This window comes from Suricata suricatta, chromosome 4, assembly GCF_006229205.1.
Source record: "Suricata suricatta isolate VVHF042 chromosome 4, meerkat_22Aug2017_6uvM2_HiC, whole genome shotgun sequence".
NCBI classification, from domain to species: domain Eukaryota; kingdom Metazoa; phylum Chordata; class Mammalia; order Carnivora; family Herpestidae; genus Suricata; species Suricata suricatta.
The window spans coordinates 26855362-26999540 of record NC_043703.1 but is presented as its reverse complement, the minus strand read 5'-3'; positions in this window follow the sequence as shown (position 1 = coordinate 26999540).

Here is a 144179-nt window from a genome sequence, read left to right as displayed (position 1 = left end):
ATACTATGACTCAGGTAGTCATAGGAAGGGCACTGTGGTAACCTAGGTAGCAGCTGTACAAGATGCTAATGGATTTTCATGTTCATTTATACCACTTTTACTTGAAAGATGTCCGGGCTTCCTTTTAATTTTTCCATTTAGGAGTGAGACAGTGAGTTACTCTCACACTGCTCTGGAGCCCTAAGCCTGCTTTCCTGACTAATGGCTATATGGCAGCAAGAGTTTCCTCACTAATTGGCATTTCAAAGAACAATGAGAATCATTTAAAAATAATCCATTGATTTATAAAACTGTCATAAACTATAGGTTTGGTTTGTTTCACCCCTAGTAAGTGGCACAGATTTATAATAGAGCTAGGTTGCTCCAGATAATTTTTATCATTATGATTCCTGCAGGAGAGAATCAAAGTAAACAAGCCAAACAAAGCAAAAAAGTAATAGCAACATATTCTTCCTGGTGGAAGCAAAAGCTGAAAGGAATACTACCTGCCCATTGGCCTTAATCTTCTTTCTAAAGGCCAATGCTCATTCTCCATCAATCTCACTTGGATTTGGAAATAACTTCCCTGTTGTTCAAGAGGCCCCACTGACATTTCACTTTTCTCAAACAGCACAAGTACAACAAAACCCTTTAGATTAGTATTTCTCCAATTGTTTTCTTCAGAACAGCTGGTCTAGCAAAATTCAGTGCTAAAAGGGTATAAAAAAGTTAGGAGAACATACTTTGCCCCCTTTTAGAATTTTACAATGTACCTTATCATATTAGAATCACACTGGTTTAACCAAATATGATAGGACTAAAGTGATATGACTGAAGAACTTAAAAAAACAAACTAAAACTAAAACTCTCAACATCCCTGAGAACCTGGAAGATGCTACTTCAGATAATAAGATGTGTTCATCTTGACAGAGTTTGATAATGAAAGTGCTAGGAAGTTTGCATGTGGAATTAACTATTGATTTTTACTGTCTTTAGAAACGTAGCATTAACTTCTACCTGACTAGGGAAAAAATTATATAGAGGGAAAAGGTTCCCAGAATTTAGTTGGGAAGAGGAAAGTGTATGTGTGTATATGTGTCTGTCTGCCTTGGAGGGCTGGGGGGTGGGACTGAGTGAGAGAAGGTGAGAAAACACTATAATGGACGTTTTTTTCCCCCTCAATTAGTCTCTAAGGACTTCGTTGCTTATAGAAATTAAAATAGCACATGATATAATTAGAACCAACTTGAACTAAAGTATTTTTTTTGGCAGATAGTATCTTGTGGTTGCAAACCTCCCAGATTCACAAAACGTATAACGTGTTGTCCATTTTCAACAGGTCTGTAATCACTATAGAAGGATGTTCAACCTCAGATTCCGATGCAGTGGGTGAACATCAATATCCCAGCTTTACAGGGAAACAGGCCCAGAGACTTGCTCAAGGCCACAGAGGGAATAAGAGGCCGAATCTGGCACATTCTATGCTCTATTACCAGAAGAAACCACTAACCTATGCTTCCTCTCGACATGGAAGCTTCCAACATTTAACAGGCTTATCTTGCCTTTTTTCTTCAGACCTTTCCTTTTTTGGCCTTCCCCAGGCTTGCCTCTCTGGTGCTATGGTGGCAGCCTGTCTTGTCTCTGCTTGGTTTAGGAAGCTTCTTGAGGGTTTCTGAATTGCTGGCCATTTGGCGACATTTGGCGCGACAGCCCTCTCTACCTGTAACCCGCGTCGCTGACCTCAGAGCTCAGTGAACGTTTCATTTACATGCACAGTCAAATTAAATTTGCCCGGCCTTTGAAAATGTACATCTGTTGAGTGTCTAATTTGTATTGCCATTTGCTTCGCAGATGTGTAACAAGACAAGTACCTGTCCGGGCTTACACGGGATTCAGAAATGCTTACGTTAATCACGCTGGTGGAAAGAGGTTAAGGGCTATACAATAAATCAGTCTCCAAATGGTTTTCACTTGGAAAGGCCTGGGAGAACAGGGTTATTTTTATCCTAGGATGCTTTTAATTTGAATCAAAAATGCTTTACCACATGTTCTGCCACAAGTTCAAAAGGATTGGTAACAAACATTTAATCTGTTTCTTCTCGGGTTGGTGCTAAGCCCTCATCAAAAAGCGTATGCGGTCAAGCAGCTTATCTCCACTGAGCTGCTTCCCTTAATGTGTTCCTAATTATAATCGTATATATTGCTCACTGTGGCCGATTGAACAATATGGCAGTAATTTCTTTACAGGCCTCCCTGCTCTTTGAACTGTGAGCACAGAGGGCTAGAACAGAACCAGATCAATGGGATTTGAGTGCTGGCAAATCAAGCCAGATGCGATCTGGAGAGAATGGATCTCCAGCCGTTTCCCAGAAAGGAATTTCAACAGACAGCTGGGGACCTTATCATTATCATCATGATCATGATCTTCATCATTCCCACAGAACGCACCCACGACGCTGTAGGAAATGCGCAACTCTCCTCTCTTCCTAAATCACTACCCATCGCAGAGGCTCCTAAACACTTTGAAATGGAGACTGTGTAACACAGATAAGTCCGTGACTGATGATGTGGGATGGAGACATAACAATATTACCTTGACACTATATATTTGTCAGATGTGTGGCTGAAAGCAATAGCGAAAAGTCCTTTATAAAGTACAACATTTCCACGTTTTGTAAGAGGCAGATAACATAATCCTCATTCTCTTGGTCCAAATGGCATGTTATTGCTTTGTGCACACATCTCTGTGCCCTCCACGTCACCAGCACCAGGGCTGGTCTGAGGCAGTGTCTGATAAATGTTTCTGGGAGGAACACGTGCTTGCTTTGTGTCGCACCTTATGCTGTCAGGGAAGATGGCAGCCTTGCTAAGCTGGAAGGAAGTGGCGTGGCCCTCAGAGAGACTCTGATCTAAGAGACCCAATGCATACATTTAAGATGTTTGTTTTGAACAATTTAAGAATCATTTGAAGGAAAGGAAAATGTCCAATAGGAGAAAGACCCACAGGGTTTCCCACATGCACCTTTCAGAGTTGGCTGCTCTGTATGAAATGATTTATGGCTCCCTCAAATGCCTACCTCCTAAAAGTCCTTCCCTTCTAGCTTGCTCTGCTGCTCTCAATTCCTGCTCCTGACTTCCCTTTCTCAGGGCTTTCTGGGGCTATCTCATTTCCCATGGGTTACAGCATTCTATTTCCTGGGAAGGATTTCAGAAGAACCAGGATTACTCAAACTCATTATAATCTGTTGTTCCTGAATGATATTGGTCAGGTAAAATACAGAAGGTGTAGGTGAGAATTCAAGTTCAAGAGAATAATACTTAGGGACACCCAGATATGAGCAAATGAGAAACAAGAGTAGGGATCCATTTTTTGGAGTCGCAGCCGTAGAAGAGGAAATGTGAAAGGAGGGGCAGAGGGTGCTGGCATCGAGAAACACAGTCTAGGGCTTTGTTCATCTCTTGCTTAAAATACTTTCTCCATTTTATTTCCTTTTGTCTCCCCCACTCCACTTGCTTGTAAACTCCTTGAAGGCAGGAATCACCAATGCTATTTTGCTCATCACTTGATCCTCATTCTCTAGCACTTGCAGAAAGCAAGCACTCAGCAAATGTTTATTAATCTTTGTATCTTCAGTATATTTTTCAAAATTTAAAAAAATTTTTAATTTTTTTTGTTTTGTAAGAGGGAAAGAGAGAGCAAACTGGGGAGGGGCAGACAGAGAGAGGGAGACACAGAGTCTGAGGCAGGCTCCAGGCTCCAAGCTGTTAGCACAGAGCCGCATGGAGGGCTTGAACTCATGAAGTGTGAGATCATGACCTGAGCCGAAGTTGGATGCTTAATCACCTAACTGAGCCACCCAGGTGCCCCTATTTTTCAAAATTTTTATTTAAGTAATCTCTATCCCCAGTGTGGGACTCGAACTCAAAACCCCGAGATCAAGAGTTGCACACTCCTCCAGCCGAACCAGCCAGGCGCCCCTGTATCTTCAGTATATTGTAGTAGGTGCTCAATAAGCGTTTGAAGAAATTTATTCTTGCAATTTTTGTTTGACTATGCTCGCCTGAAAAACTTTTCTAGACATCTTAACCTCTGATTCTCAAGAAAAGAAAAGTCTTTAGGACTGAAAGTATGTTGTACAACTAATCCTTCCATGTGGTTTTTAGCACTAAGTGTTAAGACCTAGAGAATGTAGGTGATGAATCACGAGTGTTTAGTTTCATTTGCTTACCTGAGCCAAAAGTTCAAGGAACCATATAGAGTAAAGTAATTTATATTAATCTGTCAAATACATTAACACATAAATGTGACGTGAATGTGATTAAGATCATGCAGCATGTCTTGAAGCTACTTTTTCATAGGTCACACAGATAGTAAATGTGAATCGTTTAGAGCTGTGGTCTCCAAACTTTTTATGACTGAAAATTTTTATAAGTTAAAAAAAAAACTTGTGAACATGCATCACAATATATGTCTATCCATAAATTGTACATGTACTTCTAATACTATTGATAGTAATGTTTAATTTGTTTCTTCCTTGCTTTAGATAAAAATATATTTAGATATTAATTCAAATGGCATTGGTCCACAATGTGATGGACAGGAGCTCACCTTGCTCCTGTCCTGGGTGTGAAATTACACTTGGGAACAGACCACAGTTCTTGAGAAGTATCTGCATAGTTGTGGATCTCATCATCAAATTTGCTCTCCTCCTTAGGCCACCAGTACAGAATTGGAGAAGTGCAGAGAAATGCACTTGGTCATGTACAGGGAGTGCCAAAGACCTTCCTGTGCAAGGGAGGGACTAAATTGCTTATGAAATGAGGAAAGAGACTAAATTGCTTGGAAGCCTCTACAATGTTTCTTCTTAGCCAACATTTTCGTAGGTTTAGTAAGTATACATCTACAACAGGGTCAAGAGAACCAATATCTTCTAAAGAATACATGAAATCATCACCGTGCTTTGCAAAAAATTAAAAGTGAAAGTAATTTTCACTATGAACCTATTACAATGCTTCCCTGTTTCCCGGCCACAGGTCAGTGAGCAAATTTGAATTAAGACTTGTATAAATGGTTCCTTCTGACAGGGAAGGGCAGGCAATGTGATCAGAGACAGGTAAACAGAGAGTATCGACTCTGTGTATTGTGTTTCTGTGGATGGGTACAGATATGATTGTTGTATATTATTTCTTTATTATCGAGTATCTCTTTTAAGTGGGTAAAGAGAAATAGCAGACATTATCCTAGAAATACCTTAAAAAATTTATAAAAGTCCTAGAATTGGGTTTACCAGAATAAATTAATAAGGTATACAGGGATTGGAGACACTTAAATTACTCTGAGGAGACTTGTAATAAAGCCAAACTTGATGGAACAAGTTGTTAGAGAATCTGCTTATCTTCCTTTTAAGTCTGACTTTGGAAGGATGAACAGTGTGGTATTAAAAAAAAAAGAGTTTAACTTCCTTTTAGGAGTGCATACCAGTTCTTAGAGCTGTGTAAATACTCTGTTTTATACCAGTTGAATACTCACAGGTTCTGTGAAATCCTCCATTATAATTTGTATAAAAAACAAATCAATTCTAATTCAATTCAACAATTACACATTGATCTCCCTAAAATGTGCCAAACATAATACAGAACATGCATTCTACAGGAAAATTGGACTGCACTAAGATAGGCAGTAAATCATCTGCAATTTTATGAAAGGGAAGCCAGGCATGTTAATGGAGTTTGTTTTTATAAACATGAAGTGTTTGGGCATGTTTGATTTTTCAGTTGGGCTGCTCAGCCAAGCTTAGTTAACACCTTGTAAAAAGTGAGTTGCTTCTCATTTTCTTAATAGGAAGCAGTGAGAGTCATACTTAAGATTCCCACCCCCCACCCCGCCCACCCCCTATCAGCTGGAGGCCTTCTGTAGCATTCCTTAAGCCTCTGAGGTTGGATCTAGGATGCAAATCCATCTGGATACTTGAGACCAGAAAATGTGTTTCTCCAGAGAATCCAAACTATCTCCGCATCAATCTTAGACAAGTAAACTATCTTAAAAGCAGATCTTTGTTTCAAATTGCTAAGTTGGAATAAAGGTTCTATTGATAAGCTTTTACATCATACTAATTTCTTGAAATATGTAGCTGGATCCTCATTTTTACAATCCATTTGGCCTTCAGTACTTACCATATTTCTACATCTGTGTGGATATCACTTTTCTCAGTAACAGAATGTTAACTTAAGAATGTGATAAAACAGGAAGCATGCTGGAACCTTTCCTTGTCCTGTGGCCTTAACAAGCCAGCTGTATCAGCAGCTGGCCATTGAAGGAGCATAGTGCCAGCCTCTCCCAGCATCCTTTTTCAACCAGATCAAAAGGAAGTAGACTAGGCAGAAGGTTTTATCATCAAAGCCAATAGAAATCTGTGGGAGCCAATATTTCCATTTAGATTGCTTTAGCCTCATCAGACTGAAAAGATTTTTCTCTAGTGGGAAGAGGTTGTTAAATCAGCCAAGTTAAAAAGCTTTTTCATCCTCACAGATTTATCCTTACTTAGTCAGAGAAAGGGAATATGGTGTCAAAAAGTTTGTTCACCTCCCAACATGCTTTGCTGAGCTGTCAGCTTATTCTCTTACCAATTATTTTAAGAGTTGTGTTAAATACCGCTAGTGATGGCTTAAGTGGCATTTTCACTGCAAATAGTTCACCACAGTCTTAATAAATGAACCCCAGCTTCTACTCTTTCATTTGCAGGTAAAGCTAAAGAATAACTTCTGTGAGGGAATTAATATTATCAGTTTCTGGAAAGAAGCCAAACATTGTTTCTTTTGAAGCTGTTAAAAATAAATATCTTGGGGTGCCTGGGTAGCTCAGTTGGTTGAGCGTCCAACTCTTGATATTGGCTCTGGTCATGACCTCAGTTCATGAGTTCAAGCCTTGCATTGAGCTCTGCACTGACAGTGTGGATCCTGCTTGGAATTCTTTCTCTTTTGGTCTCTCTGATCCTCCGCTGCTTACTTGATCAAAATAGGTAAACATTAAAAAGTTAAAAATAAATATCTAAATTCTTTCGGATGACACTGCCTCAATACAATTATTTGCCAGTCCCTAGAGACCAAGTGCAACCTGTCATTCAGTGGACCCTTGGAGGCCCTGGAAAAAACGTTGAGAAATATTCCATGCTTATTTTTAAATTTTGTTTTAAAAGGCATTATCTTTAGAGCAGTTTTAAGTTAACAGCAAAATTGAGAGGAAGGTACAGGGGTATCCCTTAAACCCCAGCCATCCCCACATGCATAGCTTTCCCCTTTATCCACATCCCCCCAAAATGGCACCTTTGTTAAAATTGATGAACCTACATGGAGACATCATTGTCCTCCAAAGTCTCTAGTTTATATCAAGGTTCACCCTTGGTGTTGTACATTCTGTGGGCTGGGAGTTGTTGTTGGTAAGGATATGGAGAAATGGAATGCTTGGGCACTGTGGATCGGAATGTAATGTGCACCTGCTCTGAAAAATAGTATGGGGTTTCCTCAAAAAGAAAATTAAAAATGGAATTAAACATAGAATCACTATAAGATCTAGCAATTCTACTTCTAGGTATATGGTGCAAATAACTGCTTCCTACACCCATGTTCACAGCAGCATTATTCACAATGGCCAAGGGCTGGAGGCAACCCAAGTGTCCATCAACAAATGAATGGATACACAAAATGTGGTCTATGTCTTCAAAAGGGAGAGAAATATGACATAGGCTACAACCTGGATGAACGTTGAGGACATTGTGTCAGGTGGAATAAGCCAGTCACAAAAGGACAGATACTATATGATTCCACTTATGTGAGGTACCTAGAATAGTCAAATTCATAGAGACAGAAATTCTAGTGGTGATTGTCAGCAGCTGGTTTAGAGGATAATGAGTTATTGCCTAATGGGTGCAAAATTTCATTTTTGCAAGATGAAAAGAGTTCTGTGGATGGATGGTGGTGATGATTGCACAGCAGTGTAAAAGTACTTAATGCCTCTGATCTGTACCCAGAATAGTGGTTAAGATTCTCCACTTTCCAATGGAGAGTACCAACACTCTTCTGAGAAATTGCTGTTTCGAGGGGTAGGGCAGAGAAAGTATGAGGTAAGCCTGGAGAATCTTTCCAGAAAGTAATGAAGTGCTCAAAGAAACAAAGGGAGGAAAACACAACAGAATGTGAACAAACAAGGGGCATGTCCCAGGGACATAGGAACCGACTAAAAGAGCCAATTGGTCAGAACTGGCACAATTCGAACAACAAAATTAATAGCATGGTATTGGGTTATAGCCCAAAGTACAAAACATCAATGGACCCATAGTTATATAAATTAGTGTTTCAATAAATCAGTAGATGGAGGAGATGGGACCAGTCTCTGTTACAGAATTCTAAATGATATATTCGGGCACTTGTTTTTCCAGAGAGTAGAGCTTAGTTCCCTTCTCACCTCAGCGGAGGCCAGGCTTCATGGCTGCCTTAGGGAACAGGGTACAGGAAGGAAAAAAGAAAAATAATTTTGCAGTGGGGAGAGCTAGGAAACACTAGCTTAATCCAGGCTAACATCACCAGAGATAAGTGAGTTTGATATCATGTACCCACTGACACAGTGTGATAAGAAAGGCACTTCTTTGGGGGGCCACCTGGGTGGCTCAGTCAGTTAGGCGACTGACCTCGGCTCAGGTCATGATCTCGCAGTTTGTGAGTTCAAGTCCTGCATCAGGCTCTGAGCTGTCAGCACAGCTGTCTCCTTCTCTGTCTGCCCCTCCCCCACAGCGCTCTGTCTCTTGTCTCTCTGTGTCTCTCAGAAGTGAATAAATGTCAAAAAAAAAAAAATTAAAAGAAGGGCACTTGTTTGGGACATTCTTTCCCCAAACCTGTAACACCAATCTAATCACGAGAAAAGCATCAGACAATTGAGGGACATTTTACAAGAGATCCAACCGGACTCTTCAAAGTTGTCAAGGTCATCAAAAATAAGGAACAATAAGAAACTGTCACAGCTATCGGGAATTAAGGAGACATGAGCACTATGTGTCATATAGTACCCTGGGTGGGATCCTGGAATCCAAAAGGAAAATTAGTGGGGAAACTGGAGAGATAGACATTAAATCAAGTTTATTTAATAACTATGTACCAATGTGAATTTCTCGGTTTTGACAAATGTACCAGGATGATGTAGGTTATCAAATTAGGGGAAACTTAGTGATGAGTATGGAAGGATTCTCTGCACTGTCCTCAGAATTTTCTATAAGCCTAAAAATTATTTTAAAATTTTATTTTTAAAAAGGAATATATTACTTGCCTTAGCATGATGAACTATATTTTGAACCAACAACCTGTAGATATTTAAGGATTTGAAGATATTTTTAAAAAATCAGTAAAAAAATCTAGTAAGTAATGGAATAATAAATAGTATATAATGTTTATTAAGCAATTATGACAGGGCCTACTACATAATACATATTCAGTAAGTGATAAGAGGTATCGTTTAACATTGTTTTAGAAATAACGTTGAAACAAAAATTATATTTTTGGGAAGGAAAGAAATATATTTCTATTATATATCATTAATATGTTTTTGGCTCATTGCAAAACAGTTAAGAATCAACTGAAAAACTATTGTTAGTAGAAACTATAATTATTGGAAAAATTTAGTGAAGTGACTTGGCACAAGATATTCACATTTAATATCTGTCTTACACACCAGCAATAACCATCTGTATAAATACACCAGAAAAAGACATCATGAATTGAATGAAATAGCATAATATATCTAAAAATAACAAAGTGTTCAATAATAGACAAATGAAAAAGTGATTTGTGGTTTATGTACATGGTAGAATATTATGCAAGTTTTTATAATTATGTTTTTAGGAGAATTTGTGATAAGTCAGGTATCTGCAATAGAGTTAAGTAAAAATTTAAGATGCCAAATTATACAGTAATGAAATTCAAACTGGGGCAAAACTATGTAAATAAAAAGCCATAAAATTAATCCACATGATACTTAGGTCAAAATAGCTAAAGAATTAAACCTCTCATTTGTGGTAGATGAAGGAACAAATCCCTATCATGAAAGATAAGGAAGTTGGATCTTCGTATATTCAGTGAGGGTGTTTGATGTGAACTGACATGAGCCAATCTGGCCATTCATAATTGTCAGCTTCTTTTCTGTGGATTTCAGGCAGTCTGACTAGAGGGAGACGGAAGGTTACGTTTGAGATGCTTATTAAACATAAAAAAGGAGATATCGAATATGTTGTTGTGCAAAGCCAGAGGGTGAAATTGAAAGTTTTTGCCCAAGAACATGCCCGACTTTAGCTCTCTGTAATCTCTTGTCGAGGAGATCGGACAGAGGTGGAAATCTGCTGTAGGGTGCATTTGATCATAAAATTTGTCCCTCACATGGACTTGGCCCTTGCAGCTCTTCTGGAGAACCCTGGTAACAAGGCAGTGCAACTTGACACCACCCCCAAGGCTGAGCTGCGCCTTGAGTCCCTGTATCAGCTCAAGGAAAACGTTCTCAGTTTTCCCCCCTTCCTTCATGCTACTCACTTCTGTTAAACTTCTGTATAAATATACTCTCTGTAAAGTTAAGAGTGTCCGAATGCAAGTGCTGCCAGAAAGAACGAAGAGTTTGAAAGCTTAGAACAGAAAGGGAATTACTAAGCCATTAAGTTCAATTAACAAGTGAAAAATGAACTAAGTTGTTCCAGAGTGATTTTTAATTCTGTCAAATAAAGAGGAACCAGACTGCAGGGTAAACTCTTATTTATTAGTTTTTGTTAATGAGTTTTTCCATAAGCAGAATTTCTTAAATTTTATTGAATCAATAAAGTCACCATTTGGAAATCTGGTTTTTCCCGCCAGAGTAGGATTTTAATTAAGCACCCAGCAAACACCCAAGTGCTGTAAAGTGACTCCGTGGAGGTGTGCTGGTTCACAAGGGATATTACAGGCTTGGCACCCAGGGTTGTAGAAGTCCTTCATTTGAATGTAATCTCTGCCACGTACCTCTTGCACGTTAATTTTTGTCTTCAGGATGATGGTATTTTCCTTGTATTTATTACCAAAGAACCATTGTAAAAATAGTGATGTCAGGGCTTCTCATGGAAGAACCGTATCCTTTCTTCTAGCTTCTGCGCAGACAGAGCATTATTTATCACTCCACGGAGCATCTTGAACCTGTCCTAAGAAGTACGGAGTCTGGGGTGTGACCACCCCTTTACAGTAGATAGCTTTGCCGTGTTTCATGGGCACAGGACACATCCTGCCCTTGTCAGTTGCTCTGTGAACACCTCCTTTTATTTACGAGCGCGTCCATGGAGAACAGGGAGCCGGAAGGGCGTAAATCTGTCCCCCAAACGGGAAAACAGCATGAAGTGTATGCTTTGCAGATAAACTGTCGGTCAGTATCTCCTTATTTCAGAAGTTACAGTAGAAAATTCCTATGGTGTGGCTGGCTCTAAGTCCTCACATTTCTGTTTGCATTCTGTGTTTTTGAAGAGAAAAGAAGTTGGTACTTGGAGGTTGCTGACTTACTCCTCAGAGAATGCCTCGATTAAGTAAAAGCTTTCTCCACTGGTTCTTTGTTAAAGTTGTGTGATGTAATGTAACAGCCATATACGGAGGATCGGAAGAACTGGATTTCAGTCCCATTCTCCAGACTCTGTATTTAGCTACCAAATGGACAGCTTTACCTGAATCAGACAGCCTTAAGCCAGATACATCAAGAAAGCAAGTGTATACTTCCTATCCCTTTTCAAAAACTCTGTGGTTCCCCCTCATGAACAAGTCCCAAGGATAGATTCAGGTTTTGTGGGGTCCGGAGCTTATACAATTTAGGGACGCTCTTAGAAATTTATTCCTAATTGTTGTCTGCTATACCATGCTAATTACAGCATAACTTAGGGATGGTAGAAATGTTAGATTTATCCTGCTGCTCTAGAGAACTGTGCTTTTCTAGTGTTTTCTGTGGCTTAGTAACCCTGAGGACCACATCCCTCAGAAGATACACCCACGTATAAGTGGACAGTCAGGCATGACTGAAGACAGATAGCATTGTCTAGAGGTGACAACAGCTTCATTGTTACTGCCTTACTTTTCTACCTTGAGGGTATTTGTCAAAAAAGCTTTCGCATCCTGCGTTGGGCTTAAGGCTTAGTCACAGAGATCTGGCTAGCTGTTTTTAGCCCGCAAGCACATTTTCCATCCTCTGGTAAGTCCTGGCAAGAGGCCAGGTGGCCTAGTTATCCTCACAGGCACATGAGAAGCTGCTCTGCTACTCGGTCAACCTCCTCTATTAATACTTCAGGGTCTAATCCAGAATGTCAAGTTGAAAGCTCTGTGGTGGCCTCCACACTATCCTCCGACATCCCATTGGAAATGTGGTTCAGGTGAAATGCAGTCTCTGGGAGCCCTATCCTGTTATGTGTATTTTTTCTCTGGAAAGAATGATCTCTGATTTTCTATTTTAACAAGTCATCATTTAAGTGTTGTCAGAACAACCTCTGCCTGCAGATTCTCCCACAAATACTTCCCACTATTTTTTTTTATTCTAGAGAGAAAAGAAACTGAAAAAAAAATCCAAATCATTGGAAAGAAAATAGCAAATATCCTGAACCGGATATCAGTTTCTTACGTGTCTGTCCTTCTTTCCATGAATAACAGTTTTATGTTTTTGAGGGAGCAGGCTTAGAACTTTCTCTGTAGTCAGGTTTTTTCCCTTCCAACTCGTAACACTGATGCTTGTATCATTGGTTGCTTTTCAAATTTGCTTTACAAACTTATTCTTGGGGTTCCTTTCTAAGACTCAGCGCATAGGAATAGTAAAAGTTGTGGAGGAGAGATCAGGGGAAAAGGTAAATTATTTAAATTATAAGCAGTACAGCTATTAGTTTTGGTGTGGCCTTAAACAGTGGGAAATAAGACAACATGTACATATATGTCACTAGCATTCATTGAACCGACTTATTAAAATAAGAACAATGAGAAGGCCTGGCTTCATAAAGATCTGCGGCACCGACGCTTTCTCCACTGGCAATTTGAAAAGGTCCCAGCTGTCTCTGGAGCTGCAAAGCACCAATCGATAAACTGAGAAGCTCTTCATACTCACAGCGTGAGCACCCCAGCGGCTGCGGACAACCACCGTCTGCAGCTTTGCCTGTGGGATATTCTGTTAAAGGTCAAGTCCATAAAGTGGAAACATGGCTGGTATGAAAATAAATTTCTGAAAATAATTTCTGTCACTCTAAAAAAGAAACCGTGAATTCCATGCTTTGGAGCCTTTCTAATTCTGTTGGCCACTGGGACTTTCTGTCTCCCTTGATGTGGCACTTTCTGTTCTCACACCCCACGGGTTTTGTTCCCTCATGAAAACACCTTGTCCAGCCCATTTTATGACTACCTCGCATTCAACTACCGGGCTTGTGTGCACTTTGGGATTTCATGATCTCTCTCCTCTAGATTTCTCACACCTAGAACACAAGATGGACAGATCCATTATAGTTATCGGAGCTTTGGTTTTTTTAGTCATCAGATTGTTTGGATTATTTTCTAATAATCTCAAAAAAGTCCTTACCACTTCCAAGGTAATGAAGATACTTAAAACTAAAGAAGAATGTTGAGTTTTTCTTTGTCGTTATCACGCTCTCCAGGCTTCTGCTGAGTTTTCTGAGTTACTCCTTGATTTGTGAGCAAAAGTTTAAAAGGCTAAGAAGGGGGAAATTGGTTCAATATTTCAGGCACAATGAAACATTTCTTTTGTCACTTTATTTCCCTGCTCTATTAATTTGTGGTTACTCACCTTCTCCTCGGAGATCCCCAGGGAACCCCAAATCTGACTCTCTATGATCTGGCACATGAACCCAAACATTTCTCCCAGTAAATTACATCTCATGTGTAATAAAACAAAATTGGCTTTTTTGGAGCAGGAAAGAATGTTTCAGGCCCCAGTTGGCCACATTTAGGTTTGTTGCTCGTGTACGTCCTGACGATGAGGCTCTCTGTGGCCCGGGCTGGTCGGGGAGGAAGAACGTAGAGTTCACTCACTGGACTGAACAATGCCGGAATGTGTCTCCCCCATCCATTCATTTAAACAATGTGCCATTCTGTACCTCATAAGCACTTGATTTATTCCAACTCTTTGGCCTGACCTGTAATCCCCCTCTCCTTACCCATCTGACCCATCTGTGTTTCATTTCCCACTCATCAGCATCCAGAGAGCTAGGCCCAGACCCTGTTTGGAACCATTAGACAGAGATTGGCACTCTTCCCTCTGCCTGCACCACATCCTCCCCTGGAAAAAAAATGACCATCAGATCAGAGAACAGAGCCTGCTTTGTCCCCTGCAATGGGGATCTGGAAGCATTTTCAATCATTTGCACTCTATACCCACTCAAACGCATTAATGTGATCAACATTGGGCCTGTTGTGGGCATTTTTTCCAGCAAATAGCTTGCTAACATTCCAGGCATGTACTCCCCTGAAAACAAGACTGAGACAGGGCCCTGAATATTCAATTGGAAAATCACCAAGAGCAAAAGCTTAGCTTGGCACGCCTGGTGTTGATTCTTAATAAGTGACTTCCTAAAGCTGAGGCATGGGGCTTACAGCGTCAATGACTTGTTTGAAAAATATTTTGTAGGTGCCTCATACCACTCTATTTCCTGTGGTATGCGTCATATTGTGAGCTATTCCAAGCCAGCTTGGTTAAGCACGCTAACGTTTTTCCCCCCAAGATTGTGGTGTTTAACTAAAAATGTCTTTATACAAGATGAGCTCATAGCTATTAGTGCTGATGTAGTTTTAACTGCTTGGATACCAAGGGCAGTTGGTTGAAAATGTGCGGAAAAAAGGTAAACCTGAGCAAAAACATATCTCACCCTGCCTAAACCGGCGGACAGCGGCTCCAGTGACAGTATTTCTTCAGGGGGAAAAAGTTCCAGATTTAAGGACAATGCGTACCTTTCAGTTTCATTAAAAAGACTTACTGTTCTTAGTGCATGACCAAAGTCAAGGTGCTGAAGACATCTGGAACATTGGAATAAAATTAACCCTTTTGATTGCTTTAGGTACTTTGTAAAACTCACTGAAGAACAGAGGTAATGTAATTGGAGAAAACAAGTGTATCTTTTTGACAGAATTTCCTAAAAGGAAACGACAAGGAATCTTAGGACCTCAAATTCTGCCTCTGAGGTTAAAGTATCTATGAATAGGACTTGTGGAAGGAGCAGATGAGGTAATGTGTATAAGATACCTTGATAAACATTTAGAATTCTAGAAATAGGAGAGGAAGCCAATATCGACACACTCCTATTGTGCCGTGTCCAGCTTTCGGCACTTCTACGTACTAGAAAAAGTGGTATCACAGCACTTAGGATGTAGGTATTGTTTTCATTCTGCAAGCAAGGAAAGAGAACCCCAGAGAGAGTCAGTAAACTTCCCAAGGTCACCCAGTTGATTAATTATAGAGGCAGGATTCAAAACTAGGTCCACGTGAGTACCAAGCTTATGTTCTGCCCCTTACCTTGCTTGCTGCTCACAGATCCAAATCACTGCATCTTCATTCTGATTGTACTTTTCTACTTGTTCTGAGGATGTGTGTTTGCGCGGGTGTGAGGGGCTAGGACGGGACATGAATGTCAATTTGTGTCCTAGTCTCCCTTGCCTTCCTCCAGTTAAATGGGTTACAGACAGTATCTAGTTTGGGGCCGTACCCAATGGGTGGCCAGTGGCTATTAAGTGATTAGACATTGTACATGCCATCTCTGAGTGATTTGTGTTTCTACAATAGGGCTTTTTATAACACAGAAGAGAGGAATTGAGACTCTGGACACTGCCTGGGCTGTGTTTGCCTCTCGGGGCAAATAATCTTCCTTGGTGCCAGGAGCAGCTGTGACGTGGCGCTCTGCCCTTGTGTGGCCTGGGGCTTTGAGCTCCCAAGCGAGGCCCCATCGCATCTGCGATGAAGCAGGAGCACGGCAAGGTGGAGTCAGGAAAGTCAAATTGACGGTCAGGAAGAGGCAACCACAGATGTTTCTATTTCTAGGTCATTGAGGGGGCTGAGAATCTCTATAGGAAATGACCCAGGCTTTCTGGGGCGAGAGCTATGGGGCAAATGCACTGTGCGGTACTGTTAAGGCAGGGAAAACCCTCTATCCTCCTCCACATTTAGGAAGGCGCACGCTGAGGCTCTTCCCATGAAGGGGGAAGAGGGGCCTCTGTGTTGGGTGTTATCTGCAAGTGTTTGGTTTTGTCAGCTTTTCAGGCTACGGAATTCCACACGAGGACTGTGAACCATTGGTCCTTTATGACCGGATACTTAGTGTGTCATCTAAAGGAAGTAACTTGTTCCTTGGCTGAGATTTGCAAGCTGGACAAGTTTCTTTTTCACAACATGGTTTTCAAAAATTAGAAAATTAGAAAAAATTCTGTGACTTTCCCCCAACTCTTTATAAATTTAATACGTTTGCAAACCTATCAGTTTAAAATGTCTAGCTGAATGACAACTATGAAATTGGTTTCTGTTCTCAAGTCATAAGTGGTTCACATTTTCTACCTGAGGCATTAGAAGAAAGTTTCCTTGAAGTAAGTAAAAACATTCACTTATTATTTTGAAATAATTCTGGCTTCAGAAGTTTATTACCACCAGAGAGTGACATTTGGGGAAAAGCCATATAAATATGTTGCTAAACTGATAAAACTTTCACAGTTTTTAGAAATTTGTACATTCTTTTATTCTTACAATGTTAAGTCTGCATTGGAACCACTTAATGGAAAGGCAACATCAGGAAAGGCAAGAAGATTTTTCTAAAGAAAGCAGGTGGCATGGAAACCAGTCAGAAATCAGTTCAAAGTAGGCCTTTTGTAATTGCATCAAAAGTCAATTTTTTTTTTTACGCCGAATGCTCTTGTGTCTTTATCCTATTTCTTGCAAGTTGATTTGCTCTCTATTATTAGACTTTCTCCCTCAGCAAAGTAACGGGAAGAGAACATGTAGGAAAATGTCAAAAAACTAACTTTGCCTGATTCACCATGGTGTTAAAGGGAAAATTTGGAAATGTTGGCTGGAAACAACCGAAGTCTTCAACTCATGACGTTCGAGCTGATGTGAGTTTTTCTGAAGCCAGCTCCATCACGGGCTTTCATGTTTGCCATGGACATAAACTCCCCGTGGCTCTGAAGTACGGACTACATCTGAAAGAAGGGACTAGGACGCTGGGACTTTTCCCTTCAGATTACATGCACCCCTTCGAGTAAAGTTCCATGCGACTCGCCTTCCCAGAGCCATGCACACAAAATTTCAGGAAACAGCAGGTCTTAATTAGGCCTCCAGTTTATAGTTTCACCTGAAAAAATACATTTAAAAAAATCATATATGTTTGCTGTCGAGATTTTTCAAGTCAATAAATTCTTGCTAATTAATCACATTAATGGTGCTCCTTGAAAGTTGAAACAGAATCAGAAAACAAACCAAATTCCCCATAAATATCCAACATAAAGGCCTATTCACTGACGCATTTTTAGTTTCTAAGAATTTTACAAGTGCTTTTTTTCTCTCTGACAGGACACACACGCACACACACACTATGTTACTCTTTGCAGGCAGGTTACATTATCTGCATAGGAAAGAGAATTCTGGTGACAAATTTTAGTACTTCAGAATGTTGTCACTGTTGATACCTATACATGTTTTAAAAATTAGAGCCCCCAAGCCATCAACAGCAACATGTCACCTCCTCTTTGAGCCCCCACAAAGGGAGAAATAAATGATAGGGGGTGAAGAAGAGAAGGTAAACTGGGAAGGCAGAAGCTCAGGGGGCAAACAGACTTCTGCCTGTTTGTCCGCCATTACATTCTTCAGAAACCTTAATCTTTGGTATAAATGTGCCTCACTAATATCCTAATGGATGCTTTGGTCTGCTTTGGCGCATAATGTACAAAAGTGGATTGCTTAAATCCCCTTCGGAAACATAAGCAAATAGATCTAAAATCCCACCTCTCTCTGTGGTGTGTTTCCTGACAATAGTGCTACTGTTGTTCAGGAAGAAAATAACCTTTCAAACTCATAAACTTTGAGCTCCCCAAATTTCTTTGCTGTGTGTTTATCCAAATGCTGTATTTGAATGAAATGCTGTGTATGGAAATGCTGGTGCGCTGCGATTTTAAATCTCCTCACTTCTCGGTCTGTCGTGCTTTTCCATTTCTCCTACGGGATCTCTGAATGTGGCCTCTTTCAGAAGGACAGGGGATCAGTTACTGTTTTCAACAAGTGATGAGTTTTAAATCAGCAAAAGGAGAAGTCCACATTCAGGGGGATAGATTTTCATACCTTTTAAACCTTTCAGATAGTATTATTAGGAGGAGATGGTCCTGATTTTATTCACATATAAAATGGGAAAATGGGCTATTAAGAATTTCTGTCACTGCGCCTTCCACAACCACAAGTGGTTGACTGTGGCAGCAACACCACTTTTTATAAGATCCCTGTTCAGTGATTTTAGGATTACAGATATGAGCTGATTTTAGGCTGTATACACAAAGACAAAACTGACAACATAAAATAACAACACTTACAGCTACCTAAGGCAAGTACGTTCCAAGAGCTTCAGTGGAGGTCTGAAAATGCAGATAGCACCAAAGCCTATACATACTGTGTTTCTTCCTACACATACAAACCTAAGATAAAGCTTAACTTATAAATTAGACATAGTAAGAGATTCATGACAATAAAAATAGAATAATCACAGCAATCTACTGTAATAAAAGTTACATGAATGTGGTCTCTCTCAAAATATCTTATTGTACTACATATCTTATAGTACTTATTATTCTCGTGACTATGTGAGATGATAAAATGCCTACGTGGTGAAGTGAAATACATAGACACATGTGAAGAAGAGAATCATCTGCTTCTGGACTGTGATTGGCCACATGTAACTGAAAACAGGGAAAATGAAACTATGGATGAGAAGAATCTGCTGTCTTGTAATTTTAAATACTTGCATTTGGGTTTCTTTTTTGAAGCTCAGTTCTTCCTTGGTGGGGGAATTTTTGACTTGTTATTCCTGCCTCCCTAGTTACATTTAAGTCTTATATTCTAGGTTCTGGATTTCCAGCCATTAAGAAAGAGTTGGTAAAAGGCCATATGTTATGTTGAAGAATAGTAGGCTTCACCACAGCTAAGCTTTTAATTCATTGTTTAACTTGGGCAAATTATTTCATCTCAGTTCCTTTACCAGTAGAGTAAGGAAATTCAATCATTGATTCACTCAACCAACTTTTGGTGACTCAATTCTAGCAAAGCCCTGGGTTATGTGGAGTTGATGGAAAGATGCGTAACAGAGTCTGGCTCTTGAGGGTCTTATTGGATACACAGACAGGTAAAAGATTGGAATGGAGAGAATATCCACACATACACTTCCCTTTTTGATCGGAGGGCTTGCTACTTTCTTATTCATTACATGGAAAGAAGTAGGGGTTAGAAAAAAAATCTCTTATAAAGAAGCTCATGAAGGAGAAAGGGTTCTTCATTTACCCGTTTTTGCATTGCAACTCGAGGTGAGGAGTGGAGGTAGAAAGAACGAACGAGTTAGTTGTGAACCCAAAAGCAAAACGGGCTGTGTCCCACTTCCTTCTGGTTTGGGACTCTGCATGGAGAAGGCCTGGCAAATCGTCCTTTGCCAACAAGGAACAGCTACAGCGCGTGTGGAAGTAAAGGCATGGCACCGAGGGAGACAGGCGGCTCCAGCGCACCTTTGGTTCCCTGGCACCTGGCAGTAGCGCTGGACGATCTAACATTTCCCACACGTGCCCAGATATACTGGAGGTTGAGAGACAGCAGGGTTGCAATGGGGCTGCAGCAATGAGGGAAGAGAGAGTCCCTACCAGAGGCTGAAGAGTGGACGGTTATCACCCAGGGTCAGAGGGAGTCCAAGGCTGCGCTCAGAAGATCCAGAGACAAATGAGGTCAGGCTGACAGGTGGGGAGTGAACTGCTGGACCCCAGCTGGCCTGACGGAAGAAAATAGCATTCCATCAGCTATCAAACTTCATGACCAGATGCAGAGGGGACAGGAACCTAAAGGGAGATAGAGAAAAGCAGTTTGCCTCCGTCGAAGGCCAATGAAAGGCAGAAAGGAAGCATGGGGCTGGGTTAGTACCAGGGGCCTTGCCATAACGCAGTAAGGATCATAGACCCCCCCCTGTGCCCACGTATTATCCGGGATGGAGTGGGGAACCTGTCTCAGGGGAGATAACCCCGGTAAGGAGATACAACTTTTCTTTGACAAACTCTTTGCCCAAAATGGATTGAATTAACTTAAAAAGGGATTGTTTGAAACTGGAAGAGATTGAATCACTCTGAATTGGCAGGTGTAGGTCTTCCCCCACCCCCAAGTCCATTACCAGGCGGCCTCAGAATAAGATGCAGATCCAACATGGACAATATGTACATTTTTTGTGCATCTGTATTGTAATTATATGATACAAATGTGTTCTCTTTTATGATAATATAACAATAGCTTTTAGATGTTTTCTAGTTTTTTAGGCACTCTCATCCATTAATTTATTTGCTCTTCTAGGTAAGTAAGGGAGGTTGGCAGGGTGAGTTACTGTCTCCATTTTATACGTGAGAAATCTGCAGCTCAGTGAGGTTGGCTTACACCTCTTTATCCATAAAGTGGAGACAATAGTACTTACCCGGCCAAAGGCTCAGGGTTTTTGTAGGGATCAAATAGGAATGGGGAGTACATAGGCAGACACGATTTAATGTAACCCTAAAAACATGTAAAAGCAGACAAAGCAGGATGAGAGTGTAACCAAAATGACCAAGATACAGATTATGCTGTCAGACTGTGGAGATATTTCACCTTGCAGGCAGATTCCCATAAAGATTTCAGTGAATCCATTTATGCATGAAATGCTCTGGTGAACCTCATGTTAAATGAACACTGGAGTTCTACACCTGAGTTCAAGGAATAAATCACTTTTTGTGTTTTGATATAAATAGCATGAGTTAGCACACCTGACTCAAGTTTTCACTTCAGTGCTTAAAGGAGTGTAAGTGATGGGGATATTAAATAACATGTTTTCTGGAGATTCATATTCTCTAGCTATCTCAATCTGTAAAAGATGTGGTCATTATATGCTTTTTAAAGAATGAAATTTCATTGACATCTACAGTTTCTGTAGAATAACACAAGTGTGCTCAGTTAGTGGAAGATTTGGATCATGGGCTGGTAAGGCCACTTCAGGGTACTGCCTTCTCCTCAGCAATGCAGTGGCCTCCTCCCCAGGGCCCTCGTGGCTCTGTGCGGTCTGGTCCCTGCTGGTGTCTCCAATCTGATGTCACACCTTTGCTTCTGTTCTGCAATGCTAGTTGCAGGGCCCTTCTGGTGGCTTCTCACTTTCCCAGGTGAGGTTTGTGGATGTGATCTCTCTGCGAGGAAGCTCTTCCCTTCTCTGGATTTTTGGCTCCTTCTCGTGCGTTAGGACCCTTCATCGTTGGCTCCTCCCCAGCGAAGCCTTTGTAAATGATTCCGTTTGAATACAGCCCCGTGCTATTCTCTATTTTAGCACACTCTGCTTTTGTGGCACTTCATATTTTATAACTAGATGTTCAGCTGGTTACTTAGCATTCATCATCTCACCGAGCTATAGGAGGGTGGACATGTCATTTCACCCACCACCGCACAACCAAGCACTACCTGAGACATAGCAAATGACTGTTGAATTAATAGGCAAATACATGAGAGGTGCTTGCGTGGCTCAGTCAGTTACGTGTCCAGCTCTTGATTTTGGCTCAGGTCATGACCTCATGGTGGTGAGAGCAAGCCCGGCATCAGGCTGGGTGCTGGGCATGGATCCTATTTGGGATTCTCTCTCCTTCTCAAAAATAAAAGAAATAAACATGAAAAAAATAGGTAAATAAATGAATAAACCAGGTATATAAAGCTCTTAGCCAAGTGTGTAGCACATGACAAAAGTTTAATAAAAGCTGGCTATTTTATTATGGTATTGATGACCTCAAAATCACTGCTTAAGTTGTATATAAACATGGGGTAAAATATAAAGGATGTATTTTAAAAGATGTAATAGGTTTTGATATTTTCTACATGATTGTTTTATATATTTATATATATATATACATATATATAGTCTCTCTGTATATAGACTGATTCAAATTATTCATAATTTAAATTGCAAATCCCAAAATAGAAATGCAAATGAATAATAAACTTATGAAAAGATATTCAGACCAACTGAATATTAAATAAATAGAAATGAAAACAATACTGAGATATTGTTTTTCTGCTATAAGATTGGCAAAGAAAGAAGAAATTAATTCTATTCCGTGTTGGCAACATATGGCAAAAATGTACCTTCTCATGGATTTTTCTAAAGGGTACTGAGGCAAATAATGTAACAGAGTTTAAAATGTGTGTTTCTATTATTCCAGCATGCCAATCCCAGGAAATTATACCATGAAAAAACTTAGAAAAGATCAAAAATATTGAGAAGAATGTTTACTGTAGGATTTTTTACAATGTAAAGTATTTGGAACTTACTCTATTATAAATATCTCATTATGATGCAGAAAATTTGGGAATAAGCTTATTATATAAATAATGCTATATTTATAACTGCTGATGGGAATGTAAATTGGTACAACAAACTTGGAAAATAATTTGACATTATCTTTAGAGTTAAATATGAACATGTCCTATACCCCAGGAATTCTAGTCTTTAGGTATGAAAACTGTAGGAAAACTTAACACATGTGGCATGCCTCAGTGGCTCAGTCAGTTAAGTGACCAACTCTTGGTTTCAGCTCCAGTCATGATCTCACAGTTCGTGGGTTTGATCCCCATGTCAGGCTCTGTGCTGACAGTGTAGGGCCTGCTTGGGATTCTCTCTTCCTCCCTCTCTGCCCCTCTCCCACTCATGTGCACTCACATGCTCGCTCTCCCTCCGACCCCCAATAAACTAAAAAAACAAAAACAAAAACACACACACAAAAAAAGCTTACACATGAGCCCTAAGAGGAATACACAGAATTGTCCTACACTTTATTAAAGTTTATTAACAGTTTGATATATAGTATTTTAAGTATCGTTTAAAGTATTTTCAATTTACATTATTTTAACAGGGTTAACAACAGGGTTTTTTTAAGTTTATTTTTTTCAGCTTTATTGAGATACAACTGACATATTACATTGTATAAGTTTAAGGTATGCTATGTGGTGATTTGATACACCTATATGGCAAAATGATCACAAAAAAGAGTTAAAAAATCCATCACCTCACATAACACAATTGGTGTGTGTCTACATGCACACATGCGCGTGTGGGGAGAACACTTGAGATCTACTCTCATAGCAACTTTCAAATATATTGTACAGTATAGCTAACTAGTCACCATGCTGAATATCAGAACCCCAGAACCTATTCTGGGGACTAGGAATGATCCCTGGAGCAGTTTCTGAGGGCAAGACTGAAGTCCGTACACCTAGTTCTGGAGGCGTGGCCCGGTGTATTTCCGGCCAGGTCCCCAGGTTGTCTGGACCACCCCCTGGCATGGCTGGAGGGGCTGGAGTCAAGTATAGGCCCCTTTAGGATCTTCTGAGGCATAGAGGTGTTCCCCCCAACCCCCCGGTCCCCGCGCTGCCCCGACTGCTTGTACATTGCTGTTGGGAGATGAATGGCACCCTTTTCCAGATCTTTAGGGGTGCAGAGGGAAGTGTCTGCTTTTGGCTCACTGGGCTACAAGTACAGGTCCATGGACTGGGGCTGGGGCATTTGGAACCACATGTAAGTCCTTTTCAGGATCTCCAGCATCGTGAATGGGAGTGTCTCGTCCTCAGTTTCTGGGCTTGCAGGTCTGCTGGTGGACTTTGGCTGTGGGCTTGGTGTCCCTTTGGGATCTCTAGAGGTACAGCTGGGAGTGTGTCTGCTTGGGTCCCTGTGCTAACAGGACTGATCACAGACTATGGTTGGGAGTGGCTGGAGCCAGTATGGGGCCCTTTCAGTTAAGCCCAAATATTATTATTATTACTATTATTATTAACATCACTATTATTATATCTATTCTTAGATGATTATTTATATTTCTTTATGACTTGGTAAATATTCATAAACATTCTTCATGTTCTTGATAAGACTGTTTATTCTTACTGGGTGTAGAGTTCTATCTACATCGGTATCAAACTTTTTATATTTTTCAAATATCTAAAATACGTGCTGCTCAGAAATTCATTTAGCTGTCAGTCTTTTCCTTCTCCCTGACAAAAAGCTTCTCCCTCTTCAATTCTCTCTTATCCTGTAACTGATAATTTCAGGATCTAATGTCTTAATTAGAGAGGGCCCACTTCTGTTTTAGCGGCTCTTGCCAACTCTCTCTCAAATTGGCTTGATTGGGCATGTGTTTTCATAATTGTGGATTGTAAGCTCATCTTTTCTGGTTCTATACCTGGCAATTATGTGAAGCCTAGGTGGAAATCATACGTCTTCCTCTAAAGAGTTTTATTCTTTTTTAGGCAACCCAATTTAGGCAACCTCAAATTGGGTACAATTTTGAGTTTATTTCTCAGCCTGGGTTTCTTAGACCATGTGAGTTGTATAAATTTGAATCCCAAGCCCATGTGAGAGCAGACTTTGGTTACAAATTCTCAAGGGAGACTTTTTCTGACCCAGCTTTTAGCAGGAACCAAGTTGTTACCTTACAGTTCTCTTTGCTTTTACTGACCGTGTAACTCTTCAGATGCTGAATTCATGCATAGAGAATTCTGAGTTCCAATTCTAATATTTCATCAGCCCAATGTCCTTAGTACTTCCATGTGCCAGAAACTAATACAACACGACAGGTTAACTATACAGGATTTCAAATAAAATAAGATTTAAAAAGAACCGCTTAAACCTGCGTAGTTCAGGGATTTACAAGAACTTCGACATCCATGGCACCACTGCTCTCAGTTTGCCTTTCACTTCCTACCCGCTTCCTGGCCTTGGGTCCACGGGTACTTTGTATGCTATTTTGCGAGCTTTGTCATACATTGAAAGGATCTGTACTAACATGCTTGTTCATAGCATCGATGCAAAGTTCATTGAGAATCTGCATATAACATTTAGCTCATTGCCTAAAATACATGCAGATCTAGGGGCTTGGGTTTGAAAAGTACTACACCAAAAGAAGGAAAAGCTGTTGACATTTCCTATTGGTGACAAGACCTTGTCTAAGTTTTCTCTTTCCTAAATAACCATCTCACACTATACTGGGGATTGGGTGCACAATAAACATTCAATTTTGCTAACGATTTCGATGAGAGGAATGTGTCCCTGATTTTTCTGTCTGTGTAGGGCAGGAGTAGCTGTGAATCGGATGCAGAAATATAGGGTCAAAGGTTTCATTTCCTGATTGCCCATGGACTCAGGCAACTGGAGAGGAAGAGATTTCCACAAACAATAGGAATGAGGGTTTTTTTGCCACTTTTTCTTTCAATCTAATTTTCTTTCCATTGAAAGCAGCTGTGCTTTTTCTCATTCTGACAACTCAGAAATCAGTGTAACTCATGCTTCATAAATGCTTTAGAAGATGCTGGCAGAAGCTGCTTCTGACAGTAGGCTGCTGACTGTTCAATAGTGCTTGATTATGTGGAAGGTTAAAAGACTACTGTGATTATTTCCTTCTTTGTAAAACTCTCCTTGTCTTATTACAAAACTGCTAATTCTTCCAGAAACCAGAGATTAGCTCAATAAGCAATAAGCAAGAGCAGAAGCACTGCTATGTAAAAGGACGGGTTCTTTACTCCCCCCCAAGGGAGTAGGTGATTATTGTAAAAATAGCTTTATTAAGATATAATGCCCATCCTATCCAAGACATACATTAAAATGTACAATACCATGGTTTTTAGTGTATTCAATTCAGTTTATTTTTAGTTTTAGATTCCACCATCACCACAGTCAATTTTTAAAAATGTTTTCACCACCCGAAAAAGAAACCTCGGGCCCTTTAGCAATCCCTTCCTACCTCCAAACCCACTCCTCCCAGCCCTAAACAACCACTAATCTACTTTCTACTTTGATAGCTTTCACTCTTCTGGACTTTCACGTAAATAGAATATGTGGTCTTTTGTGACTGGCTTCTTTCACTTAGCATAATTTTCTTTTCATTTTTAAAGCTTATTTATTTATTTTTATAGCATGAATGTGTGCATGAGACGGGGAAGGGCAGAGAGAGAAAATCCCAAGCAGGTTGCATGCCGTCAGCCTAAAGCCCAACCGGGGGCACAAACCCATGAACCATGAGATCATGATCTGAGCTGAAATCAAGAGTTGGACACTTAACTGACTGAGCCACCCAGGTGCCCTAGCATAATGTTTTTAAGGTTCGTCCATGTTGTAGCATGTTTTAGTAATTCATTCCTGTTTATCGCAAAATAATATCCTAGTGTATGGTTATACCACCTTTTGTTTACCCATTCATTATTTAACAGACATCTGGATATTTCCACATTTTGATTATTATGAATGGTGCTACTATAAATATCCATGCATAGGTTTTTGTGTAGATATACTTTTTCATTTTTCTTGGGTATATACCTAGAAGTGAAATGGTGGGATCTTATTGTAACTATCTGCTTAATCATTTGAGAAACTGCCAGACTATTTTCCAAAGTGGCTGCATCATTTCATATTCTCAGCAGCACAAGGGTTCCAATTTCTCCATAGCCTTGCCAATTCTTGTTACTACCAGACTGCTTATTCCAACATTCTACTGAAATGTTTTCTCATTGTAGATTTGAATTGCATTTCCCTGATGATGACTTTGAGTATATTTTCATATGCTTATTGACCATTGGTATATCTTACTTAAAGAATTGCCTATTCAGATCATTTGGGGTTTTTTTTGTTTTTTTACTTAGGGTAAGAGTGGATTTTTAAAAACTGATTTCTAATTTATGAATTTTTCTTTATTTTAGAGAGAGAGACAGAATGAGCTAGGGGCAGATGAAGAGAGAGAGAGGGAGAATCCTAAACAGGCTCCATGCTCAGCACAGAACTGGATGTGGGGTTCGATTCTGCAACACTAGGATCATGAGTTGAGCCAAACTGAAAAGTTGGACTGAGACGCCCAGGTGCCCCTAATTTATGAAGTAAAAAAAAATAATAAAACCTAACAAGGGCACCTGGGTGGGTCAGTCAGTTAAGCATCTCACTTGGCCCAGGTCATGACTTCATGGTCTGTGGGTTCAAGCCCTGCATCAGACTCTATGCTGCCAGTTCAGAGCCTGGAGCCTGCTTTGGAGTCTGTGTCTCTCTCTGTCCTTCCTCCATTCTCTTTCTCTCTCTCTCTATCAAAAATAAACAGTAAAAAATGTCTAAATAAAACTTAACAACTTAATGTGTATATTGTATTTAATAATATTCATAAGAAACTTAGTTAGAATAAAAGTACCTGAAATTAGAACTCTTAAATAAAAAAAAACCCAAAAACAGAAAACCAGCAGGTTGTTATATAGATCACTGAACAAAAATAACTTAAAATAATAATTATTAAATTTTTGCTGGTCACCTATGTCCTTCATTATAGTGTTTTCTAAGGTCTCTTACATTATTTAGTTCTTTTTTTTTAATAGTTTATCGTCAAATTGGTTTCCATATAACACCCAGTGCTTCTCCCCACAAGTGCCCCCCACCATGACCATCACCCCTCCCTCCTCCTCCCCCTTCAGTCCATGATTCGTTTTCAGTATTCAGTAGTCTTTCATGATCTGTGTCCCTCACTCCCCGCCCCCACTCTCTTTCCCCCTTCCTCTTCCCATGGTCCTCTGTTAGGTTTCTCCTGCTAGACCTATAAGTGCAAACACATGGTATCTATCCTTCTCAGCCTGACTTATTTTGCTTAGCATGACACCCTCGAGGTCCATCCATTTTGCTACAAATGGCCAGATTTCATTCTTCCTCATTGTCATATAGTACTCCATTGTATATATATACCACATCTTCTTGATCCATTCATCATTAGGTCTTTAATCGATATGACCCAATGAGTATTATTTCCAAAACATTCTATTTGTATTGCTCTTCCCTTGCAAATTATTGCTGCAGTTGAGGGAGATCTCAGATTTTCACCTGCCAATTCCCCTGGAAGGAGAAAGATGTTTTGATTTTTCCTCAAAAAGTATCTCAGCCCCTCTAACAGGAAATGTTTTTACCTTACTATTGACAAAAGTCCATTGACTTATGGCAACTTGAGGACATTGATGTCAGATTCTGTGTCTCTGTCATTTTAACCCTGCCTGCCTGTGGATGGAGTGAAGCATTACCCAACAGCATTACCACACCAAAGGCTGTTACTGATCTTATCCAATTCATATTTTTTATGGATGGTAGCCATATGCCATGGAATTTCCAGTAGAATTTCAGTGTCAAGAAAGTGATCACTTTTGAAATGTTCTAAGTAAATAAGATTCAATTTTCCTAGCATTTCAAAACTTCCTATATAAATAAATTCAGAAGTCTTTTTAAAAGATCCCTCCCTTTTTTTTTTTTCCAACATGGTATCTTGATGTGTATCAGGTACATGTGGACCATCTTAGAACATTAAAGTCCCCAAGATAAGATTGGAACATGTGAGGGTCCTTACTAGGTTAACTGTTCACATCTCCCTTCAAATTGATATTTTATAAATATTGCCTTCATACTTATTTAGAGTCTAAAAAGAAATTTTCCAATTAACAAAAATCATATGTAATAGGGAATTTTCCAGAGGTATTACAAAATAGAAGTGAAATATATGATAGAGATCACTTGGCATATAAGTTATGATAGCCAAAGTTTATAAGAAACTATCTGTCCCTTAGTAAGCGTTTGTATAATAATTATGGATCAATCACATAATAAAATAATAGGTAAACCATTTTAAAAATGTGAACTTCTATAGTTGCAATATGGAAAATTCTCCAAATGTTTTAATTGAAAAAAATACAAAATGTACAACATGTGTAACATGTTGCCATATATAAAATATTTCTGTGGATAAGGTAACAAACAGAAATATCTCCTGAGGTTTATGCGAGGAACTGGAAACTGGTTGTTTTTGAGGAAGGAGTTGGTAGCCGGGGGACAGGAGAAAAGAGAGGCATCTCATTGTACATCCTACATCATCTTTCCATCTCATATCATATGTATTAATCCTATTTAATAATTCACATATCTTGGGGCACCAGGGTGGCTCAGTTGGTTAAGCATCTGACTCTTGATTTTGGCTCAGGTACTGATCTCATGGTTTGTGGGTTTGAGCCCCATGTTGGACTCTGTGCTCAGAGTGTGGAGCCTGCTTGGGATGCTCTGTGCCCCTCTCCCACTCATGTGCACACATGCTCTCACTCTCTCTCAAAATAAATAAGCTTTAAAAAATAATTCACAAATCTTATAAATAAATCAACCAAAATAAAGAATTTGTCACATATACTCATGACATGCTATTTCTCACATCATACAAACTTCTTAGGAGGCATTGTAACTCCCAAAATTAAGGCAATCAAATACTCTTAAGTGAAATGAACTTGGTTTACATTATTAGCCTTCAGGAATTCAGCAGAGACAGCTAACTTCTTTGACTGTGTGCCAGCTGACTTCAGAGATTCTGGTGCTCTTCATAGAAGGAATATAAGTGAGGAATTAAAAAACTCTATTTTCATTCAAGGTACTTTATTTTTCTGGTTATTTAAGAATTTGAACAAGGAAACTTGAATCAACTGGTACCATGTTTCTGATTTATTCCAGTAAATTTTATTGACCTTTCAGACTAGCGCTCTGGGAACCTGCCCGTCTAAGTTGCTTTTAATCCCACTGTGGTTTCACACCAATGTAAGAGTTTTGCTAATGTTACCTTAGTTAAAACTTGAGTAGAAAATAAAATAACAGAGAGTCTAAAAGCTTATTTCAATTTTAACCCAACAGAAATTTGAACTTTTGAGGCCCCTTACTAAAGGCACCAACTCTTTTTAAATCCATTATAAGATGTGACCATTTAAAATGTGTTATTAAAGAGATGCAGAGGTGACTTAGTCATTTGAGCATCTGACTTAATTTCAGCATGTCCAGCTCTTGATTTCAGCTCAGGTCATGATCCTAGGGTTGTGGGATTGAGCCCCATATTGGCCTCCATGCTGAGCTTGGAGCCTGCTTAAGATTTTGTCTCCTTCTCCCTGGTTCACGTTCGCTCTCCCTCTCTCTCTTTCAAGTAAAAAATAAAATAAAAATAATAATAATAGTACATAAGTAAAATGTCTTATTAAAGATGACATTTAAAGAAAGAAGAAAGAAACAAACTCAAGGAATATAAAAGATATTAAGAGAATCTGTGAAAAGAAGGATTTAGAATTATTTCTTCATACCATCATAGTTTTGGTTTAATTTTATTTTAGTTAAATGATGCCTATTGTAAGTATTATTTCTGAAACTGATGATGAAAAATCATCTTGCTATAGGAAAACACCCTTACCTAGTTGCTATGACCAGAGATCTTCCATTAAGTTTTAGACAGATTATTTCTCCTTTTCTCTATGCACTTTATTTGTGTGTGTGTGTGTGTATGAAGTGAACATATATATATATATATATATATATATATATATATATGTTAAATATAGTCCTTTTGCTTGATAACAAATGGAATCTGATTTCTTCTAGTTACCAAATAGTTTATATACAAATGAACTAATACACTTAACTAAAATGACTTGACCTTGAGAATGACTCTGTATACTATTTTCCCTACAAAGTGGAGCCAAATATGAGCATACCCTTAAAAGTTTAGAAAGCAAATTCAAGTTTCATTGGGAAAAATTATGCCAGTTCCCTGTTATTTAGCATTTAACTTGGGGATTTTTTTTTCAGTAATATCAACTAATCTTACACTCTGAAACTTACAATAGGATATGACCCACGTTTGCACTCAGAAAAATCTGGTCCAAAAGGTTCACCTGTAGAAAGTGGGGGAGGGGAAAGGAGCTTCAGAGTAGAGAATCCTTACAAGCAGTACCTCAGCCAAGTGGTCAGAATTTGCATTAACATGGTAAGAAATGTCATTAATATGCTTTTTTTTTTAAAGTTTGTTTGTTTTAGGGGAGAAAGTGAATGCACATGGGGGAGGGGCAGAGGACCCCAAGCAGTCTCCACAGTGTCAGTGAGGAGCCCATGTGGGGCTTGATCTCATGAACCATGAGATCTTGACCTGAGCCAAGATCAAGAGTCGTATGCTTAACTGACTGAGCCACCCAGGAGCCCCAGTATGTTGTTGATATGAAAGTGACACTTTATTTATTTTTTAAAAGATTTTTAACGTTTCTTCTATTTTTGAGATATATAGAGAGAGACAGAGCATAAGCAGGGGAGGGGCAGAGAGAGGGAGACACAGAATCTGAAGCAGGCTCCAGGCTCTGAGCACAGAACCTGATGCAGGGCTCAAACCCATGAACCATGAGATCATGACCTGAGCTGAAGTCAGATGCTTAACCCACTGAGCCACCCAGGCGCCCCTGAAAGTGACACTTTACTTCTGTGTTCCCTCTCCCCCAAACACAGAGAAAAACATTAGACAAATCCCAACTGAAGGGAATTGTACAAAATATCTGACCAATATGTCTTGAAAGTGTCAAGATAATCAAAAACAAGGAAGTCTGAGAAACTCTCAGAGCCAAGAGGACACTAGGGAGACGTAACAAATGTGTTAGTGAATTCATTTGCTTTTCCTTGCTGTTCCATCAATTTTTGCCTCATGTACTCACACACTCTATTGTTAGACACATACAAGTGAAGATCGTTATGTCTTTTGGGAGTAATGACCCCCTTATCATTGTATCAGGCCCCTCACTTTCTCTGATAACTTTCCTTACCTGAAATCTGCTCTACCTGAATTCATAGTTACTCCCTGTTTCTTCTGATAGTGTTAGCATGGTATATCTCTCTCCATCTCTTCATTTTTAATCCATACTGACATTCATATTTAAAGGAGCTTTCTGAAGGGGCACCTGGGTGGCTCAGTTGTTTAAGCATCCAACTTCAGCTCAGATCATGATCTCATGGTTCATGGATTTGAGCCCCATCTCAGGCTCTGTGCTGACAGCTCAGACCCTGGAGCCTGCTATGGCTTCTGTGTCTTCCTCTCTCTCTGCCCCTCTCCTGCTTGCAGTCTCTCTCTCTCTCTCTTTCAAAAATAAATAAACATCAAAAAAATGTTAAGTGGCTTCCTGCAAACAACATATAGTTGGGTCTTGTTTTTTGATATGATCTAACGATGTCTCTTTCTTTAAATTCATACACTTAGATCATGTGTGTTTAAAGTAATTATTGATGTAGTTCAATTAATATTCATCATAATACTTATTAGTGATTTCTATTTGTTGCTCTTATTCTTTGTTCCTATTTTTTGTCTTTCACACATTGTCTGTATTTTTTGGTTGTAATCAATCATTTTACATAGTTTTATTTTCTCTCCTTTTCTAGCATATCAATTATATCTATTTTTTTCTTACTTTTTTGGTGGTTGCTGTCCCAAGGTTGCTTATCTGTAGGTTTTGTGTGCAAGACCATTTATCCAGCATGGTGTTCTCTGAGCTTTCTGGATCTGTGGTTTGGTGTTTTACATTCATTTGGGATAATTCTCAATCATTATTGCTTCAGACAGTGGTTCTGTACCCTTCTCTGTTTCTTCTTCTTCTGGTATTTCCATTATATGCATGTGACACATTTTGCACTTACCCAACACGTCTTGAATACTCTGTTCTATTTCTCTGTCTTTTCTTTTTTCCTTTTGTTCATTTTTGATAGTTTCTATGCTCAGATCCTCAAACTTAGAGATTCTTTCCTCAGCTATGTCTCATCTAATGATGAGACCCTCACAGGCATTCTTCCTTTCTGCTACAGTGTTTTTGAGCTCCAGCTTTTCTTTTTGACTCTTGGAATTCCATCTCTCTCTTTACATTAACCATCTGTTCTTCCATGTTGCCTATTTTTCCATTAAAGCCTTTAGCATATTAATTAGAGTTAAGAAATACACACACACACACACACACACACACACACACAAAACTCCTGGTCTGATAATTCTAATATTCCTATTATATCTGATTCTGGTTCTGATGCTTGTTCAGATTGTGTGATTTTTGTTGTGGTTGTGGTTGAAAGGTGAACATGATGTACTGAGTAAAAGAAACTTCTGTAAGTCGGGCTTTAGTAGTAGTATTGTGTTGCGGAAGGAAGCGTTCTGTAGTCCTAGGATTAGTTCTCAGTCTTTTGGTGAGCCTGTGCCCATGGAACTTTGCCAGTGCTTCTTGATCTCCCCAGCCTTCCCTGAGGTGGGGCTGAAGGGATACAGGGAATTGGGCTGGGATGTTACCCTTTCCCAGCTAAGTCAGCTCTGATAAAACCCCATTAGGTTAGGCTCTGGAACAAATGCTTTCTTCTCAGGGTAGGCCTTGTTAAAAACAGAGTGCTCTAGCATATTTGAAAATAGTTCCTTTTATCCTCCCCCTATTGGAAATACAAGAGGATTTTTCTCTAGTTTTCACTCTGAGGTCTTTACAGAGCTCCTAGAGGTAAAATGGTGTTTGATTATTTTTTGTAGTTTAAAAATGATAGGTGTCTATGGGGAATTGGGGTGGGGGCACTTATCCTGCTTGGTATTTGCACAAAAGTGTGGGGGTTCCCCTATGAGTGGTTCTTCTGGAGTTTTTAGCCCCCAGATTTGTCCCCTCTGAGCCACCAGCATTTCATCAATTACAGTTCAGGCTTTTTTAGTCCTGAGATGGTTCCCATGGAGGTCTCTGCTTATAGGTTTTTGCTCTAAGTTGTGATTTTCTATATTTGTATGTGTTTCACTCCAGACACTCTGTGACCTCACTTCTCTGACAGATTTAAGAAAAGTTGATTTTTCAGTTTGTTCAGCTTTTTACTTGTTACGATGGAGTGGTGACTTCCTAGCTCTTCACATATATTTATATGTGACATCTGTGGTGTCCTATCAATTTTCATTATAAGGGGCTTACAATAGGCTAGGCTTGGATTTTCCCATTTTGCAAAACTTTTTTTTTGTTAAGCTGTGGTATATCTGATTCTCACTTTGTCTGATATACTAGGAAAGTGAAATCCTCATTGCCAACCTCGGAGGCAGAGATGTTTCACCATAGAGCATGACTCTGCCTTGCCTGTCCCTCCCAATAAACAGTTGCTCACTGTGGGCCTGGGGTCCCCACCCAAGGTAAATGACTCAGTTGCAATTTCAAAAATATCATAAGCAAACAGAATATTTGTGCAAAGAAACAAGACAATAAAGCGTACTTTCACCAAGTTATGTTTAGTTTAATACATAGAGTGGCATGAGTGGTGTGGAGTGGCATGAGTAGAATCCTAAGAGCAATAAAACTGAGAATTAGAAATTAGAAATAGTGTTTAGTGTTGAACTTTTGCCTTTATCACCTCTTTTTATTCTCCTACAGATTTTGCCCCAGCACTGGTTCGCCGGGGTAATCATTTATTTCACAGATATTTATTGATTTCTCTAGTCCTGTTTTGTCCTCTTGTGAGCTATATGAGCTCCAATAAGCACTTTTTAAAAAAAAAATTGGATTTCAGTATTCAACGTGTGATTTCTGAATCATAGAATCTCTGAAAGTTTCAACTTCCAAAAGTATTTAATAAATTATGGGTTATTGAGCAAAGAACTCACTTAGAGTGATGTTAATCAGAGAAGACCACTTTGGAGAAGGCTGTAAACTGGAGGGTTGATCTTCCTTCTAACCTCCAGTCTCCTTAGGAACATTCTGTAATGCCTTCCAGACCTGGTTCCAATCTCATGTCCCTTGAGAGGATGCCCCTAACTTCTCCTGTGAGTGACTCCTTTCTTCCCTACGAGTCTCTGAGATGACTTCTGGAAGCCTTCTGTGGTTCATCTGTATATGTACTACGTCCCCCATCCCTTACACTGTGAGCTATACTATATATCTTTTTTTTTTTTAATGTCTTTATTTTAAGAGACAGAGAGCAAGTGGGGAAGGGGCAGAGAGAGAGGGAGACACAGAATCTGAAGGAGGCTCCAGGCTCTGAGCTAGCTGTCAGCACAGAGCCCAACGTGGGGCTCAAACCCACAGACTGTGAGATCATGACCTAAGCCCAAGTCGGATGCTTAACTAACTGAGCCACCCAGGTGCCTCCACTGTGAGCTATACAAGAGCCACATTTCCCCCTTTGAACAGAGCTCATTCCTCCTATAATACATGTCATTTATTTAGTTGAGATGATTTTGGTAGTTGATAAAATCTCATGTTTTATGAATGTTCAATATATGTTATATATGTTGTAAACTGGCCTACAAGTGTGCTCAGCAAAAATGTATGTGTGCCTTCTTTTTGTGTTTTCTTCAGTTCTGGGTACTTGGCAGGTGGTCAGTTGATGCTATACTTCTCTGAACTGGAAGGAGACAGATGATGATATTCTTGATGGGCTCTTTTCTTAAGAATCTCCTTGTTTATCATCATCTAAAAGCACTTATTAATTTACTTGGACATTGCTCAGATCAAATAGAAGTTTAAACTAAGTGGTTTAATCTATTCTTTTTGGCAACTAAAACTATGCACACAAGTATTCACTCATGGAAAGCAGAAAAGGTGCCAGCTTATCTTGCATTACAGAGAACATTAAGCAGTATAAGGTATTATTGCTGTTTTGAAAAATACCCTTTTAATGACACGGCTTATTCATGGGAATGGGAGCTCATGCAAGCAAGTGATTCCTTTAAGCTCAGAGGGAAAACTGCAGAATTAGGGCAGGGATACTTTTTAATGTCCTTGCACATGCTCTAATCCGGATTCTCTTCACCAGAAAACGTTTTTTTATATGATGGAGCTAACAGAAGAAAGTTGCTAGCATTTTCTTGTATACTTTCACTGGCGGTAGGTCCAGCATTAATCCATCTTTAGGCCTGAAGACCAGATAGGAACAGACGTGGTCCATGAGTTGCTGACCCTTCAGACAGAAGAAATGATTTAGGGTATCACAGGTTGGTTGTCAGACAGGTTCCTTTAGGCTAATGCAGACAAAGTCTCCTTTTCCTGAGAAGTCACAAGAAGAATTTTTAATTGAATAATTCAGGTAATTGCTAAAATATACTTTGCCTTGTGGGTAGCTTTGGAGTTTTCTTGTCTATTTATTGATGATACAGTCAATAAATCTATTGGAAGACCTCGACCCCTAGCCAACAGTCATCTTATCCACTCTCAGGCCTGACATCATTCTGGGTGACTCAGTATGACAACGTCACCTCATGATTCCATCAATACCCACCTCAAATTCAAGGACCTTCTCCAATGCAGGCACTACTGCATGGCCACATTCTATTCTACTGAAGGTTGGTCCATGATAGATTTCTATCTCTGATCTCAGGGAAGCACGCGTGGGTCCCTGTGATAGCACTATCATGTTTTTCCTGGTCAACATTCTCTCATTCCATAGGGAATTTCTGATAATACCTATGCCTGTCAAAAGTACAACCTGGACCTCTCTCTCTGATCTTGCCTTTTGATTGACAGAGAAAACAAGTAATTAGTAATTTTTTTCAATTTACTCACATACAACACTTTTCTCTCCTCCCCTGTTAAAAACATATTTCCCTCCATAGGAATTTAAATTTGGTTATTCCATCTCTTCATATTTAATATCTCCCTCTCCTCTGGCCCACCTAAATATTACATATGTATTTCCAGTGGGGGTGGGGCATCTCTTGTTTCTACTTCCTATCTCTGCCTACTGTTCTCTCTTTGACATTCTTTTTCCATTTAGAGCTCATCTTTTTAAACAATTGTCTTTACTGATATCTCCACAGTGCCACCTCCCAATCATGACACAACTTAGCCCTTCATTCTTATTGCTATGTTTAAACAGGTTTTTAAAAGACTGATAATGATTTCCTTATAGCTAAGTTTAAAGAACATTTGTAAGTCTTTATCTTACTGGATCTCTCACTGATAAAAACACAACCGATTGCCTCCTCCTTTTTGACATAGTTTCATTCATACTTTATCTGTCTCAGCACTCCCTGGTTTTGCCTCCTGTCTTTACATGTTTGTTCATAGTTACCTTGTCTCCTCTTCCTCGGCCCATGCCCTTTAAATGGGTGCCACTCAAAGTGTTGGCTTTGATACTTTGTCTCTACACCTTGTAGTAGAGCAAAATAGTAGCCCCTTCCCAGAGATGTCCACAACCTAATGGCCAGAACTGTGACTATGTTACCTTACATGGCAAGAGAGACTGTGTGGGCATGATTAATTAATGACCTGACCATGCAAGATTATCCTGGATTATCCAGGTGAGCTCAGGGGAATTACAAGAATCCTTATAAGGGAAAGAGAAAGACAAGAGAAGTCTTGAAGGAGATGTAGTTATGGAAACAGAGGTCGGAGGCACACAGGTAGCCTCTAGAAGCTGGAAAAGGTAAGGACATTAATTCTCCCTCTGGAGGCTCCAGAATGAATGCAGCTTTGATGATAGCTTGACACTGTCAGACCCACTTTAAACTGCTGACCTCCAAAACTATAATATACCCAGGTTGTCACAAGCCACCGAGTTTCTGATAATTTGTTACAGCAGCAACTGGAAAGTAAGACACGCCTGTCCATGGACAGCTGCATCAGACACTTCACATCTTTATCTTTTTACACATCAGAAGGTTCCTGATGTACTTATGGTAACTTTGCTGCTGTAACAAACTCACTGTCTAAACATGTAGTCTCTCGGGCATAATTCAGTTTAGATATTGCCCTGTAGTAGAATTGAGTAAGTGGAAATGTCCTCAGCTGTTCAGTAACATGCTTACAGAGGTCCTGCCATCTTCAACATTTGCTAAAAAGAAAAAGAGCATAGATGAGCACACCTGAGAGGTTTTTAAAGGTCTGGTCTACAAGTGGTGTCATTTTCTTCTCAGTGCTACTGGCCATACGTCAGTTACACTGCAGCATCTAATTGCAAATGATACAGGGAAATGTCGCCTACGTATGCATCCATGATGAAAGAGAAAACCTGGGTTTCATTCAGCAGCTTTCTGAAATATCCCCAAATTGTATTTCTAAGTCTGGTCTATTTTCAGACAACTGGAGCTACATAGCCAACTTCTTATTGGATAGCTCTGTTCAGAAGCATCTAAGAACCTTGGACTCAAATTTCAAAAATGTAACCTGTCATTTTCTCAATGTTGTGCCCTCCAGTGTTTCTAAGTCAGTGAATAGTAGCACCGTTACCTAAGCCAGAAACCCAGGGGCCATCTACGACTTCTCTCTTACTGCTAAATCAATTGCCAGGTTATTAATGGTGAATAAAAGATTTCTGTTTCAATTCTGTTAATCTTTCCAGCATGACTACCTAGTCTGTGCCATCATCATCACTAACCTGGACTCCGGAAAATGCCTCATAATTTGTACCTATTATTAATCCTCACAAATCCATTTTTCACACGGTAGCCCAAACGATCTTCTGTGAAAGGCAGTTCCCCAATTCCAAACTCATCATAAATCCTCCCAATATTCTTGAGACACACATGGCTTCTGAGATTATCTGTAACCATCTCTCTGCTCCTGTCACAAATCCTTTTCGCTTTCTTTAAGGCTCCACGCTGTCTCTCGCTTCTGGATCTTTACACATTTATGTTCCTTGCTGGACTCTTATCCCTCACCTTCAAGTCATTTCCTGTGTGAAACTCGCCCTGATATCTCTCAAGAACATAGAATCCGTCTTATACTCTATTGTCTAAATACCTGTCTTTCCTGAGAAAATGCCAGTCATGTGAGGGCAGGAGAAGAGTCTGTCTTATTCTCTGTATCCTTAGCACCTAGCATAGTGCTTAGTATGTAGTGATGCCAAGTAACTATTTGTTTAAAGGATAAACAGATCCTCATTTGTGTGTATCTAAGGCTAATGAAGGTAGGTCAAGACTAAGGCATTGATGTTCTCATCACTGAGGTCCAATTCCTACCTTTACTCTAATTTCTTTACTCGTTAACATGAACATTAGTAACAGTGATAGCTTCTGTCATGGCATGATCCTCAGCCACAAATAACAGCTATATCATTCATATATGATTCTTACATTAGCTCGTGGTGCTTTAAAGGGACACAAAAATAGCAAAAGCTACTACTAAGAATAGGCCAAGAATGCTTTGCAAATAACCCCAAAACAGAGCAAAAGTTGCTTTCCAATTCAAGAAAATGTGCATTTTATATATAGAATATATATCTATATATATACACACACTATATATATATACACACATATAGACATATATTACATATACATCTACGTATGTATATATATATATATATATACACATTTTACATACAATTTCTTCTTAGTCCAACTTCCTGAGTTTATAGCAGGAGAAAAAAATATATAAGTTTTATGTTAGTAAACTAGCTAAACTCAAGCCACTTTTTTAATTCAGAAAGGGTTTAACATAGTTCTCAAAGTAATTTGGTCTAACATTTTCTTAAATGACACAAGAAGAGGTACTTGTGAAATCATTATGGTCAGTATGCTCTATGTTGATCTAAATTAAATGAAGAAAATCTCTAATTGTGAGAGATAAGGTGCATTTACCTAACCTCAAGCTTGTAAACATTTGGTTAAAAAATCATTTTGGTATAGAAATTTTCAAAAAAATGCTTCACCAATAAGAAACAATATTTTTAATGCCCTAAACTATGTTATTATTACATTAAGACTAAGATTTCAATTACACCGAAGTCTGAAAATTCAGAATGACTATTCCCAAGGAAATTTTAATCCATCCCCCGAGTGTATTCTGTTTTAGAAAGAAGTTCTTTTAACACAAGACAATGCAGTCTTTTATTTGGTATATCAACTAATTCAATAAAATATTATGGGAAAGGATGGATTTATATAAGATTTAAGGCTTTGATTCTCATCTAAATGACATAATTTTTAAAAATGTCTGTGCCTTTTTCAGTGGAGAGTTTTACAAAAGATGGAAAATATTACTGACTGTAAAAGTATGTGTACAATTGGTGTTCAGTGAAAAACGTAGAGAATTTTTTATTAGAAGATAAATAGCAAAGCTTTTTCTTTATTTTTTTATGTCTTTATTTTATCTTGAGAGATAGAAACAGAGAGTGAGCAGGGGAGGGACACACAGAATATGAAGTGAGCTCCAGGATCTGAGCCATCAGCACAGAACCTGACGTGGGGCTCGAACCCACAGACTGTGAGATCATGACCGGAGCTGAAGTCGGATGCTTAACTGCCTGAGCCACCCAGACGCCTCAAGCAAAGCTTTTTCTGATGAGACTGAGTCAGTCAGTGCTCCCAAGCCAATTCTTGACCCAAGTACTTTGGTGACTAGTTTGATGTTTTTGTGTGTAGTAACATCTTCACAGTTTTGAGTTTGGGGAAGCAAATTGTTTGATAATAATAATCAGGTTTATAAAATAAACTATTCTGATACCTCATGACTCTGAACTGTTCAGGGCAGCCGCAGAAAGATCTACTTACAAAAAGGAGAGGTTTTAAGAGCTCAAACTTAAAAAGAGGAAAAGGAGCTCCCAAAAAATAAAAAGGAAGAATAAATGATGTAGAAAAACCACACACACACACACACACACACACACACACACACACACACACACGGAAACAGTTCACCAAAGTGAGGAAAAGACCACCTACCTGCTTTGATTTTTCTCCATGGCAAGAGTTTTAGAGAGCATCTACTTTGGGTCAGGAGTCTTGAATGCAGCTTTGCAAGATTCTTGCCTCTATCAGATTCACTGTGGGGATTGAGGAATGACTATTTGCTTCCCCCGTGCAGGTGTAATCCAACTGTGACCCTTGTCTGAACTACTTAGCTCTGTCTCATCATGGGGAGGCACAACGTTGATTATTCCACATTGTAGTTGAATTTCATTTGGAGAATTACCCTGGAGGTTGTGGTAAAAGTATTTATTTAATCAATGACTTTTGAGTTTCCAGCATGTGTGAGAAGTGTACTAGATTTTTGTATTCAAGAGATGTGGCTAAACATTCTACAATACACAGGGCAGCCACCCACAAAAAAGGAATTATCCAACCCAATATAGCAACAGTGACTATATTGATAAACCCTGTTCTAAGCTAAGGTGTGGGAGTGAAGATGGACTGAAGTGGACAGATTGAAGCAGTGTTAAGGAAGCTAAATAAAAAGATCTTTGTGACTGACTTGATTGTGGAAGGTGCCATAGTTACAGTGCTGTGCTCTGAGTTGCTTATCTAGTCACTAGTTAGAGTACCCTGCACATTCATGGTATTCCAAAATATTTGTTGAGAGAAAAAAGGACTACATGAATGAATGAATAAATGAATGAAAGAAACAGGAATCAAGACTGTCTAGTTTGTTTGCTCAGACCATCTACGTAATAGTGGTGATAGTTTCTGTAGCTTAGGGCATAGGAAGAGGAGATGGTCTTGAGGGAAAGATGGAGAATTCAGTAATAGACTTGAGATGCTGATGGTGAACATTTCCAACATAGATAGACCTAACTATTTTGTTGTTCAATGCCTTGATTATTGATTAGACCAAATGGGATACATTTTTTTAAACAAAAGGGAACATCTCCTTGAATCTGAAAATCATATTAGAGATTCATAAAATATAGCCAAAGATAAATTCAAGTTTTTATGATGGAGAAATCTACACTTTTGCATTAATTTTCTAAGGAAACCATATTTTAAAATAGGGTGGTTTTAGGATGCTAACTATTTCCTTCCCATGTCTTTCTTGCCCAACCTCACTACTTTGGCTTTGCAATGAAGTAAAGAAAATCTACTCAAGCCATTTAAGCCCCAGAGGCAGTGGGATTACTTCTACTCTCAGATGTGGTTACTTGTCCTTCATTCTCATCCCTTCTTCAAAGCCATTCTGTTCCCAAAGGCCTATCTGCTATTGATCTATTATCCAATAGTCCCTGGAACTACACTGGAATCATTTGTTCCCAGGGTTCCTTTGCCTACACTCAGTGCCACTTGGGCTGTGTTGAGTGATTTCTACATCACTGGTAAAGCACAGGAGTGGCACAGATACCAGGGACCTTGAGATCACTGCCATTGCTGTTTGTACCCTTGTCACTCCACTCTGGGCATAACATCTCTACAAATTCTCTTCTTTGCCATGAAGAGAATACTGCTCTTTCTAAGCCTTTTCTTGTCTCAAAGCCACTCTGCTCTTACCATTTATAAACCATTACCTAAAACCATTTGGGGCAGAGTCCTTTGGGTCTGGAACAGAGTGTATTTGCAAAGTGTTGCACCACCAGGCCCAGGAAAGAACTCAGAAAGCTTAACTCCTTTTACTCCAAGGATGAGATTCTTGCCAGCCAGGGCATCTAGTGGTGAATAGACCTTACTTCAAACTTCTGTTCGAGGGTTTTCATCTCAGTGACTCTCATATTCTCAGAGATCACAACAATTACCCGTTCCATGAATTCTCATTATATTTTCCAGAAACTCCTTGAGTCTTAATGCAAACAGCACATGGAGGGCCTGACCTGATATCTCAGTCTCATCAAGTTGGACACCAAGACCATTCTCCATATCTGTTTTTCCCCAATAGACATTGTTAATGAACTCCATTTTATTTTCATATCAGTACTGAATAGAATTTTATTCTTGGCCCATCTGCATTTATTGATTTAAACAGAATTAGCTATTCCAAACATATCCATGAGGCATTGCGCATCCTGTTCTCTGGAGGTCTTGTTATGTACCTTTAGGATTCAACATGCTGCCTGACTAGGATCTTAGCCAGCACCTTTGAAAGGGAGTTGTGATTGGACTGAGACCTTTCATCATGGCCTGAAATTATTTTGGGTAAGACTTTTAAATCCCAAGTCTATCCTGTGATTTCTGTGGTCAGGGCATTAGGCAATCATGCTTTCCAAAAATATTGAGACATCAGGAAGAAGGCTCTGAAAAGTAGTGCAGATGTCAGCACCTTCATTTATAAGAACTCACACTGCCGTCATGGAAAACATGCTAATGCCAGAAGGAGGGAGGAGAGATTAAAAGAGTTCTAGAAGCAACAAGTCGGAGCTTGATTTCCTGGTGGTGGTGCATGCATGCACATATAGAAAGATGTCAGAAACAGTTTTAAAGTTTTTTTGTTTTTTTTTTAAAGCTAGCAAAGGAACATTTTATCCATTTGTCAGACCTGTGAGCTCTGGTGCCTCAACTGCATTAGCTTTTTGTTCAGTTTTAGGTGACTGAAATGATGAAAACAAGTTCCTTGTGAAGTCTCGCCAAAAAGCGTCGGGGAAATGGTATCTGTTCATGTATTGGACCAGAGTTCACATTCTGAAGGAGTATTTTCATGTCAAAACGAGTATCTCCGTGGTTATGAAGCCCTCTTCTTGTCAGCTATTAAATTGCTACCAAGGGCTACAGGTGGGGCTTTGTTTTTCATTTTAAGTTTCTTCCATGGAAAAGAAAGGAAAACAAAAGACATTGACTTATACAGAAGTCCTAATGTGCTATTAAGAAAATGATGTTTTGTGTGGTCACATGATGGAAGTGTCTCCCGTGAAGGATTAATCTGGTTCTGGGAATAGTTCTGAGAGTTTTTACACCCATTTTTGTGAAGCTTAAAGAGGCTTCAGTGTAACACCGCACCCCAAGAGGACTCTAAAGTTGTTAAAATATTAAAAAAGACATAATTGTTAAAAGACTAGTTCTTAAGTAAAATCCCTTGTGGAATATGAAAAATCTCCTAAAGCTACAAGGCGACAGTGTTGCACTGAGGACTGATGTAACTCAGTTCATTTAGAAAATACCATAAACAGCTTTATTATGGGAATTTGGTAAAGAAATCTTTCATTAATGGGAAATATTTGGCTCTACACTGCAAATAAAGTGACGTTTACATAATTTGTTAAGATCTTTCAGAGATTCAATATCCTCTGCTCAGCCTTAACATGAGTACTTACATTAAATATATGATTTTGGAAAAAAAACTTATAAAATTCGGTTGTGGGTAATGTGATTTCTCATTTCGAGTTGTACCCTTTTGTTGATCACTGAATTCATTTGATATAATTAGAGGAAATGGTTCAAATCCCCTACTAAAGGCTGATGTGATATAGTCTATGATGGTGAACCTTGTTAGAAAGAGAGATGCATGGATTCTGAATGCCCGAATTCATCAATGGGAATCTGCGCTAGATTCCCAGTGGTGTACACATAAGGGGCATTTCCGTCACACAATTGACTAGTGTGGGCTTTAACTACAAATCCCAGTGAAATCCTGAGCCAGCTGGTCTGTCCTGGACCAGATGTGAACCTTTGCACTTCTGTTGCCCCTTGGTTTACACCTAGAATGTGAACTAGTCCAAGTAATCTGTTGTGTCTGCTTTCTTTGAGGGCCACCCTGGTATTCATGTTAAAATTCCCTGGAACTGTGTCCTTGTCTCAGCTTAGAATCTTTTTTTCTGGGAAGTGTGTTCCCTTAGAATAGAACACAGGTGGTCATGGGCCAGATATGACCCGGAAATACTGAGCAATCTCTAAAGGTTAGAGTGTATCACCAAAAGCCTCTAAGGCAAAATAATATAATTTTGAGTATCAGTGAACACTGAGGTTAGCCTTTGGTGCACCAGGGTTGCATAGGGAATTAAATATATGTGGACTTGGCTAAGACTTCCTCCTCTACTGTGGCTCCTTGGACTCTGAATCTATAGGGGAGCCAAGATTTTATCCTGTAAGCCAAGAGAGAGTGAGCATGATGAAATAATGCTTTTTGAAAAGTATTTTTAAAATGTTTCTTTATTTTTGAGAGACAGAGACAGAAGTGAGGGAGGGGCAGAGAGAGAGGGAGACACACAATCTGAAGCAGGCTCCAGGCTCTGAGCTGTCAGCACAGAGCCTGATGCCGGGTTTGAATTCACAGACCATGAGATCATGACCTGAGCTGAAGTCAGACACTTAACCGATTGAGCCACCCAGGTGCCCTGAAATATGCATTTTGAAATGAGAAACTAGAAGTTATTTGAGTGACAGATCAGAAAGAAGAAGGCTAGAGCCAGGGAAGTCAAGTCATTGAAATGTTCCAGGTGAAAGATCAAGAAGATTGGCACAAGGAAGAGAGTGGGTTAAAGAAACAGTAATTGAAAATGACTCCTAAGATGCAGTAGAAGGTCCTCGAACATGTAGGGACAAGCTTTTATTTTCTTAACTTATCAAATGGGATGGAAGAAAAGTGTGTAACCTGTCAGAATGGCTAAAATTAACAACTCAGGAGACAACAGATGTTGATGAGGACGCAGAGAAAGGGGAACCCTCTTACACTGTTGGTGGGAATGCAAACTGGTGCAGCCACTCTGGAAAACAGTATAGAGCTTCCTCAGAAAGCTAAAATTAGAACTACCCTATGACCCAGCAATTGCACTACTAGATATTTATCCAAAGTATACAAAACTGTTTTGAAGGGGCACATGTACCCCAATATTTATAACAGCATTATCAACAATAGTCAAATTATGGAAAAAGCCCAAATGTCCATTGACTAATTAATGGATAAAGAAGCTGTGGTGCATGTGTATATATATGTATATGTATGTATATATATATATATATATATATATATGTATGTATATGTATATGTATATACAGATATATATACACACATATATAGGAATATTACCTATCAAAAAGAATGAAATATTGCCATTTGCAATGACGTGACATAGATGGAACTAAGCAAAATAAGTCAGGTAGAGAAAGACAAATACCATATGATTTCACTCGTGGAATTTAAGAAACAAAACAGATGAACATGGGGAAAGGGAAATAAAAATAGATAAGATAAAAACAGGGAGACAAACCTAAGAGACTCTCAACTATAGAGAACAAATTGAGGGTTGCAGGAAGGAAGGTTGGGGGAGGGACTAAATGGGTGGTGCACATTTAGGGGGGCACTTGTAATGAGCACTGGGTGTTGTATGTAAGTGATGAATCACAAATTCTACTCCTGAAACCAATACTATACTGTATGTTAGCTAATTTGAATTAAAATAAAATCTTGAGGAAAACAAAAAAAAAAACAACACTAAAAAAAGAGAAGTATGTGAGATAGGAATATCCAATATGGACACGATTTCAAAGATGGCAGTAAGAGGTAGAGTAATCCAAATGGAAAGAGTTTGTTAATGCCTCCCTCTGCTTTCTTTGAAATCCCAACCAAGGCAGATATTAATTTTACATTACATAGCACTAACTCCTTACCTTGTACACATTTGATAAAGTTCCTCCTGTAACAAGCAATCCTTAAATTATGCATTAGGGTGCTCTGCGTCCGTCTGCACCAGTCACTCTTCCTTAGTGGCTTCTACCATCTGAGATGGTGGTTCCCTAGCACATAAAAGCATGTGATCATTATCATCAGTCCCCTGGCTTCATTATTATTTCACAGAATGGACTGCAGAAGATAAAGTATAAATATCCCTTTCTTTACTGTTCATTACCAGTCACATTTTCTCATATTCAATTTCAGTCTTCCCTTCCAAGAAACCTAAATAGGAGTAGATATTGATTTTGGAAATGTGTTTCTTAGTGGTAAGAAATAGCAAACTATACCCTGAAGTGTAACAGTAAATGTGTATTTTATGTCCTTTGGATAAAACAAAGATCTGTATGTGGTCCTATTTTTAGTGCTCCTGCTATATATCAGGAGACACATATTTTGTATTTAGTAGTAAAAATATTTTTATCATTTTTCAGTGCCTACAATGGATAAAATATCTAAGATTTCTTGCCTTGCAAGCCCTTTTACAGTCCAGCAGAATCAAGAGGTAAAAATTTCACCTGCAGTTTTGGGACACAACCTGACAGGACACGGAGTATAACTCACAAAAAAATCCCGATTGAAAGATTTATCTCTTGGAAGGAGTCCATGCAGATAAAGTGGCTGGATAAAGCAGGATGGAATAGCACACAATTGAAACTAGTTCTTACATTTTTCATGTAATGGCATTCTTTTGTTCTGTGGATTAAATATTCTAAATCGTCTCTCTATATTAATTGATGGATTAAAGCAAGCTAGATATTATGTGCACAGGCATCATTTCTGATTGGCCCAGTTTGAAAGCTTACTGGGGCATCAAAAACATCATCACACACACAATGCTCTCTTTCTGGGCCGTCTAAGGAACACAAGGCTGGAAACAGAAATGGGAATGTATTCTGAAAATCACAGCCTTGAATGGGCAAGCTATCTGTTTCAGAATAAAAGCACAGAAGACCCAGCGTGAGCATACTACCCCCTGTTTAACCTCAGACAGGCACATCAAATCCAAAACCTCACGCCACGGTTCTCTTTAGTCACAGGCAACACTGCTGATGGGGTGGTTTTCCTTATAGGAAAATGTGGAAGAAAACCTAGATTTTTGTGTAGTCTTTGCTGGCTGACAGGGTCCGCTTCATGGGGCAGTCACTCAGGGCCCAGTGCCCAGAAGGGCTCTGTAGTTGGCCTAAAGCTTTGCTGTTCCTGAGCATTAAACATTTTTAATACTTTTTGAACAAGGAACCCTCCATTCTCATTTTGCAATGGGCACCACATGTTATGTGCCCAGTCCTGCTTGCTGGACCTGACATTGTGGAGCTCAGTCTTTTTGCTTTATAATGATAGGACATGAAGCCTTTGGAGGGTTTTTGGTGTTTTGTATGTTTTTTGGTTGTTTTCTTTTTAAAAATTAAGCAGTCTTACTTTTGGAGCTTTTTTATTTATATTTATGAATCTGAATCTCATACCTCTGGATGGCAGAGTATTATTCTTATTCTACTCTTATTCTTGGAATTAGGTCTTCCCCCCTGTAGTTTTAACAACATAATCTATTAGCTGTAGATCATGATATGAGATAGAGCTCTTAGTCAAACTTCTCTTATAAATCCTGAATACATCCTTCCAGCCTTAGTTCTCTGAGATGGAGCCTCTGTGCATGTTTCATACACTCCCTTGCTTTCTTGCTGACGGTCTTTCAGTGTTTACTTGGTTCCACTTTTATGATGCTGTCAAAACTGTGCTTCAGAAAAGCCTAACTAAAAAAGAATGAAGCCAGGTGTTCACAGACATTTTGATTAACTTTACCCTTTCAAACCACCTTTGAATTTTAAAATGCTTTTTGTGGATCACACTTAACTCTTTGCCTGCTGCTGCATCATGTGATTCAGTATTAACAGACTTACAACCCAATAGTTATCTCTTGCATCTCTATTGAGGGAACACATGTTGTTGAAATGGTTCATGTTTTGATTTTTTTTAGAACACAGGATTTTTGCTAATTAGATATGGTTAATTTACCCATATGTTGGTCTCTTAAATTTTTCAAATGTGATGATTTTTAAAAGTTGGATATTCTAGCTTCTTCAAAAACATGGGAAGGGCTATCATCAGTGGTTCATTTAGTAAATTATAAAGTCCAACCTACCTATCGTTTTTTTATGGGTAGCATTTTTGTGTTCTGTTTAAAAGGTCTTTGCCTATTCTAAGCTCATGGATATTTTCTCTTACATTATTTTCCAGAAAACATATTGCTTTACTTTTCTATTGAAATCTATTCCATCTGGATTTCATTTTTATTTATGATATAAGATAATGAGGTGGGATTCAAGGTTTATTTTTATTCTTTTTCCATTTCACACAGTATCACTTATTTGGCAGAAGAAAAGCAAAAGAAACTATCATTTGACAACACCTTACTCATCAATGAAGTATTTGTATAAATGGGTTTGTTTTTGAACTATTTCTGGATGTTTTGTTCAATAAATGTATTGTCTATCCTTTAATCAATAATAAATTTAATTATAATAGCTGTAAATAAATTTTTAATTTTGTTATTAGATGTTGTAGGTCTCCCAACTTAACTTTTCTTCTTCAAGGTCATCATGACTATTCTTGGTCTTTAACATTTCCACATTGATTTAAATCAACTTCTCAAACTCCACAAAACTACCTGTTGAGATTTTGATTCGGAGTGCCAGAGACTAAACTGAGAAATGACTTTTCTTACACTATTGTCTAATTCATGGACATAGTATATATGACATTGATCTAGATCTTTTTAAATGTTTTTCAGTAATGTTCTCTCTGAAGTCAAGTCTCAGTTTTTCCTCTTACACACTATTGTTAGATATAATCCTATATATTCAATTTTTTAACATTATTGTAAATAACATATCATTTTTAATTTGTATGTATGTACTGACTTTTATAAAATCACTTATTGATTCTAAATGTTTATCTTTTGGATTTTCTATGTATATTCTCATGTCTTGTCTTCAGTGCATATATATTTTATTTATTTTTCTTGCCTTATTGCATTGGCAGGACTCCCAAGTAATCTTAAATGGAAATGGCAATGGGGCTCTCCTTATCTTTTGAGATAACTATCTCAGAAAGAAAATTTTCAGCGTTTCATCAAGCATAATATTTTTCATAAGTTTTCTTTGAAGATACTTTATCATATAAGGACATTTCCTCTTGCTTCTGTTTTCCTAAGAGTCAAATTTGTTTTGTTTTGCCTCAGCCATGAATGGTTGTAAATGTTTTTATTTCTTTATTTCAATTTATTAAAAGGGCTACATGCTTCCTTTCTTATTTCTTTTAGTGTAGTGGATGACAATGATTGATTGTTGAATGGTAAATCAACTTCATACTCATGGTTATTTCCAATTTTGTGCAAATATATTATGTTTTCCCATATTGTTTGGTTTAATTTGATACTCTTTAATATGTTTCTGTCTCTATTCACCAGAAAGATCTGTAATTTTCCTTTTTTTATGTCTTTGTCAGGTGTTGCTGTCAGGATTACAATGGTCTTATATATAAGCTGGGAAATATACTCCTTCTAAAAAGCCTGTGCAATTTTTTCCTTAAGTATTTAGAATAATTCTCTTTTGAAGCATCTGGGCCCAAAGTTTTCTTTGTGGGAAAGTTTTTGATTTTGAAATCAATCTCTTTCATTGGTAATAGCATCATTCAGATTTTTTATTTATTTGTATCAATTTTGATAAATAGTGCTTTTTCAAGAATTTTATCTAATGTATGAAGTTATTTAATATAAAGTTGTTCATGGTCTCCTTTTATTGTAACATGTGTGATTTTTAGCTTTTCTCTCCCTCTTCTAGTGAATGTATTTAAAGCTTTAGAATTTCATCTTTAAGCACTACTCTTCCTACATTACACATGCCACTCATTTCCAAAGATTTTCTGATTTCCTCAATGAAAACTTTGATTTTTATCTCTACAGTGCAGTGAGAGCACTATGCCCTGTTTTCTGTTTTGCTTCATGCTCTGTGCCAATACCCAGCCTACTCCCCAAGGCTTATGTGGCTCACCTCAAAGTATTTCCCTTCTCTCTGTAGTCAAGGCTCAATCTTCAAGAATTCAGGGTGTGGAATCTTCAAGTTCTGGCTGCATTGGTTTCCTTCTGTAATGTTTTGTGTTGTGGTTGTTGTTTTCTCTGTTGTTTTCTTTTCAAACAGATTTTGTAGTTGTCCTTTATGGAAGATGAGTCTGAGATGAGATACTTCCTCACAGACAAATCAGCTTACTCTGGCCCCCCAGGTAAAATTTTATTAATACAATGCATTTCACTTCTGCTTATGTCATACCACGTATTTGTTCAGTTTATTATCCAGAGAATGGCAATCTAGATATATTGAGAATATTTTTGAAAATATTTAGTTTAAAGATTAGTCATAATGTTTCCTGTTTCTTTGCGTGTCTTGATACAATAAGTTGTGTGTGTATGTTATTTCAATATCTTATTTTATCTCTTACACATTTGCAATTCTTTTTTTGAAGAATCAACATGGCCAAACTGGCTTTTTTTGGGGGGGATGAGGGAAGAAGCATCAAACCCCACTTATTTTTGAGTTTCATCGAAGTTGTGTATTCCTTCCCATGTGTAATGGTATGGAGATTCCTGTGATGAGGATGAGGGTTGAAAACCCCTACCCGTGAAGCTAAATCTCCCATGGGATGTTCTCTGATCCTTAAATATAGGTCAGCACTTACAAATAGTTCTCATTTGTTATGTTGCAAATCTTTGCTCACAGCTGAAAACATTGAGCACTCTTGGTGGCTTAGTAACATCATCTTTCTCTAGAAAGAACAATCCCTAACAATTTTCAGTACTTTATTTTCACATTAGAGAATGTCTCGATCATAAAACAGGTGACTTATTCATCATGCACAAATGAGTGATGTGGTCATTTGCATCTATGTCCCATTTATGATATTTCTTTAATTCATTAATCAGAAAACAGGACTTTTCATGTCAGTGTTTTATACTGTCCATGAGAAGAAGCATGCTTGCATTTTCACTTTCTATTCAGGCCACTGTGAATTCTGTGTCTTAAATTATTTATCTTGGATGACTCTTTCCTTATTAAGCTTTGCAGCCTGGCCCTGCCCCGGAAGCTCTGGCCTCAGGGTACTGGTTCTCTGAGTGCCTTCTCCTAAACCCTGCCTTTATCCAGGTGGGCTCAGGTTATGCTGAACATCAAGGGCAGCCTTATAAAAGGAAAGACACACAAAAATAATATCTTGCTGTTTGAAGGGTGGAAGGAGGGATAGAGAGTTAGATGGTCCCATCAGCGTGTCCTGGAACTGGGAAAAGAATTATGTTCTCGCTATATATAGAGAGACCACAGAGTAATTAGACTGGTTCAACAGGTCACTCAGGAAAGTCATATTCTTCTAGCCACACCAAACAGCTTTAGGTCTTTCTTAGGTAGTACTATCAGAACCACTTTCTTTTTCTTCACTCTGCAAGAGTCACTCCCAGACCAGCAATGTCTCTTCCCGTCATCTTTCATCCAGCTGGAGCTGTGAGTAGAAGACCGCTGAGGGAGCAGTGTACATCCAGAGTGATTAAGTAGAGCTGGGCAGAGAAGGCTTCTGAGCTGGAGATAGAAAAGCCTAGAGAAAAGCCTCCACTGCAAAACTTCAATGATGGTGCCATTTTGTCCTCTAAGATAATTGCTATTCTCTCTTTGAAACAGATCCAATAGAGCATATTAGTTGCTCCAAAAGCCCTTGCATTCTTGCCATTATTTTAAAGCAGCCTGGTGATAGTGACACAGGGCAACTGACAATCATGTATTGTCAGGGTGGAGAGAGGGGAGAAAATACTATTTGAAAAATCTGGGTAGTGTCTTAGTCCACTCAGGTTGCTGTAACAAATTCCATGGAGCAGGTAGCTTACACAGAAGAAATTTATGTCTCACAGTTTTGGAGGCTGACAAGTCCAAAATCAAGACACCAGCAGACTTAATGTCTGGTGAGAGCCCACACGTCCTTGCTCATAAATGGCCGTTTTCTCTCTGTGTGCTCACATGACAGACAGGGGGAGAGCTCTCTGGGTTCTCTTCTGTTAGGACATTAATTCCATTCATCAGGACTTCATTCTTACCCCCCCCCAGTACCCCACCTCCCGATATCATCACATTGGGGAGTAGGATTTCAGCATGTGAATTATACACAGACTATAGCAGGTCAGCTGCGAGTTGCCTTGTTGACTTTTTTTGGAAGGTCATAGTCAATTATAACAGTGTGAAGATTGTATCAGAGAAGCAACTGATGAGGATACAGTGAGAGGAAGAAAGGAAAGAAGGAGCTGCTACATGCTGTTACCTCCTAATGGTTTTCAACATTTCTAAGTTGGAATACTTGCTTATGAAGCAATACCAAAATAGTCTGGATTTATATGGAGGAACATCAACATATTTAGAAAATGCATGATGTCTCTCGTATAGTTGGTGTCTGTCCAGCATCCGTTTAACTTCTATGGTTCCCAGAAAAAATTAGCCAGTGAAGACTCTAGCTCCAATCCTTTTTTTCTTTGCCCAGACAAATGGTGACAGATTTTCTCATTTATAAAATATAGTGGTTAATTTGGACGATTCCCAAAGTCCTGCCAGCTTTGATACTTGAAACTCTGCTTTTGTGAAATCTGAGGTTTTGGGACTTCTCATCCAGTTTCAGTATCGAGTAGCATTACAGAGTACTCAGTGGTATTCCAGGTGACTTAAGGACCTTTCTGTTCATTCCAGCTCCAATAAAAACTGCCAGGTGCTTAACATCAAACTTCATTTTCTCCAAATGGGTTGCCAACGTCTCGATGCCAGAGATCACAATTGCCTTTTGGAATATCGTGTGATAACTGATATCACAGCAGTGCCAGCCAATTCAAGAGAAAGATGACACTAGTTACTTGTTTCAAGAGGGCAATTCAGGTACAGGCAGGGTGGACTTTAGTGTTTTAAAGTGGACTCGCTGATGAAGAGCAACTCACAAAGGCTGGTGCCAACTGTTTCTTTTGGCAGGTCACCAGTGTCACTCAGATCTCAGTTTAGCAATTATAGGTGCTAATTTCTTTCGAGTTTATCAATCTACCTAAAAGCAAAAACAACCATCTGATGAGTCAAATTATCACTCATATCAAGCATCGTTATGGTTTCTTTGCCCATCAGAATAAATATGTAGCTCAATAGAGTAGAACGGGACTTACATTAAGAGTCAAAAAGCCAGGTCCTAGGATTTCATAATATATTTGTTGGACATTCTTAGGGGAGATCATTGATCTTCTCTAAGCTTTTTCGACATCTAAATTTAGGAATAATCCCTATGCAACACCATTTTATAAGATTGTTAAAAGACCCAGAGAGAATATTAATTCACCTCTAGTTTTATAAGCGAAAAAACTGAGACTCAAAGAATTACATTCACTTAATGTCTCCAAGTTTGTGAAACTGGAAATTCAACATGTTTTCCATGAGCTCTATTTTGAAACCAAATGAGATCATATATATGAATGCTGTATTATAGACGCTGTAATATATTATACTATCCTGCATAGTATGTTGGCAAAGAAGGGCAGTAATGACATCCCTCATTTCCAAATGAGAAGACTAGGGCACAGGTAAGTGGAAAGATTATTTGAACTCAGCCCTTGAGGGCTAGAAGTCAAGTTTTTTCATCTACCAATTTCAGTAATATCTCCATGAGAACAGACAATAAGGGAATACTGTTTTCAAAAGGGACTAAATGTACTTGTCACTAAGTGGCAGTGTAGAATAATGGAAAAGGCATAAGCTCTGGAGGCCAGCAAACCTGGGTTCCAAATCAGAGCCCTTCCCTGGCTAGCTATGTCACTTTGGATAAATATTTAACCTCCCTGAGTATGAGGTTCCTCAGGTAAAAAAATGGAGACCTATCTAATTAGTAATAATACTATCAAATACTTATGAAACATTTATCATGTCATAATTACTCCTGAATAGTTTTGCTATTATTGTTTTAATGGTCTTAAATTTATTAGCTCTGTGTGTTGACAGAACAAATTTACTGTGAATGCTTTGAGAAGATTAAATATGCCAAGCCCCTGTTTAGTTTCCTTCCTTCCTCTCAAACACCACAGAGAAGTTCGATATCCATGCTAATGACAAAACGTATGCTGTGACAAATCAGTCCCCTCCTCTTCCCACTGTGACCCAATCTAGGAAGTATGGGGGATGGGAAGGGAAAGGTAATGGATAGATTGTTTCATATCTATTACAATTTGGAGAAGAATTGACTTTTATTGATTTTTAGTGTTTTTCCAAGCATTAATAACAATAATGCTCTGGCCTAACATTATGGTCATTTCTATCCAACCTGAAAGAAATAACTCTTTTCATTGGGTTTTTAATTGATGTTGCTGGTGTTTGCCCACAACTGAGCAAAAATATTTTCCCTCCAGGAACTGTTTTCTCATTAAAGCATAGGCATCCATTACATAGCACATATCATTTCTTATAATTTTATCTGGTTAAGAAAAACATAATAAGAAGGAATAACTTCACATGAGATTTTTCTAAAGACATTATACCCAACAATCAAAATCAAAATTGACTTTCCAATTAGCAAAGGAATTCAGGTCAGGAATGTGAACTAGCAATTTCAAAATTTAACCACATATATTGTTTAGAACAAATATTACAAACAAACTCTTTTTGCTGCTCTATTTACCAGAAGGTCTTTTCAGCAGTTTCTGTAAATTCTTACCTTGTTGCCAAAGAGTGATTTGAGGTTCAAAAGCAACTGGAGAATAGAGCTATTATTTCTGTGACTTTTCATTAATTCTGAGCCTTATGGTGACTGAACATCTTTCTTTCCAGAAGCTCAGAGACATTGTTTACTGAGCTGCTATGCTAATTTGTACTTTGGAACAAAGCTTGAGCTAGTACCTCCTTCAGAGATGGTGCAAATGAATTGGGTAGAAGCAGTGGTACCCAGAACTTGTAGTTTTGGAGACTGTCAAAACTTCAACAATAAACTATTTCACAATTACTCTTAAATCTTTAGATATAATCTCTCTTCTGAATTCTAAATATATTAACCACATATGATATATTCACCTGGGAGTCCCAGAGGCACCTCAAATTCAGCTCCTCCCTTATGTACTCATATATTCTCCTGCAAATCTGCTACTCCTTTAGTATTTCATATCTTGATTAATGATTTACTATTCACCTAGATGTCCAAGCCAGAAATTTGGCCATCATTCTTGATTCTTCCTTTTACTCAGTGTTTGTATCCAGCGAATCTCTCCTGACCATCAGTTCTACTTCCAAAATGTCTTTGAATCTGCTCCTTCCTCCAACTCCTATCCTCATTTTCTCTCTCCTGGATTATTGTCATAGCTTCCTAATGGGTCTGCTCGTCTCCAGGGTAACCACTTTCCATTCCACCCACTGAACTGCTGCCAGAGTGTGCTTTCTGAATAACAAATCTGATCTTGTCGCTCACACAATTAAAATCCTCCAGTGGATCCTAGCCATTTACAGCATGAAAATTCACACCCCTGAGCATCAATTTGCAAAGGCTGTTTTTGGTCTGGCTCCTATGTCTTTCATCTGCAACCCAAGATGATCCTCCCTGAATGTCTCCTGGTTTGGTTTCATGTAATCCTCCCTAATGTTTGCGTGGCTTTGCACATGCAGTTCCCATGCCTGGAACAGCCTTTCTCTCCTCCACCCCCTACCCACCTACTCACAGTCTATGTGGCACCTGTTCTGGGCAGCGCTCCCTATGCCCCTCATTGCATATTCTGAGTAACAGTCTCACGTGCATCCTTATAGTAAATTTCACTTCATTATATTTTAATTCATTGTTTAGGTACTAGTTTCTCCCTTCTTTCTGTGTATTCATTGGAGCATTCTTTGTATTCCCAGCATCTATCAGAGCATTTGGCAGTAGAGTAGGAACTCAGTACATGTTTGCTGAATATGAATGAATAGCGAGGCAGCTGGTTTCAGTCAGAGCGCAGCAACCCTGGGCATACAACTTAATGTCCTTTGAGACTTTGTCCTCGTTTGCAAAAGCAAGGGTGACAAAACCTATCTTCCTGTTCTGCCATGAGAATTAAATAAGAAGGAAATACTCTGTAAATGGTATATTAATGTATAGATATATATAAAATCACATAATTACTGTGACCTGTTACACACTCAACAATAAATTTCTAAAAACTGATTTATTGATACACATGACACATGGAAACACATCAAAAAACTGCCAAGGCTTATCTTTCATTCCCATCTCCATTGCTTTCCTTCGCCCTCATTATCGATGCACGTACCCTTGACGTTTTAACCACTACATGTGGTGTCCAAAAGTTGCCGTCCACTTTCAGATCTGCATGACTTTGCATGCTGTCCCACTGCTCAGAATGTCCCTTCCCTCTGCTCTCCTGGTGAATTTATCCTCTAAAATCTGCTCCAGAGTTTAACACTCTTTTTTTTTTTTTTAAGTTTATTTATTTTGTAAGAATGTGTGAGCAGGGGGAGGGGCAGAGTGGGAGGAGAGAAAGAGACTTTTAAGTGGTCTGTGTGCTATCAGTGCAGAGCCTGATGTGGGGCTCAATCTCAAGAACCACGAGATCATGACCTGAGCCGAAGTCAAGAGCCAGTAGCTGCGCCGAGTGAGCCACCCAGGTGCCCCAGAGTTTGATAGTCTTGCAAGCCTTTCCTGCCTCCCCCAGACAGAATGGATCATGCTCTTCCCTCAAACGCTTGGGATATGCTTATCTTATGGTTGGCTACACAGTAGATAGCTTTTGCTTGCGTGTTCATCGTTTCCACATTCTATTGTGAGCTCCTTGAGGTGACGTCTCATTTTCCTAGGACTGTTATTACCATTTCCCTGTGATTTCTCCTGCAAAGTGAGTCTCACTGTGATTCCCAAACCAAAGGGCACAATACAGGCAAAATATGTAAGCATTCGCCGTCCCTCAGACCGCCCCTCTCTCAGTGGAGGAGCTTGTGCTCTAGGAGACACCCTGGGTCTATGAGTTTCTCTCAGATTTCCTTTGATGACTGCCTGGGATCTGCCTGGGGCTCCCGGGTGTGTTGAGGATCCTCCATGCCACTGCTCCCCTGGCATTTTGAGGTTGAATTTGTTTTTGAGCTTTAAGTGGATGCAGTCTTGGTTTCCCTCTTAGTATTAATTCAAGTCTCCATATGAGGCTGACACTCTCTTTCCTCCCTTGTTTATTTTCTCCTGCTGCCTGAAGCATTGCTCAGCAAACACAGCCCTGTGGCTTTCCATGAGCTTTCTCTCTTCCGGGACATATGCCCCAGAATACCTCTCCCTCCCTTCCTCTTGTCCTGCCCTGTTTTCCCTGTTTGCCTTCCTTCTCTTCTTCCTCTCCCACTCCTTCCTAATCCTCCAATATTGACAATGTCTTGTAAAGGCAGCCAATTGTTACAGAACCCAACTGTCACTGAAGATTTGCTTGGTGCTAGACACCTGTGTTAAGCACTATATATGCATTATATCATTGTTCCGTACAATAAATCCATAAGGAATTATTATTAATGTTCCTATTTTAAAAGAAAAGGACACTGAGATGTGCAGTGTGACTTGGTAGAGGATTTCAAACAACCTGGGTCTACTTGAGTAGAAAGCTCATGCTCTTGACCCCAGTGATATTTTGCCTCTGAGGCATCTCTGACCCCAACTCCCATTCTCCTGCCTGCCTCTCACTCCTTCCTCTGAGCCTTTGCACTGCCACTGGTGACCCACAGTTTGCCTACATTGTGACTAGATGATCATGTTCCATTGCATGTCCATGATCAACCTTTATTGCATGACCTGTCAACCTCCCTGCCCTGCCTTTCTTTATGTACCACATCTGGTAACCTTCACCTCTTGACATAGAGCAGAGGGAAAGAGCTGTGACTCCTTTATCTTTACATTTCTAACTTCTACCACAAGTGGGTCTCAAACAGATCCATTAAGCAAATACACAGATTTTATTGACAATAGTAGAGAAAAGATGAATAGAAGCAATATCCAAAATTCTTTTGACCAGGAATTATTTTAAGTACCATTGGTTTTATATAGAAATATTTTACATGTTAAGTATTCTCAAAGGAGATTGCCTGAAGCTGACGATGAGGCAACCTTGTTGGTTTGGATTGAATTAAGGCAACAGATTCAAACCTAAATGAGAAAACTGGGTATTTTAAAACAGAAAAGCAAAATTGAACCCCATAAAAGCATTTAATTGTGCCTTTTTTCTCAGTCTTAACTTCAATATTTTATTATAATTTGAAGCAAGCATATTTGTTATAATTTCTCTTTGCAACATTCTTGGGAGATAGAAAAAGAATGGGCAATTATAAATTCAAGTGTAGAAAGGTGGCTTGGTTAGGATCTTATAATGAACCGAAGGAACTGCTTCCCATTTTCATGATTTTGCTCACTGGCAAATCCTAATCCAGTTTTTGGTTCTCAGGGAACCACTTATAAAATTAGACAGTTAGTAAAGCAAAGCTCATTTGAAGTTAGTTACTTAACTTGTATAATCATGAATCTCTGTAGACTGTATGCTGTAGACTAAATGCATGTTGTTTTCTGTAAAGTCACCTAAATTGGGAGTTTTCTTCTTTGAACTCTGAGCATATGATGGGAAATGGCCCATCCGCATATCTCTACTCCATACTGTTATTGTTTTTACCTTTTGGGGAGTAATGTGTTTTGTCATGTGTGTAGAAAGGATAATAGCCACCCCATCCCCCACCAAGATGTCCATGATCTAATCCCCCAGAACCTAAGAATATGTTATGTTGCATGGCAAAAAGGAATTTGGGTTACAGATTGAATTAAGGTTGCTAATCAAGTGACTTTAAAGAGATTATTCTGGATTATCCAGATGGTCCTAATATAATCACAAGAGTCCTGAAGTGGAAAATGGAGGCAAAAGAGAAGATCAAACTGAGACAATGTAAGAAGGGCTTGACCCATGATTGCTGGCTTTAGAAGGGGCCACCATCCAAGACACATGGGTGGCCTCTAGAAGCTGGAAAAGGCAAAGTGATCTAGTAATTTACTAGGGTCTTCAGCAGGGACATATAATTTAACATCCCTGTGATGAAGAGGTCCTATCCATCCAGTCTTGGGAAATGGGATTCCCCCCCCCCCTGGAATATTTATGTATCTGACTTTGAATTTGGGTGACACTCTCTTTCCCCAGACTGAAGGATACTATTGTTCTCACACCAGTATCTTTTAGAAGGGAGGGGTGAATCCCACAGAGAAATGCTTAGGTCCTGGTGCCTAATTTTATTTTTAGAACACCTTTCTTCTATCTGGTGTATAGATATTCTGGCCTGTTTTGAAAAATATTAATGGGGAATTGGTCATGAGCCACCTCACTTGTACGTGGAACTATGGCGCCTTGTCACATGTAGGCCAAGCTGAGAGGCCAGGCCCTGCCTGATGGAATTAATATGGTGCTTTTTCCTTTAAGGTCCCCACAGTCTTTTAGTAAAGTCTGGCTCCTGCCCCCCATCACTACCCCCTTTATCACATATGTCTGTATATATCAAACAGTAATGATGAAAAAATTCCATACCCCTGCATGTGACATTTTGACACTCCAGGAAATCAGGAATGTAACCAGACTATTGTTCTGTGTCACATTCTGTGACAGGTAAGGAATTTTCTGAGCATTTGAGATCAAAGAAAGAGGTAGATATGTTTGAGCTCCATTTGCTGTCTTAATTTGGCTCCACCATAGCCACTATGCACTATGACATAAAAGTAAAAATCAGATGGCCTTGGTTCTCAAGGAGCATGGGTACCTATTGAAGAGATATGTATAACACGATCTTTCTGGCAATAGGTACTTAGCTGCTGTGCACTGGTACTCCTGCATAGCTGGATCTATTTTGATGGGCCGAGGCCATATTGGCTTGGCTATTTGACCTGCCATATTGGCTATTGTGTGTTTTGGATATGGGAGAACAGTGAAATTGACTTTACCTTCAGATTGGAAATAGAAGCCTATTGGGAAAGGAGAGTCAGAACCCTGCAGAATCAACAAGACTTACTAAACAGTTGAAAGAGAATTCCAGAGCATGGGCAAGGTCAAGATTCAAATAATTTTTGGCTGTGTATGGAGAGTATTTGGTCCCAGTGGTTAGAGTGCTAAGTACATGCCTATGGGAGCCACACGACTCTTAAAAATTTGTCTCTGGAGTTATTTGGTTATACATTTTTTAAAAAGCTGGTCAGTGTAATAGTTTGCTTAAAATTCTTTTGTCATTTAAATGAGTGTTTCTGGTCCCTTTTTTTTTTTTTCCCAAAGGTTGTTCATTTTGGCACACTATGAAATGGTCCCTCACCTAGCTTCAAGGATTACCGATTTGTAAAATGGCTTTTTAATTTTAATTTTGCTTTTGCTTTTTAAAACATTGAATTAATTGCCAGCTGTTCTCCCCTGTGCTGTTTTTGATGTTTGAAAGCACAACCTAAATATCCATCAGTAGCAAGAAGCATAATGACTCCTTAGGAATATGGTTGGTCTACATGCAGAGCCCCTCTGGAAATAGACGCAATATGGCCTTGAACTTGAGCTTAGCATCTCTAAGTTCTGATTTTTGCATTTATAAAATGGCATTTATAACATCTGCTTTACACAGCTATTAATAATTAAAATAATTAAAACAAATTGCCATAGTACCTAGAATACAGTAAGCTCACAGTCATTCAATGGTAGCTTCTTTCATTATTGGTTTTTACTTAATTTTTTCTTATTAAAAAAAGCGATGGATTATTACAGAAAACAAAGCAGTAGGGCAAACATAAAGCATACAATAATCCCACCTATTCAAAGATAACTGCTATTAATATCTTGTGGAAAATTTTCCATATCCTTTTATATAATTTCTATATATTGCATACTACTGATTTTTTTTGTAAAATTAGATCATATTATGTGTGCTACATTATAACCTACTGTAATTAATTTAAGCAAACCACCATTTGACAGACATTTATGCTATTCCAAATTTTTGCTGTATGGCAATGTAAGACAAAACGAATTATAAATTAAAAGGGACTAATGGTTCTAAGAATTGACACCAATACTTTATACACACAAAGAGTAGCAAAACAATGCACAATTAGCCAATACCTTAAGTAACACATTTGGTCATCATTTAAGCTTTATTTTCTTGTGGATCTGCTTTCTTTCCATTAAAATGTTTTTTTAAAGTAGTTTAATTAAATTGCGTCTGGCTAAGTCACATGCCATCTGGGCAAATGTGAAACTTTGGTGACAAGAATTTGTGAGGGCCCAAAGGGCTTCTATGTCATGTTAAAGAACTTGACAGTGGAGTCCAGAGAACCTTTGAAGAATTTTTATTTTTATTTATTTTGAAAGAGAGATAGAGAGCAAGGGGTGCAGGTGGAGGCAGAGAGAGAGGGAGACAGAACCCCAGGAAGGCTCTGTGCTGCCAGTATTGAGCCTGAAGCAGGGCTCAAACTCACAAACCCTGAGATCATGCCCTGAGCCGAAATCAAGAGTCCAATACTTAACTGACTGAGCCACCCAGGCACCATGAACCTTTGAAGAATTTTAAAGCAGATGCTAAGGAGGTTTTATCCCAGTTTTAGACTTTGCAAAAATGAGACCTGGAAAAGGTTACTCAAGTTTCCAGGTCCCCTTAAGATGGGGGTAGGGGCCTTAAGTTAAATCAATAGTTTAAGTCAATTGCCTTGAATCCTTTCTGGACAAGGTTAAGTAGGACATAAATATCAAGCAGTCCACATGGATCATGTCTCGTTTCTACCCTGTGGGAACTTACAGGAATTCTTTTTGTTGCTGTTGTAAAGTGTGTTACACTGATAAACTCTGGGCCCCCGGTGCCCACATTAGTACTGTACAGATGAAGGGGAAGAAGAAAGTCGCTGTTCCTCCATTAGTGAGCGGGGCTGACTGCAAAAGGACGGGGTCAATCGCTCCCGGCTGCAGAGAAGCGTCTTGTCCCCGGTGGCGTGTCTAAACGCTGCTGTCCAAAAGCAGATGCTCTCTCAGGCAGGAACTCTGCAGAATGTTTCAGAATTGCTTAGCGGGCTTTAAATTTCAATTCCATCCGTGCAATACACATATTCTTTTAAATGTCCAGGATCTTTTAAAAAAATGTGCCTCTCTAGTAACATGTCTGATTGGCCGACATTTGGACCACAATGGCACAAGAAAATTGTCAGTAATCAGTGCTGTGAATACACACGCCTACCTGATTCATCCACTGGGCTCGGCTTGGTACCAGTGCTTTTGTTTTACATTCATTAAAATTCCTATCAGGACACAAAATGCTGAACATCACCCAAAACAAAACCAAACAAAACCAACCAACCAAAAAGAAAAAAGAAAAAAGCTTAGGCTCAGAGACAGCAATGTTGGTTAATGAAGAAAGAAAACAAGCCATTTATTTATCACTTATTCTCCTTTAGCTCATTGTCATTTTTTTAAATTTGAAGTTTTGTGGCATTTATAAAACCCTAAACATTGTTTTTTTTGCTTATTCAATTATCTCTTTGCCTCATGATGATAAACTGAAAGAGAAAAAGTAAAAAATTAGTGGAAGATGTTCAGTCTTTCACACTCACTCTAAGGGTTCATATATAGTAGGATATCTTGTCTTTCATTTCAACCCATATGTTTTGGTCATTAAACCTTCTAAAAATATAATTTTATGCAATAGGGGAACATATAGGGGCTAAAATAGGTGTTTTACTTCTGTAAATAAAACCCCGACTAACCATATGTTACATAAACATGAAAGTAGTTTGGTCCCTATTTTCAAATAAATACAAATGCGAGTTAATTCCAATTTTAGGAAATGCCATTATATCTTAAGGGAAAACCATAAGCTATTCCAGGGTAGAATTATCATTTGATACAAGCTATGGGGTTTTACTTTCTTAATGAATATGCTAAGTACCCATTGGTTTTACATTTTCTTATATTAGGGAGTAAAGAGAAAGTAAATGAATAGGTCACATGCTATGCATTGTTTTAAACAGACAATGTACACTGGAGAAACAACTCTTTTTTCAGTGAGTGAGGCAGAGGCTTCTGTCTGTCTCCACAGGGTTTGTTCTCGCTCTTTCCTGGGGTAATACAAAGCCTGATTTGGAGTTTGACATGCTGTCACTGGAGGCTACACTGCACGTTCCAATCTCCCTTGCTAGGTGTGGCCCTGTGACAAGCTCAGGACATGTATGTTCAACTTCCAGAACATAGCCTCCATCTTCTTCCTTTTTGCTGCTGGGAGATGGGTGTGGTGGCTGGCTATTCATCTTGAACGGTGGGGATAGGAAGCATTGTAGCCGTGGTGGCAGGGAAAACAGGAAGCAGCAGGTGCTACAGGTCTGACTATGGGATCACCATGCCATCGCTAAACTACCTCAATCCAGACTCGAATGCAAGAAGAAATGAAGATTTAGCATGTTTGTGCTTTAGGTATTTAAGATCTCTGTTATGAGCAGACAGATGTAAATCCTAAGGAAAGCAGGACTTGATGCCTCAAAGTAGAGTGTTAGCCATGACAAAATCTAAAATGGAGATGCTAAATAACTCTCGTTATTCTGTGGCAACGCATTTGGTGAAACAATTACTATGACATCTTGGAAAGCAGAGTGAGTGCTAGGGCTGCAGCATTAGGGGAAATTGTAGGAAAGATTCAGTATATTATCTTGCATTTGTTTCTGCTTGCTTCTTTAGCAGAGGTGTGAGGTAATCGGTCTGGTAGCTGACTCCATCCTGGAATACAAGTTGGCCAAGAGTCAACTACTTCAAGCAATTTTAAATTAGTAAGTAATACTAACTACATATACCTAGTCCCCACAGTGTGCCAGGCATCATTCTAGTGCTTTATATGTTCTAAGTAAATCAGGCCTCTGACAATGAAGTCCATAACGGTTTTGGACCCATTTTACAGATGAGAACCAAAGAAATTGAGTAACTTGCCAGTTGCACATCTTACAGGTGAGGAACTAATTGAAGTAGGCAATCAGGATTCAAAGTTTAGGTTCCTAACTGTTGCACATAAATCCCACTTTATGGGATTGAAAAAAAAAAACTAATTGGTACTGTATCCCAGACTGAAGCAGTTCTAAGTTAAGGCTGCAAATAGGTCTGAGTTTTTTCCAAGCACCTGCAGTTAAGCGTTCTCTGCCAGACAAGGGGAGCCAGCTCAGTGGCAAAAATCAGAGAAGAATGTTGTCTCCTACCCCAGTTCTTTGTTTCAAAAAGGCTTTAAGAGAGCCAGCCTGAAACATGAGAGAGGAGGGATGGGCAGAACCCAGAGTCAATAAGTAAAAGACCTGTGTGTCTTTGGTCTTAAATCTCTGACTCTACAAGACTTCTCTCTGTGACTATTAACACATACAACTGACCAGAAGCAAATAAACTGGAATCCCATTATATTTTTGAAGAAGTTAGATTACTAGACTCAAAAGTCTGTTCAATCTCCAAACCATTTGTTTGCCCTTGAACCAGTACCAGCAAGAGGCAGACTACAAAAGCTGTGAAGGTGCAAAAAGGGTACCCTCTCCAGTGCCCACCTCTGATGGAGCCTGAAGGATAGTGAAGAGGAAATTTCCATTCAGGGGATCTTTCTTATGTGACAACCTGGGAAATTGTCAACTACCAAGAAGGGGGTCATCATGAAACATGCCCAAGAAGGGTCTGTTTTCCACTCTTCCATGGCATCAAACTGCCTATAGTCTTTACTACTAGTATTGTTTTTCCTTACTGATAAACTTGGTTTTCTCCCATCTCCCAAGTGTTTTCTTCATAGAAGGATAATATAAGTATATTAATTGTAATGCATTTTCTTTTTTTTATTTTATATTTTTTACATTTTTTAATGTTTTATTTGTTTTTGAGAGAGAGAGAGAGAGAGAGAGAGAGAGAGAGAGAGACAGCGAGAGCAGGCGAGGGTCAAAGAGAGAGGGAGACACAGAATCTGAAGACAGCCTCCAGGCTCTGAGCTAGCTGTCAGCACAGAGCACGGGGCTCAAACCCACAAACCACGAGATCATGACCTGAGCTGAAGTCAGACGCTTAACCGACTGAGCCACCCAAGTGCCCCATGTAATGCACTTTCATAAATATGGAGATAATTGTAAAGCCTCCATTCAACACATCCCCTACTTTATGCCATGGCATTTCTCCTGATCATCTATTTAAGGCCCTCCTAAATTTCTCTTCTTAAAATAAGTCCTTCTCAAATTTCTCTCTTAAAAATAACATTTTACAATGATACCACTTTTATAAAATAATGGTGATTTCCGACTGGCTAGAAGATTTCAGTAAAGGTCAAGGATAAGGCTAGATAAAGTTCTATGCAGATCTGGAATTACTTTAATCTCTTTCCCTTCAACATGTCAAAAATAGGAATGAGGTTCCAGAATAAACAGTAAAGCAACTTCTAGATAACCCAGTAGAGGAAGGAAAAATGGCATATTTTCAGTAATTCCAGATTGTGTAGGAAGACAAAAGACAATCAGTGGAGAGGAGATTGACTTGTACATTAGAAGTGCTTTTATGTAGCTTTGAGCTCTGACTGACCTTGTTATTTCTGGACTCCATGGCATGACTTTATGTCAGGGTAATGTGTTTATTTATTCTTGTCATATAATGTGTCCCAGAGTCTCAAGAAGTAAATGGAGGCATTATCAATATAAATGAAGAGTTCTCTCTAAGCAGTGATGCTCTAGGGATGGACATCCAATCCAGATGTAGGTTTGTTGGAAGGAAAGTAGAGTGTCCATGCCCATTATCTCCAGGCTTTCTATGGCAGATGAATAGAATATTAAGGGTTGCCTAATAAATAACTGCTTTTCCTGAGGAAGAGAATTTCCAGGTTCTCTTTGTAACATCTAGTCTCCAAGGAGAGATAAGGACACCAAATGATCTGGAGAAAGCAAATAAGCAGATTGGTCACTGGAAGGGAGAGGAGAGCAACTCACACCAGAGAGGACAATGTAGTAGATGTCCTATTGGAACAAAGCCTTCCTCTGGCTCGGGGTCAGCACACAGACATTGGATTGATGCCGGGGCTGGCGGCAGATGGTGGTGTGTCCTCTGCCAACACGTGTCCTTTTCCTTTGATAATGGTGTCCAGTTGGGTGAATTTTCGGGGTTTCTAGGTGGGGACTCAAATCATTAGAACCGTGACCCCCTTGAAAGATAACACTGGCTTTAGTTAACAGAGGTATCTGTCACAGGCTGTTACATAATCATGTGTTTCTTTCCTTTTTTTTTTTTAAGACTAGCCATATCAAATGCCCCAAAACTATCCCTCTTGCACCAGATAATTTTTTTTTAAGAAAACTAAAGTCTCCTTAAGGTTATAGCAATTCATCGTTTGAAATAGGTTTGAACCACCAGCTAGTTTATACTAAGTTAGTCCTAGTTTTAAACCTACCCAACTGTCCTTAGTTGTGTCTCTGGGCCTGATATATAAACACAGAGCAAAATTCTAAAACACTGTTGGTTGTCAGAATGGGTGGGGATTAAGAATCAAACACCAATATCGTGTTGAAAGGTTAGTAATAACCTGTTCTAATTCAATGCAATAAAACAAAAAAAGAGGCTTTCTTTTAATTGAATTAGTTGAGATAGACTTAAGTAAATAGATTTACAACCTGTCTGAATGCTTCAGGATAGAACTTCTACTTACAGCATGACTCAGTATATAACATGCAAATTTTACAGTTAACAAAAAAAAAATTCAGATTGATTCCATTGTCCAATCTCCCCACCCTGGTTGGTCAGTGTGGGCTATCCCTTTTCTCCAGGGCTGTATCTGTGTTCCAGGAGCAAGCCACAAGTGCTAAGTACGGGTGCCTTTGCTGAGCTATCCATTGTGTCTTCTAGTCTTCAGTCATCAGTCCACACAGACAGGAATCATCATTTCTTCATAGTTCCATCTGCCTACACAGAACACACAGCCATCCCCAACCTGGGAGGCACAGAATGAAGGCAGAGTGACTGCCTTTCTCTTTGGGATCCCAAGGCTACCTCTGTTCACCTTGCTTCCTCCCTCCATTCTGTCTCCCTTCCCGCCCCAATGGACCCTTTTCTAGACTGTAGCAGAGGAGAGGTCAACTGTCTGACAATTTTTCTTCCCACTTATTTTGTCCTTGCACGGAGTTGTCACTACCACTCCAACGCTAGGTTTCTCAACTTTGGCACGATTGACGTTTGGGACTGGCACTGCATTGTTTTGGGGACTGTCCCACTCGCTGTAGGGTGTTTAGCAATATCTCTGACCTCCACTCACCAGATGTCAGTAGCACTTCCAGTTGCGAAAATTGAAAATTGTCTCCAGACCCTGCCAAATGGCCCTGGTGCCTTTGCCCTTGGTAGAGAACTACTTTTTGAACTGTGTGCACTTTTAGAAAACCAAAGCTGTTAAGATTTCCCTGGAGACAATAAGCAGTGTACAGAGAGCTGACGGAAGGCGTGACCAAAGGAGACATGAGAAAGTGGGAGTTTATCATTTAAATTATTTATATACCCTCTACCTGACATTCAGGACAAGGAGACAGAAATGTTAGGATAGCTACACACACACACTTCCACACTGAACATAGAAAGTTAATGTTAGAGGGGTTTGGGCTTTGTATTTCTTATGAATTGTTTTCTTCTTACCAATGCTGTTGTCACTTTTCTAGGAGAATATCTACATTAATACAAGTAAATTGATGCAAATAAAATAGATTTCAGAAGCTGGACATTAAAGTTTTGTGTGCATGATGTGTTTAAAATTGCATTTTTCTAAAACACATGAATTTCTTCTAAATTAATCAAACAGGATTTTATATAGAACATCATCATGGTATCTTATTAAAAACAGGGGGAAAAAACCCTCATGAAATATAGGCATGTATGTGTAGCATTAACTATGCCACACTTCTTGAGGAAGAATAGCAAAGGACTAGCTTCTGAAAAATTCAATTTATGAGACATTTTGAGTTGCTGAACTTAAGGGAAAGGAAGTCACATATTTCCTCGTGACTGATCTATGATGGGCCAAATAGAAATGTCAAAGGCTGTTGACAGAACAAGAATAATGGGCATGCATTTATGGCCTTTGTCAATAGCCCCAGAGATCAATGGCCTCATTGACCAAAACCCAGTATTTCCTCCAAAGGATGAATTTTGAAAAAAGGTTTCCAGATGCAGTTTACATCCAGGTGTTGTGTTGGCCTTTTGGACACCCTCCAGTCACCTCGCCCCAGGCAGAGGAAATTTGAAAACTTATGATCAACAAGCTTGCTTTCTTCCAGGCAATGTTTGATGAAGTGTGGACTGGTAGATGTATTCGTTCTCGTGGCTGGGAAAGGGTTTGGGAGACGATGGAGCAGTGATTTAGGATTTTTGTCACTGAACATATACAATTTTCCACTTGTGTACAGAAAGAACCTTAACCATTTAATGCCCAGTGTATTTCTTCCTTTTAAGGGTGACAGTCTTTAAACTTGCCACCTTGTTGATGTGCTGAATTCACGCTAAGAAAGATTTCAGTGCAGTGACGTTTAATTATCTTAATGTGACAACTGTTTTACTTTGAAATTATTTTTCTCAAACACTGGACTGATCCGAACTTCAAAGATGAAAATTTAAAACTCTGACTTATTCTGTATATAACACTTGGTTCTCTAACACCAACTAAAGTGTTTTATGTTTTCAGGTTTTATTTTATTCTCAAAATCCTATGCTCATATTTTTTTATGGATAAATATATGAATTGAAAGTTAACTATTAAATGTCAGCGGGAAATGTATACAAGAGAAAATGTATCTCTTTAACAAGCATGAAAAAATTATTTAATTCATTAGAAAACAGTTAAATGCAAAGTAAAATGATAAGATATAATTTTTTACTTATCAAATTGACAGTGATAAAAAATTTTGGGGTACTCAATACTGGACATAGTATATTGCCAGTAGGAGAGAGAAATGTTATGCCCTCTTTGGAAGATAAATTGACAGTATGTAGAAAGGGTTGTTTAAATTTCCAAGCCTGAGACAGGAAAATTACATTAAATACAGAAAAATTTATGTACAAAGGTACTCATTATAGTAATATTTAGAAGAGAAGGAAAAAGGGGAAACAAAATGTTTGACAATAAAAGAAATTTAAATAAAGTGTGATACATCTCCCTGTGAATATGTATATAGATATTAAATATGCTAATTATTTATAATAATAGAAAAACATTCATTTAAAAAAATAATATTTAGGAAACAATGCACTTCAAATCTCATATCAATTATGTATCAAAATTATATAAAAGTGATGCTTAGAAGAAAGACTAAAATATAGAAAAATATTTACTATGGGTAAATATTTTAAAATATTGGTCAAATTTTCTAAATTTTCAAAAAATTCTATATTTTTTATTCTATATTTTATTTGGAATAAAAAGAACTTTAAAAAAGTATACACATTTAAAAATCGTTGCTCTGCAATTCTAATCCTCACATAGTTCTTGAACTATTATTTTTTTTTCAAATATAAAACTTCAGAGTCACAACATAAAAAAATGACTATAACTTGTATTCTGGTCACCATTTTGTCGCTTAGTTCAGCTTCAGCATCTTGGTAAAATTGAGCATCCTTTTAAAAATATAAACTTATGTCTCATGGCTTGTTCTAAATCTTGTATTTTATGGTCAGTTTAGTTTCCAGGACTTGATATATCCAGTCTTCTCTGTTAGTCACAATACTATTTTCTGAAACTATCAACAAAGTCATTTTCAGTGATGGGGCTTGTCTTTTCTCATTTGCTTGCTAGAATATTATCTGTATTCTAGCTTGAATTTTATTTATTTATTTATTTATTTATTTATTTATTTATTTTTACAACATAACACAAAACAACCTTTAATATGCTCTAAATTGTATTCTAGCTTGAATTTTAAAGCAGCTCTCATTCTGCAGGGAAACAAAGCATTGTCACACCTGTGGCATTTCTTCCATACTTTTCCAGGTCAGAAGTGAAAGAACACTGGTGTTCAGCAAGAGGGGCCCAGGCTCCGTGTTGTAGCCTCTGCCTTCTGCCGCCAATAATCTCGGGATTGTAGTTCTTAGGGGGCTCGAGGGAGGTAGGGGCATTGTCAGGGGAAAAGTGGAAAATACCAAAAAATAGTTTAACTTCAAAAACCTCACCTAGAACTTAAGTGGTTTTCAATGTGTGGTCCTGAACACAAATTCTCAGGCCACTTAACAGGCCTGCTGAATCAGAAGCTGTGCTTCCGTCAAGCCCTCCAGCGGGTTCTGATGCAGAGCACAACTGGAGAACACTGTTTAAGACGAGACCTAAAGAAGACAACAAAGTCATATGCAATCTGGGCACGCCCAGGTGGCTCTGTGGGTTTAGCATTCGACTTTTGATCTTCTTGAGTCACGATCTCATGGTTTGTGAGTTTTGAGCCCTGCATTGGGTTCTACACTGGTAGTGGGGAGCCTGCTTGGGATTCTCTCTCTCTCTCTCTCTCTCTCTCTCTCTCTCTCTCCATGTCTTGTGCTCTCTCTCTGTCTCTCTCAAAATAAATAAACCTAAAAAAAAAAAGTGCTCTCCTTAATCCACATCACCTATTTCAAAAAAAAAAAAAAAGTAAAATGCAGTTTTGTGCTGCATTTGTACATTTTGAATAAGGTTGAGGCTAGCCAAGGCATTTGTTGGAAATAATTATTCTTACTGTGTAAAGCCTAGCCAGTTTTTCTCTTTTACCTCAGAAGTATTAACAGTCCCCTTGTGAACTATCTTTCCCTTTCCCTCTGTTCTAAAGCTCATCGTATGTTGTTGGATTCCGCGGCCATGATGTTGTAATGTGCCAAGGCAGCAGAAGCCCTTGGATTCTTCTTCCGTAAGAACTTCTTAGGACAGTATTCATGACAGTAACTGTGTGCTGTTATTTCCCACACTTCATATTTGAAAACCACCTTTGAGTGTTCCTTTGAACATCTGTGGCAGGTAGATGGCTCCCACGTTTACTCCCACAAAAAAAGAAAATGCAAGAAAACTGTCCACTTCCCCACAATTCTGCTTCACAAAACTATTTGCCATTTAGAATATATTTCTCTATGGATTTATTTACTGGCTGTTTGTAACTGTATCAAGTGTTTTTCTCTGATCAGCGTTCTGGGAATGTCCGGAGAATCTTTCATTGTTATTCTGGATCTATAAAATAGCATGTCTTCCAGGCATTTTCTGTCTTTATTACCATATTTATGGTCCAGAACTATCCATTTCAATTCTAAACTTAAAGTCTTTCATGCGTGGACACTGTTCCCACTGCTTCCATTTAGGAGGCTCTCCTCATACAGATTTTACAGGGTACTTTGTTACCTTTTTACCTGTTGTCTTGCTCTGGCAGCCAGGATGCATTGTACTGGTGGATAAGGAAGGTAATATGGTTGAGATGATGGTAAGTGGCTTCCTTGCAAAATGTCTCTTTGCTAGGCATGATACCAGGCCTGTGTTTTAATTGGTCTGTCCAATTTCCCAGGCCTGATTTCTCCCCCACAGCCTGGCTTATATTTTCAACTCCTTCCTTGGTGACATTCAACTTTCTAGTATGTTCTCTAACTCTAGAACCATGTTTTCAAACTTTGCTGTGTATTCCAATCACCTGGTAAACTTTTTATTTTATTTTAGTGTAGTTTAGTTTAGTTTACTTATTTTTGAGAGTGGTAGAGAGCAGGGAAGGGGCAGAAAGAGAGGGAATGAGAAAGAGAATCCTAAGCAGGCTCTGTACCAGCAGGGCTGAGCCTGATATGGGGCTTGAACCCATGAACTGTGGGATCATGATCTAAGCTCAAACCAAGAGTCAGATGTTTAACTGGGCCACTCAGGTGCCCTGTACCTGATAAACTTTTTTAAAACACAGATTTCTGGGCCCACCACCAGCTATTCTGATTCAGTGGATTCTGAAGAAGGCTGCAGAACATTTCATTTCTAACTTGCTCACAAGCGATACTAATGCTGCAGGTCTGAAGACTAAACCTTGAGATCCTCAACTATTGTGGGATTTACCTTCAATGTTCATTCGTGAGACACACATTATTGAGGTCTTAACCTCCAGCATCCACTTCGCATTCTTCCTGAATAACAGATTCTATTTGTGTCTAGGGCCTCACCAATGCCTCTTGCTTTGGGAAGGCCTGCCTTCAATTTCGGTGCCAGGATGAGAATTTTAATAAGTTGATGATAATTAAGCTAATTAATTGAAATTCAGAATAATTTCATTCCCCCGTGAATGACTTAGTCTGAGACATGAACAAAGTCAGCTGTGGTGGGGTGAGGGGGAGCTTCTGAGAAAGATTTCTTATCTCTGGAAGAGATACATCTGGAAGAGATAAACCCTTTTTCTGTCTCTGGACTGTAGGGTGTTATTGTAAGAGTGCTAAATTTGCTCATGGTCATCAGGAAAGCTTGCCAAATATTGAGGACAGCAGAGTGGAAAAAAGAAACCAATAGGAACCTCAAATGATGATGAACTGACAGTTAGCCAGCCTGGAGCCACCCTGACTCAAGACTTCTCATGTGGGATTTCTGGTTTTTGTAGCTAAAAGTAAATTGATATGATGTATCTATCTATCTGGCATCTATTTAGTTATCTTTAACTTGTTTCTATAATTAGATTATATTTGAAACTCTGGTTTCTCTTCAGATTGTATAAATCTTTCGTCTTTTACTATAATTAGATTATATTTGGTCAATAAACATGTGACAATCAGAAACGATAGAGCACTGTTAGGATATAGCTGTGTGACTTGGGTTAGCTTACCGTCCATCAACACCGTATCAAAAAGTCATCACATTTCCTTGGTTATACAGAGCTTTGGAAGGAATAGAATATAGGAAAGCTAAGTCTTATGGTCTGTGTATAACAGGACAAGCATTTCAGACTCTTCTCAAGAGGGCAGGCCCAAAAAAGTAACCAGAATGGGACCCCTTAGGCTCCTGTGGCACAGCAAGAAGGAACCAGGGGCCTCTGTTTTCAAATATGCTTTCTGGTATCCCTTCATTCATGCTTATACCGCACTAATGTCTTTTCCATGGTGCTTTTGCTGTAGTTAAAAACCAATCATGACATTCTCATGAAATCCTTTAAAGACTCTCCATTTTTTTGTTTTCTTTTTTAAATTGTATTATGGTAGGGTGCCTCCGTGGTTCAGTCAGTTAAGTGTTCGAATCCTGGTTTCAGCTCAGGTCAGGATCTCATGGTTCATGGTATTGAGCCCTGCATAGGCTCTGTTCTGACAGTGTGGAGCCTACTTGGGATTATCTGTCTCCCTTTCTCTCTGTCCCTCCCCATGCATGCACTGTTTCTGCCTCAAGTCAATACACTTACAATTTTTTTTAATTACAAAAAAAAGGGATTGTGGCAAGAACACTTAGCATGAGAGCTACCCTCTTAACAAATTTGTAAGTGTACAATATAGTACTATTATCTATAGATCTTTATTGGTTTATGGGGTTACAGCTGATAAACCCATTGTAAGTTTAAAATATTGCATATTGAAATTGCATTTAATCCACTTAATCTACCAAGCATCATACCTTTGCCTAGCCTAGCTTAAACATGCTCAAAACATTTACTTTAGTTTATAGTTGGGCAAAATTTTCTAACTCAAAGATGATTTGATAATAAAGTATTGAATATCTCAAGTAATTATTGAAGACTGTCCTGACAGTGAAAAGCAGTATGGCTCTCTGGAGACAGAATGGTTGTAAGTATATAGGTTGATTACCCTCATGATCTCATAGCTTACTGGGAGCTTTGGCTTGCTGCCACTGCCCAGCGCCGTGAGAGAGGACCATACCGCATATCACTAGCCTGGGAAAAGATCCAAATTCAAAGAATGTGTATCACTTTCACACCATTGTAAAATAGAAAAACCATAAGTAGAGCCATCCTAAGTTAGAGACCGTCTGTACAGGCACTGTGTTGTACAACAGATGCCTAGAATTTAGTCGCCTTGTGTAACTAAAATGTTAGATCCATTGAAGAACAACTTCCATTTCCTCTTCCCCTTACCCCTGGGAACCACCATTCTGTTCTCTACTCCTGTGGGTTTCACCACTTTACATTTCTCGTATAGGTGGAAATCATGCCGTATTTGTCTTTCTGTGACTGGCTTAGTTCACTCAGTGTAACATCATCTCAGTTTGCCCATGTGCCACAGATTGCAGGCCTTGCTTCTCTTATAAGCCTGAATAATATTCTGTTGTATTTATACACCACATTTCTTTATCCATCCATCTGTTGATGAACAGTCACGTTGTCTTAGCACCTTGACAATTATGAATAGTGCTGCAGAGACTGTGAGGGGGCTACTATCTCTTCAAGACCCCAATTTCAATTCTTTTGGGTATGTGCCCAAGAATGGGATTGCTGCATCATATGGTAGTTTTATTTTTATTTTTTGAGGCACCTCCGTACTGTTCTCATAGCAGCCATACTACTTTACATTCCTATTAACAGTGTACAGGAGTTCGAATTTCTCTACAGCATTGCCCACACTTGTTATCTTTTGTTTTCTTAGTAAAATCCATCAGAACGGGTTTGGAGTGATAGCTATTGTCATTTTGATTTGCATTTCCAGATAATTAGGGGCATTGAACATCTTTTCATGTGCCTACTGGATATTTATATGTCTTCTTTGGAAACAAGTTTATTTGAAGTCTATTTTTTATTTTTATTTTTTAAGTTTATTTACTTATTTTTGAGAAAGAGAGCACAAGCTGAGGAGGACCAGAGAGAGAGCTGGAGACACAGAATCCAAAGTAGGCTCCAGGCCATGAGCGATCAGCCTAGAGCCCGATGCGGGGCTCTAACTCACATACTGTAAGCTCATGACAAGAGCCAAAGTCAGATGCTCAACCAAATGAATCACCCAGGTGCCCCTAAAGTCTAGTTGTTAATTATTAGTTTTCTTACTATTGAGTTATAGGAATTTCTTATATTTTTTGGAAATTAACCCCTATCAGAAAAATGGTTTGCAATAATTTCTCTGATCTGCTAGTTTGGAAAGGCTGCTCATTTTTCTAAATATAAACATTCCAAATCCTTACCAATGGTCCAGAAGGCCCAGTAGGAGCTGGTTCCCACCTAGCAGTCAGCATTATCTAGAACCACTCCCCACCCCCACCCCTTACAATTCCTGTTTTGATAGTTATTCTAGCCCTAAAGGCCTGTTTTCAATTCTAAATTCCTGCCTTGTGCTTCCTGGTTCATAAACCTTTGAATAAACCTCTCCTGTTCCTAAAAAGCATCTCCCACACCTTCCACACATCACCCTTTCCCTTTCATCTCTCCTAATTCAACTGAAATGCCACTCCCAGACAGAACAATTTTTTGAGACTGGACTAAATCTTCTTATATATTCTTTTAATACTATAATTCCCTTTTATGGGCTTTATCACAATTTTAATTAAATGTGCAATTAATTATTTAGTGTCTCTCTCCTAAATTACCACGTGAGTCCTGGAGGACAAGAACATTATCTGTTTACTACCATCTCCCTAGCACCAGACACTAAATGTGGGTTGAACACTCTTTTTTTTCCTTCAGGAACCATTACTAATTACTGTATTTTTACTTGTCCTTCACCAAACATTTAGTAAATAATAGTCAGCCTGATTTTGCACATGATCTTTCCCGCCACTATCATTAAATGGACAGAATGGACATCAAATTTTCTGCTTCACAGATTAGAAACTAAGCCCCAAAGAAGTTAAGTCACCTACCCATATTTATTTCATCTATGTTGGCATATAAAGTTAGAGAGCCTGACTCGTACTCCTTGCCTTCTTCTTGGATGACTCACCTCCAGGACGTTACTCAGCCTGCTCAGAGTTAGTACACTCATGCTTAAGTAGACTACAGCTTGCTTGCTTTCTCTGCACCAGAATATTCTGTGCAGCTTACCCTTGCCTGAGTCATTCATGGAAAGCACATTCATGGAGAACACATTGTGTGAAATATACCAGCCCACCCAGGAATGTCCTGTCATCACTCCAGGCACAAGGGGTCCATGGAACATTCTAGGAATATCTTTGAAAGGGAAGTGAGAATTCAAGGCAGAGCATTTCTCCCACTCGCTACTTGCCTCTCGACTACCTGGCATGTGCTTAAGTATAAGGATCTGGGGAATTTAGCAGTGAATATAAGATTTTCTGTTCCTTCTGGAAGAGAATAATTCAAGAGATAAATTAATGCACATTTGGAAATTAGGATCCAGCCTGTGACTTTGAATCTCTGAAAGTAGCTCTGGAGCAACCAAACAGTCTGTAGAGAAAATTTGCAGAGTCATCAGTGGTATTTGTCTAACTAAGAGATAAGTGGCTTTGGAGAAGTTCCTAGAGGGCTCTGGACTTGTCCTCTCTACCTCCTCCCCTCTTGACACTCCTCCGACAGTGGCTCAGGAGCAAGATCATCAGCTGTGGACACTATTGGCTGCTTGCTTACACCAGCAAGCAGTTTAGCCCAGACTGAGGAAGTATAAAGGCAGGGAAAGGCCAAATTGAAGATGGAAAGAGACCAGGTTTCAGGCCTGTTGAAGTGTTTGGTAAATGAATATTAAAATTTTGCCATCAAAGTATAGACTCTCTTTATCAATAAATAATTATTGCTGATTATCTACTCTGGTTCTATTTTGGGATAGAAGCAGTTGGGAATTTCAGAAGAATGGTGAGGAAATACTAAGACAGAGAGAAAGAACACAGACCTTACAGTCAGAGGAATGGATGGATACAGTTTCAGGTCTTCTGTTCACTGGGTCAACTTCTGTTGGGCCTATATTTTATTCATAAAGCGTGAACAGCCTTACACACTTCATAGGGCTGTTATAAAAACTGGGAAAGGCAGATGTGTCAAAATAAGTAGCTTAGCATTTAGTTACCTCTTTCATTTAACAAATAGTTTTGAAGGTCTACAGTATACATTAATAAACTTACCAGACAAATTTCAAGTCTTTATGGTAGGCTCCTACTTATCCTTCAAGATTCCAATCAACTCTTACCTCTTCTGACTATGTTATTCCCTTAACTAAATATTTTCCTGAATTAAATCTCAAATGCCCTTACTACCTTATGTTATTTTACATATTTGTTAACATTCCACCCCACACTGTGAGTTCCTCAAAACAGAGATTGTGCCTTATTCATCTTTCTGCTCCCATGCTTTGTTAGAGGTCTTTTTGCAGAAATATGGATGATCAAACTATTATCCAGATAAAAATAAATTTGAATAATTGGAGAATTCTGTCTGTATTAATGTCTTGAGGCACATTTAGTAGAAAATTCCCTGGAAATAAAGAGAGTCTTGCCCTCTTGGGAGTTGTCCTTCTGCAAATCTGTGACACAAAGTCATCGGAACACAGTAGCATGTCTCTTCAGAAACAAGATAGACAATGAAAATAATTATATTCTTGGCCTTAGTGCCATCTTCTTGGAAACTTCTGTGCCATGAGAGCCCAGTAGAGGAAGAAGCAAATGCACAGACTGAAGCATAAAAGAAGAAAGATGAGGTAGAGGTCCAAGGGAATCTCTAGCTTGTGCACATGTGGAGCCACAGGAGCAGAAGTAAGGAACGACGGAGGCCAACGACTCTCAGTTGTTGAACTGCATGCCTAATTTCTAGAGCTTGATTCAATGGATCTAGAGCATTCATTGCCACCTGATCACAATGACCACCTTTGAGAGACTTGCCTTGCTCATACCAACAGTCCCTTTTGGTCCTTTGCTCTGTATCTATGACTTTTGGGACTAATTTTGTTTTCATTTGTGGCTAAATGTAACGTGTACCATAAATCCTCTCTTCTGCTGTCTCAGCTGAAAAAAAAATGGAAAAAAATTATTATACACCCAACATGCTGTTGAACAATACTTTTACCAAAAGGGGTCAATATAGGTTCATTTAAAAATGTAAACTTGGCTTTTTCAATTAGTTTCTCTTTTAAGTTTTCACTTGCAATAAAAAGAATTTTCTTGAGCAAAAAAATGACAAAAAGCAGTTTGGGTATGGTTTGTTTTAAATGTCATGTTTACTCCTTAGAGATACATATTTACAGAAGAAAAATATGACCTAACCAATTTTAATCCAAATAATAAAGGGTATATTTTATTATCAGAAAATTCATTTACTTTTGTAATATTAAAATATTTGTAGGGACTCAAAGATCAATGAAGTTTCCAAAATTAACATATCAAGAAATAATTTCAATAGTGAGATAATTTACTAAGATATTTTGGCATAGACCCAACTTTGGCCAAGTTAGATAGAAATTCTTACCTTCCTTGATTTGGAGAATCTAAGTTCTCCCAATATCATATCAGATGTTTTTAGTTTGCATTGTGTAAGTGTTCCTGGAAAATTTCAAGTTGAGCATTTTTAAGGGAATCCTTTAAAGTGTAAGAGGGAACTTAGAAACACAATCACCAATAAATTCCTTATGATATGAACTAGCCCTATGCCACATTTTTTATAGGATCAATATTTCTTGTGTCAGATTTTTGTCAAGAGGGATGTAAATGGTCACTAAGATCAGGCTTTTTCCCCTTAATATTATAAACAAGGTTACAAGATGCTGTTCTCAAGTACCATATGTCTTCCTTTTAGTTGTTAAGAACCCTTTCTAAAGATCTAACACAAGAGCAGATGAGCCACACTGGCTGGATTTGAGGATAATTGGATTTTCTTTTCTCTTCACAAAAATTATGCATGCCTGGAAAGAATGGCAAGAATAAACTTCAACCGAGGCCTACTAATTACCATCAGCTAGTGCCTGGCTTTTGAAATCTGATTTAAGAGGGGAAAAAAATGAAATGAAACCACAGGCTTGGCTGATAGAAAACTGTATAATGTTTAAGCAACGATGGAGGAAGCCCAATCTTAAGCAGGCTAGACTTTGGACCAAACCCAACTGATGTTTCTCATCCTTGTTTATTTTGTTACTTGACATGATTCAACTCATTAAGGATTTCAAAGGTCCAAGGGAAAGTACTTCTACTTTGCCAAGGCATCCTTAGTTGGAATTCCATTATCTCCCATGATCCGAGACAGGGATTTCCTCCTACTCAGTTCTGAGTAATTATGTGTAAGCAAACCCTTGGTGTTCTCGCAGAATGACTGTACTGAGTTGATGGTTCACCGTGAATCATTAATGCAGCAGGCATCTTCAATGAGAGGGTAAGGAGGGATAACATTGATTTGCAGTGTTTAGATGAAGTATGGCTTGCTCATTCATTTCATTTACTTCAGCAGAGTTGGTGGTTACTCCTGTAAACTATACCCTCTCCTAAAATGATTACAGAAAAAGAAGAGAGAACAGGCGTATTCCATCAGCCTTTCCTGCCCTACAGAGTCTAATTCAGATTATGCTTTCGGAAATGCTGCTTCCTCCTTTCGGAAACTTGGAATTAGTCTTCTTGCTCTATTTTCTCCTCCTTCCTCCTTCCACGCTTCCTCCCCCAACCAGTGAAGCAAAATAATCTTGAAGTGGGAGGTGGTATTTTTTTTTTAAGTTGTGTTCTATGTTTCAGATTTTTAAAGCATTCTTCTTCTGGGGGAGAGGAGTAAGGGGTGACACAAAATAGGCTCCTCTGAGACCATGATGAATGTGCCTTCTCCCACAGTCATTCATCAAAACACATATTCACAACCAGTATATAACTTCAGGACAGCTGTAGTCTGAGGTCATCTATGGATCCCCCCTCATGCCTTTTTCCTCCCTCCTATGCCCAAACATTTCAGGTTAAACCCCTACTCTCAAAAATCCCTGTAATATATCCTACCAAGATCTAAAAGGAATGGAACATGAGGCCATTTTTTTCCTTAATGTTTTGATACCATATCCTGACTAGGATGGTAATAACATTCACGAGAGAACAGCTCAATGGAGAACCTAGTGGGGTTCAGGAATCTGACACATCTCGGTTCTTATATGACTCTAAAAGCCTTTTAGGAGCTTCACTGGTAAAATAACGATGCATCATTGAGACTACCCTGGCAGGTCCCTCAGCTCTCCCCATTGCTTTGTGTAATGGCTTTATTGAGATGTTATACATTTATGCATTTATTTTTTTAATCTTTCTTTTTTACATTTATTTATTTTTGAGAGACAGAGACAGAGCACGAACAGGGGAGGGGCAGAGAGAGAAAAAGTCACAGAATCTGAAGCAACCTCCAGGCTCTGAGCTAGCAGTCAGCAGAGAGCCCCATACAGGGCTCGAACCCACAAACCATGAGATCATGACCTGAGCCAAAGTCGAACACTCAACCAACTAAGCCACCCAGCTGCCCCCATTGATTCATTTAAAGTGCTCAGTGATGGGGTGCCTGGGTGGCTCAGTCGATTAAGCATCTAGCTTCAGCTCAGGTCATGATCTCATGGTCCATGAGTTTGAGCCCTGCATAAGGCTCTGTGCTGACAGCTCAGAGCCTGGAGCCTGCTTCAGATTGTGTGTCTCCCTCTCTCTCTGCCCCTCTCCTGCTCACACTGTCTCTTTCCCTCTCAAAAATAAACATTAAAAAGTAAAAAAAAATAAACTGCTTATTGCTATTCACAGAGTCATGCAATTTTCAAAATTTTCAGCAACCCAAAAAGGAACCTTTTCCTTAAAACATTTCCCATTTCCCCTCAACTCCTCTCCCAGCCCTCGACAATCACCAATCTGCTTTTTGTCTTTTTGGACTTGCTGTCTCCTCAAATGAAACCTCAGATGGGGTTTACCTACTGTGTTACTCATATATAGGACTGTTGTTTCAGATGAAGTGTCCATAGCACTAACTCACTTGAATTAAACAATTCATCATGTGAATGTCTAGCAGGAATAAAACATCACATTAGACACACAGAAGTTTAATAGGTGAGTTTTCAACATAGTTGTGAGAATTATTCTAAAAAGTGATAAGTACCAAGAAAGCAGTACACAGTGCTATGTTACTACAAAGAGTCCCCCTCACTCTTGCTCTCCAAAGGTGGCAGGCCCTCTAAAAGTCAGTGTTCTCTGGGAACTATCCCAGACATGGGTTCCTATTTATGGTTAACATTCCAAACCACTTGCTAGAATCCCAGTTTCTGATTTCCTCAGATTCTGATCCCTTTTTGGGGATCCTTAGGATTCCTGAATTCTATTTTGTTTGTCCTTCACAATATTCTCTTAGATCTTATGACAGAGATGGAGAGTAGCTTCCTTCACTGCTTTCTGGTCATGCTATCGTCTTTTTGTTCTTTTATCATGTCAAATTTCTTTTCAGCTAGATGACTTTGCATCATTATTCTGTTTTCATACTCTACTTGATTCCTATGATTTCCTACATTTAACCAACCATTTTTCAAGTGTAGGCTTAAAAATGGTGCTTCCTAGTCAGACTAGGCTAGGTGTAGCCTTTAGGAAAACTTTACATTCATCCTTTACTCTTTTACTATGATTGTAATTTCAATTATTTCTACAATTATTTGTTAAATATCTATTTCCCTTACTAAATCATGATGCAAGTATTCACACAATTTCACAACTGTATTTCTAGAACCTAGAACAGTGCCTTGAACAGATTAAACTCTAATATATATTTATGAATAGATGAAAGGCAGGAATAAAGGCAGCCCATTCTCTAAACCAAAAAAGGAGTATTTCACACGCTATCCTGAAATTATCTGTTTCTTTCTATTCCCACCTTTGGATAGCAAATTTCTCAAGGCCAGGAATGTATATATTTAAATTTCTGACACATAGTAGTTACTTATTTATTGCAATATGTATAGGAGTTTGTGTCTCAAGAATGTTGACCCTTTATCTTAATCTATTTTATTTGTTATTTGAATGTTTACTTAGTTATTTTGAGAGAGAGAGGGAGTGTGAGTTGCAGAGAGGCTGAGAGAGAAGGAGAGAGAGGATCCTAACCAGGCTCCATGCTGTTAGCACAGAGCCCCATTGTGGGGCTAGAACTCATTACCATAAGATCATGACCTGAGCCAAAATCAAGAGTGGACAGTCAACCAACTGAGCCACCCAGATGCCCCTGTCTTAATCTATTTGACCTCTAACTTTCTGATCTTGTTTTTCTCCACCAATGATAATACCCAGTCCCATCAATCTAAAGACTACCTGTAGCTTGATGAGTCACTAGACTGAAACTCTATCCATGATTTCACTCCTGAGTACATATAGTTACATCTCAAATTTAAGAGAATTATTGGTTCTGTCTATCCCCTATCCCTCCAAAGTTGTTTGTTCCATTTTAGAAAATGTTTTTACAATTTCTCTAATGCTTAAGCTAAAATCATTGATACTTCCCTTTCCACCATACACCATGTCTAAACTATAAGTAAACTCTTTAAAAACATACGTAGGATTCATTTAATTTATTTTATGTGCTTAAAAGACACACCCGAGATCCATTAGCGCATTTATTTTATTCATTTATCACTATCTAAAGTTATTTATTAGTTTTCTAGTTTTTGATCATGCTTCTTCACTAGACCATCAGCTCCTTGAAGTAATAGATCTTGTTTTCTTTTCACTATTTTTACCCCAGTGCTCAGAACAGCACCTATACCTTAACAAATATTTGTTGAATGAAAGAATGAAAAATAGCATTTGTGGGAGCAGACTGAACTGAGTAGGAGAAACAATGGAAATGGGAAAACTAATAGCACATCTTTGGAAAAAATACTGGGGGTGGGGGGACACAAAGCAGAAAAGTAAAGATGAAATAAGATTGTAAGTATGAAGTTTGAACAGGTGTGGGTTATGCACCCCTTTGTGAATTTTTTTGGTATTAGTTGACATATTTTCAAAGTATTCCCTGGATACTCAGAATCTCTTCCAAGATCTTCTCAAAAGGGGTCATGGATGTCACAGTGAGAATTCCCAGAGTTTGATTTCATTCTGAAGGTCAACTTCCATCTGATGTTGCCACTTTTTTGACACCACAACTATAACATCAAGTTCCCCCTTGAGATGGTCAGAAGTGAGAGTATTCAGTTGGTGCTACATTAGGCTCACAGAATTTTCAATTAGGCAAAACCGCACAGGACAAAATGCAAAGCAAAAGAATTACCCCCAGGAATCTGCTCCCTGCAGTGGAGTTACTCCAGATGTTGCCAGCTTCTCTCCTTAACCTTAAGTGTCCTTCAAATTCATTAACATCCACGCTGTGCTCATAGTTGCCAGAGAAAAGTAAATGACCATCAGATTTTGTGTGGGGACAGGGACTTGAAAATGAATCATTGGCCAAATACTATTTTCCCATTGGACTAGTCCAAAGGATAAGGAAATGTGTGACTTAAGAGCAACTTCTCTTGTACAGCATGTTGAGGCCACCAGAAGCCATTGAACCTCCTACCTGCTAGATTACACAGGAATAATGCCACACTTGACTAAGACTCCCTAGAAAACTTTATTTGACTATACTGCCTCACTTTCATGGGATGGTGTCCAGGATAAGCAGGAAAACATTTTCCCCCCACTTTATCTGAGTTTGCTCAAGGAACTGAAATCACCATGTCCCGAGCTACATGCCATGTGCAAGGCCTCCGACAAGCACACAGAAAACTCTAAGGAATCGTTATTCAGGGCCTCTTGCCTTCTGCGAGCCTGTGGGATTCAGGTGCCCACAGGAAGGAATGGAGAGGTTTTTCCAGCCTGACCGTATCAGCCGTCTCACCGCAAGAAGCTTCTGTTTTGGCTGGAATCCTTCGATCAGACTCAGGCTTGTGCATGGCCAAATGTGAATTTAATGTGTCTGCTTTATCTTTTATAAGTGTTTCCTTCACAGACTCCTGTCCGTATCTCCACTGGCCTGTTTTGGATGCATGTTTGTTTTTTAAGAGGAGGTATGACAGTTGGACATTGGAGAACATATACTCTAGAAGCTTAAACTTGGGCAGCAGTGACATCAGTGGTGACAAAGATAGCCACAGACGCTTGAGTACAGAGGAGAAAACCAAGTAGGATCCATGACATAGGGACGGAAGGAGGGGATTTAATAACAATGTGAGGTGGGCAGTAACAGCAATAGAAAGTTTTTGGTGGATTAGGCAAAGATTTCAGCAATGATCCTTTCTTTTCTCCTCTTTGTGAGGCGTGGGTTGCTGTAAGCTATAGGACTGTGGCACAGGACTTGGTGGAGAGGAAAACAGTTTTAAAATTTCTCCTTAGAACCCAGCCCACTGGAATTATGAAGGCAGCCTCAGTAAGTCAGATAGACTTGCACGCCTCCAGTTATAGAGCTGTAGGAAAAGGAGAGACTTCGGTTACTGGAAACTAGTATTTGCCTTGGACAACGTTATTATTTGAATTGGATGATGGAGGGAGAGGTGCATCTTAACTTTATCAAACACGTTATGGATGTAATTTGTAATCCATCCACTCAGGGCCGTTTTGTTCGTGGATACAGGATGATCGTGAATATTTTTTGAACATGTTGTTAAAATCACCTTTAAGCTCTTTGAATATTCTAAGAATATTCTTAAGCTCCTTTAAGCATTCCAAGACTAATTTGTTTGCAAGTCAAAGATTGACACCTGCTATATTCTGTTGTTGATTACTTTTTCAAAGTAACTGAAGCACCTCGCCGGCTCTGGAAGCATGCCTTGCTGCTCTCTTCTTCTGTACATAACAGAATCTGAGAAACCCATTCAATAAAGTATTTTTCCCCTCAAAGAGAGTAAAACAGGCTCAGATATGCCCATCTGACACACAAAGTAGCTTGCCTTTTAAGGTTACATTCTCTGGAATGAAAAAATTACTCAGTGTAGGTAACTTGGATGGTGATTGCTGAAAATACTCAGTTAAAGGTAAATGAATCATCCTTCTCCAAATAAAAGGAGCTCAGTATTTAAGGGGCTTGCTTTTCTAAATTCTCCCAGCCTTCCATTTTTATTATCTGCTGCATTGAGAATGAGCTGTGCTCACTGATCACAGGCAGGGAATAGTGACCCTTCCTTCCACAGCTCACTACCTTGCAGGAAGCTTCCACAGTTCACTCTGGACCCATCACGCTTCACTCCCCCAAGGAGGGTGTGCTCGGGATTGAGCGTGGGGGTAGGAGTGGAGGCGTTTCCGTTCTATTTTGGTTTCTCCTCCTGACTGGCTGCTCAGCTGTTCATGAGTCACCTTAACCTCAAAATCCGTCATTAAGACAGAAATAATGATACCTATTTTCTGTGCCTTACATGAATTGCATGAAGACCTTATTCATATTTCTGAAATACATGTGAGAATTAGTCAAGGTTAGATAGAAGGAAAAGTACAATGTAGTTGTTCTTAAGCCGTGATAAATACACTTCTATCATTTAGATTTTGAGAACTATATGCACTGAAAGGTTAAGAATGAGAAGAGAGCCTAATAAGGATTAAATTTGACAAAATATTTGACAGATGGGATCAAGAATATATGTGGTATAAATAATATATGGCATTCAACTTACTTATTCAAATGTTCAGTTAATAAAATTTTATTGAGCATCCTGGAATTGAATTAGGCATTACTATATGACACAGAGCCTCTCCTAAAGGAGACCACATAGTAGAAACAAAAACAGGAAATGTCTCTAGGTAATGACATGTGCAAGTCTTGTGGTATTTGGACGATTTTTTTATTTTAATGTCCTCAATACTAGTGGTTCTTAAAGCAGTGGTTAGGAGCTTCAGAAAGGGAATTCACCTTAATAGTTTATATTTATCTGAGAAGTTTACATTATCTTAAAAATATTGCTCTTTAGTATGACTTACCTTCATTATTCTTTTTCTACATTTGTAAGTTTATTGTTTATTTTTCTGCCTATTCATGTGTAGACACAATAATATTAAAAGCCAAGATTTTGTCTCTTGACAGAATTTTGCCCACATTCTCTATATAGTTTTGATTATTTAGTGCTATCCATGCTATTTAATAAATACTCTATAATGTCATCTTTCCTTAGATGATCCCATTAAAATGTCTAAATGATAATTAGCCTATGCTTTAATTCTTGCTCTCAATATCCAGCAAGTTTACTTAAGCAAATTGGTTTGGGTAGCTGCTTCTTTGGCTGTTTTCATAAAGTCTATGTTTTTCACATGGATTGTTGTATATTTGACCCCTTAACTTGGAAGTGTATTTTACGGATGCTATATGTAATCCTTTCTGGTCTGCCCACACACAGCTTCTACCTTGTGAAACAGACTTCTGCCAAACTGAATAGTCTTTAGGAACAGACCCCTATGAATAATGAAAATAAGTTTATTTGGATTTGGGAAACAAAACAGAAATAGAAGCAAATACCTACCCTTCATTCTCCCAACCAAAGTCCAAGGGAAGATATGCTTACTAATTGGCATCCTTCTCTGTGGGATGGTTGGGAGAATTCTGAATGTGATATTATTGGCCTTTCCTGGACCACAGCTTGTTATGTGGTTCCCCCTATTTCATGTCTCAGGGAGAGATGAAAGAGCAGCATTCAATCTCCAGGTAGCAGCATCCAAACACTGGCTGGAATCCCAAACTCCCAGCCCCAGTGTAGAAGCTGGGCTCAGATCTTCTATCGTGCTGCCCTGCTCCTCCCAAGCAGGGCTAACTCATCACTGATCTTTCTCTCTCAACCATGTTTTTTGAATATGGGGGCTTTTCTCTTAGTGTTCTATTTTCTCCCCTAAAGATCTATTCAAAGAGATGTGGAATTCTAATGATCATTGCCACAGTGGTTTTATCACACTTAGGAGAAAGAAAAAAAATTGAACTATTCTTCTAGCATGATCTTGCTGACCATCGTAGAAAGTTGTTTTTATTCTTGTTATGTTTTATGTCAATGCACTTGTCATCTGGATCCAAAACACATTTAGTAGGATGTTTCTCTTTCTTTTACTCAGGGACAAATTTCATGATCATATTTTGTGCAAAATTCACACATACAGGTGGATGTTTTCTTCTCCTTTTCATTCCTCAAATTTTTAGAAATTGGTATAGGAACATGAATGAAATTCAGTTTCTTAAAAATTAGATAATTCTCTATTTTGAATCCATTAAGTTTTGCATATTCCTTTGAGCACTCTACTTTTCATCTTACAGCTTCTTTGTTCCCATGATACAGAGTAATCCTTGCTAAAAGTATCAGCATTACTCTCCAACCCCTCATTCCTCTACTGTCCAATTACATCCTGTCAATAGACTCAGCTGAATTATAGATATCAGGAACTATCCTTCTATTATTGAGGGAAATTGAAGGAGCAGTATTTTAGTAGCTCAGATTAATTGACATCCAACTAAACTAGCTTAATCTTGTTCTGACCCACTAGCTAGGATTCTGACCTGTGTCTATGACCAAGTGCCCACCTTTGTCACCAGTAGCTAAATATCTCATATATTGACTCATCTTTGAGTATTTACCTAAATAATCTTATCATCCTTCCCATTAGCTTCCTTTTTCTTCACTGCTATGTTTTGGCATCCCATCCACTACTTCTTTATTAGTTCGGTGGTTGTTTCCCCTCAACTACCCTGACTTCCGGGCACCAACTGTCATCTAAACCACATTTCCTCTTCTGACCTGCCCCATTTTCTGCATTATCATGTTTTCATGAAATTTCTTGTGAGACATTACCTCTTAGCTCTTTTAGTGCCTCCTTGATGTCAATAATCTGTCTGATGAGCCACCTGTTACCTTTCACCATACTCTTTGAGTACAAGGGATGCTGGAAACTACTCAGATTATTCATCAAATATTTTTAACATAATCCTGACTTTTAAGTACTACCTCTGAGAATCCATTAAAAGGGAATGCCAAACTACAGTGAAAAAAGTAAGTACACAAAAATGCTCAGTGTTCCTATGTATAGTAGGAAAACAATTAGAAAATACCAGCAACAAAGGAATGTTTAAATAAAGAATAATAAACCATCTGAGATAGTCTAATGCAAACACTGAAATTTTTTCTAAAGGGAGAGTCCTAAAATAATATGAAAACATCTTTACACTAAGTTGAATTGTCTCAATTAAATAGTTTAATTTAATTTAGTATAAAAATTTTAAAAGTCAGGATTTACTGTATAGAATGTGATAATAACTAAGTTAAAATTTTTAACTTCTACACAGAAGCCAAAACTAGAAAGAAAAGAAGCAATGTAAACATAAATATAAATATGAGTGGTTGACTAACTTCTTTTAATAGCTTTCTTTTAATTTTTCTGTATCTTCTCAATTTTCTCTAATGACTAGTGTGCTAGGCAGTCTCTAAGGTGGCCATTGATGACCCCCCACTTCTTGAAATGTGCACCTTTCTATAATTCCCACTTCTTGGGTGTGGGCTGGACTTGCTTTTAACCAACAGAATATAGCCAAGATGATAGGATGTCATTTTCATAATTAGATTATAAGACATTATAACTTCCATCTTGCTAGCAAACTTTCTTTATCACCTTCTTGACTTTCATGCTTTGATGAAACAGCTACCATGTGGGAGAACCCTCTTGGCCAGACACCGAGGGCACATTCCCATCAACAGCTGTGAGTAACAGAGGGACTCAGTCCAACAACCTGGGAAGAAACTAATGCTGCCACCACTACTCACTGAGCTTCAAAGTGGATCCTTCCTCAGTCAGGCCTTCAGATGAGACTCCAGTCCCTCGGCTGAGACCCTGATTAAAGCCTTGTTAGGGGACATAAAACAGAGGATCCAGCTAAGCTGTGTCCAGATTCCTGACTGTCCCCCCAAAACCTATGATAAAATAAATGTGTTTTATTTGAAGCTGCTAAGCTTTGGAATAATTTGTTACACAGCAATAAATAACTAACACCTGAAGGTATCATCTTGATAATATAGCAGTAAACTTCTTTTAAAAAGGATATTTAATTAAAAAATGAATTTGAGGTGCTAAAGGACTTCGTGAACATCTCTTACACAATTGCCCTTAAAGGCTGACCCCTGCCCTGGACAAGAGGAAAGAGTTTTGGTATTATCACTGCAAAGGGCAGAATATTTGTCCAAGATCACAGTGGTAAAGGATCACTGTGGACACTTCAGCATTTGCGTTTTTCTCTTTCTGCTCTCCCAGAAAACTGAGTGGCTTGGAGGGTAGAGCACTCATCCTGGAATTAGAAACCCATCTGTATGCCTTAAATCTCTTTGGGAGAACTCTTCACTTTCCTGTAAAGTTCCCCACCCTTACCTGGAAAGTAGGAAAATAAGATACTGTGCACTGAAGATCTCTTTACTCCACCACATAAGAAGTGATAGAATTAAAGAACTCCAGCACTGACCATGTGATATTATCTGAGGAGGCTTATCAGAGGGTAGTGGTGTCTTTCCACCTTCCACCTCTGGGGGGCGCACCCCTAGGTGCTTACCTGAGGACAGCCTTCAGGAAATATCCACTATGGTGGAAGGGACAAAGAATTGTTTGTTCCTGACCACTAAATCTTCATCCATAAGGAGAGAAACCACTATAACTTGGGGAAAGAGTAAGAAATTGCTTTTAGATGAGCCTGTCTGTATGCTTTGTACATCAGAATTTTCCAAAGCCAGGCATTTTTAGTTTTTGAAACTATGTATATAGATCTGTGTGTGTGTGTGTGTGTGTGTGTGTGTCTGTGTGTGTCTGTGTGTCTGTGTGGGGGGGGCAGGGGGTGGGGGGCAGGGGGTGGGGTCAGGCAGGGCCTCAAGGAGAAGGGAGAAAACTCAGACAGATGGCTAAGTGTTCCTAGACAAGGAAAAGGTGAAGGGGCTCTTGCCCTTTTGTGTATTAATTCTTCTCTTTCTGCATTCCTCCCCTGGCCCTACCCCATGGAAGTTTCTCCATCCAGGTGAGGACTGACTCCTTCCCAAAGCTGTGTCCACCCCAATATCTGCTCCCCCTATTCCTTTTCCTACTGGAGAACCCAGTCTCATTAATACAATCGTTTGATCACAATTCATGAATCATAACCACATGGACCTTCCAGAAGGGAAACAGCTAATGTAGCTCTTTCTAGAGACAGTTTGAGTTCTGGAGACACGATTTGTTCTAATATATAAGACAGATGGGAAACACCACTATTAGCGTCTGCCTGAGTCACTGACGCTTAGATGTTTCCTTTCAGCAGTTGTCATGCTATGGGGAAAATGCATCACCGTGCAGGGGTGTGTGAAGGACTAGCAGTCACAGATTAATAATCAGACACTCTCAGCGCCCCATCACAGATTAAAACAAAAAGCCAGAGATAGCATCTCATTACTACAAACATTTGTTTATAAATGACATCTGTTGATGTATTATTTTTTCTCCACTGACTCTGTGTTAGTTAAGGCTGCCTCAAAGAAATACCACAGACTGGATAGTTTAACAACAGGTAATTATTTTCTTGTAGTACTAGATGCTAGAAGTTAGAGATCATAGTGCCACTGTGGCTGCTTTCTGTTGAGACCTCTTTTCCTGGCCACCTTCTCACTGTGTTCTCCCATGGGGGGAGGGAGGAGGTGGCAGAGGGCAAGCTCTCTTGGTATCTCCTTTTATAAAGGCACTAATCCCATTATGAGTGCCCCACCCTCATGACCTCATCTAACCCTGATTACCTCCCAAAAGCCCATCTCCAAATACCAGCCCACGGGGGGCTAGGGCTTCAGCACACATTTTGGGGAGACACAGATATCCAGTGCATAGCAGGCTTGCTGTCCTGTGTGTATTTTCTCCACACCACGTTGTAACTACATGTTTTCTATAGAGCAAACTTCAAGCTAGTCTTTGTAGAGTATCTTCGATGTATTACAAAATATTGCTATTTGAAGAAGTGTTTCTGGTAATTGTGATTATATTTAAGCCGTTAGCTTGTAGGAACATGGAAGCAAAAACAAAACAAAAAACCTAGATAGTATTAGCATTATGCCTTTGAAATCATATCTTTTAAAAATAATACTGATCAGTGGTGCCACACAGGCATGGATCATGGATTCAGGTATGACTGTAAGTGTAGTAAGATGCAGTTTGCACATAGCAACATCAAGCTGCAAAGCTACACTCGCTTAGAAATCCTAGTTACCTTATACACGAAAACTTACGCTGAGTGGCCTGAAATAAGGTCATTATGCCCTGACGCTTTCACAACCTTCTCCTTTTCTTTATAACAAGTGCTCACTAATATGGGAAGAATGCCTGCCTTTTCTTTGCAGCTTTGCAGAGCTTTAAGGAAGCAGGGTTTTTAACCACGCTCTTCTCTTCTTGCTTGCACCTCTGACTTCTCTAAGCTGGCAACAGAATTTTAAGTTCATCTCTGAGATAGCATCACTCTTTAACCTTGGACAGTTTAAAAGTCTCTACCAGGGCATTTCTAGGCATTTTATTGCTTCATTCCTTTATTCTCATGTCAAGGATAAGTGGATTTGAGCCAACAAACAAAATTAGAGCAGAGCCCTTACTCTATTTCCAGATCAGCTAAACCAATTAATACAATTTAATTAAAACTTATTTTTTTTTCCCTTTCTGCAGAAGGGACGAGCACAGCTGTTGCAATAGAGTTTTTAGTGTGAGGCTCCAGCTTCATTTAACTCTTGCAGGGACATTTGCAGAGTGAGATGCTACAGAAATGTGACGCTGCTAATTGACCTCACTTTAAATTTCTCATGTAGCACCATGGCAAATTTCCTCTTTAAACTGCATATTCTCTTAATCCGAAGAAAAGAAAGTTGATTCCATTCTTACTCTGTTCCCTGGGTTTTACTTCTTCAGGAATAACCATGTCCTACAGTGAACTGTTTGTATGTGTCAGGTCTCAACCAATTCATTTGAATAAATGTAAAGTCCACCTGCTACCAGAAGAAATGTCCTCTGATAGGACACCTTGAATAGGAGTAAATTTTTGTAACAATGGTAAACTCCACTTTTTCTTCTATCATGTTTACCTTGAGTATTCCTGTAAATTATACATATGGTATTAGCAAGATAATCTGATTCACTGGGGTACAAGACAAATCCAGCAAGAGTTTTCCTCTTCACTTGGACACCCCCCTGCCATTTTTCTTGGGTTTATAGGACTCCTGGGATTTGGCCTGCTGTGGCCAGAGTTCAAATTCTTTTCTCAAAGGTACACAGTTGCGATTTATTTTACTGTACTTCTCCACCACTCCTTTTTTCCCTTCCCTCAGCCACGAAATCTTTATTGAGATGAGGGCACAAACACTTGTTCTTACTTTGTATGCAATCGGAACAGAGTCTGACTTCAAGTAACAGAATCTCCAACAGAGGCTTACATAATGAAGTGCCTTTGCTCACATAGAAGTCTGGAGAGAAGCAGACTAGGCCGATAGAGCAGCTGAGCACAGTGTGTAGGACCCAGGGTTTCCATTTCTTTTCTGCTAACCTTAATGAATGGCCTTCGACCTCATGGATACAGGACAGTTCCAGAAACTCCACACACCCCATCTTTGTCACCCAAGAAAGGGAAAGGGAAAGGAAGAGGACAAAAAGCCTTCTGCCAGCAGAATCTGGCTTACTTTTAAATATTTTCCTAGAAGCCCCAGCTAAGTGATTTCTGTATACCTGTTTTGGGCATCCGTTAAGTACAGGAGAATCTGGGAGGGTAAGTATTTTATGTTAACACAGTGATTCACACAAATAAAAGTGGGGTTCGTATAGTACAAAGAAGATTAAAAATATAGATTTGGTGGACAACTAGTATATCTGCCAAAGTCTGTAGCATTGACTACCCAGCATCCGTATACCTGTCAGGAGGAGTGTGTGTTCGTAGCATTTGGAGCTAGTGATGTTAATTACCTTGTAACATGTGCAGTACTCTCAAGTAACAGAGAATTATTTCACCTAGAATCCAAATGCTGGCTCCCATTCAAATATAGGAATACCACTCTCCTGAAAGGAGATTATATTCTAAATTCATAACTGTTTCTCTTCCAGGTAAAAGAAAGAATTTCTGGGATGGTGTGATTTTTTATTTTAACTAGATGTAGTGTCTCCTACCAGTAATCTAGTTGTCCATGTGCAGAATATCCACTCTACAGTGGTGGAGAAGGAACAGCATTAGCTGCAATTAAAATTCACATTTGGGGTATGTGTGGGTGACTCAGTCAGCGAAGCATCTGACTCTTGATTTAGGCTCAGGTCATGACCTCATGGTTTGTGAGTTCAAGCCCTGCATCAGCCTCTGTGCAGGCAGAGCCGAGCCTACTTGGAATTCTGTCTCCCTCTCTCTCTGCCCCTCCCCTGCTTGTTCTCTCTCTCTCTCTGTCTCTCAAAATAAAAATAAATAAATAAATAAACTTAAAAAATAACATTCACATTTGGAAAAAAGTGAAGTCAGTGGTTCGTGTCATATATTAAATCCTCTTCATAAGAATAATTACCACTTTTCATTGACTAAGCTTGTAGTCTTGGTTTGGGTACCTTGAAAGATCTCTTTGGCCTTTAATCCTTCACTGCCACCCTTGAGCACCTTTGACTGTTGAGCATTGGGATAGTAGCACACCTACTAACCCTATCTCTAACCCTAACCCAAGAACAGCTCAGAGTCCAAAAATTGCTTTTGGGGTTGAATAATTTTAGGTGGGTGTTGTTCTGTCCTGGAATGTTTGTTTGCTTTTGTGTTTAGACACTATAGGTTCCGTAAATCTTAGGAGGTTTTTGGTCTATTTGCTTCAGCCATTCTCTGAGCAACTACAGGCAAGGATCCTGTGTGGATATAGCTTTATACATTAAATTCTTTTATCTACTGGCTTCTGTGAATTTACCATTTTCCTAAACTCCTACTGGTCAGTGCCTGAAGGTAATAAGAAGCAACCTTGGAGGGGGATACAAACATTTAGTATTTTTTTCCAATGATCACCCCTGTATTTGGCAGAGAACTTTTGTAGAAGGAAAATGGTAAGGGTCCAATGTATCAATCTAAATCTGCTTCTTCTTAACTGTCCTCTGTTTCAGACAGAGAAGAACTTAGCTTGTTCAACTATCTTAGCTCAAATCACAAGAGTTTCACTCAACTTGGTCTCTTGGCCTACTTTGCTAACCCATCTCTGCTTGCAGATGGTCTAATTATAGTCTGAGCTCATTTATCCCTTGTAGAACATGGCTTAAAGAGGAAAGGAGAAAGAGAATATCCCACCATTTGAACTGTTCCTGCCATTTTCTCTTAATTTGCATCTGGTCAATACCTGATATGGTTACAGTTCAACCAAATGTATTGTTACTGAACATGTGTCTCTCCCCCCATGATCTTCCTGACAAATATTTACTCTTCTTTCTAGGCTGAGATAAAAGTTTTCTTTTTTCTTTTATTAAATCTTCTTTCAATTACCTTTTATTAAATCTTCTTTCAATTACCTTTAGGCAAAGGTGGAAGTTTATTCTTCTGCTCCCTCATAATTCTAAGCATGTACCTTCATTAAGGTACTTATTACATGTTTCAAGGGGAGAAGCCCTGTTCTCTTAAACTTCTGTCACCAGTTCATGGACCAGTGACTATTACATAGCAGATTTTCAATAAATATTTATTGAATGAATTCATATATGAATATATATGTGAATGATGAAAAATTGAAATACCTCAACTATTTGATTCCAATTTAAATATGTGGAATACACGTACACATCCAATGAATACTGTTCCTTTCCTAAATGTAATATGATTGAAGGGGGTTGGACGGATGAAGAATCTGTCCCTTCATGGTTCAAATTATTTAGTTTCTGATTAAATTTTTTCTTTTCATAATATTCTCAAATTTGTGGGGTTAATGTGAATTCTGTAGAGTTCATCAGATTGTCTGATGGCAGTTTAGACAGAAAGAGATTCAGGCAACATGGAACAGACTTTTAATGAGCATTGGGGTTCAGCATAGAAGGAATTGGAAAAATATATTCCCAGGTTATATGTATTTCTCAACATAGGTATTCAGTATTACACAATAAACAAAGTACTATAACATCATTTGTAAAGTGACATTCTTTAGATTAACTCACATATCTCTACTGAATTAATTTTCATCTTTCCTAATTATTTGAGTGTTCAAACAAAACATGTTCATTTTACAAAATTCCATCTATTCTTGTACTGTTGCAGTTATGCAGTATTACAGAAATAGATGCTACAAAAGATTTCCCTATACACTACTCCCTAAAGACAAACTAATGATCTGATAGACATTTTTCTGAAGAAGACATATGGATAGCTAGTAGGTACATGAAAAGATGCTAAACATCTCTAGTCATTAGGGAAAAGCAAATTAAAACCATAATGAGATATCACCTTACACCTGTTAGAATGGCCTTTGTCAAAAAGACGAGAAATAAATGCTGGCAAGGATGTGAGGAAGGCAAGGATATGAGGAAAAGGAAACCCTTATGTGCTATTGGTGGGATTGTAAATTGGTATTGCCACTGTGGAAAATAGTATGGAAGATCCACAAGAAATAAAAATAGAACTACCATGTGATCTAGCAACTTCACTTCTGGGAATATATCCAAAGGAATGAGAACACTAACTGAAAAAGATCTCTGCACCCCCATGTTCATAGAAGCATTATTTATAATAGCCAAGACATGGAAACGACCTATGTGTCCATCACTGGATAAATGGATAAAGAAGTGGTGATATATATGTACAATGGAATATTATTTAGCCACAAAAAGTAAAGAAATTCTACCATTTGTGACAACATGGATGGATTGTGAAAGCATAATGCTAGGTGAAGTCAGTCGTACAGAGAAAGACAAATGCCATATGATCTCACTAATATATGGAATCTAATAAAAAAAAAACCCAAATTCATAGGAAAAGAGATCAGGTTCATGGCTACCAGAAGTGAGGGATGAAGAGAGAGGGAATAGATGGAAGGTGGTGAAAAGGTACAAACTTCTCATTATAAATAGTGCTAGGAATGTACAACATTGCTATATGATACATGGGTTTTTAAGAGATTAGATCCTAAGCGTACTCATCATAAGGATAAATTCTTGTTGTTCTTTTTTTTTTTTTAGTTGTAACTAGATGAGATAATAGGTGTAACCTAAACCTATTGAGGTAAATTTTGCAATATATATAAATCAAGCTATCGTGCTGTATACCTTAAATTTATATAGTAGCATATGCCAATTATTTCTCAATAAAACTAGGAAGAAATAAATGAATTACCTCCCCCTGCTCTCCCCCAAGAGAGCATCAAGCATGGTAGCCTGGTGTCTGGAGGCTGGCAAAGTTAGCTGTCTAAATGACAATTCTACTCAGAACTTTGGGTAAAAGAGAAGAAGAAATATGATGTGGTAGCTAGGAGAAAGAAAATAGTTTAGTGCAGACTAAGGCTTTTGGAAATGGATTATTTGCTTGGTCATCCCCCTACCCCTGACCTTTAGATGGCCAACATTTCAACATCTTTACAGATTGAGAAGAAAATCCAGTACAAATAAATGATTTGGGAGAATGGAGACTGATGGGCTTATGTCTTTAATAGATGGAATGCAATGCAATTTATCACATTTTTAGTGTACATAAAATTTAATTCCTAGAATATCAGATCCAGAAGAGATTTTGGGAAGTCATCACATCTCCCCTCATTGGACAGATATTAAAAAAAAAAAATACAGCCTATTCAGGTTAAATAACTTGTTCTTATTCACTCTTCTAACTCCAGTTTGAATTAGTAATCTCAAAGGTGGAAGTTGTGAGATTCATGGGGCAAGCTCTTTCTTAATATTCTTAGCTCAGTACCCACAGGTGCAAAAGAAAGAATGAGGAAAGGAAGTAAAGGAAAGGGGGAAACAAGACAGAAAGAGTAAAAGAGGGGGGCAGAAAAGGGCAGGAAGGATCTTTACTTCTTGTTCCTATTTTTCAATTTCTTCTTATCCAGCCTTCTGAAGGCTTCTTCATACTGGCCACAGTGGTGGACAGATAAAGAATGAATAAACATTATATGCTTTTGAAATATAATTTCATTCAGTTTTCAAAGCAGTTCCAATGTATTTCTGCATTGCAGACATAGAGCTGGGATTCAAAGAAGACATCATGTTTTCTAAGTTCACATAACTTAGGGTTGAAAGTCAAGATTTGAAACTAAGTTCTGAGCTTCAAGTACAGATTTCCTTCCCTTAGCCTCAATATTTTAATATAAGTGTTAACTTATTTTTAAGATGTATGGAAAATATATAGTATTTAAATTAGTTTATTTGTCCTTGCATTTTAAAAATCTGTACTTTTCTGGGGTGCCTGGGTGGCTTAGTCAGTTAAGTGTTCGACTTTGGCTGAAGTCATGATTTCATGGTTTGTGAGTTGCAGCCCTGCACTGGACTCTGTGCTGACCCCTCAGAGCCTGGAGCCTGCTTTGGAATCTGTGTATCCTCTCTCTGCTTCTCCTCTGCTCAGACTCTCTCTCTCTCTCTCTCTCTCTCTCTCTCTCTCTCTCTCTCTCTCTCCAAAATAAATAAACATTAAAAACAAAAAATATATATTAAAAAATCTCAGTGTTTCTAAACACCAAATATTCAATAAATTTATTGACTACTCAAATAAGATACAGCCAACATTGTGCTAGATGCTAGCAGCTAGAGACTGAGGAGAATCCAGTGAAAACTTAAGACATAGTCTCTGTCCTTGGGAAGTTTATTGCTTACTCTTAAAAAAAATATTGATCTACAAGGAATAGCAACAAAAGATATGTAGTCTTCTGTTAAATACCATTGAACAAAACACTCTACCAGTTCTAAGATGGGAGACAACCCTACATGCTAGATGAGTCATGGAGAGTTCGTTGGAGATGGGCCTTGAAGGATGATTAGAATTAGGAGAGGTAGAGAATGATGGTGGGAAATGTATAATCTTCAAGGGTGGAAAACCATTTTGGGGGAGTCTAATTAGAATGTCTGAGCAGAACAGTAGGAAGAGACCAGTCTTACCACATTGGTTGTGCATGTGCTAGAGAGTGTTGGGATGTAGGATTGGATGACACCTGGCCACAGAGGGCCTTGCGACTAAACTGATGCTAAGTTCTTATTTCCAAAGTCTGCAATCTTTGCACGCTTCACCAGACTGCCTGAAGGAACCTGTTCTGTATGGGTAATTATTATGAAATACTGATTGCTCATGTTATGACCTTTGGTCAATAAAAAGTTTTCTTTCAAGTATCTCTTGACATTCACGGCAGATCCAGTTTTTAAGGGACCTGAAGCTTATACAATATGGGGAACCCTTTTAAGGAAAAATAATATAAAAGTATAAAATCAAAATCAATTATAAAAATAGATGCTTATTTAGAATGAGAAAAAATACACCAATCACACATTTGAAAAACGTGGCATCAATTGCACAAAATTCAGAAAAGCAACATGGTATCTTTATTAATTAACTGCCTGACCCACTTCTGTAATATATTTTGTCTTATACTCTTGGGCTACATGCTCTTTAATTGCCTTATCATAGGTTAATAATTTTTATAATATTTTCTATAGAAACATTGGGGGAAAAATTCAGTCTTCTCTCCTGAGGGATGATTAAAAAATTTTTTTCATCATTTACAGTGTAGAAAAGATGATCAGTTGTACAACCTAGTATTGGTAATGTCATTTAAATGTTTGACTTTGGATCAGTTTCCAAAACTATCAAATTTTTGTTATATATGAACTATAGGTTTGGAGGGCATGCAATCTCAAGTTTTAGTTAGGGACACCTAATAATTGATAGGCTATGGATATGGTCATGTTATTACTTTAGGTGAACTGGCACAGCAGTCATTAGGGGGGGTTCCTGCATCGGGACAGCTAGTGATGATGTAACTGTGTACAGAAGTGACTGCAAACCGTAATACTATCTCCAACCTGTTCAATACCCAAAACGCCATTGCCACTTGGGTGGGAATGGTAGGTACTGTGAACTTGACAGGGGATGTCAGATGAAAACATGCAGCCAGTGGGATTGAAATGTCTTACTTTTGTAAGTTTTAGAAACTTTACAGATACAGTGTCTTGGTTTGCAGTCACTTCCATGTACAGTGCAGTTATGGCTTGCTGTCCTGCTACAGGAACATTCCTACTGCCTACTTTACCAGTTTGCCTAGAGCAATAACACCATAACATCCATGGTGTATCACTTAAGTGTCCCCAGTTAAATGAGTCATTACACAAGAAAACTTAAAATGTCCTCTGATGCCTTGCTAAGGCCTCACAGAGTTGCATAAGGCCTGAACTTAAGCTCCATTAGTGGCAAAGGAAATCCTTCTTTGGTAAACTGTTACCAGAATAGAGCCTACAAATTACTAAGCTATTACTAAGTAAAAACAATCAGAAAGTCATACCTTTGATTGTTCTACAGTCTCTTTGCTTGTAATAGCCTAAATAAAGGAGGGTGAATAACTTGCACTTTTCTGTCTTTTGTACATTAGATATTAACTAACAGTGGAGATTTTGTTATTTTTTTAATTTATAAATTTGCTACTCCAGCTGAAGTAAATGATATAATTTTTTTTTAATTTTTCTTTGTGTAGATGCAAGGAAGAACAAAGGGTAAAAACCATGTCACAGTAATACATGGGGTAACCAGAAAAATACAAAACTTAACAAACTAATTGAACCTTAGGGTAGAGAAAGCTCTGTTACACCCAGCGAAGCTAAGCTTTGGGGGAAGTTAATACTCCTTCAACAGTTGTACTAAGAACATTAAAAATACTTTTGCCAAGGAAGGATATCAACATTTTAATCTACCTTACACTGATAAAAAGAAAAACACACAGCAGGGAGGAGGCAGGGGCAGGTTTTCATGGAGCCACAGACGATGGAAACAAAATGTCCTTTGTTTGGAGAATATTGCACCTGCATTAAATTTACTGCTGACATCTCGTCGTAGAAATTTGATTTTTCTCTCGTTCCCCCACCTCTGATTGTTTTCAACACTGAGGAATGTGAGGCATGCCAGTCGTCCTCCGTGTCCTTGCGACATTTCTGTCTTCAGCTGTGAAAGAGAACAGGGCTTCCTCACCCCCTGGCCATCAGCACGTCATCTCAGAAATGCACCTGCACCGGTAACATGACACTCTACCGTGCAGAGCTGCATACTTCTGTGACAGAGGCAGGAGATCAATTTCCTGCTGATTGGGCCTCAGAGTCTGGGCACTGCTCTGACAAGGGAAGTCTCTTTCAAATAATCCTAACTACTAAGGGCAGTTCAAATACACAGGTACAACTTTTCGAGAGGCTGTGCTATCAGTATCATAAAGAGAGGAACCATGGCCATAGGCACAGTGATTGTGGGGATTGGGGGGGGGGAGGGAGGGGTGGATTGTCCATATAGCAAGGTGACTTTGGCATTTTATGCATTTGTCTGAATATTCCACGTAGCCAAAGAAGAGCATATGAGTGTGATGGATAGAGCTTAGAGATCAAAAATTTATCTTGAATTGGGAAAACAGAGAAGAAAGAGAAAAGTTCAGAAGGAAATGAAATGTGTTATCATATAGTCAGAGAATGTGGGTTCCAAACATGCCTCTAACATAAGCTGTGAAACTTGGAGAACTGATATAATTTCTAAGCATCACTCTCCTTTTTCATAAAATGGGGATAATAATAGAACCTGGAAGATTAAATGAGAAAATGAATGTAAAATGCTTAGAAGTGCTTGCTATAGGGAACAAATTCAATAAAAATTAGCAGTTAGTACTGGAAGAGCAAGAAAAAAAAATCTTTGGCTTCAGTTTATGGAAGATTTTATCTGTGTAAGATAAATGAGATGAATAAGAAGATGAATAAGAAGAAAGTTCCAAAGAGGCAGAGGCACATTTAGGAAGCCTTAAATTAGCAGATGTGCCTTAGGCTACCTTCTCTTCCTATCTACCCAGAAATCACCAGATAGGGCCCAGCTTCTATATTACTATTTGTTGTATGAATACCTACAAACCTCTCTCTGTAAACTGCAAATGTGCCAAAGATTGATTTATCTTTTGGCAAAAGGTCAGAATTAAAATGAAAGCCTTTTTAGATGTCCTTTCTCACACTGAGACTACATTGCTCATGTTTTATTTTACCCTTTAACCTTTAACAAGAAGAGTGCTCCGGAGAGAATTCTAAGCATCATCCATATACTTAGCTATAATCCTCCAATCTACAGGGGCCTGAAAAGATAATCTCTCTCCATATTCTATGACTATTTCCAAGTTACACCTGACCTATGATATGCAAAATCAATGTTAGCTCATAAATGAGCCCCTTCATTGTGAATATTTCAAGTCTTTCCCCTATTTCTTCCAGATTATTTTTTTAAAGTTTATTTATTTATTTTGGTTGGGAAGTAGCAGAGACACAGGGAGAGAGAGAATCCCAAGGAGGCTCCATGCTGTCAGCCCAGAGCCCAATGCAGGGCTTGAGCTGAGATCATGACCAGAGCCGAAGTGAAGAGTCAGATGCTCAACTAACTGAGCAACCCAAGCGCCCCCTTCCAGATTCTCTTAGGAAGTCAGGAAAAACAGGCTAATATTTAGCCCTAAAAAATCTATGTAACTTTAATCCTATAAATGTTTCCTAAATATGCCCCATTTTATTAGTCTATGAAGTCACTCTTTAATATTTATGTCACAGTGGTTGAACCTGATCATAGAAGAGTCTAGAAAGTCCAGTCTTTTACCAGGCTTCCTCTTTCATAAATCCCAAGTGTTTCTGGTTTGGGAAGGCCTGAAAGTTTTCCATAGTTGCTCTGAGTGTTAATCACCCTTCAGTCAGCTGTCTCTTCCCAAGGTAGGTTTAGGACTTCCCTCTCCCATCTTGAACGTGGCTTTCCTCAGTCTGCTGCTGCTTTTCCTCGTACCAGCTCTTCCTGATTTGGTGCACAGATCTCTTGCTCAACTACTCTGAATGGTACTTAAGATCTGACTATCACCTACTAAGTGTTGAGAATGATAAAAAAAAGTCTTCAAATGCTCATCACATATTGCTTTTCTCAGAGTCTACAGGCCATGTCTGTCCATTAGAGCCCCCTTCTGGACACTTCTGACTAGATGTGGTCTTGCCACCATGTTGTGGGGATGGGTTTATCCCCACCACCTCTGCCAATGATAGAGATATCAAACATATCCCCCTTACTCCATTCCTTTGCTGGGAAATGTTTCTCAAAACTGGAGGAATAAAGGGGATTTCTGCCTTTTACCTGTCCAGAGTATGCCTTTCAAATCACCATATTCTCTGGAGAGATAGCTTCTGGAATGTTTTACACTGAAGCTATCCAATCCTTTCCAGGAGAAGGCATCAGTAGGGGTATCAGCTTACCTTAGAACTGCTTACAAAACAGTTGTCTGTCATGTGTGCATTTTGAACATATTGTGTGTTATTCAACTTCAGCAGTTCGGTTGAGTGTAGCTACCCACCCCCACTAGTTTGTGGGGGAAGTTCGTGTCTCCGTGTCATTCTGCAGTTGCCTGAGACTGCTCTCACCAATCTAATCATCTACTCTACACCAGGGCTGAGATAAGAACAAAGACTCAGGACTCTCAAGAATAAGTAATATGTTCTGGAGTCAGTGCATTGTAAGTCCACTATTCAGAAAAGTTATGTTTTCCTAAAATAACCTATCTCCCAAGAGTCAGATTTATCTACCTGGAAAATGACTTTTTTTTTTCTTTTTTTTTTTTCCCATAATATTTTATTGTCAAATTGTTTTCCATACAACACCCAGTGCTCTTCCCCTCAGAAAATGACTTTTTATATGAAGTAGCACTACTTGGCTTTTGGAAACACATTGTCATAAGTCTATTCATTCCAGAATAAAATTTTGTGTTACATTTACATAACCAAAGACCCATGCAAATTATTTTTTCCTAAAAGCAAAGAGCAATTTACTCCCAGAAGTTAATGTAAGAATCTATCTTGATAGAAAAAAACAAAAAAAAGAGACACACTGTGTTACCTTTAAAATTATTTTTTCTCTTTTCTAGATCCATGCATATCTTCCAATATTTGGAGGGTCTAGTCCCAGCCAAAATACTTGCACAACTATGTAATGGGATATTGTGTCAAAGTCATATTTTGGTTTATATTCCCTAAGATAACAGCCTCTTTGAATTCTTTAACTCTGGGATACTTTCAGAGTAGAAGCTAGAAACCTTGGTTAAAATCCAACTTCCCCAACTATTGCAGGTGTCAGGGAGAGAGACAGACATATACCTTTGATGGGGAAAAATATAAAAGAGTAAGGGGCTTTTCCCTACACATTCTGGTGGGTCCCCAGAGCATTGGAAATCCTCATACCACATTTCCACAAGGCCCCAGAAATACTAATGCCCTCAGAGTGAATAACTTTTCCAAAGTGTAAGAGCTCCCTGCACCAGAAATGCCCAAGATTAATGTGAAACCTAATGCAGCAGGCCCACCAAAACTGAAGGGAACCTTTGAGCTGGGAGAGCATGTAATCCCAAGGTAACCAACGTGGACAAATAACCAAAGTGGCTGTCATATCGCTTGGGGTCTCTGTGGCACCCTGGGACCATTGCATGTTTAGGTATATTTAAAAGAAAAAAGAAAATTGGGAATTTTTCCTACATCTCAGATTGTGAACTAGGATTCACTCTTTCTTCATGAGAAGGATATTGGTAGAACCTCCATTTCTCAGTCAAAGATGCTGAGACCCAGAATGAGATTCACTAACCTTTATTCTAATCCCTCACAGACAGAAGGTGACAGAGCTGGGATTTGCACCCAGATCTGCTTAACTTCTGACATGTGCCCTTTTCAAAAGTTCATCTTATTTTAATTCCAGTAGGGTTAACATACAGTGTTATGTTGATTTCAGATACACAAACATGTGCTCTTGAAACCAAAACCACATGGCTTTCAGGTTGATCAAAAATTGGGGAAGATAGTAACCATCTAGTGGAGACACCTAGAAGAGACCAACTTTGCCAAATGATCAAACCGACACCGCAGTGTATTAGAATCATAAACCCCGTACATGATGCACTAAGAAGGATGCAGCATAATATATTTTTTAATATTCTGGCCCCAAATACATAACCTCCATCCAAACATGAGAACACAGCAGACAAATCCAAATGGAGGGGCAGTCTATGCAATCAGTGATCACTGTTGTTCAAGTGTGAAGGTGAATAAAGACAAGGAAAGACAGAGAGACGATTGCAGACAGAGGGTAAGGTGACATAGCAGCTGCATGCAATGGAAAATTCTGGATTGGATCCTGGAACAGAAGAAAGAACATTAGTGAAAACTGGTGAAATTAAAATAGGAACTGTTGTTTATTTCATGATACCATACTGATGTTTAATACTCTGTTCTTCACATTTTTACTATGATCATCTTTGATTGTGGGGGAGTGAAGTGAGGGATCTAAGCAAACTTTTGTACTATTGCTACTTTTCTCTAAGTCTAAAATTGTTTTTTTAGTTTGCTTTTTCTTTCTTAGCTGAGAAACAATCTGCATCAATTATAGAGGAGGTTTCAGCAGAAGATTCTTTTTATCAGTTCCCAAACCACTTGCTGCAGACATTTGGGGACACCAGAGCTGACTCTAAGAACTCATGAAGATAGTATCTCCTGTGCACAAAACATTGTGGGCATTTACTGAGGCCCCAAGACATATTTTCCCCTGAGGGAAAGATGATTTTAATGGTAAAATCTAGGAGCCGAGGCAATGCTGTTGACAGGGCAAAACAAAACAGCACTCAAACAATTCTAATCAGAGACCTCCCTACTAAATTGTAGACAGCAGTCTGAAGCAGATGTTTAATTGAATAAAGTTAGGGTTTTTGCACAAATAGGTCAGGTAATTCCTTCCTTTATGTGATGTTTGATAGATGCAGTGCTTCATAGTTTTTGGATTCCAGTGATGGTGACTACCAGACATTATTTCTATTGTTAAACAATTCAAAGATATGATTTCTATCTAGAAACTATCTATTCACGAATCAAATATGGACTGGGCAAGCACTAGGTGGGAAACTGAATCCCTAGTGCCAGAGTATAATGAGATCAGCCTCCTGCCAAGGAAACATGGCTCTGATGACAGGGTAGGTGTCGGGCTAGAACAGGAGGAGTGGGATACCAGGGAATATGGTTACCGTAAGGTTCAGGCAAGAAAGAATAGGGACCTCCCCTGCGGTAGTGTCGGAAGGATGGAGAAAATGAGATGACATTCATAGATAAGATCAATAGCAAGAGAACAAAAGTATATGATGACCTATCTCAAATGTGTGAGATGTGGTGGTAAAGAAAGGAGGGAGGACGTGGGAGGGGAGAGAAGTGGATGTGATAGGGAGGAAGAACGAGGTGGGGAGAGAGGGAGGAGGAAAGGAAAGCTGATGGATGAGAAAGTCACTGATTTTATCAGAAAGAAAGGAAAGGAAATAAGGAAGGAAGGAAGGAAAGAAGGAGGGAAGGAGGGAGAGAGGAAGGGAGGAAAGACAGACAGACTTACCAAAAATCCTCAATTTCCTATAGCTTTTAGTCAACTCTGAATGACCTCTGCAATCCCCAGATAACCACCACCATCACTCTAGCTAATATTGGCCTCAGGCGTTATAATATCAATTCTAATATAACTCAGACCCCACAGAATTTGACTGGTTCTTTGTTTTGTTTTCTTTTGTTTTGCTTTAGAAAGTTATTAGGAAGCAGTAAGTTATCAGAAACAGTGTCCTTCATAAGTTACAGGATGTTTTTAGGAACTCAGATGTCCTCAGGCACCAATAAGTAAATGAAAGTGGTGGAGTTACACTGATACACTCAGGTTACATCGTTGCACTAAGGAGTGGTCATGAAGCAAAAGACTGGTAACGAGCAAAATGGGTGGATTCCACAGTGAGGATGCAGAAAACAGAAAGCACATTAATTCATGTCTTTCAAGAAATATTTACTAAGCCTGCTACGTATCAGGTGATACTCTAGATTCTGGGGAAATAGTGAAGGATAAGAACGCCAAAATCTCTCCTCAAAAAGAAAAAAAGATTTTCACTGTCATCAATATGATGAAGAAAGAAAACAGGGTAGATAGGACCTGCCTTGGATGTGGTGGGGAGGGAGGAGTGCTACCTGACTCAGATGGCCATTTCCCTAAAGAACTGTCGCTTGAGCTGAGACCTGGCAGAAGAACAAAGGTCACATCATGAGAAGCTCTAGGAGATGGGGGCATACTCTGGGTAGAGGCCACTGTGCTAGTCACAGGAACAAAATCCAGAGCCAGACTCTGGGTTTGAATCGTGGCTCTTCCAGTTACTGTCTGTCTGTCTTGGCCAACTTCCTTGACTTTTCTATGCTTCAGCTTCCTCATCTGTAAAACGAAGATAATAAGAGGACTACATGTATATGATACTTGAATGAAGTGGCTATTTGTGTTTGTTAAATACATCCAAGCATACATACATACATAAAGTTAGCCTGGGGTTACATTTCAGGTGGTTAGCAAGAACAAAATTTAAGGATGTAATGGTTATACTGAATCTTGAGGTTTGGAGCAGGAACTCTTTAAGAAGACGGAAGAGTAGATGGAAAATCTGTTTAAAAGCAACCCAGAATCGTGGGGTAACTTCAAGTAATTTGGAATAGATACAGGCACAGGGATGTTCCAGGGAGATATTCCGATTATCTATCAGTCTGTGACAAACTACCCGAAGACCAAGTGCTTAAAACCACAACTTATTATTACCGCTCTCAGTTATGGGGGGTGGGGTCCCATGCAGTTGAAGTGGGATGATAGCTAGGGTTGGATTCCTCTGAAGGCCTCTTACCTTGCAATCCAGTTCCTGGGTGGGAATGGCTAGAGCAGTAAGACCCTGCTTGGCATCTCCCTATCCTCACGGTCGCTCTGTGTGGCCAGCTTGCGCTCTGTCACAGAATGGTCTCAAGGTCACAGGTGGTCTCAGGGTAATCATTCCTTTTCTGGCAATTTTCCATATAGTAAGAGTTTCAAGGGATAGGAAATAAAACCTGTACTTGGAAAGTGACACAGTGAGATTCCCACCACACTCCAGGGGAAGGAGCCACAAACCAGTCCAGATCCATAGGAGGAAACTTAGACTCTGCTTTTGATTGGAGAAGATTCAAAGAATGTGTGCCCAGTTTTAATCTGCTTCAAGAGGTGATGAGATGCAGGGCTCTAGTGCAAGGGGGTAGAATCTGCCTGGATTCAGGAGAGCCTTGTATAACATTGTCATGTTTGAAAATTATCTGGTGGGTAATATTAGTTAAAACCATTTTAGGCTTTAACTATGGAACCACTACTCTCTAGGTGTTACAACATAAGACAAGATAAAACAGATTCCTTTATTGTAAAGATGTAACGCAACCATGAGAACAGTGGGGAAAAGTAGAGAACAATGCACTCCTCTCTAATTCTGAAATTCCACTACTGCTTCCCTGCAAAGAAATTCTCTAATGGCCACAGAAGGGCCCTAAGGAACAGCGAGATGCATTTTGGTAAGAGGTGAGTTTGGAGAAGGTCCAAATTCTAAGTACCTAGTACTGCTTTGATTTACACAGAGACCATTTTGGCATCAGAGAGTTAACCAATCTTGGGAAGGTAGGTGCTGCTTTTTTTTTTTTTTAATATAGCTGTAGTAGGAGCTCAGAAGAGCTGATGATTCTGTAGTAATTCCTTAGCAGTTATTTCTATGAAGAGTGTAGACACAGTCCATGTTCTGCACACATTTACTTGAGCATTGATTAACATTTTCTTCCCTTTGGTGTCTATTTTTAATATTAGGGCCCAAGAATTTAGAAAGTTGCTTATGGAAAGAGCATTTATACACATATAAAACTTTAAGATCTCTGATTTTCATCAACAAAATTCCATCTGGGATTGCCACATGTAGGATTTCTGGGCTAAATGGAAGAATTCCTCTTTTATGTGTAGATTCTTAGATACTAGGAATAAGTACCTGGTCTGCATAACCTGTTTCTTTCTTCACTATAAAAAATGAAACACAGAGCTCAAAATAGTTTTCTTCTTCTCTGTTTTCCCAAATCACAGAACTTTATTCAACAAACATGTACGTCCTGCTTAATACTTGCTGGGTATGATTCAAAGTACTTTATAGATAATAACTCATTTTTTTTCACCATTCCTACCTAAGAGACAAATGCTGTGATGATCGTTCCCGATCTTGCAGATGAGGCATAGAGCAGTTAGCAACACAGGTAATAAATGACAGAGCTGCGATATGAGCCCACACGGCTGGGCTCCAGATTCCCGTTCTCAACGCTGTGGTTGGTTACCGCCATTTTCCCCTTACAGCCACTATTTTAGCCTCTACATAATTCTGTTTTTGACTCATACTGTTACAATTATTGTAACTTCTCAGAGAGAAGTAGAAGTCCCTACTAATTCTTCATGTGCTTAACAAAATAGAAGCTACATAATGGATGGGTTTGCCTAAATGAATGAAACTGAATTAATAGGAGGATAAATGTTCCTCAGACCTTCCGATCTGTTATTGAACAGGACCGAATTATTCAACATTTAGGATGTCTTATACATGCCTTACATTTTAAATCACATTGGGAAGATTTTATATATTTGTCCCATTTCTACTTTCTCCTGCATGTTCAAGCATTTACATTTTATTGCTCTTTGGAAAGATTCATAGTAAATCTTACAACTCCAAGTTGATTCCAAGACAAAGGTTAATTGGTAAAATTTGTGCAAGCATTAAATATTATACATGAATCAGAAGGTCAGTTGTTATTTCTGAATCATATAACTTTTATAATGAAATTTTAAAAGAAGTGACATCTTGCACATTAATGGTTTTTAGCCCTATTGAAAATTTTTTTAACACTGGTAGTTAATCAAGATTGATTTCTATGAACTATAAACTCCTAAGTATACAATCCAATTGAGGACATTGCTGACAAAATGCCTACGTGATAGGCACTGTCACTGACTATTTATCACTTGCTAATGTAACATAGACATTGAAAATGTTTAGGATTCAGCAAATATTATTTATTTTATTCATTAATTTATTTGCTAACTTGTTATAGTAATGATAAATTTTAGGACTGAAGAGCTGTACTTTAAATCACTGAACTACATACATTTAATTTTAAGACAAGCCTCTTGAGAAATAGAAAAATTTAAGAAAGGTTATTTTTCCCTAGATAAGAGGGCAATTTTGGGGGAAAGCTATAATTATGATGTTGATTTCTCAAGTTTATTGATTCCAGTAATCCAGCCATTTATTTTTTCTGCTGAAAACAAGACACAAGACACAAACATATAAAATATATATATTTATACTCAGGGAATGACAGATGTTGGCGAGCATGCAGAGAAAGAGGAACACTTTTGCACTTCTGGTTGGAATGCAAACTGGTACAGCCATTCTGGAAAACAGTGTGGAGGTTCTTCAAAAAATTAAAAATAGAGCTACCCTACAGCCCAGGAATTGTACAACTAGGTATTGATCCAAAAGATACAAAAATGCTGATTCAAAAGGGCAATTGCACCCCAATGTTTATAGCAGCACTACCAACAATAGCCAAATTATGGAAAATCCATTGACTGATGAATGGATAAAGAAGATGTTGTATATGTATACAATGGTATATTACTCAGCAATAAAAAATAATGACAAATCTTGCCATTTGCAACAACATGGATGGAACTAGAGTGCATTATGTGAAGCAAAATAAATCAGTCAGAGAAAGTTAAATATCATATGATTTCATTCATGTGGAATTTAAGAAACACAACAGATGAACATAGGGGAAGGGAAGGAAAAATAAGATAAAAACAGAGAGGGAGGTAAAGTATAAGAGACTAAATACAGAGAACGAACTGAGGGTTGCTGGAGGAGTGTTGGGTGGGGGGATGGGCTAAATCAGGGATGTGGATTAAGGAGGGCACTTGTTGGGATGAGCACTGGGTATTATATGTAAGTAATGAATCACTAAATTCTACTCCTGAAACCATTATTACACTATATGTTAATGAACTTGGAGTTAAATAAAATTAAATATATATATTTATGTATTCAAATATATAGACTCCTAATATTTGAAAACTATTTCTCCTAAAAATTCTCAGCTACAAATGCTGTTTTAAGGGGCACCTGGGTGGCTCAGTCGGTTAAGCCTCCGGCTTCGGCTCAGGTCAGATCTTACATTTGTGGGTTCGAGCCCCACATCAGGCTCTGTGCTGACAGCTAGCTCAGAGCCTGGAGCCTGCTTCAGGTTCTGTGTTTCCTTCTCTCTCTCTCCCTCCCCCTCTCATGCTCTGTCTCTCTTTGTATCAAAATAAATAAAACATTAAAAAAAAAATGCTCTGTTTTAAATCTTTTCTGAAAATGATTTTATTTACAATGTGAATCATTTTATACTGCAAGATTCATATACATTATTTCTTGTGTTTCTTACAAAAAATGCAATAAGACCTTTTTTTTAATAAAAATCATACTCAGATTCTAAAAAAATAAACATATGAAAGGATAGACAATTTCAATATTGTTTTAATAAAAGCATGCTTTTCTTATTAAAGTTTGGGGATGGATTTTAAGATGCATAAAACACAAACCAGGGATACAGTAACTGGGACATCATTTGAGGATCTAATAAAACTACAGACTTCAAGCCTCCACCCCCTGTTACAATGATGTTATCTGATTTCCCAAGTATAGCTATTAGTCTGGCTTGTCAGCTATCTGCATTGGACCAAGAAAAGACCAACCTTTACCTAACTTCTTATCTTTAAATACATGTATCGGTTCAGGGGGGGGTAGGCTGGGGGCAACACAGAATATGCCAGATGAAATGGTCTATTGTATCAAAATAGTTTCGTTATTTCATCTGTTTCTTCGACTAGGGAATATCGGTTACAGAGGTTCTAAAGGCAATCAAGGCAGGTCAGATAGTGCTGAGGGAAGCTGGGTAGGAACTACAAGCAGCAGAGAGATGTACTTGAAAGGCCAGATATTTCGGGACAGACTGAAAAGTCAGAGGCCTTGTACTCCACAGCTAAGGTCCTCTAATACAGAGATGACTTACATGATAACTAATAACTGAAAATGCACACCTTCAGGAAAAGTCAGATATACAATAACTTGTTTTCCTTCTATCTAATCCTAAGATTTCCTGTTTCCAGGTTGGAGGCAAGCTTGTGCTATGGCAGTACAAGTACAAGCTCAGCCTGTAGTTCTCTTTTGTTTACTTTCATTGACTTTCCCAAGCACACCAGGATGGGGAAAGGACTCATTTATGGAATAAGAGACTGGAAGAGGTCTTAGAGCTCATGCAATCTAGCTCCTCTTCCTGTCTTTCAGGTAAAGAACAATTGAGTCCCAGAGTAGTTAAGTGAGTTGTCCAGAGTACACAAGTCTTTAAGCTCTAGTTCATACCAAAAACAGAGGTGAAGTCCTAACCCCCCAGTATAATCTTTGGTTGAACATGCATACAGCAATGCAATTGCTGTAGAGTTATCAGAGAGGCAGGGAGGACATTATTCATATTTGAGAGAATGCTTATACAACCTGAGTTGACGACCCTCAGCATTTCAACAACACTTATGCTCTGAACTCAGAATCTTTTCAGTTTTTGACATATGAATCCTGTCACTGCTCCTGTTTTTAAATCATGGACTGTAGCCTCATACTTGAATAGTCGAATGAATTGAAACCTTGAGAGGTTGCGTGAGTTGTTCAAGGGCACTCAGTTGCCAAGCAGAGCCCAGGGAACTGAGTTGTCTTCTGCAACTTCCTCCCATAACACATTTTGTTCAGAGACTTCCTCTTAGAGTCAAGAAATACTGGTCTGGGGAGACCTGAGGGAGAGGACGATTGGCAGAGGGTGCTGTAAGGCACAGTACTTTTCTCTTGGCTCTGGTACCACCAAGGCTTCAGAAATTTGGGAGAAGAAAAATTTGAGGGGCCCTCCCACAGCCAAGGGTTTTACCTCTGTTGACAAAGCATTATTTAGGACCATGCCTGGTGCCAGGATGTTTTGCCAAGAGGCCATGTTGTCACACTGCACGAAGCCTAAATGTTTTGGAAATCCCTGAGCTTGCTGAGTTTCAGAATAGTAGATGGTCTGTGTAAAGGGAATAAAAAGAGATGGGTTTTTATGAAAGATAAAAAATGTAAGGACTTATTTATTCAAATATCCTCTGAGCATAAACCCATTAGTTTATTTTTCTGACTTTAAAGCAAAAGTACCCTGGAGCATCTTTCAACCCAGTGTCAAAATTTGACCTGAAATAGAAGAGAGGATGCAGCCAACTGCAGCAGAGTACAAGGAGTCACCGGGCCATCGCTCCTGGGCATTCAAGCGACTTTTGTGGAGGACTAAGGGTGAGTGACGTGTTTGCTATTCACATTTGTGAACACAAATGTGTTGGCCCACAGGAAGCCCATATTGCTAGATCAGAAGATCTCAGCCTTCCCAGAGCGGAGATGGTAACGCATGATGAACCATAGTAACTCATTATGGTTTTAGGGCCTGGATACTTTGTGGTTATGAAGTGAAGTATTATGAACCCTAAGAATTTGCAAGATTCTGTCTCAAGCTAGTGCTATAGTACATCTTGCCGCCATTGACATAGGCATGCACTGTTCTGCCGGAGGCATTAGATGTCTAATTTGATCAAATACGGATCCTATAATTTGAATCCAAGCCAAACCACAATCAAATCATAAAATTTCCAAATCTGCCACCATCTTGGAAATGTCAAATGCTGGGTAGGAGAGCAGGAAATGACTACACAGGGAATAAATAGAACCTGTTTTAATGAATTTTGCATCTGGCCCTTATGGCCATCAATCCATTAGATATAATTTAAACATCTTGATTAGCAGTTCATTACCTTACATGACTGCTGGGGGAAAAAAAGTGCGCTTCCATGTACCACGCATACTAAAATATCCTAAACTCCTTTGAGTTTTGAGGAGCTAAATATAGTGCTCTCAGGCCACTTACATGGTGTCTGAAGCCTGCTTGATGTTAAGCTAAAAAATAAACCCGAGAAAAAGGGATGTTTTTATATGCTCAGATATTAGGACCCACTAGAAGCATGGACTGCTTTGGCAATCACTGTCGGACCTCCCTGGTGTCTGAGGAATTGTACACTCCTTTCGGAAATTGCCAGTTTGATAGAATAACATTGCAGGAAACCACTCAGATTGAACATATTTGTTGTTTTATGTTCTGCCAAGCAAATGTCAGAACAATGCCAGGAGACCAGAGTGGATCAAAATTGGAGGGGGCAGGAGGGGAGGTGAAGAGAGAGAACCAGGAGCAAAAGAGACAATGAGATTAGAATAAGAAGTTATTTTAATGGGGAATTTTAAACTCATAAAACAAACTCTTGCTTTTGAGAATTAAAAGCAAAAGATACTGTGTCTTCTCAACTGTCTTGTGGTCGACATCATGACGTCCAATCTGAGAATTTTCGTTATAGAATTTCATTATTGTGGTCCATAATTTTCTGGTAAATCGCTATCCACTGGTAAATATGTTGCCAACAATGAAGACTGAATTGAGGGCTGACTTGGGGAACTCATTAACGGAGCCCATTCTTTCAGATTTCTTCCATTTATCTTGAATATGAATCTCCTTTACTACTGGGACTTTTTTGTTCCACTTTGCATTTTTCAATTACACAGCATGTCATATAAATCATCTTAATTAATTGGGAACAACAATTTGCCATAATCATTTCTTCAGTCTCATGTTTGAAGTCCCAGGGAAACTTTTCTTCCTAAGTCTGACAGTGTAAGAGAACTTACTGGTAGTGATTTTGAGTACTCCTACAGGAATTTATTTTTCCAGAAAGATCAGTGTGGGGAAAGGCTGCACGAATGAGTGTGTTAGCTTTGCCATTTTTTTTAAGTGGCTGACTCATAAATTAGGAACTTGATTCTCTCTCCTTGGCTTTGGATGGTTTCCTAATGAGCAGAAGGGCTGTTTTATTTATTTATTTACTAACTGATGTGGATTCAAACCCTTGATAGCACTTTAACACCTTAGTGACTGCGGTTATATTAGTATTACGGGCACGCAGTGTTGATTTGGTTACCAGGAAAAACTTTTTGCTCATCTCCACTCAAGTCTTGAACCCAGGGCGAAACATATGCTCTCTGTTTTTGCCAGGTTATCATTACATTTTAGCACATAGAATAAATTTGATACTGACTAAAATTAAATGCTACTATAAAGTAAATAAATCTACTTTATGTTCCACGGTTACAAAAAAAAATCCATAGCTTCCTTTATAAAATACCTAAATACATGTGTTTTGTCAGCAGCCAAATGTGAAAATTGTACCTTATTTTCAAATATGTAACAACACACCCAGTAAATTGTTTAAAAATCAGAATTTAGATTAATTAGGTAGTCTTTGGACAATATTAATGTTTGATCTTAGATACATATTCATCCAATTGCTCTAAAGTTGGGGTGTTATTATGATATGCATGAGAAAATATTTTGTGCTCTTTAAGGGTAACTCACAGTAGGTTGAATGGTAGATATTATTTTGACTGAGCAGGTACAAATGGATGTGTATAGGAAGTGAAGTGAGTTGTCCAATGTCACCCCCACACACACACACAAACACACACATACACAACGTTATACCACTGGGACTAAAGAGCATCTAGAACTTATTGTCAAAGCATTGCTAAATAAACACACACTTGTGATCTCATTTTTTTTCTGTACTCACGTGATTGCTTCAGCAGAGCACCAATAAGGGAACCGTTTGCTGCTCTCACAGGCCCTCGGGGGGAGGGAGTAATGTGCTAATTACACACAGCTTATATAAAGAGTCAGTCCAGTCTTCCTAGTAGGCAGAATAGGTGCTCACATATGTTGTGTGATTTGAGAGAGAGAAAAAGCTTCTCCTTGTTATGTATCCCCCAAGCTGCTTGGATCAAGGGTAGACAGCTTCAACAAAGGTGAGCTCTCTTCACTCCACTTTCCATTACTCCTCAGTGCATACCAACCAGGAGAGCGCTCTGGTTTCCCCTCTGCCCGACCCACTCTGTCTTTGGTTGGCTCTTGGGTCAGATTCTCCTTCCTCACAAGGTCTTCTGTAATGCCCCAGTTGTGACCTTTAGCAAAGGAGTTTTATATTTGTAAATAGCTGGAGAAAAGATCCAAAGATAAATGTTTCATGATATATGAAAAGTATAAGAAATTCTAAGTTCAGTACCCATAAATAAAGTATTTTCTGGGCCACCTGGCTAGCTTAGTTGGTTAAGCATCTGACTCTTGATTTTGGTTCAAATCATAATCTCTTAGTTGATGAATTCAAGCTCTGCATTGGGCTCTGTGCTGACAGTGTGGAGCCTGCTTGGGATTCTCTCTTTTTCTCTTTCCCTCTGCCCCTCCCCACCTCTCAATAAAGTAAATACACTTAAAAAAGAGAGTCTTTTGTTTACACATTGTATATGGCCAGTCTTGCTATATAATGACAGAGTTGAGTAGTTGTGATATTCTGTGTGGCACCAAAGCCTAGAATATTTACCAAAATAATTTAGCAAATATTTAGCAAAAAAAGTTTGCTGACTCCTGCCCTAGACTTCAGAATCAAGCCCTTAAGTGCCCATAATACTACAATGGCTGTGTCTTCTCCACCAGAGTTTCAGCTTCACAGAGCAAGCTTATTTTGCTCAATGTTAACATCTCCAGCACCTATTAGAGAATGCCAGAGCATAAAGCAAGTGCTCAATAATGAGATGTCAAATTATTACCCCCTTGCGGGGAATTATACAGAGGGGTGTGGGTGGCTCAGTTGGTTAAGAGTCGGACTTTGGCTGAAGTCATGATCTCACAGTCTGTGAGTTCAAGCCCTTTATTGGCTCCGCTATCAGTACGGAGGTGGCTTCAGATCCTCTGTCCCCTTCTCTCTCTGCTCCTCCTCCACTTGCACTTTCTTTCTCTCAAGAATAAATAAACATTAAAAAAAAAAAAAGAAATAAACAATAAATCAACCAACCACAGATAAGAAAGTAATTAAGAAAGAGCCAATGCCTAGAGTGAATCTATTTTATTTTTTATCAATGACCAAGTGAAACAGGGTTAGTATTAGGTAGATTTTTTTTTTCATTTATTCCATTCAGCCCTTTTTGAGGATTGAAAAGAAAACTAGAATTTGGTGTTAATGTATATTTCTGGCCATCTTGGAAAGTCTTCTAATAAAAATAATTGTTTTAGTCATTAGTAACCATGGAGATTGTAACTTCTCTAGATTCATGACATTCATATTAAGACACAGAAAGAGGGTGCATGTGGTCTGTAACTGACTTGTAGAGATGGTTAAGTGGCCACAAACCATGGAACCTGAAGGTAGTAGGTACGAACTGTGATCATTTGCAAGGGTTACTGTAATGAAGTAACCCAGACAAGGTGGCTTCCTTAACAGAAATATATTTTCTCTTGGTTCTGGAGGCTAGAAATCTGAGGTCAAGGTGTGGCAAGGTCAGTTTCTTCTCAGGCCACTCTCCTTGTCTTGCAGATGACCATCTACCTGTGTCCTCACATAGTCTTTCATCTGTGTAAGTGTCCTATTCTCTTACAAGGACACCAGTCATATTGGATTAGGACCCACCCGAATGACACTTTACCTTATGTACCTCTTTAAGGACCCTCTCTCCAAATACTTTCATAGTCTAACTTACTGGGGATTAGGACTTCAGCATATGAACTTAAGGGGCACACAGTTTATCCCATAATACCAACCAAAATGTTCAAGAGAATCTTCATCTACAGATTTTTTTTGAGACCCAAAAACAGCATACAAAAAGCCCTGCCCCAAAAGGATAGCAACCTTTCTAGTGAAGAACTGTGTTTAGGCCTTGATGTGCATTATGAATCTCTGTTCACTAATTCAAGTTTATCATTTTTGTTTATATTTTCCCCCCTTGCTGAAGTAATTGATGCTCTGCTAAGTGGTGTCTTAGTACATGTAATGGTAGCCTTTCAACATGCACGGTATCATATCATTTCCAAGTATTTAAGCAACTTTAATACATCAATAAGATATTCTGGTTCAGTATATTCAGTCATTTGTTCATCCTTACAAATTTAAATGAGATGATCATGTGAGGTCTTTCCAAGGTGGTGATAAGAGAGGGATATATATACTCAATAACCATCTACACTTTTTTGTTTTGTTTTGTTTTTGTCATTAGCCCTTTGTGATATATATATTTTTTCCCTAGAGGATGACTTTTCTCTTTTTCTCTCTACTCTTCAGTATTTGGGGCTTGGGCCTGACATAGACTAAATACTGTAGAGTAAACTCAAAACATTCTGAACAACTTTCAACTTGCTAGAATTGCTGCCATGAAGTTTACATTGATGTCTGGAAATTAATCTTCCTATTTCCCAAAGTTTGCAGTTATTTTAAAAGAATAGTGTAACTAAACTTCAGACTTCTATCTGATAAGGTCCTTTCAAAACCTTGATATTCTGAAGATTTCTTCTATCTCCTTTCTCAAAAAAAAATCTGTATTTCTTCTCTCTCTTTCAGTTCTCTTCTCAGTTTGGAGACTAAAAATAACTCACAGAGAGGAGAATTCTGAAATATAGATGTCTTAGCAGGCCTCTAAGATGGACACATTTTCATTTATACCTAGAAACCACCCACCAATGTGCCCGTTGTCATGCTGTTTTCCTCCTTCCTCTTTCCTCTCCTCTTCCTCTTTATCCTTCTTTTAAACAAAAAAAATTTTTTAAAGAAACCATGTTTCTTTAAAAGACAAGTGTTATTTCATTTGCTGATTCTAATGTGTAATTAAAATACATGAAAAGAAAAATTATGGGTAGGATATGCATGGGTACATGCATGGTTAGGATAGAGACCAATTGGAATATTGAAAAATAGTGGGAGTGAAGGGTTTGGGCTTGAACTCTGATTTTTTTTTTTTAAGGAGAGAGTTCTTCCTCAAATACAGCAAAATAGGTTATCAGTTCAATCTCCGTGCCTGTTATATTCTTTACTTTTCTCTATACTTGGGTTCTTTAGAGCACAAGAGTTGAATTGTGCTCTTCATCCTCTCTCCTTGACTTTGAGCCATCTCTAAAATCTGTCCTTCTATGCTGATGACTAGAGCACCATTCAGTGAGTTGCTGTTGGACTGAATGAGTGGTGAGTCTATCTGGGCTTTCCTGTGAGTTGTATTTTTTTTTTCTTTTTGTCATCAATAATTCTGCCAATGATAACATTGTGTCTTTTAAATAGAAAATGAGGAGTTTGCCAGGAGAAGCATAGTGGGTCTGGTGAAGGCGGATGAGGCAATTATGTCTCATAGAGTCAGGACTGGCCACCAATAGTTATCTTCAGTTCTCAGAGTGAATCATGAAGGTTTTCTAATATTGACTCAAGAATAATCCTACTTTGTCACACAGTATTTGAGATGGAAACTGTTAGCATGAAATTCATTCCACAACAAACATTTCTCCCTCCAGTACCTACAGAAGCCCTTCCTTTGTGGCCTTAAATGGAACCTTCCTTGCAGTCGTTGGTTCTAGACATGCCACTCTGAACAACTATCTATGCACACTTTCTTCCCTTCTAACTGCAAGGACTACTCTTGCCTTGACACAAGGTTGCAATACATCGTTAACTTGTGCCCAGTACCACATGTCTGTGAGTAGGATACCTATGATTAGACAAGAAGTGTAGACTTTTTTTTTTTAAATAAATCAGGCATTTTCTTGATTAGCAGTGGAGAAAGGCTCCAGGCTTTACCTCTTGGGCTTAGGACCCTGAAGTCTAACTGGCTGATATTCTGAGAATTATATTATAAATCTTTTTATTGTTATTTTCAATTCTGGGTAGATAGTAGGCACGTGGAAATGTTTGTTCATTGATAGATTCAATGTCACAAATGAATGTGTTCCTTTATAAATAATCACCAATATTTCTTTGCTTTGTTCACTTTGTGTTGAACATGACATCTTAGAATGTTTAAGATACAAATTAAATTTAAACTTTAAAAAATTTCAAATAAGATGAAAATAGGAAATAGCAGGCATGCCGTAAATATCGAATTTCAAATTTTATTTGTGGATAAGTTTGTTTAAAGACATGTTAAGTGTTAAAAGTCAGTGAGCGATCAGGTAGTCTAATTTATTTACCTGAAAGCTTTCAGTTACTAAGATGGTAATTCTAGAATACATTTTTCTTTCTATTTGGAAATCAGAGGTCAAATATGAAGAAAACATGCACTTTTAAACAATTCTTTTCAAAAAGCCATAAAATAAACTAATATGGATTTTATAATTGCATTATCAAATATTGACTCATCTGGGGTTGAATCTTATTTTCTCTGAACCAGTCCCCCTGATATTCTGGCATTAAGATTTGTAACAAAGACTTTAAATTCTTTTGCTTTTAATGGATAGGAATATGGAAACTGAAATAAAAGCTTTTCTTCAGAGCCCCTGAAGCATGAAACCATTACAGAATTCAATCTTACTTACTGAACACTCTCTTCAATGCTGATTTATAGGAGCTTGCATTCATTCAGTTTATAAAATTATGATTTTAATGAGCTTGAGTCGTCCCAAAGACTTCAGAATCCATGTCCTTCTGAATGAAAAACTAGTCACATGATTGATATTTCACTAAAGTGACTCCTTACTGTGCTTAATCTTATGAGTAATTGACACAAGAGTACTACCTACCTACTTGTCTATACTCTCTGTGAAGTACAGTACTCTCCAGATCTCGTCCTGTCTCATGCAGCTAAAATATGCTAATCTACAAGCCAAAGTAAAGTCACCTTTATTGTGCTTTTCTATTGAATTTTAAAAGTATGACATACTAGGAAAACTTAAGTCTAGAAATACATTTGACAAATACTTGTAAACTGCTCAGTACTTGACTTTAACAAATCTTAACATTTAAAAATATTTGCTTCAAACCATTTTTCCTGATGCCTCATGTTTGTTTTGGTGTTTCATTATGTAAATATATATCTAAAAGCAATGTTTTGTGGGGTGTCTGAGTGGCTTGGTCTGGTTAAGCATATGACTTTGGCTCAGGTCATGAGCTCCTGGTTGGTTAGTTCCTGCCCCGCACAGCGCTTTGCTCTGACAGTGGGGAGACTGCTTGGAATCCTCTCTCTCTGCTTCTCTTTCTACCCCTACCTGGCTCATGCTCACTCTCTCTCTCTCTTTCTTTCTCAAAAAAATAAACATTAAAATATTTGTTAAAAATTTAAAATAATAAAAACAATGTTTTGCAAGTTTTAAAATTTTATATAGATTCATTTATCTTACTGTGACCTATTTCTCATGCCCATTTGATAGATACAGCTCTAGTTCATTTATCCCCATTCTCTAATATTCTTTTATTTATTATGTAGGACAGAGTATTTAGTTTATTCTACTGTTGATGGGCTCTTAGGAAATTTATAATTTGGTGATTAAATCAATATCATTGGAAAACTTTTTGTACCTGTTTTGTGTATGTTCAAGTTTTGGGGGTCTTTTGTGGCAGGCATAGTGGAGAGTTCTATTTCTAGAGTGGAATTTAGGAAATATGTACACACACACACACACACGTCTCCATCTATATTAAACATTGTCAAACTTTACGAAATAAATTGTAACAGTTTTCATTCTAAGCAGCAAACTTTTGAGAATTACCATTTTCAAATATTCTTGACAGTATTTGACAGACACTGGCAGGTTTAACGTTTTGCCAATTTGAAAACTTGGATCTTTTTATTTTTTTGTGTATTGGCCTGATTGCTTCTGACTTATGAATATGCATATTATATATTTGTACATATATATTATCCAACTTTTTATTTATATGAATTATATTTGTTAAAAATTTTGGGGGCACCTGGGTGGCTCAGTCTTGGTTAAGCATTTGACTTCGGCTCAGGTCATGACCTTACAGTTTGTGAGTTCAAGCCCCATGTCAGACTCCGTGCTGACAGTTTGGAACCTGGAGCCTGCTTTGGTTCTGTGTCTTCCTCTCTCTCTCTCTCTGCACCTCCCCTACTCTCTCACACTCTGTCTGTCTCTCTCTCAAAAGTAAATAAGCATTAAAACTTTTTTTAATTTGTCCATTTTATGTTTTTTGGTGGAGGTTTTATGCTTAGAATTATTTCTTCACAATTATTGTTTTTCTACTTTTTTGATAGCTTATTTTGCTGTTCAAAATATTTTTATTTCAATGTCATCAAAGTTATGAATACTTTCCTCTGATCTTTGTGCTTTTGTGAGTTTTGTGTCTAAGAAATCTTTCCCTAGCCCAACATCAAATTTGATATTATCCTATATTTTCTTCCAAAAGATTTAAACCTTAGCTTTTCACACTCATGGGTTAAATTCACTTGGAACTTATTTTTTTAATAATATCAAGTAGTGTTTTAATTTGCATTTTTCCACATAAAAAAATATTGTCCCCACATTATTTATTTAAAAGTTCCCAATGAAGATGCCCCTGGGTGACTTGGTTGAGCATCCAACTTCGGCTTAGTCATGATCTCCCAGTTTGTGAGTTTGAGCGCCAAGTCAGGCTCGCTGCTGTCAGCCTGTCATCCTACTTCAATCCTCTGTCCCTCTCTCTCTCTCTCTGCCCCTCCCCTGCTTGTGCTCTCCCAAAAATAAATAAGTATTTTTTTAAAGTTCCCAGTGACTATTAATGCCATGCCTGCCGTATACCAAGCTACACATAAGGCCACCTGTACGGATTTGTGTCTGATATTCAAAGAGTAGCTGCTATCAGACTTTCTGCTCAGGTCCTTGACATGCCTGAGAATGAATCATTAATTTACTTTCAGATTATTGGTTTGTGGCTGTATTGCTTGGCTTGTATTGGGGATGTCTCACATGTAGAGATATTTAAAGCAAATAGCATACAATTTGGTAAATATACTGATACTAAACAGTTTTATTCTTCTGGCTTTTTAGAGCCATTGTAATCCTGAGCATAGAGCAGGGAAGTCAGCTTGGCACTGACTTCCTCATGGGTTTCTCAGTTCCAACTTGTTCTATTTCAAGTTCATTTTGTCCATGTCGTTTTTGAGCTTAGTTAATTTTTTTCTTTCATATTTTTGTTCATTATGGTAGGGTCAGAAATCTTGTATTTATTGCTTGGACCCTAATTATGATCATATAAGGCTGACCCCAGATAAGTATGGTCATATGTTAACTGCAGCCTTTTCTGTAAGAACATTTTAAAAATGCACAGGAATGCCATACACCCCCCCCCCCACAACACTCTCCCCCAACCTCCCGCCCCCGTGTTACTCCTACACATTCCTCTTGTGACATCAGCACTTTTCTAGACATGCTGTTCTTTGCTGATGACTGCCATGGCCTTCACCACTCTTTGGGGGAAGGGACAGAATGCTTTCTTTACCATGCATGCTCAGTGTCTCACTGCATCACCAAGAGTAATCAATCAGTCATGGTTAATGAGACTCTGTGGAAATTTCCAAGAGAAGGAAAGAGACCTTCTGGAGTCTGTGACCATGGCTTGGGATCTCTTTTCAGGCACTTCTCTGCCTCACTCTGCCTCTGACCCCATGGGGTGAGGGCTGCCTTACTTTCCACCACAAAGGTGTTCTGTTTATCTCCATGCCATGGAGTTTAAGACAGGAGCTCTGACCCCCAGGAAGAGGAGAAATCTGCAATCCAGGCTTGTCTCTTTCATCTTGTCTGCCCGCTCCTTCACTGACTATCCTCTGGTCTTCAGTAATCCACCGCACTTGAATTGTGGGTATTTCCCATTGTTGTTGTAACAAACTATGACAAAGTTAGTGGCTTAGAACAACACAGATGGATTACATTGTAGGTCTGGAGGTCAGAAGTCCAAAATGGGTCTCAGTAGGCTAAAATCAGGCATTGGCAGGCTGCTCCTTCTGGAGTCTCTGGTAGAGAATTAGTTTTCATGTCCTTTCCAGCTTCTAGAAGCTACTTGCACTCCTTGGCTTGCAGTCCCTTCTTCCATCTCCAAAGCCTACGATGGTGGATTGAGTCTTTTTCGTGTCACTCTGCTCTGACACTGCCTCCCTTGTCATATCTCCTTCTCTGGTACTTCTGCCTCCCTCTTCTACATTTAAAGGAACCCTGTAACTTCACTGGATCTACCTGATGGTCCGGGCTCCTTATTCTAAGGTCAGCTGATTAGCAACTTTAATTCCCCCTTGTCATGTAATATAACATATCCATGGGTTCTGAGGATTCAGACATGGATGTCCTTCAGAGCCATTATTTCACCCACCACAGGGACAAACCCAGCTCTATGTTCAGGATTACAATGGCTCTAAAAATGCATAAGAATAAAAGTGTTTAGTATCAGTATATTTACTGAATTCTATGTTATTTGTCTTAAATACCTTTACATGTGAGACATCCCCAGCTCTGTCCAGGGTGGACTGAATAAATGTCAGTCTACCTCTACAGCACATGGCGGTGAGATGAAGAGAATTTTGGGTCCTTATGTCCTTCAGATTTCAGGGTCTTTTCACCTGGCATTGGTGGGGAGCTGCTTTGGCGAGGGAACAAACACATATCTCCTAAGAGCGAGACAGGATGTATGCATCGAAGCAGTCCAGACCCTCTTTCAGGAAAGCAAATGTGTCTATCCAAAAGATTTGCAGCGACCTACAATTCCTAAAAACACATTCAGTTAGAACTCTAAAATGAACAACCAGCCATTATGTTTGTAGTATTTATAGTTGATTTAATTTGTAGCTCCTAGCTCTTCCTGAAGGATATGAGTGGTTACTTGCACACACTCTCTCTTAACCGTCCATTTCCAGTATTATATTTTTTCATAGAACAATGAGAAAATCTATTCCAAAGTGAAATATAAGTCTTCATTTTAGAAGACAGAAAACAACCTACATTTAAATGATAGCGTTGTTTGTTTAAAAGCTACTGAGTACTTTTTACTCCCAAACTATTCACAGTGTATCCCGTCCATACATATAGTGGTATCACCACCTGTAGCTTTAATACCCGTGTAGGACAGATCTCAAAGACTTCCCACGTTCTAAAACATTTGCTTTTGTTCTCCATCAACATCGAGACCTTAGGCTCTGAAAATGTCATCTCTTTCTATCCTATCTTCCATTTCTTTACATTAAATATTGCTAAAAAGAACTTGCCCATGAATTAACACAATTTCTGTTCTTCTGTAAACTCCCTATGCGGTCTCTCCTCAAGTTTGTGTTTTTTCCAAAGCACCTCCCACTTCCGGGTTCCCCCCAAGCAAATCCAGTTTGCTCATTTAAGGTATTTTTTTCCTTTAATGCGCAGCCCAAACCATCATCTTTTGTCGCGGTAAAACCAATACTAAGAATACATACCACGAATACATGTGCTCTAGCTGCCTTTCTGTTTCCCTCCTGCATATTCTTAGTTATAAAGAACACTTTATCTCAACTGTCTAAAAATATATATTGCATGAGGGCAAGGATTGCCTCTCTTTTACATTCTGTAAACTTCAAGCAATTTGTATAGAAAATGTTGAAGTGCTCAATTAACAAATGAATCAAAGCACTACCATTTCTTCCTTAAATGTCACATATTTTTACCCAGCTAAAAATATTTTTCTGTGGTCTTGGCATTTTGCATGTGACATGGCATCTGCTCTAAAAGTAACAATAGAATTAGAACAGACCTCTCAACTGCTATTTTCAGTAAACTATTTTGTCATTATAAAATCTTTTGTTAAAATGCAAGGAAAGATAATTATTCTTTTTTTTCCTTAATGCCATTGTGAATAAAAATGCAGTGTACTTACAATAGAAAAATTATCATTGAACTGTCTAATGAGGTTGATATAGAGGCATTTTTGTAATGTGCTAATCCTCTTGGGACCACTTTATATTTTTTTGCCCACGTTATTTCTGCCTCAATAACTTAAACATTGCTACTCTGACCATAATCTGTCCCTCAGGCTTTTCTTCTAAGGGGGACAAATACAATATCACTTCCTCTCCTGTGTAAATAGAAACTTGGCACTGCAGATGTATCTGAATAACAGATTACCTTAAATGCCCCTGGGAAGCGTTGGACAACACAATCAGACTCAGAGACTGACGGTGACATTTGCTGAGATTTGACTGGATCAAAACCCAGGCCCCCAAGCATTTTAATATTTCAGTTGCAGATCATCAAGTTAAATAAAATCAAACAATTAAAAGTGATCAACTGCATTTGAATATGATGCCAAATAAATGCCTGTATTGCTTTTATTCCTCTAAAACTAATGGGTTGGTTAATTAATTAGTAGGTTGTTTACCAAACTATAGAAACAGAATACAACTGATCTCAGAATTATGATTATAGAGATAAGAAAAGTAAATAGAAGATAAACTAATTAAACAGGGTAATTATGTGTATGAAAACTGCACTGAAAAAGCAATCAGTTTCATACCCAAATCTTGAGTATGTGTCAGTATCCATGGAGTTTGCCATACAAGGCCTTGGTTTCTAGTTTACAAAGTGTTTCGTGCCTCCTCTAATTTTTCTTTTAAAACAATAAAACTAAACTGGGGATCAATAATTCTCATTTTCTACATTTCAAAATTATAAAATCTTTGCTTTGATTCATGTAGAAGCTGTCTTCCTAAAGTGTTACGCACATAAGCATGTGTATTTGTATTGTAACTTTTTCTCAGTTTATTTCATCTTTAAAATCTATGCAAATGTTACGCTCTGCTCCATAACTTATCTGTATTTGTGCTTCTGTGAAAATACTGGTTTTCCCTCAAATTTTGAGTAAATTTGATTCTCCAGGAGAATGCCCCAGGTGTCTGCTGTGATCTTGCCTTCCACTGTCACCATCTGGGACAGGTGTCTCCTGACTCTCCACAGAGCCTTCAGCAACGAGCCTTCTCTCTCAGTGCTGGGGGGCGGGGGACCGGGGATTGGCCACGGTTTGACTGCCTTTGGGAAATGGAGCCATGGCAGATGAGGACGCCGTGGCTGTCTTTCTACTTACCCTTATTGCTTTTTCTTGGCAATAAACAGCTTCCTAGTTCATGTCATCGCTTCCAGTTTTACCCCCTTACAAAGCATTGTCTTCTTACCTTCCAGAGTGATTCTCCACTAAACAGAGAATAAAATCCACAACCCTTGCTGGGGTCTCTACTGAGCTGACTCCTAATCCTGGTTTGGACTTGTTGGCTTCTCAGAGACGTCTTCTCTAAGTCTTCCCTAAGAGTAGGGTCCTTAAGATACCACTCTATCTAGGCCCCAAATAACTCTGTAACACATCACCCTGTTTTATTTTCATTCTAGCTCAAATCCTAGTCCAAATAGCTCCTATTTTGTTTTGCTTTATTATTCAATTTTATAGTTTTGGACTCTCCCAAGAGAATAAAAGCTTTACTTGTCTCCTTCAATAATGCCAGTCTATTGCCTAGTACAGTGTCAGGCCTGTAATCGGAGTTCAGTAAATATCTGTTGAAAGGGTAAATGATTATGATTCAGAAAAGCAGGTAGAGCATGTCCTTTAAAAGTGGAACACAACAAGACTCAACCACAGGAGTAGAAAACAGAGAAATGGCACATCACATGTTTGGAGGGTTTTGTTTTTTATCTGCTTCACATGGAAAATATGGAAGTGGAATAAAAGACCACTAAACTCGGTCAGACACTTCTGCTCGAATCTCATGATATTAAAAATGTATAAAGTGCCTACATTTAAAGATTATCACATATGTAGGTTTTTCATTTGAATGTTGGCAATTTGTCTTGTGTGAGACCAATAACCCCACTCTACAGATGAGAAAGTTAAGGCTTAGAGGATTGCAAGCGATTTACTTTCTATGACATCATGTGCCAACCGGATTTTTATTCTTGTAGCCGTGAGAGCCACAGAGAGTCAAGACTGCTCTAGGACACAACTTCTTTAACAACAAAAAGTGAAATTAAACTTTTTTGATCAGATGGCACAAATTCAATCACAGTGATGCCCCCACCGTGCAGTGTTTGCTTCTCACACAGACACACTGGGTGCAAAATTTTACTGACATCCATGAGCTACCAGATGCAAAATAATGATTACAAATAACTATGATTAATACAAAAAGGTCTATATTATCATCTAACTTAAAGTTGTAATTGAATTTACAGTAAAATCTAGAATAAATGCAGGTACAACCAAACATTCTGGAAATGGAAAGGTTGAGCTTTCATTCTTTTCTTTTTCTTTTTCTTTTCTTTTGTTTTCTTTTCTTTCTTTTCTTCCTTCCTGCCTCTCTTTCTTTCTTTCTTTCTTTTTTTTTTTTTTTTTTTTTTTTTTAATGAATCAGCCTGTGGTCTATGCCCAAAAAGGCATTTTGGTTTTGCAGAGGCCATTGGTACCTTATAACTGCCACCCTGTCCCGGTGTTCTGGAGTTGTTGAATAGGGAACATGAACCCTGGCTTTGAAATGTTCCTTGCTTGAGGATATTCAAAATCCTTTCAGAGCATTCTTAAGGAGTTTGGTATATATTATGATACTCCATTAAAGATATTTGACATTTCTGACAGCAGTGGGGTATGCGCCCTAGAACTTCACTTCATTCCCTGTTAAGACGTGCATAAAGATATACTTGGTCAGCATGAAGGACACTGATATTCATTAATACTTTTAACATCAGGTCTTTAGCTATGAAAGTAAGTGACATAATTATAGCCACCATTTCTTGGACCTTAATGGGTTCCAGGTATTTTGCATATGTTATTTCCAATATCCCACCAACCATGCAAGATAGATATTATTAAATGTTAAATGATTTCCTTGAGGCCAAACAGCTAGGAAAACCAGAGAACTATGATTTTAACCCAGTCTTCTTTGACTTCAAAGTCTTAACTTTTTCTGTCATTCCACTGTATCTTATTCATTCTTTCATTCATGAAACAAGATTCATTTAATGCCTATTATGTACTAGCCACTGTTTGAGCTGTTGAGGAAAACAAAGTCACTGTTCTTATGGGGCTTGTGGTTCAGTTGGTCAGAAAGGAAATAAACCAATCTATCACATAACATTATGTAGGTAATATAACATAATAAACATAAGCATTAAGTATGTAGTTATGTCTGTTACAAAATCAAAACGTAACAAGGGGATAAGTCAGGGAAGTATGTTTGGTAATCAAATCAGAGAATGTTCTCAGACTAGACCCTTAGGACTTTGTTGGCCACAAGAGGGGCTCCTGATTCATATATCAAAAGTTGCCTGTAAAAGTAGCAACTAATAGACCACAGAACCTAGGTTAAATTAGATAAACATCTCCAAATACATATTCTGCTTTGGACAGAACAAATTTAATCATTAATTTATATATTCTTTCAGGAAACTTCTATTCAGAACATTTTATATATCAGGAATAGAGACAGTGCTGGGGCAAAAAAGATGAATGAAACATAATCCCTTCCCTCAAGGGAAGGCAGAAAAGCAAACAGAAAAATTCTTAAATAAATTTTATTCAAAACATGAAATCCATTCAGAAACACTTAATGAGATTCCGTTTTGCCCCAAATCCAACCACTGTGTGAGATACTGAAAACCCATGAGAAGGTATAATCGCAAGAGAAGGGAGTCTGGAGGGAGCCACAGAGCGGTGTTCAGAGAAGACATGTGATGTTGCTTTTTAAAGAATGAGGAGGGGCGCCTGGGTGGCTCAGTCGGCTAAGCCTCTGACTTCACCTCAGGTCAGATCTCACGTTCGTGGGTTCGAGCCCCGCATCAGGCTCTGTGCTGACAGCTAGCTCAGAGCCTGGAGCCTGCTTCTGGTTCTGTGTCTCCTTCTCTCTCTGCCCGTCCCCCTCTTATGCTCTGTCTCTCTCTGTATCAAAAATAAATAAAACATTAAAAACTTTTTTTTAAAAATGAGGGAAAGTTTACCACAAGGACTAGAGAGATCATTTAAGCAGAGAAGATCGCGAATAGGAAAGCAGGGAACTGGTATGTTCTGGAACAGTTAAGACCCAGGTGCTGGAATGCAGGGTTCAGGAGGGGCAGTGACGCGAGGTAAAAGAGTGGGCAGGACTTGACTCTGAAAGATACAGTATTTTAAGTGTGGATTCAATTGGTAGACTGTGATGAGGACACTTTTAGTCTCCTGTCGCATTTTCATGGAGAAGAGCTTGTAGTGTCCTGTCCTGTCCCATCCCACTACCCCTTTCAGACTCCTCACCAGAAGTGTGTCCTTCCAGGGAAAATGAATTTAGGGATGGAACAGCACACACACACAGTTGGAACTCGCTGCTCCCCACAGATGCACCCACAGGGGCATGCTCTGTCTGCCGCCACTGGCCAGTGGATGCTTGGGATCCTGTCCAATTCAAGGGCCAAGTTTTAGAAAAGCCATTTTCCATGGATCTAAAGCCTCATCCTTCCATCAGCTTTAAAACCTCAATAAAGCTGACATTTCTATGTCCTGAAAACCCTCTGACTCCCATTCTTTCTCTCTCAGTTGTTTTCTGTTCTGAAAGAAGAGTGAATTTACTTATTAGCTTTCCTAAAACTGAAATACACCTGTGAAGTCAGTATAATGATTTTCCAAAATGTTTTCATCCCTGAACCTGGAAATAGGTTACCTTATGTGGCAAAGGGATTATGTACATGTGATTAAAATTAAGGACCTTGAGATGGGGAGATTATCCCAGATTTTCCTAGGTTACATCAATCTAATCACAAGAGTCCTTAAAGCTAAAAGTCTGACAGTTGGGTCAGAGAGAGATGTGAGGATGAAAGACCATTCAAATAGAGGCAACATGGGAAGGGTTTGCCACACGTTGCTGGCTTTGAAGATGGAGGGAAGGGAGCCACAAACCAAGGCATGTGGGCAGCCTCTAGTTGCTGAGAACTCGCACCTGGCCCAGAGCAGCGAGGAAATGAGGACATTGGTCTTATTGCCATAGGAAACTAAATTATGCCAACAACCCAGGCGAGCAGGAAATTGATTCTCCCCTAGAGTCAAAGAGAAGGAACAGAACCTGGCTAACACCTTGATTTAAGCCCAGTGCAACCTGTGTCAGACTTGTGACCTACAAAACTATAAGATAACCATTTGTGTTGTTTCAATTCACTCGGTTTGTGGTAATTTGTCATGGGAGCCATAGAAAACTAACACAATATCATACGGAGCTGATGGAGGGTTTTTTGTTGTGGTGTGTTACTGGTCTTAAATTGAGATATAATTGGCATATGACATTATGTAAGTTTGAGGTATACAATGTGTTGGTTTAATAGATTTATATATTGCAATATTACCACGATGCTAGTGTTATCTAACACTTTTATCACATCACATAGTTATCATTCCTGGTTTGTGTTGAGAACAGTTGAGATCTCATCTTAGGGAAGTTTTAACACAAGGGTCAAGACATGCAGAGGTGAGCATGGCAATCCCACTAGCTAGAGTCTGAGTTTGGAAGTGTTTGTGAGAAAGGGTAGGCAGTGTTTGGCACCAGGAGACAGGGTAAAAGAGAAAAAGTATTCCAGCTTGGGAACTGGGGGACGTCCACACCATTCACCCAGATTGAGACTCCAGAAAGAGAAACAAGTCTGCAAGAACAAGCGTGGACTCAGTATTGATATGTTGAGGGAGATATGTAAGCCATGTAGGACGTTCAGGACAACAAATTGACGGTTTACCAGGGACAAGTGCCTAAAGGAAAGCAGAGAGTGGATAAAACAAGGCAAAGTAGAAACATGTATAGCTGTAGATCTAGTCATGATTTGGATCATGAAAAAATTACTTTAAATAATTTATATATTTTTTTCACAACTAAACCAATCATCCAGAACTCTACATAAAGGAAATATGGCCAAGGCCACGTTTGGAAATATGACTTTCGAGAGGTCACTCAATAAGCCTGTTGTTTTATGCCACATCCTAGACATGGCCTAACATTTTTATTTTTATCAACACTGTATTTCTAAGATTTCCAATCATTCCTTAGAAGTTTAAAGCCCTTCACAGAATTTCACTGATAATTCCACCATTTGCCACACCCAGATTCACATATCTGACACTGTTTGTGAATCACATTAGCATTTAATCAGATCATTGTCCACATTATGTGATTGTCTTATTTTGGTTTTTTTCTAATGCATTCATACCAAGGAAAATGTTAGTGAGTAATTCCCTCCTAGCTTAGAGGGTATTGTCCACAAAACTACAGTGTAATCCTCACTTCCACGTTAAATCCCATTGTTCTTAGAGAGTATGTTTAGGAAATCTTTCTTTTCTAAACTTCAAGTTGAAAATTATCTTTTTGCTCTCCATGAGGCCTGCCTTAGCTTTATGTAACTAAACACATCAGCATAAGTCTTCTCTCTGAGTTTCACTGTAGGGAATTGTATTAAGGGGAAAATGACCAGGAGTTTGGAGGCAGAGACAGCACTGCAGATCAGCCAGATTTGTTTTACACCGCTGAATTTGCAAAACTGACCCATGACCCAAGCCTTCTTAAAAACAGATGAAACCTTTTTCTTGAGGCTCAATTGAATTGTTTCATATTTGATTCAGGGGTGCAACATAACACTTCATTATTTGCATATATTGCAAAATGATCGTCACAATAAATTTGGTTAACATCTGTCACCATACATAGTAACAAGTTGGGCTTATTTTCCTCACATAGGGACTTTTAAGATCTATTCTTTTAGGGATGCCTGGGTGGCTCAGTCAGTTAAGCCTCTGACTTTGGCTCAGGTCAGATCTCACGTTCGTGGGTTCGAGCCCTGCATTGGGCTCTGTGCTGACAGCTAGCTCAAAGCCTGGAGCCTGCTTCTGGTTCTGTGTCTCCTCTCTCTCTGACCCTCCCCTCTCATGCTCTGTCTCTCTCTGTATCAAAAATAAAAATAAAACATTAGAAAAAAAATTTAAGATCTACTCTTTTAGCAGTTTTCACATACGTGATACCATATTGTTCACTATAGTCACTGCTGTGCACTACATTCCTATGACTTAATTATTTAAAATAATTGTCCCTTTTGACCCTCTTCACCCATTCCTCCCACCCTTTACCTCCTAAAAAAAAAAAAAACATGAAATTTTAAATGTTGTTTTGAACTTTTGATTTTGAAATAATTATAGATTCTAGGAGGTCGCAAAAATAGTATAGAGAAGTACCCTGTACACATCACCTAGATTTCCCTAATGGTAACATCTTGCATGGCTACAGTGCATTTTGCAATACCAGGAATTGACATTGACACACTACAATTAACTCAATTATAGGTTTTACTACTCAGATTCCAGAGGTTTTCATATGTGAATATAGTCCTCTGAAATTTTATTACACATATAGATTCATATAAGCTTCACCACAATCAAGATACAGAACTCACCACAGGAGCTCCCTGGTGGGGTTCCCTTTATTGTTTTACCTTCTCCATCTCCAGTACCTCACAAATACTGATCTGTTCTACATTCATATGATTTTATCACTTCAAGAATGATATAAATAAACTCATATAGTATGTATATTTCTTTTCTAATTCAACATAATTACCTGAAGATTCATGTTTCTGCAATGATAATAGTTTGTTCCTTTTTATTGCTCAATAGTATTACATGGTATGGATTACCACAATGCATTTATCCTTCACCCATTAAAGGACATTTGAATTGTTTCCAGTTTGGGTTTATTATTTCCAATTTGTATAGGTTTTTGCATGAACATACGTTTTAATTTCTCTAGAACAAAACTCCATGAATATGATCATTGGGTCACATGGTAAATATATGTTTAATTTTATAAGAAACTGTCAAAGTTCTAGGGTGGTTGTACCATTTTACATTTCTACCAGCAATTTATAAGAGATGAAGTTTCTCCACATCCTTGCCAGCATCTGGTACTGTCAGCACTTTTTAACTTTTAATTTAAGCCATTCAAATAGGTGTGTAATAAAAGAAAAAATGAAACAGATGAATTGTTAATGGTATTTTTGGAACATTTGAATGAGTTCTCTAAAGTGTCCACAATTTCCTACTTCCGTATATGAACATAGTGCTTTAGATAAGAGGTAAAAAGATGGGAAGTTGGATCTTAGCCTTCCATATTTGCAAGTGAAAATGAACACAAGAGTGTAGAAATTTAAGACCACTGACCACTACAAAGATCTGTTCATTTGTAACAGACTCCCATTTGGAATCCTTGTGATCAGTTTCAGGAAAAAGCAGAAGAGTCATAGCTTGTCACCTACATTGATGATCTAATTCTTGCTGTTCAAATGATAAAAAGCCCTTAGATACAGGAGTGCTGATGTTCATTGCCCCGATGTTCATAGCAGCACTTTCAACAATAGCCAAATCATGGAAAGAGTGTAAGTGTCCATCAACTGACAAATGGATCAAGAAGATGTGGTTTATATATAAATGGAGTACTACACGGCAATGAGAAAGAATGAAATCTGGCCATTTGTAGCAACATGAATGGAACTCAAGGGTATTATGCTAAGTGAAATAAGTCAGGCAGAGAAAGACAGATACCATATGTTTTCACTCATATGTAGAACAGGAGAAACTTAACAGAGGACCAGAGGGGAAGGGAAAGGGAAAAAAAAAAGTTAAGGAGAGGGAGGGAGACAAACCACAAGAGACTCTTAAATACTGAGAACAAACTGAGGGTTGATGGAAGGTGGGGGAGAGGTGTAAATGGGTGATGGGCATGGATGAAGGCTCTTGTTGGGATGAGCACTGGGTGTTATATGAAAACCAACTTGACAATAAACTATATTTAAAAACATTTTTTAAACAAAGCCCTTGGAAACCTTTCCAAATGATTTAGCATGCTTGTACTAGAGAATTATTAAGATCTAGGGAGTCTTCTTGATCTGAAAACTCAGTGTCACTTATTTGCCACCAAACCAAAAGTAACCAATAGAAAATGCAGTTGAATACTATCAGTTTTCCACAAAGGATAATTACTTAGAGTAATGCACTCAAAGTTTGGTAGCAATATGAATTTTTAATTATTCTCTTTTAATCATATATATCCTATTTCTTCTTTAGTTTACCTACAAAATTAATTAATGAGCACTTTCACTACTTAAAACATTACAGCCTATAAAAACCTTTCTGCTTGCAAATGATTACACCAAAATTTCCCAATGCCTGTTCTAAGCAGTAGTTATAGGGAAATTTAACAAGTCAAAGAAAAGTTCCATGACTAGAACAAATTAAATAATTACTGTACAGCAGATCTCAAGGTCACTAATAAATGATGAATAGATGTACAACATGAAACTTCAAGAGGTCAATGGAGTATTGAGAACTTCCCTCAAACTATGACCACAGAATCCTTAATGACACTGACTAGTTCAAGGACTAGATTTTAAAACCCTAGGTGATATTGATTGAAAATGTGATTAATACACAAATTATTTACAGAGCACCTAAACTGTTGTTGGAGAGGGAGACGTCAGATCTTATAATTTTTATATATTTTTTAATGTGGTCAACTCCTAAACAAATCTAGTTCAGATTAGACTGTTCCCATCTTTTATAATTCATTAATTGTTCATTTGACTGCATTTGGTATTGAGAAATATTATTTATGAAAACTATAACAAGAAAATAAATAATGCTATGGCATTATCAAATATTTGATTCAATATTTACACATTACAAAATTATGCCTACCATAAGTCTTGTTAACATCTACCACTCTACAAAATTATTACAATATTATTGACTATATCTCTATGCTGTACATTACATACACATGACTTACTTATTTTATAACTGAAAGTTTATACCTCTTAATCTCTTTCTCTTTTACTTATTCTTCAATCCCTCCCTACTCTTGTAACTGACAGTTTTCTGTATCTGTGAGTCTGTTTCTGTTTCTGTTTTATTTATTCATTTGCTTGGTTTTTTAGATTCCACATATGAGTGAAATTATACAGTATTTGTCTTCTCTATCTTATTTCACTTACAATAATATCCTGTAGGTCCACTCATGTTGTTTCAAATAGAAAGATTTCATTCTTTTTTATGGCTGAGTAATATTTCATTGCATATATATGAGTTTGTGTGTGTGTGTGTTTGGGGGGCGTGGGGGTGGGGGTGTGGGGGTGTAGGGGTGTGTGTGGGGGGGGTGTGTGGGGGGGTGTGTCTGTGGGTGTAGGGGTGTGTGTGGGGGGTGTGGGCGTGTGTCTGTGGGTGTAGGGGTGTCTGTGTGTGTGGGAGTGTGTGTGTGTGGGTGTAGGGGTGTGTGTGGGGGTGTGGGAGGGTGTGGGTGTGTGAGTGTGTGGGTGTGTGTGTGTGGGTGTAGGAGTGCAGGTGTGTGCATGTGTGTACCCATTCTTTACTCATTCATCCATCAATAGACACATAGATTGCTTCCATATCTCGACTGTTTTAGATAATGCTGCAGTGAACATTTGGGTACATATATCTTTCTAAATTGATCTTTTTATTTTCTTCTAACAAATACCCAGAAGTGGAATTGCTGAATCATATAGTACTTCTAGTTTTAATTTTTTGAGGATACTTCATGTTGTTTTCCATAGCAGCTGCACCAATTTACATCCCCATCAAAAGTACAAGGGTCTCCTTTTCTCCACATCCTCACCAACACTTGTTTGCTTTTTTGTTCTTTTTGATTCTAGCCAATCTGACAGGTGTGAGGTGATATCTCACTGTTGTTTTGATTTGCATTTTTCTGATAACTAGTGATATTGAGCATCTTTTCAGTGTCTGTTGGCCATTTGTACATCTCCTTCGGAAAAATATTTTTCCTACTAAGAGAGAATTATGCAAATACAGTTTGAATGTATACATGAATATATATAATGACTAATATGCAAATTATTTTAAATGTATATTTTATAATACATATTATATAAATATAATTGAATATCTATCATCAAAAAAGAATAACAGAGAGATCTACAGATTGGTTTGGAAGTCTCAAGTAGTTGAATGGGCCTATATTACATTTATTTATGCAAACATTCCCAAGAACACATTTGCTGCCTTGAACAAGGACTATGTTAAACTGGAGAATTTATCTTTATCTGGACATTCATGATTGTGGACATTAAAAGCCATAATGATAGTCAATGCTTTTATCTTTTCCCATTAGGAAATTAGAGTAGGAGACCATGGAACTCTCTTTTCTTAAACCAGAGAGTTTGCCTTTCAATTTTCACTGCTTCTTAGCCATTTAGCCATGCCTCATCTGTATTTCTCAATAGGAGTATGACCCAAATTCAATAAAAAAGTGATTCTTTGAAGAAAAAATATGTACATGTTTTTCTTTTGCTTTATAAACAGGATTTTGAGAATTAATCAAAGAAAGATTGTATTTGGTTAGGAAGGCACCATTTGCCTCAACCACAATGGAACCTTCTTTTGGAGACAGTCCCAGACTTGGAGTCCAATCTGGGTTTTTATGCTGTGGCATCTGGAAGTCTACAATATGATTTCTCAGGTTTCATCCTCAGCCTCATCTATGAACTATGTCTTTTAATTAGTGAGCTACTGACCCCCAAGTTTATCCCAGACAGTCAGGAAATAAGAAGGTATAGATACTTTCTATTATGTTCTACTTTACTCATCAGTATCACTGTAGCTTGGCTACAACAGGACATTTCTGCTTCCATAAAATATGACATATAAATATTGGCATATAAGTACGTTTGAATACACTTTTATGCAAAAAGATGATAATCACCTAAGGTTAGCAAGGGTCAGTGGCTTGCCTTTCTTTGAAGCAATATATATATACATATATGTATATAAGCAAAATATATATATATATTTGAAAGTAGAAAACATTCTATAACATGTTCAAATTTTTTTTCATTCGTCAAGTAGTGTTAAATTTCATCAGAGCTGTAATCAGATGGATTCTATACAATTTCTCAAGAAATGTTTTTATTAGTGTTTAACTTTACAGATGTCAAATAGTTAACCCAGAAGTACTCAAAAGCAATCATATTCGTTTTCTAAGACAGATGGATAGATGAACACACAATTTGTGCCAACAAACAGCATTTTACTTTTCAGACATACCATTAATCACGACCACCTTTACACATATGGTGCTTAGGAAATATTTTATTAACTTCGTCCCCAAATCATCTCACAGGACTGATTTTTTAAGTATTACATTATGTTTTTTACAGAGGAAAAGGCTTGATCCAGTTTATAGCTCTTTTGCTTTTAATCCCTGGTCTTTTTCCATGTTTGGTTCCCTGAGTGCTTATAACACATTTTTCTTCTTTTTTAATCTGGGAAAATTTAGCTTTGGAGCACCATCTGTTCCATAGTGAAGCACTTGTATTCAACTTCCCAGATGGGTTGAATAAGAAAAAAAGGTTAACTTGAATCCATACTGTGAGTCATCTGCCCTCAGTCCAGTCCTGACAAAGTGAGAGGTTTTCAAGGGTTTTTTCTTCCTCATTACACTAACCTGAAAATCACACAGCTTTCAGCAGAGCTTTCTTGAAACGGAATAGCAAATATATTCAATATTATAAGGCAATAATTTGGATTTCAAATTTATTTCTAACATACAGCTTTTCAGAAATTGAAAAAGTACGTGTTTCCTTTCACAAGAAATTATAACTTAACTTTCTCAGGATCAGGGCTTCCTAGTTGTTATTCGAATCTCTGTTTTCTCCCTTCCAGTACATCTTGTAAGCTGCCCTCATATTAATCTTGTAACAACACCCTCTTTTCCGCCTCTCTCCTGAAGAGTAGGCCGTTTCTTCCCACCAACAGTGCACAGACACTGGCTTTCCAAAGAGTGCCTGAAATCCATATTCTTTAGTACTTTTCGAGTTTGAAGTGTGAGTCCTTCAATATAGTTGCAGAGTTTGCATAGAAAAAGAGCCCTGTTAAAGAGTTTGCATAGCAGCAGATGCCTCTATGGATAAAAGAATGTGTATTAATTAAATTAATTGCATTTTAATAATATGAAAAGAAGGTCAAAGTTGATTTATTTAACCTTGACCAAGTTTCACGTGGTGTAATGTTCTAGTTCAGAGACTGTGATGAAGTTCAAAAGGAGAGACGATGGCTGCCTTTGAGGAATTTGGTCCCTAGTAGGAGCCATAATCAAGGGTTCTCCATTTAGGGGAGAGACAGATTATTTCATTAATGAACTGAATTCCATGACAGTCAACTTAACCAAAATCTGATGGAATTTTTCTTTTTTTTTTACTGAATTGTTCTTCCTAACAATTGATCCAGTTATACATTTCAACATGGTCAAAAAATAGGAAGTCACCTTGCCCTTAATATTTTGTGCCATGATATCCAGATTTCTTAGTTTCCCATAAAGTTATTATTTCTATTTAGTACCTACATGGACACATTTTAATATTATATATTTGAAATTATAGTGTTTCAATATAGTTTATGTCCCTTTTAAAAATTTGAAAAGAATAGTCTTATGTTTAGGATTAATTTAAATTTGAAAAAAATAAAGTAACCAGCATAGAGGGCTTACAAATGCATCATAAATTAGTATACATATAAAATATAGTACTAGGCTTAGCTCATAGTTCAGTGACTATTCATTACCTTCACAAGAAATGTGAAGTCATATTGATCCCTCCAATTATTCCACAGATCTAGAAAATTAATCTGAATATTTATGTCACATGAAAGTATTAATAATGGCAACAACATTAAAGAGACTTCGTACTTCCAAATTTATTTTTTATCTGCATGAGGTTTCAGATGTAGTTATCTCTCCACTGAGCATCAACTTTAAGTGTAATTAGTCACCCAATTTGTTTTCTTCCCAGTAAGATTGTAATCTTTTAGGGCAAAAATGATCTCTGCTCATTCAAGACTATGCCTGCAGGCCCTAGACCAGTGTCTGGAATATTGTAATAATATTTTGTTGTATTGAATTGCATTGGAGACCATGTGCCTTCCATTGTAGGAGCCCACAGATTATAGGAGAGGCAGTATTTAAAGAGATTGTTTTAATAAAGCAAATAAAGATTTTTATACCAGTATGAACAGAGTTGTGCAAACAATGCAGGACTAGGGTTACAGAAAATTCACAAAGGAAACAGCATGTGACTTGGGTCTTGATGGATGACTGGGGCCATTCAGGTGGAAGGTTGGCCAAGATACCCCAGGTTGAAGGAACAGACCTAATTTTCAATAAATGGAAATGAACAAAGATCTCCCTTACCTTATTATCTTCCTCATTTGGCCAAAGAGTTGCAAAATGTTGAATATATTTCTTTCAATCACATACAATTTAGAAAGATGCCAGCATGACCAGATGGATGGTTTTCAGATTCACACTTTGGAAACACATGGTGCTTCTCTGAGGCAAGTGTGTACTGTTTCTTTTTAAATAGCAGAAAGCATATGGGAACAGGATTGGATCTGTCAGCTACTATCAAAAGATTGGTGAAGCTTCTAAGATAAATTAAATCAAAACCTATAAAGTGACAAAAATTTTTATCATATTTTGAAATTCTAAAGTTTCACATTTGTAGATACATGGACATTTAAAAAGAAAAAAACCTGACTTTCCATAAAATCCATAGTCTCTGCTACAGCTGCCAAATCTGAGGCAAAAAAAAAACAAAAAACAAAAAACAAAAAAAAGAGAGACAAGGTCAGTAATGAGAGTCTGGAAGAAGTTCATTGTTAAAGCATTAAGTATTTCTACTCTTAACTGGTTTACAAATCTGTTTATTTGTAATGTCTCTTTATTTTCTTAAACATAAAAACAAGCAGAAAACAGTTGCAAAATCAAACATATGTATGAAAACACCTGCCTTAATCACTTAGGAATTACGGTTTTCCATTATTTTGTGTGAAGGTTTCTCTCTATGTCCTGTTGGTACCTTTAAGCAAGTGTAGATGTGAGTGAATTCACACCGACTGTAACCACAGTGCTTTCACGGGGGAGTTTTATAACCAGGTCAAATCTTCCTAATGCTGGACTTACAGTCTACCGTATTCTATGGCAATTTATCTTTCCCCAAATTATTATTATGGGTTTTGGGATGATTCAGCTTCAAGGAGAATGATTTCACAGGGCTGAACCCAAGGAATTAAAGCAGCTTTAGATAGCAAACCTCTATTTTAAGGAAACATTTGTTTTCAAGGAGTAGGACTTCCTTTGCCTTTTATCCCTGCAGAGTCCTTGATCCCAGATAAAGTAAATGATCTGCTGGTGGCTTTGAAGTCATCCGCTATCCTTCACTCATTCAGGAATGTGCATTATTCTTCTTGACCCCTGTGTGCATAGAACTTTGTTTCTAAAATCTGTTACGTGCCAATATGAATTTGTTGATTTAAATCTGGAATGATAATATAAAAATAACAGCATCTGTCACTCGTATTTATTCATCCATTACATAAACACCTACTGACTTCTGGGATAGTTGTTATGGGGCATTCAAAGAGGGATGAGGTGTATACCATGACTTCAAAGTGTTTACAGGCTGTTGGGGAAACTAAGATACAAATTCCTATAATACAAGGAATAAATTGGTAATTATTATAAGAAAGGCATATGGGAAGTGTTTTGGAGAACCAAAGCAATATGTGGTCATAAATGTTTAATATTCATAGACATTTTGCTGATTTTTCAGGGAATTCAGAAAAGTCTTTGACACAATCAAAATGTTTAAGTTAACGTCAGAATATCAAATGTGCACAATTAGCATGAGATTTTATATTTCCACATGATACTAAATCATCATCATCATCCCAGCCTATTAGCAACTCCTTCCTGTATTTTAACTATAGGCAAAACCAGAAAGTGATTACAAGGTGGCCTGTAATTTTAAATTTTTTAAATGGGCTTGCCTGCATTTTGAATCCATTTTTATACATCTAAAACTTTAATAAAAACTATTTCTAAAAAAATCAATATTTGATATTGATCTCAACTTTAAGGACAGAGTGTCCTCAACATATCTGATATTTTTTCTAAGTTTATTTATTTCTTTTGAGAGAGAGAGAAAGAGACCACAAGTGGGAGGAGAAACAGAGAGAGAGGGAGAGAGAGAATCCTAAGCAGGCTCTGTGCTGACACCGCAGACTCAAACTCATGAACCATGAGATCATAACCTGAGCCAAAATCAAGAGTCAGATATTTAAATGACTGAGCCACCCAGGCACCTTTCAACATAATTGGTTATTAATGGTATTTGGCTATTAATGGACAAGCTCCATTTATGTTTTCAAATTTACTATCCTAAATTGCATCAGAAACAAAAGCTCAGAACTTGGTATCCTAAAAAGCTGCTTAGCTCTCACGTTCATTTGACTGAAAAGTATTGAAAGCGTGTTTGTTAATTTCTGTGTATTGTGGCACATTGAGATGTTTCCTAAAGCAGTGCTGAGTAGGAGTGAAGAAGCAGAATTATTGGCACAGGAACCAAGACAATAGTTAGAGAAACAGGCCTTGAGACTGGGTGACAAAGTAAGGATGAAAGAATCAAACCTCTCCGGGTCAGGAGCCAGAATGATAAAAGGAGTAAAATCTCATTTGGTTAAACAGACTGAGAAGACAGCTCAGAAAGGGAGGGTCTTAGAGGTTCTTCACATGCTGTCCAGTTAGTGCTGCTGGGGCAGACGTGGTAACTTAAAGGAGTCATGACTTTGGATCTGTCTTCATTTAGTTTCTGAATAAATATCCTTCAGAGAGCCCTGCCACCAGATGTTTATGCGTACATATTTGTCATCACCCATGCCTTTGCAGTTTCAAACTCTTTAGCATATGTCAAGAGATAACAAATGATCACCAAGTACAGAGCCAGGCCAGTTAGCTGTTCTTCTCCCATCATGACTTTGCAAAGCTATTACCCTCATTTCCCAAATTTCCAAATCAAATCATGGTGACTAGTGGCTTTACTGAGTCAGAGGCCCTTGTGAAAAAATTAAATTAGTATTACTCAATGAAGACTTTATATCTAAATTCCAACATTAAATAAAACACGGCCCACATGAAACAATAACTTCCAGCCTATGCTTTGTTAGTAGAAAAAGGAGCATTTAAACAGCAAGTTTCTAGAGGCTATGCCAAAATACAGTTCAGCTGTGCATATTCAGTTGTAATACATGCAAAAGCCAATGTCATAAAGTAAACAGGGGCTAATATATAAGCTCGTTTGCTGTAAATAATGCTTTATTTATTTGAGAAATAGAGGAACTCGCATTTAATTAATTTGCTTTAACATCAGTGATTTCTTTGCTAACCATTCTGTTGTTGACTGGAGTGTTGTCACATTTCATAGGTTTAAGTTCCCACCCTGAAACAGTTCCAGGCAGCCAAATCTCTTTGCCTCCAAGAATATTGGCCTTTAGGTAGGAAAAAAACTAAAGATAAAATAAAGCTTTTCATTAACAGCAAAGTTAATACTGACTTCCTGAGAGAGGGTCAAATGTGTTTCTCCCCTCCTCCCTCTTGAGCCTCACAAAATCACTCATGAGCTTTGATGGAAAGCCACCGACATTACGCCCTGTTGCTGAGGTTTCTATGCTGGGACCAAGCCACAGACACCTAGGAGTGGACACCAAGCAGTGGGTTGCCTGTGACCACACATCTCTCTCATCTATAAGTTTGTCTCATTTTGTACGTTCAGATGGCTACTGCATCTCCAATATAATATATTACATTACGTGAAGTAGTGAACTCCATGTGGATTTCTCTTACTGAACTGTGACTCTCGAAAGGGCCAACTGTATTTTACTTTCTCATCCCCAAGATTCCTAGGACAGTGCCTTCCATACTGTAATTAAAGAGAGGGAGGTTTTAAATTCAAATAAGTTCTATAAGCCTGTTTTAAGTAGCGGCCAACAGTAGTATTGGAATGTCATGTGGAAGGAAAGCTGGCTCTCTCCCATCAAGCCTCACAATGTGAATTTACTGAATTTCCCATACACTCTTGCAAGCTCAGGAAGCTGACTTTGTCTCATGGGCACCGAGCTACGTTAACCTAGCCCAAGAAACCAAAGAGTGAAATCAAAATGTCAGTGTGTGACTTTACAGTGAGAAACGTGCACACGTCCTTCTCAGCTCACACTTCCGACTTAGAGAACCTTTCCATCAGCGTCAGCCTATAGCATGAGAGAAAGTTACTCAAGTTGTCTTCAGGAGCACAAGTGGCATTAATGGGAAGAGTCAATATATTCCTATAATTCAAGTTTAAACTGCATGGTTTCCAGTAACCCAACTAGTCTCAGGATTGTTTCCAAGGAGACAGTATCAATTATGGTTTGAAGAAAAAAGTATTTCCAAAAAAGAAATAACTTTTATAGGAATTTAGAATTTACTCATTTGGTCTCCCTTTGCATCACTTTCTACCTAAATTAGTAACATTTGTTTTTTCTTATTTGTGGCTTAGCTGAGATTTTATTTTATTGGGCAATAAAACCAGCCTCCTAATTTTAATTTAATAACCTGGAGAGTAGATAACATTTCCAACATAATAATTACATGTAGGATTTTATCTTCAGATAAATGAAGAATTATTAGAAGAGTTTTGAGCAGCTACAGGAGGAAGGCTGGGTGGAGCGTGGGGTGGGGGGAGTTGGCTAAGCTTCAGACTCTTGATCCCAGCTGAGGTCATGATCTCATGATTTGTGAGATGGAGCCCCATGTTGGGCTCTGTGCTGGGAGAGCAAAGCCTCCTTGGGATTCTCCCTCTCCCTCTCTCTCTCTGCCCCTCCCTTTTTAAAAGTAAATAAACGTCAAAAAGGAGAAAAGAAAAGCTTGGAAAAAGGATGTAGCTTTGTGGGATTCGTTCTTGTTATGGAGTCTGCTCTGCAGCGTGGATGAAAGCACTTACAGTGTCATGAACCAGAGCACAGAATCATTTTTAAGTCTCTGCAAATTAACTGTATTAAAAATATATATGGGATATATAGATATACAATTTTAATCACTAAT